The sequence below is a fragment of the Lupinus angustifolius genome, chromosome LG06 (assembly GCF_001865875.1).
Source record: "Lupinus angustifolius cultivar Tanjil chromosome LG06, LupAngTanjil_v1.0, whole genome shotgun sequence".
NCBI lineage: Eukaryota > Viridiplantae > Streptophyta > Magnoliopsida > Fabales > Fabaceae > Lupinus > Lupinus angustifolius.
The window spans coordinates 29,432,294-29,540,628 of record NC_032014.1 but is presented as its reverse complement, the minus strand read 5'-3'; the positions used below and the strand labels follow the sequence as shown (position 1 = coordinate 29,540,628).

At 34.1% G+C, this 108,335-nt stretch overlaps 17 protein-coding genes across 22 annotated transcripts in view; 5 read left to right on the top strand and 12 right to left on the bottom strand.

Annotated features, from left to right (window-relative positions):
- On the top strand, positions 2,463 to 5,298 carry LOC109350592. The gene is made up of 4 exons (XM_019591815.1): positions 2,463 to 2,676; positions 3,094 to 3,210; positions 3,315 to 3,839; positions 4,597 to 5,298. The coding sequence occupies exons 1-4, from the start codon at positions 2,463 to 2,465 to the stop codon at positions 4,806 to 4,808; spliced, it is 1,068 nt and encodes a 355-aa protein (XP_019447360.1). The 3' UTR covers positions 4,809 to 5,298.
- On the top strand, positions 6,705 to 9,304 carry LOC109350784 (ent-kaurene oxidase, chloroplastic-like). The gene is made up of 8 exons (XM_019592089.1): positions 6,705 to 6,896; positions 6,972 to 7,132; positions 7,209 to 7,370; positions 7,519 to 7,659; positions 7,749 to 8,003; positions 8,124 to 8,285; positions 8,386 to 8,580; positions 8,806 to 9,304. The coding sequence occupies exons 1-8, from the start codon at positions 6,740 to 6,742 to the stop codon at positions 9,118 to 9,120; spliced, it is 1,548 nt and encodes a 515-aa protein (XP_019447634.1). The 5' UTR covers positions 6,705 to 6,739; the 3' UTR covers positions 9,121 to 9,304.
- Positions 10,394 to 14,043, bottom strand: LOC109350788 (ubiquitin receptor RAD23b-like). The gene is made up of 12 exons (XM_019592093.1): positions 13,906 to 14,043; positions 13,642 to 13,803; positions 13,436 to 13,474; positions 13,257 to 13,318; positions 13,127 to 13,174; positions 12,291 to 12,468; positions 12,067 to 12,201; positions 11,908 to 11,970; positions 11,362 to 11,409; positions 11,180 to 11,289; positions 10,859 to 10,937; positions 10,394 to 10,757 (listed from the first exon to the last, which is right to left on the bottom strand). The coding sequence occupies exons 1-12, from the start codon at positions 13,969 to 13,971 to the stop codon at positions 10,641 to 10,643; spliced, it is 1,107 nt and encodes a 368-aa protein (XP_019447638.1). The 5' UTR covers positions 13,972 to 14,043; the 3' UTR covers positions 10,394 to 10,640.
- LOC109350591 (fasciclin-like arabinogalactan protein 14) lies at positions 15,689 to 16,681 on the top strand. Its single transcript, XM_019591814.1, has one exon. The coding sequence runs from the start codon at positions 15,689 to 15,691 to the stop codon at positions 16,679 to 16,681; it is 993 nt and encodes a 330-aa protein (XP_019447359.1).
- On the bottom strand, positions 18,685 to 21,812 carry LOC109350787 (ribulose bisphosphate carboxylase/oxygenase activase, chloroplastic). Its single transcript, XM_019592092.1, has 11 exons — positions 21,346 to 21,812; positions 21,243 to 21,252; positions 21,102 to 21,164; positions 20,755 to 20,868; positions 20,456 to 20,517; positions 19,882 to 19,936; positions 19,537 to 19,738; positions 19,333 to 19,439; positions 19,170 to 19,225; positions 18,957 to 19,049; positions 18,685 to 18,833 (listed from the first exon to the last, which is right to left on the bottom strand). The coding sequence occupies exons 1-11, from the start codon at positions 21,766 to 21,768 to the stop codon at positions 18,726 to 18,728; spliced, it is 1,293 nt and encodes a 430-aa protein (XP_019447637.1). The 5' UTR covers positions 21,769 to 21,812; the 3' UTR covers positions 18,685 to 18,725.
- LOC109350781 (calcium-transporting ATPase 9, plasma membrane-type-like) lies at positions 22,452 to 30,598 on the bottom strand. The gene is made up of 30 exons (XM_019592086.1): positions 30,032 to 30,598; positions 29,891 to 29,930; positions 29,699 to 29,814; positions 29,481 to 29,612; positions 29,255 to 29,344; positions 29,101 to 29,170; positions 28,824 to 28,894; positions 28,653 to 28,736; positions 28,481 to 28,558; positions 28,331 to 28,402; positions 28,048 to 28,131; positions 27,722 to 27,804; positions 27,520 to 27,628; positions 27,380 to 27,435; positions 27,246 to 27,288; positions 27,052 to 27,135; positions 26,454 to 26,591; positions 25,982 to 26,047; positions 25,779 to 25,874; positions 25,424 to 25,534; positions 25,011 to 25,178; positions 24,755 to 24,814; positions 24,288 to 24,452; positions 24,082 to 24,198; positions 23,590 to 23,927; positions 23,454 to 23,499; positions 23,239 to 23,370; positions 23,028 to 23,135; positions 22,847 to 22,938; positions 22,452 to 22,756 (listed from the first exon to the last, which is right to left on the bottom strand). The coding sequence occupies exons 1-30, from the start codon at positions 30,347 to 30,349 to the stop codon at positions 22,636 to 22,638; spliced, it is 3,288 nt and encodes a 1,095-aa protein (XP_019447631.1). The 5' UTR covers positions 30,350 to 30,598; the 3' UTR covers positions 22,452 to 22,635.
- Positions 32,068 to 36,711, bottom strand: LOC109350779. 3 transcript variants are annotated; one of them, XM_019592081.1, is made up of 12 exons: positions 36,305 to 36,708; positions 35,786 to 36,212; positions 35,390 to 35,712; positions 35,058 to 35,187; positions 34,620 to 34,748; positions 34,456 to 34,500; positions 33,883 to 33,962; positions 33,513 to 33,609; positions 33,143 to 33,232; positions 32,714 to 32,767; positions 32,526 to 32,591; positions 32,068 to 32,439 (listed from the first exon to the last, which is right to left on the bottom strand). In XM_019592081.1, the coding sequence occupies exons 1-12, from the start codon at positions 36,649 to 36,651 to the stop codon at positions 32,278 to 32,280; spliced, it is 1,950 nt and encodes a 649-aa protein (XP_019447626.1). In that variant the 5' UTR covers positions 36,652 to 36,708; the 3' UTR covers positions 32,068 to 32,277. The 3 variants fall into 3 exon arrangements, with proteins under 3 accessions (XP_019447626.1, XP_019447627.1, XP_019447629.1); XM_019592082.1 differs by having other exon boundaries at positions 35,786 to 36,215; positions 36,308 to 36,708; XM_019592084.1 differs by lacking the exon at positions 33,143 to 33,232 and having other exon boundaries at positions 36,305 to 36,711.
- Positions 37,876 to 51,084, top strand: LOC109350778. 3 transcript variants are annotated; one of them, XM_019592079.1, is made up of 23 exons: positions 37,876 to 38,163; positions 38,413 to 38,797; positions 39,052 to 39,168; positions 39,267 to 39,346; positions 39,720 to 39,863; positions 39,954 to 40,102; positions 40,194 to 40,324; positions 40,451 to 40,573; positions 40,708 to 40,781; positions 41,406 to 42,005; positions 42,124 to 42,235; positions 42,372 to 42,509; positions 43,089 to 43,415; positions 44,003 to 44,276; positions 44,384 to 45,678; positions 46,443 to 46,845; positions 46,950 to 47,875; positions 47,960 to 48,025; positions 48,098 to 48,223; positions 48,883 to 49,127; positions 49,206 to 50,341; positions 50,375 to 50,542; positions 50,777 to 51,084. In XM_019592079.1, exons 1-23 carry the CDS (start codon positions 38,039 to 38,041, stop codon positions 50,791 to 50,793), a joined length of 7,161 nt encoding a protein of 2,386 aa, XP_019447624.1. In that variant the 5' UTR covers positions 37,876 to 38,038; the 3' UTR covers positions 50,794 to 51,084. The 3 variants fall into 3 exon arrangements, with proteins under 3 accessions (XP_019447624.1, XP_019447623.1, XP_019447625.1); XM_019592078.1 differs by having other exon boundaries at positions 49,206 to 50,542; XM_019592080.1 differs by lacking the exons at positions 37,876 to 38,163; positions 38,413 to 38,797; positions 39,052 to 39,168; ... (2 more) ...; positions 39,954 to 40,102; positions 40,194 to 40,324 and having other exon boundaries at positions 40,466 to 40,573; positions 40,695 to 40,781; positions 49,206 to 50,542.
- LOC109350776 (transcription termination factor MTERF6, chloroplastic/mitochondrial-like) lies at positions 52,450 to 53,652 on the bottom strand. Its single transcript, XM_019592076.1, has 2 exons — positions 53,024 to 53,652; positions 52,450 to 52,926 (listed from the first exon to the last, which is right to left on the bottom strand). The coding sequence occupies exons 1-2, from the start codon at positions 53,218 to 53,220 to the stop codon at positions 52,602 to 52,604; spliced, it is 522 nt and encodes a 173-aa protein (XP_019447621.1). The 5' UTR covers positions 53,221 to 53,652; the 3' UTR covers positions 52,450 to 52,601.
- LOC109350774 (transcription termination factor MTERF2, chloroplastic) lies at positions 54,452 to 58,172 on the bottom strand. Its single transcript, XM_019592073.1, has 6 exons — positions 57,308 to 58,172; positions 56,926 to 57,168; positions 56,722 to 56,835; positions 56,042 to 56,224; positions 55,026 to 55,243; positions 54,452 to 54,928 (listed from the first exon to the last, which is right to left on the bottom strand). Exons 1-6 carry the CDS (start codon positions 58,004 to 58,006, stop codon positions 54,604 to 54,606), a joined length of 1,782 nt encoding a protein of 593 aa, XP_019447618.1. The 5' UTR covers positions 58,007 to 58,172; the 3' UTR covers positions 54,452 to 54,603.
- LOC109350775 lies at positions 58,858 to 60,318 on the bottom strand. The gene is made up of 4 exons (XM_019592075.1): positions 60,090 to 60,318; positions 59,815 to 60,000; positions 59,558 to 59,708; positions 58,858 to 59,458 (listed from the first exon to the last, which is right to left on the bottom strand). The coding sequence occupies exons 1-4, from the start codon at positions 60,141 to 60,143 to the stop codon at positions 58,959 to 58,961; spliced, it is 891 nt and encodes a 296-aa protein (XP_019447620.1). The 5' UTR covers positions 60,144 to 60,318; the 3' UTR covers positions 58,858 to 58,958.
- On the bottom strand, positions 60,464 to 63,552 carry LOC109350773 (U-box domain-containing protein 35-like). Its single transcript, XM_019592072.1, has 8 exons — positions 63,174 to 63,552; positions 62,979 to 63,100; positions 62,674 to 62,888; positions 62,517 to 62,568; positions 62,158 to 62,425; positions 61,947 to 62,051; positions 61,436 to 61,864; positions 60,464 to 61,353 (listed from the first exon to the last, which is right to left on the bottom strand). The coding sequence occupies exons 1-8, from the start codon at positions 63,498 to 63,500 to the stop codon at positions 60,577 to 60,579; spliced, it is 2,295 nt and encodes a 764-aa protein (XP_019447617.1). The 5' UTR covers positions 63,501 to 63,552; the 3' UTR covers positions 60,464 to 60,576.
- Positions 65,528 to 68,166, bottom strand: LOC109350772 (pollen receptor-like kinase 4). The gene is made up of 2 exons (XM_019592071.1): positions 67,008 to 68,166; positions 65,528 to 66,889 (listed from the first exon to the last, which is right to left on the bottom strand). The coding sequence occupies exons 1-2, from the start codon at positions 67,717 to 67,719 to the stop codon at positions 65,538 to 65,540; spliced, it is 2,064 nt and encodes a 687-aa protein (XP_019447616.1). The 5' UTR covers positions 67,720 to 68,166; the 3' UTR covers positions 65,528 to 65,537.
- LOC109350771 lies at positions 68,790 to 69,694 on the bottom strand. Its single transcript, XM_019592070.1, has 3 exons — positions 69,244 to 69,694; positions 69,109 to 69,153; positions 68,790 to 68,990 (listed from the first exon to the last, which is right to left on the bottom strand). The coding sequence occupies exons 1-3, from the start codon at positions 69,621 to 69,623 to the stop codon at positions 68,933 to 68,935; spliced, it is 483 nt and encodes a 160-aa protein (XP_019447615.1). The 5' UTR covers positions 69,624 to 69,694; the 3' UTR covers positions 68,790 to 68,932.
- LOC109350769 (methionine aminopeptidase 2B-like) lies at positions 73,568 to 82,395 on the top strand. 2 transcript variants are annotated; one of them, XM_019592068.1, is made up of 11 exons: positions 73,568 to 73,812; positions 73,904 to 73,937; positions 74,021 to 74,128; positions 74,221 to 74,320; positions 74,405 to 74,550; positions 74,628 to 74,719; positions 74,817 to 74,911; positions 79,930 to 80,026; positions 81,154 to 81,297; positions 81,385 to 81,602; positions 81,988 to 82,395. In XM_019592068.1, the coding sequence occupies exons 1-11, from the start codon at positions 73,647 to 73,649 to the stop codon at positions 82,096 to 82,098; spliced, it is 1,311 nt and encodes a 436-aa protein (XP_019447613.1). In that variant the 5' UTR covers positions 73,568 to 73,646; the 3' UTR covers positions 82,099 to 82,395. The 2 variants fall into 2 exon arrangements, with proteins under 2 accessions (XP_019447613.1, XP_019447612.1); XM_019592067.1 differs by having other exon boundaries at positions 73,901 to 73,937.
- Positions 95,686 to 98,278, bottom strand: LOC109350972 (protein NRT1/ PTR FAMILY 8.3-like). The gene is made up of 5 exons (XM_019592282.1): positions 98,139 to 98,278; positions 97,925 to 98,033; positions 97,627 to 97,845; positions 96,982 to 97,552; positions 95,686 to 96,782 (listed from the first exon to the last, which is right to left on the bottom strand). The coding sequence occupies exons 1-5, from the start codon at positions 98,214 to 98,216 to the stop codon at positions 95,972 to 95,974; spliced, it is 1,788 nt and encodes a 595-aa protein (XP_019447827.1). The 5' UTR covers positions 98,217 to 98,278; the 3' UTR covers positions 95,686 to 95,971.
- The window catches only part of LOC109350766 (chloroplast envelope membrane protein), a 6,176-nt gene continuing 3,219 nt past the window's right edge, over positions 105,379 to 108,335 (bottom strand). Inside the window, exons 5-7 of the mRNA XM_019592063.1 lie at positions 108,102 to 108,199; positions 106,636 to 106,771; positions 105,379 to 105,626 (exon numbers count right to left, since the gene is read on the bottom strand). Coding sequence (XP_019447608.1) covers positions 105,558 to 105,626; positions 106,636 to 106,771; positions 108,102 to 108,199 — 303 coding nt within the window. The 3' untranslated portion in view covers positions 105,379 to 105,557. The remainder of the gene's footprint in view (positions 105,627 to 106,635; positions 106,772 to 108,101; positions 108,200 to 108,335) is intronic.

Sequence of the window (108,335 nt, the reverse complement as noted above, 5' to 3'; positions counted from 1 at the left end):
ATAACTTTTCTCATGGTGTAATTTTCATTTCCTATTTTGCCCTTCACATTATTTAATTTTTGCAAAAAAACTATATAATCCTAAGCAACTACCAACAATACATTAATTAACCACATATCTCACATTAAATTAAACATTATCGTAAACACAAAAAATATAATATAAAGTACACCGAATACAACAAATACATTTTAATTCAATAAATGAAATATATAAAAATTGAATATGTAGTATCACACAATATTCGTCGGCAGGCACGAAGTGCTTGTAAACACTAGTATATAAAAAGTCAAAACTTGAAATAACTTCCGTCATAGTATAATTTTCATTTCCTATTTTGCCCTTCATATTATTTAATTTTTACAAAAAAACTATATAATTTTAAGCAACTACCACCAATATATTAATTAACCACATATCTCACCTTAAATTAAACATTATCAGAAGCACAAAAAAATATAATATAAAGTACATCGAACACCGAACACAACAAATATATTCTAATTCAAAAAATAAAATATATAAAAATTGAATATGTAGTATCACACAATATTCGCAGGTATACACGAAATGTGTGTACACACTAGTATAAAAGATAAATACAGTCTTAGTTATATTATGAATTCCAATCTCAACTTCAAATCCAATATTCAGTTATCCTCGGACTTTCACTCCTGTTACTCCATCTCATTATGATAAGATCAATATTTCGTTAGTAGAGTCTTTACACCATTATTATAATTTTTTAGTGAAATAAATGACGGAACCATATTGTAAATATTTTTGACCACTCAAATATGATAACCTTCCATCCCATGTGTCATGTGTGGATGCTATCTTTGATCTGAATAAAACTAATCCCATGTTAAAACATTAATGCCCGCAAGCCTAACATCTTCAAAATTAAGGGTTTATTTCTTGTAAGTGATATTTATTAAAATTGAGGGTAACATTAGTAGCACAAAAAAGGAGGTGTGTATCACTTTAATTCATAAACATTAACAACTTTTATATTTTATTGATATAACTAATTCTAATAATCGTTTAAAAAATATTAATACAAAATGTTAAGATTTCCAGTTCTTAAAAGTTTATTTCATTAAAAGAAAACATTCTAGAAAAATCTTCATTATATTTATAGTAAACTACACCAACATCTTTGTATTTTGATGAAATTATAGAAATCACTTTCCTATTTCTTTACTTAAACAAATCACTCCTATTTATATTTAAACATTATACTAACTACTCATTTATGAAAAACAACCATGATATTTTAAACAAAAAAAAATGTGATGAGCGTGATTAAGCTAAAAATATATATTATATTATGAAGATAAATCCAAATAAGTAAGAGCTAATATTTCTTCAATATTTTTGTTCGTTAGAAAATACATCAATAATTTCAAGAATATATTGTTTAAATTACTTTCAAAATATATTATAATGAACAAAAAATAGCGAAGAAGTATTGACTCATTTACTATTTAGATTTATCTTCATAATATATCATATTTTGTTTAAAAGATGATATATTTATCTTTTAATTTAATTACACTTATTATCTTTTTGTTTAAAAGATTATATTTATCTTTTATGTATAGGTAATCGATGTAATGTATATATATAAATAATGAGTTTGTATAAATTTTAAAATAGAATAATTTGTATAATTTTACTAAAACTATGAGAGTGTAAATAATTTACTCTTAAATTTATATTTAAATTTAACTAAATCACATGGATAGATATTCTTCACGCTAATATCTTTATTGTAAGATAAAATTATTTTAGCCTCATATTAATCTAATAAATTTAAATAATCATTTTGTTTCTCAACTTTTAAAATGTAGATTTACGTTACTTCCTTTATTATCTCATGTAGAATTAACTACACACGATAATTTCATGCTGGAAAATTCTAACAACTCAGTAAAACCACATTATTTTTCGAAGAAAAAAACAGTTAGTCTCTCAAGATTTTCGTGAGTAACATATTAGTTCTAATGATAAATGAAAATTTGAACCCAAAACCATATTTTTCCCAAATCATCCTTATTGATAGCAAGTCCCTTAATTTATTTTGATTGAATAAAGATTGAACAAAGTTTCTTCAATGCATTTGATAATTTAACTTGTAAAATCTATGAGAGGTATAATAAAATCATGGGGGTTTCATATTTTGGGTGAAGTGGGATAAAATCCAAATGAAGGATGAATGATAATATGCATATGTATAAATCTTTATACTGATAGTGTACAGATTTTACACTTTTTTTATATATTTATATCTAATATTGGGGGTGGGTCCTGAGTAAGATAGTAGGCCCACACCGAACCCTTTAAAAGCTCTTTCTTTCTTTCTCTTCTTCTTCTCCTTATTGCTTCGCATTTTCTTCTTAACTCTCAATTCCTAACATTTAGGGTTCTATCTCATTACCGTTTACATTCAAATTTGGGAGATGGAGAATGAAGGTGAAGAACATAAAGATTCAGTTAATCATCTCAACAGTGCTCCCTTCAATCTAAATATGCTCACTGCTAATTCTCACATCACTATTCTTCCTTCAATCAACACCACTTCATGTGTTGTAGATTCAGATGTAGCTGCTACAATCACCTCTCAAAGAACCACGGCTTTATCTTCTATGAAGTTTGCTGCCACTCAAATTTCAAGTATGTGTTCTACCACTTCAAATTCTACATATTCTATCATCTTTGGTACTTTTCTTCATACTAAATGAAATTTAACAATCCTCTCCCAGGGGGATGGAAAAAGCATGGCGCATCTTAACTGCTCCATTACTTGATTATATGTTTCTGCTCAATAAACATGCCCTGCAACAAAATGGTTTCCAGCGTTAGAGGGAGCTGTTAAAATGACAGAGTGATGCATGAATATTGATAAAGCAAGAAAGAATGAGAAAATCATTCATTCAATGATTATTGAATTGAAAAAGTGAGCCAATATGACTTATTTATACAAACCTAACTAGCTAATTCCTAACTTTCTAACCGACGATCATCTTCCAAAAATAACCTCTAAAATATCTTTAATAGGAGCCTTTCATTGTCTACATTCCATTGTTTAAGGGAGCATTTCATTTGTTGATCGAGATTCATTGCCTCCTGCAGGTAATCATGGCCAGTCTCAGGTGGTTGGTTCTATTCAGCAATCGAACTCTCCTATCAGGCCATATTCTACTTATGGTGATTACCTTCTTATACATGTGATAACAATCACTGTTGGATGTATTTTTTTTCTTTTTTTTCTTTGAGTATCCAATGACAGCAATGAACTACAACCTTTTCAGATCTAAGAATACAAACAGGAAAAGGAAACATGGCTTCTCAAGTGTCAAGGCCATCGATCGCATCATCTCTAAAGAGGTCTGCTTCCCAACCACCGCCATCCACGGTCCAGGGTCAACGAAGGAAGACTGTACCGACTCACCCTTTCATTCAACCATCAATTCCAACTCAGACCAGATTGGCTCCTGAAGTCTTGAATACACCCCAAGCTATTCCTCCCTTGATCCATGCAGCTCAATCTCTCACACCCCATCATAATTACTCATCCGGTTCTCCTATTTTCCCTACTACTCAGGTGCAGTCTGCTTTATCAGCCTTGAACATAAGCCAGACAGTTCATCCTTTAGTGCAAACTTCTCCATTTGTCGCACCCCATGACAACAGAATCCCATCTTTGCACCCCTCGTCTCATACTCCACCTCTTCCAAACCAGCAACTGCTAGCCCTGTCTCAGGTTCAACAACGTTTGAGGGCTCAAATTATATCATCTGCGAGCAATATTTCTCTGCTTCACATCAAATATACTGGTACTGGTTTGAGCTTCTTGTTTTCTTCCTACTCTGCAACTTCCTGTCATCATGTCCTTACATGATTGTTTCTGAAAGTTTGTTTGATTGGTTAGCTTCACAGTATATATAGGTTTACTTGCATTAACCTTACTACATATGTTTTCATTATGAGAAGACGACGATTTTGTTAGATGCCATTTTACAATGAGATTGTTCTATTCAAGAAACATTTTTATGTATTCAAGAAACATTTTCACTGAAAATAGTAACAGGGTAATCATGTTACTGTGGCCATTGGGGATGTTTTAAATGGAGTATATTGATAGAGGAATGGCATGAAGTTTGTATATGCTTGCAGTGAAGCTGGCCATTTTATTGGTTAGAGAATCCTAGGCAACTAAGGGCACTCATTATCAAAGCAATGGAGAGGTCATTGAAATTTATCTAAAAATTGAACCTTAACTCATGAGCCCCGATATTTATTCCTTTCTTATCAGTATCATTTCCTCTTTAGTCACGGACTAGTCATTATACTGTATGGCAATGAGGCATATGATGTCAATAGTTTAGGCTGACACTGGCAAGATCTCTGCCTTTCCTTTGAAATCTGTTATATCAATGTATATAAATTAATTTTGACAAGTGCTTCTAGCTCCATGAAAAGAAACACAATTCATAAGAACACTTATATCTTAACACTTTGTATGAATGATATTGATTTTGTTGAGCATTACATAATATGTTTGTCTAATGTGTGAACTTGATGCTGTTTCAGATGAAACACCTGAACCTATTGGACATAAATGCTTCTTGTGCAAGAGGGATCTCTCCTACAGACCAGAAGGGCCTATTTTCCAGCCAGCTGCACTGCCTGCTGCTGCCGTTCTGCCATGCGGCCACACCTTTCACGAGCAGTGTCTGGAGCGAATAACCCCGGATGACCATTGTAATGATCCCCCATGTATTCCTTGTGCTCTTGGCAACTAGTAAAACTATTCTTACCTTTTGAATTCTCCTTCTATTTTGATCTCAAAAAGTTCTTCAGAAGTATGAAAAGGGAAAAACGGGATTTTGGATAGAAGATAGATAGAAGGTTATTAATTGAACATATAGCGATATAGCATGTATGATATGCCATGTCTGAGTATATAGCTCTTGATATGGCCTGTACACTTTAACAGAGCTTATTAAATGCATCGATTTAGTTTAGAATATTTTACAAGCTATTGCAGAATCTGCTTGGCATATTATTTAGGGGCCGCATCTATACAAATACAACACAATCTATCTTTAGGTGCAACATCTACTTCTCAGTAACGGTAGATATCAACAATCTTAGTGAATGAGTAGTAGTTCTCCTTCATAATGAATTTACCTTAGAATTGAGGTTGAGCTTGAGCTTGAATTGTTTATTGTCATGTGGGTAAGATATTGAAGTAATGAATAGTTGTTTGGTAAGGAAATATATGTACTACTCCGCAAGTGCCTTGTTACTATGGCGATACACTAGAAAACACCTTCAAAACCATCTAGCTTATTAGCACCCAACTTATTATAAACTTATGATAAGCCTTGTGATAGCTGTGTCAAGTAAAGCCTGAATATTATTTACGAGTTCAGTATGTTAATTTAATGTTTATGAAAATATTTCTACTAGGATGTGAAATAAAAATTTATTGATTTTACATTAATAAATTCACTGGGGATAATTTAAAAATGTAATAAATAAAGTTAAAAACTCTCTCTATACACACATGAAACTTATTCACTAACAAGTTAGAAAATTTGAGGTTGTTTAAATAATTGAGCAGTACACATTTAACAAGTCAGTAATTAGTTATTTAGCTATATATAATGAGTTTGGAAGGAACAGAGCATGAGTGAAGGGGTTACAGAAGATGTTGTCGCAATGAATGATGATAAAAAAACATGTGACCCTGAATGCATGCGTGCCTCACATTCTTACTTATTTTGTATCAGAAAAAAGAATCCAGATCAGAATCCTGTGAATATTTATTGGAAATCCCGAACAAGATCATCACACACATATTCACATGCATGTGATGTCACTCTCTTCAAAACATCTAACCAAAAAAATGAAGAGACGCATATGTTAGTTAAACATTAACAAACATGCTATTTACTATTCTAAGTATCAATCACGTATAATAATTATATTCATATAATCAAACGCTCATTGTCGCTTATTAATTTATTATGCAATTAGATGGTAGAGTTGTAAGGAGTATGTTTTGGCTTCATACTCAATTTTTATATTCTCTAAGAGACAATGGTGATTAATATTATATTCTTCATCAAATTCATCGGTTGTTCAAATTTGAAATCCGTTTATTTGCCTATAAGAATGATTCTATTGTGAATATATATTACAACTTATTGCACTCCAAGTTTATCTATTTAAACAAATTACTTAGTTATGAATATATACATCCTCGTATAAGTCCTCCTATACCATACAAAAGTGATGTGTTATAAAATATCATTTTATAATACATTATTTTTCCTATCTACTCGTTTTATATGAGGATATTGCTCATTTATTTGTTCTGGCAAACCATTGATTTGTTTTTCAAAAGTAAATTACCAAATCTTTATTTCTAATAAAGAACAACAAAAAAATCACTTTTAAACCACCAAATACAATATTAATGTTAGTTAAAATTACAATCTAGACATTTAAATAAATGCATAATTTAATATAGATTTGAGGCACATTAAATATGTTTTTTATTTAAAAAAATGAATTGGTTTAGGTAGGCTTTGTAAACTTTACCATCTTTATGATGTATGAGTTAGGAATTGAGTTAGTAAAGGTGTATATATATTGATAGTAATAAGTGTTTTGTAGAGAGAGAGAGAGAGAGAGAGAGAGATTCAGAAGAAGAAGAAGAAGAAGTATGGAGAGGTTCCTGTACCTTGAACTGTTTGCGACCTCTGTTGCCTTAGCTGCTTTCTCTGTTCTCTTTTTGATCTTGTTACCAAAGCTGAGACCAAGATTCAGAAATAGTAATAGTAATAGAAATAATAATAATTCGAAACTCCCTTCAGTACCAGGTAATAATAATGAGTAACTTGTTTTGGTGTATCTAGTTTTAGTTTGTAATAATAATGGATTGGATATTGTTGCAGTGGTTCCAGGTGTACCAGTGTTAGGGAATCTACTACAATTGAAAGAGAAGAAACCATACAAGACATTCACAAATATGGCTCAAAACTATGGACCCATTTATTCAATCAGAACTGGTGCTTCCACCCTCATTGTTCTCAACTCTACCCTCCTTGCCAAAGAGGTCACTCATTAACTCATTATTATTCTATTTCCTTTTTTCATTCTCATTATTTGGATCATAACTATGCTCATTTCAGGCTATGGTAACCAGATATCCATCAATTTCAACAAGGAAACTATCAAATGCTCTCAATATTCTGACTTATGATAAATGTATGGTTGCTATGAGTGACTACAATGAATTTCACAAATCAGTCAAAAGACATATTCTTGCAAATGTTCTAGGACCCAATGCACAGGTTACCTTATCACCATCATTACACAGGACTCTACTTTCTTTATTTCTCTTTCTATACAATACAACTCTTCTTTGTGTTTTCTTATTCTGCTTTGCTTTGGATTCTGATTTCTGACTGGTTCTCAACTCCATTTCTTTTCAATATTCAGAAGCGCCACCGTTTGCACAGAGAAACTATGATGGAAAATATTGTCACCAAGTTTCATGAACATGTCAAGACCACCTATGATTTGGCTGTTAATTTTAGGAAAATTTTTGTGTCTGAACTTTTTGGACTAGCACTGAAGCAAGTGAGTAGTTTCTCCTTTTTTTAATTACAATAAATGGACGTTTTCTGATAATACACTAACACTATAATTTCCCAAACTGAAATTTGCAGGCAGTGGGAAGTAATGTAGAATCCATTTATGTGGAGGAGCTAGGGAGTACAATATCAAAAGAGGACCTGCATAAGATTCTAGTGGTTGACCCAATGGAGGGTGCAATTGAGGTGGATTGGCGAGATTTTTTTCCATACTTGAAATGGATTCCAAATAGGAGCGTGGAGATGAAAGTTCAGAAAATGCATTTCCACAGAACAGCTGTGATGAATGCCTTGTTGAAAGAGCAGAAGAAGCGGGTGGCTTCTGGAGAGGTGCAATTTTCTTTAGTAAAAACTTCAAACCAGTGTATAGCCTAATTGCATGGTTTAGAACCATGCAATAATCTCTCCTATGATAGAGTTATCCTTATTTGATTGTTCTGGTTGTCACAGGCAGTGAATTGTTATTTTGACCACCTCTTATCGGAAGCAAAAGAACTGACCGAAGAACAACTTGCCATGCTGATTTGGGAGACCATTATTGAGACATCAGATACAACATTAGTTACAACAGAATGGGCTATCTACGAACTTGCCAAAGACAAAACTCGCCAGGTTTGTTTGGAGCCATGCATTGGTGGGTTGGTTCATTTTGGCATTTGTTGTTTATTTCATTCTTATTGACAGTGTCACTAGTTTCCTCTTTGTATGGCAGGACCGTCTGTATGAGGAGCTCCGAAAGGTATGTGGACCTGAAAAGATTACAGAAGATCAATTAGCTAAGCTACTCTACTTGGGAGCTGTATTCCATGAAACTTTAAGGAAGTATAGTCCAGCTCCAATTGTACCACTAAGATATGTTCATGAAGATACTCAACTGGGAGGATATCATATTCCTGCTGGAAGCGAGGTTCTATTTATCTTCTCACTGACTTTATCTTTGCCAACTTCAATCATGCATGCATCACCATATGACTAGAAATCTCAAGACTTTTCTAATAACTACCTAAAAAAATGATGCATGGCATGATATATGATTTGGTTGACAGTATAAGAAACTTTTCACCAAATTAAACTCCTTCATGTTTGTGTATATGATTGCAACTATTGTGTACTGACAAGATCATGTTAACAGATTGCAATAAACATATATGGATGTAACATGGACAAGGAGCGGTGGGAAAAACCTCACGAGTGGATGCCTGAGAGATTTCTTGATGAGAGATATGACCCGAATGATTTGTACAAGACCATGGCCTTCGGAGCAGGAAAGAGGGTGTGTGCAGGCTCTCTTCAGGCCATGTTGATAGCTTGCACAGCAATTGGAAGACTGGTTCAAGAATTTGAGTGGGAGCTGGAACAAGGGGAGGAAGATAATGTGGACACAATGGGTCTTACTACCCACAAGCTCCATCCCCTGTTAGTCAAAATCAAGCCAAGAATTCAATAAGGAAAAATAAGTGGTCATAGAATTGTTGGCTATGTATTTACTAAGCGCACTTCATAAGTAAGCCCATTTGCTGTGAAGTCTGAACTTTCAAAAGAACTTCTGTTTAATAATATTAAGAGTGAGTAAGGCTTTTATGTTTGCTATACCATCTTTATTTCAGAAATAAATGACCCACTCCCCCTCACAATGGTGCTCAAATGAAGGTGCTTAGCATTTGTGGTTTGTTCAATTTAAGAGGTTACTTGTGTAGGCATACTTTATTTATCTCAAGTCAAAATGGCTTACAAGAGATTCCGTCACATAATGTTGTTCTTCTGCAATAGAGAAAAGACATGAAGCATACCGACGTATATGATCACAACTGTGGTGGCATCTATATTAATAACCCAGTTCGTAGATACGACCATTTGCACAGACAGATTGTGAAGATAAGAGATCACATTATCGATACAGGAATGCAGTACAAGCATGGGAGAAAGTATTGAATAAACTTCATCTTGTAAATGTACAAGATTGAGCTCTCTTGTTTCGAACTTCTCTTTAGTCTTCTTGACTTGCTTACCTACCTATATTTGGTTGCTGAAACATACAAGTTTGAAGGGGAAGTTGACCTCTCCAATTGAGTGTAGGAGCTTAATTCCTCTTACATAAAGTTTCAAGTTGTAGTTTTACTTCCATAATGACTAGTCTTGGCACAACTCAGATTAATTAGTCTAATGTAACTTCTGATTGTCTAGGGCCTCAAACAAAGAAACAAATACCAATGGGTATAATAAATTGACCTACTGAAGGAAGCTACCGGCATGATATGAAACATTAGCTAACACGATTCATTAGGAATGCTAATTGAACAATCATAATCCAGTGTGATTGAAGTATTGTGTTTCCTTCATTAAGTAAAAGTAGGTAACAAGATTTCGAGACTGATTGTGTTTGCATTTAAAAGAATTAGAAAACATGAGTCCCAAGGTACTAGAAAAGAACAATTATATTCCAGATTTAAAAAAAGATTCAATCAACTTGCAACAAAATTGGCACCTATCTAATCCTTAACTAAGTTACCTATTTCTCTATCATACTCAAGTGTCACATCGCCTTCATTTTAAGGCGATATAGAGCTATAATATCAATGTTTTGGCAACCCCGTTATAGTTAACTCATTTTTTCACGGCCCAAAAATATATCAAATGAAAACGAAAAGGGAAAAAGAGAACACACATCGAAAATAGCAGTGGTAGAATCAATCAACTGCCATGCAGAAAATTTAACATGGGTGCCATATAAAATGATTTGATATGAAAGTACCAATAAATTAACTTACAATCATACCCTTACTACTTCATGAGGGAGGACAACTCGAGAAGGCTATAACATAAACCATTTTAAAATCAATTGTAATAAAGTCTATTCTTTCAGTTAAATATGTCAATCCAAATCCAAACTCTACCAGAGAAAGACATTGGAGAGAAAAATGGCCAAGAAAAAAACCAGAACAAAACTACGAATTATAGCTTGGTGATTTAATCCTCAAAGTCTCCAGCATTTTCCAATAAATAGTTGGCTGCCAATTGCTCATCACGGTCACATGCCAAAAATGCCTCTATAACAGAGTCCCTATCAAATCCCATAGCCTCAAGCTACATATGATAAGAATCAGTCAGATAAATGAAAAAAAGCATGTACCGGATTCAGACTTAAAAAAATAGAGAGAGAGAGAGAGATATATATATATATATACCCTTGCAATTGCCTCTTGCTCAGCTGGTGTCACGTTGATGGCATGAGGCATATCTTGCTCAGGCTGGTCAAATATATCCCTAAAGCAAGAACGACAGTTGCATTTCCATTTATTTTATGACCAATTGAGCATCCACAAACAAAATCAAGTAAAGAGAATAAACTAGTTCAATGTTAATGCTATGATTAGTTCCTAGATAGGATATCAAGCTAACAAGTCAAAAGGTTACTTTCATTGTTACAAACATGACGAAGACTGTAATACATCATTGTGTCATCAAGTAATGGCTGTAAATGTGTCCATGGCAAGCAATACACTCACCCTTCAGAACCCTCAACAGGTTCATTTATCAACTGAAGAAACTCAGCATGATGCTCTTGAATTAGTCTTAAGAGACTGGGATTCTGCTTTCCAAGTTCCTGAAGCACTGGCTGCAAAAGAAATGATCTTTAGACATTGAAAACCCCAAAAATCAGGAATTAGGCGATTGAGGAAATAAATACCTGTAGAATTTGGGGATTGGATTGCACCATTGAACGTAATGCTTGAAACTAAAAACAGACAACGAAACATTTACTTAACTACAAACAAAGTATAGTTTGAAGCAAGATATGAATAACAAACAGTTTGCAGTAATATATTTTCTACCTGTCTACCACTAAACATCTGCAATAAATTCACTAGGCAATGCTGTTTAGTTAGGCATAACATTTCTTACCAGCTCCAATCGTATAAAAAAGTGAAATTAAATTAAGTAAAATATTAAATTTATTGCTTATTTCCCATATTTCATTTGTTCTTTTCTAAAGCATATTACCAGTGGGGGGAAATAAGTTATAACCAGATTGTTCAAATTTATGTTTCTCAATCTTGAAGGCTAATGCTATTAGCAGTATAAACAAAGGATTCATTTTTAAACATGGTCTACACCTCAGGTTTCATTAGTACAACATGTTCAACATACTAAAACTTTCTTAGACCATAAATATGTGGATCATAAATGTCTTCTAATGTAGAGAGCAAAGCATTTGATGGAACAGAAAGCCCACCTGGGGATTGTTTCTAAGGAAGTCGAGAGATCCAATTCCAGCACCACCACCAGAAATTGCCTCCTGAAAGAGTTCCAACGTATTAAAAAGCAAAAAACAGTAACAACAAGAAAAAAGGTAGAATAACTTTTGTTATCCACTAAGGATCATTAGTTTTACCTGTGGAAACATATTTAAGGGAGACGAGTTAGGTACCCCAGGAACAGCTCCAGCAGTGACCCCACCAGTTTCAGTTGTCTGACTACTTGGGAAATGAGGAGCTGGTACAGCAACTTCTGCTGCTTCAGGAATCCCCTATCCAAAAAAATATGAATTGTTAAATAAAAAAAGACACAGCAGAGACGTTAGGGAGTAAGAATCTACACTGAGCAGTTTAGGCTTACAGAATACAAGTAATCTACAGCACGTTCTGGATTATTGTAAGCTGCTCGAAGAGCACGACTAACTGTATCTCTGTCCCAGTTGCCACCACCCATGTCCATAATTTCTTGAATAGTCTGCTCAAGATTACCACCAGCAACTAAATTTGAAGCAGCATGACCATAAGTATCTGTACTCAGACTGCAAAAATGATACAAAAGTGTTTTTCAACAAGCTTGATTACCGGAAAGAGGTAATGACAAACAAGGCAAGTACATAAGGCTAACAAACAAGACCTAATGCAGCATGAGGGTAAGATGTTTATGGATATCATGTTAATTCAGGTTGTAACTCTATTTGCTGAATGTTCTTAAATACCCTTATTCATTGTATATATTATGATTAGTTACAACTTAATTAGGTTTGCATATATGTTAGGATTTTATAATACAAATTTTAATTATTATAATCCCTAAGATCAAGGTATTTAGTTTTGCACAAATGAATTGTAAATTCGCTTCCTGGGTGTCATACCACTCAAACAATTCAGTAATATTGTTCATCTTTGCCAAGTGTAATTAGGAGACAAGGGAATTACAGTTTAGTTGATTGGATTAGGACTTCTTGAGCCTTAAGCTGGGTCTACTCATCTTAATAGTATAGCAGCTGCTAAAGTTGCCTGTACAAGGAAAATTAACCGTCTGAGGGTTCTGGCTTTGTTATTTAAATGCATTTTGGGAGTTTTGAGCATTTTTCATCATAAACTACTTAAAGGCAGTACATAGTGGCATAATGGACAGACACTTCACTAAAATTTATTACTAGTGTATTCAGAGAAACATAGGGATAAAAGCCATACTTTGTAGTTGCGGCATCCGTTGCAGGTGGTGCGTGATTATTTGAAGCCCTGCAGAAACAAATAAAATAAGTTAGGGCAAAAAATCAGCAGATATAAAAACAAGATAAAAAACTTTTTGAAATGGACTCACTCAGTTTGAAGTTGAGGAGTAGAGTTTGATGTTGATACAGTTGTAGGTGGATTGCTAGCAGGCTGCGACACACATGCAGAATCACAAAGTTATAGAGATAGGGAAAATAAAGAAAACTGAAATGGCACAATATGATAAATAAATAAATAAATAAAAGGAACAAGGAACAAGGAACATGCCTGAGTGGATGAAGTTCCAGCAGAACCCAAGGTTTTACTCTGCAAATGCACAAGTAAAATGACATATCATGGTTAAATTAAAAAGGAGTAGAAAAACAAACAAACAAAATGCATTAAACATGAGAGGTAAATAGTAAAAACAGATAAGATAGTGTTTAAGAAAGGTATTGCATTTTATGTTTAAGAAAGATAAAATAGATGAATACCTTACTAAGCATGACAACAAGAAAGGCATCTTCAGAGACATTATTGTGAGCTAATGTAGTTTCATCTTTCAAAACCTTGCCATTGTGAATCAGCAATTGCTGTCCACATGGGTAATTATCTTTGCCTTGCACATCTTCAATGTTCTTCTTCACCGCCATTATCTGAGGAATAATCAACACTTTAATTATTTAATTGATTAATTAGAGAGAGATTAAAGTAATAATAAGAATAGAAAATAGTTGGAAAAAAGAGAGAGAAGATACAGTATCGTAGGAATGAACCCTAATTTCGAAATGAGTGCCTTTGAGAGTCTTCACGGTCAGCTTCATGGTTGCGTTGCTTTGAGATGCGGAGACAAACAAACCCTAACTCACTCACAGGATCTCTCTCTCTCACTCTCTCTCTCTCTCTCTCTCTCTCTTTCTCTATTTACCTTCAACCTTCAACATCATTTTTTAATAAATTTAAGATTAACATTTGACTCTTAACGGAAAAAGTATATATCACAATTCATTTTCAAATTTTTTTGAATCCATCACAATTCATTTTAAACTAAAGTGGATTCATATTTCAAACAGATTTTGACCAACCCACCTTTTAAGTATATGATCCAAAGCCTTCACAAATTTCTCTTTAAAAAATTAAATTGGAATACTCCCATAATCATTTTTTATCATGTATTATCATCAACCATATTTAGTATTTCTTAAATAAAAAAATAATATAAATGAATGATAAATAGTATAATAATTATGTATAATTTTGTACATTAGCAATTCATATATATTAGACTCGATTCATTATTAATATCATATATTAATTAATAAATATGATTAGTTTGAAACATAAGACATAAAAAAATTAGACATCTAATCCTTTTACTTTAATAATAACATGATTATATAAATATGAAAATGATTGAATGCCAAGGTGTTTTATGAGAAAATCATGTAGTACATTTTACAATCAATACTGATTTAAAGTTGCATGAGACTAAAGAAAAATCCTAAGTTTTTTTTTTGTGGATTATCATAAAGGTAGATAAGATTTATGTTTCTAATAAATAGAATTTTCATCCTATTTTTATAATATATCTTTATTTTTATTATGTATATTTCATCCCACTAATAAGAAATTGACTCATAGCTTATAAGTTTGTGAGTTCAAATTTTACTGTGGAAGCAATGACCTAATTGATTGGTAATATGTAAGTACTTTATATAGTTGCATTGGTGGATAATCTATAAGTATTTCTCTAGATACTTATAGAGTCATTAGCCCTACATGTAACTAAAATCTAATCAACTTAAACTTTTTCTCATAAAAATAAAGTTTTTTTTTTAAAATTTATTAATGTGTTTTGAAAAGGACACATGATTTATCCTTCTTCTAAAACTATGATAAAACATATAGTTATTGAGAATAAAGTTTTAAAATACTTCAATTAATTTTGGTACGACGAAAGGTTGTTGTTTAGCAATTATTATGTCACAAGTTCAAATGTTAGAAACAGTTTTTATAGTAAGATGCACATACTCGAAAGAGATCATTTTATATCTTATGATTAAGAGAGCTCTCTTGGCTAACACAGAAAAATATTATTGCATAACATTTGTAGCATAAGTAGTGAAATAAATGATGAATTAGATATTATTGTTGATTGAAATGGTAAAAGATTAGAAGATGAAAAGTAGTAATTTGAACATAAATGTTAATAATGATTTGGTCAATATATGATTGCACAGCATGCATGGTGGATCTTAAAGATTGGAAAAGTGGTAATCTAATTTTAGAAAAGAGTTAAGAAGGAAGGATGTATAGAATGTCAAAGTTGAAAGTAGCCTAGCAATTTAGAGAAAGCTCCACCATTTCCTCCCATCTCTGCTATTACATCCAAGTAAACTTCCTCAAAATTCGGCAGAAATAAACAAATCAAAACTAGTCATATTCATACTTATTCAATCACACATAATATATAAACACAGAGTGATGACCTTATGAATCATATTTGTATCAAAGTATCAAATAAAACAAACCAAGAAGAAGATGTCTGTGTCTTTGTTCAGCTCACTTTTTTGTACTCTCTTACTCTCCTTTTCTCTTCTTCTTATGTTCCCATGTGTCACTTGTTTTGACATAACAAAACTCCTTTCACAGTTCCCAACATATAGCACTTTCAGCAACTACCTCACACAAACCAACCTAGCAACTGACATCAACAACAGAAACTCCATAACTATTTTGGCAGTTGATAACTCTGGCATGGCCCCTGTCTCTGGTAAATCAATGAATGTAATAAAGAATGTTCTTAGCCTTCATGTCATTCTTGACTACTTCGATGTTCAGAAGTTGCAGCACCTTCAAAACCAATCTGTCACGGTCAGGACATTGTTTGATACAAGTGGCCAAGCTCATGGCCTTCAAGGTTTTGTAAAGATAACTGATTTGAGCACTGGTGCTGTTTCATTTGCATCAGCTTTTGATACAAATGATAGCATAGGGTGTAATTTGATCAAATCACTAGTTTCACAACCCTATAATATTTCAGTGGTGCATGTAAGCACAGTTATCATGCCACCTTTTCTCCTTTCAAATTCCAACAATGCTCCTGCACTAGCACCAGCACCAATAACTGTAACAGTGCCAGTTCCAATGCCGGTAGCATCTGAGCCAATAGTAAGTGTCACGCCAGTTCCAATGCCAGTTTTAACACCGATGCTCGTACCTGCCCCAGTGCCGGTGGTTACGCCTGTGCTTGTGCCTGTACCTGTACCCGTACCTGTAACGATATCGGTTCCAGTTGTATCACCTGTACCAGTATCTGTGCCAGTACTTGCACCGGTCCCTGTAGCATCACCTGTGGCAGTAACAACACCATCTGCAGGACCGGCTGATGCAGCAGCAGCAGCAGATGCTCCTTCTAAGAAAGGGGCAGGGATCCCTAAGTGTGGTGGGGTGAATAGGGCTTTAACTACTCTCCTTACCTTGTTTTCAATGTATTTGCTGTGCATTGGATCCATATATAATACTGCATCATGATTCATGATTGATATGAGAGGACAATAGCATAGGCTACCACACTATCAGTGAATTCAGAACATCATCAGAAACAATTAATGCTGACTTGTATGAGCCCCATGTTTACACCACTCTTTCCCATTTCAAGGGAAGGTTACAAGGCTCACACTCACTTCCATGAAAACTTTCCATTGTTTTTTTTTATTGATTTAGGTTTCATAGCAAAAGGTTTCATGAGTTTCATTCCACTACTGCCCTTTATGCCGTAATGTTCTTTCATTATGCAGAATAGTACTTTATTTTTATGTAATTAGGTGCTTTTTAATAACAAAATTTTAATAAGAGGTGTGAGTTAGCTTAGCGTGTTAGTATGTATGTTTATGAGTGAGTGAGTGGTGTTAATCTGTGTAATTCAATTATTGGTTGGAACTTGAAATATATAGCATTTTCAGATATACAACATGAGATAATTTGTAGTATTAAAACATATTGAGGTAATCCCCTTGAGTCGTTAGGAGTATTATGAATGAAAAAAGAGTATTAGTGTAGCTGCATTGAAGACCATAACTAATACTTATTTTGAAGACTTTGTTGTTTGTTATTAAGTTAACGTTAGATTAACAAGTCAGAACATACAAGTTCCTATCTATGTTTGGTGTATCCGGTACATAGAAAGAAACAAAAGGTTACAAAATAAAACATGTTGGTTTGGTGTTAAAGAAGCAGTAACTATTGGCATATTTACATATCAAAGGCATACTGTAGTAGTAGAGAGAAACCTCATATGAGTTTGTTTTCAAAGTTACTCGTTTTATGCATGAAAGGCAAGTAAGTGTCTAGTTTAAAGAGTGATTTGGTGATTGTGATGAAGCTGCTTTGCTTCACTGGGGTTAGAGGACCATACAAAGATCCTCCAGAATGGAAGTTGTTTGCGCTTGTTGTTGTTGACTGTAATAACTTGGTTTTCAGTTCTTTGTAGCATTTCCCACATCACTTGTACATCCTCATATCCACAAGTCTCTACATCACTCTCTAGTTTGAGTAACCCTGCATCAAACAACACCTTCATCGATAAAGGAATAAAAAGAAAAGGAGAAAAGAGAAAGGTAGAAGAAAAGAGATGGATGAAATGATATACCATGTTTGCGATGGTGAGACTTGAGGAGGAGGAACCAGAGACGCTTCATCTTCTGCAATAATAATATTTCCATTTTCCTTTTTATCTATATATATATATATATAATATTAACACTCTTCTACCATCTCCTATATATCCTTTCTTCTTCTTCTATCTCACTCTCTTAATCAACAAACACTCACACACATCATCCTTTAACTTAATAATATTATTATTAATACTCATACTGTTTGGTCACTACTGCTTCCACAACACACCTCTCTCTCTCACTTCTTCTCATCACCGACACTTACTCTTTAATAAATAAAGGATGTTCTACACGTTTTATATTCAAATTAAAGTATAAATAAATACCACTATGAAACATCCTATATAACAAATAACATTTACTGATACACATAGAGATTGTATTATTCATCAACAAATGTCACAAGCAAAACCAAACACGTGGTTGAAAGAAACTCTGATATCATTATTCATATCTTCTTTCATTCCCCCCCTTAGATTAAACTCAAACACCACGTCTGTCTTTGGTTCTTTATTTATCAAAATTGACCACTTCTCCTACAATCGCTCTTCAAAGTCCAAACATGGACCCCATCTTTGAAATTAAAATTAAAAAGGGATGGTTTCAAAGAGATTTGAAAACTTGAAATTAGATTGTTTTATTTGTGTGTGTTGAGTGTGGTGATAACGCTATTTAGTTGACCTGAAGGATATTAGATTAGGGTATGCATAAGAATTGCATTGGAGGGTCTAAACTAATAATAGAATAGTAAGAGCATCAGCATCAGTATATGAATAATTACATCACTCTCTTCTTTATCTCATTTTAATAATAGGGATGACAAAATGAGCACTTCACTGTGTAAAGATGGCATTCCATATATCATTACACTATTTTCACCAACAACACCCTTGTGTTAATTACTCTTCTATATTCTTCATGTATTCCTTTGAAAGTTTAGTTTCCATAACCAACTTTTGTTCTTTCAGCAGAGAATAACCTGACTCCAGTAAAGCCTCCACTGTTTGCTATCCAACCCAATGAATGCACACAAAAAAAAACACTTAATTTTACTTTCATTCATTTCACATCAAACCAAAACAATATCATCAAGAGGGAAAAAGTTAAAATGGGGTGATTGATTAATTTACCTCTGGAGGAATAAATACAGGAAGGCTCTCATCTTTTCTTCTCCTGATAAGTTTGTTTCCAAGATTTTCAACACCTCCAATTTCATCAACCCACTACAGATTTTCAACCACAAGTTTGTGACTGTTATGAATACATATTGGTTTAAACACATGGAAATGTAAAACCAAATAGAGATGAGTGCGATCTTAATATAAAGTAATGTATCTGCGTACCTTTAAAATAGATTTGTCATATGTACGTGACCTCAGAGCTCCATAAAAGTCCAATGCTGTGAATAACCAAATCAAATCAGTATGTGGCCATGCATGAAATTAAACCGTACCAATCCAACTTCAAATTTAAACAACACAACAAATGAGGCATATAAATAACTACCTTGATTAGGAAAAGTATCCACAATCTTTACAACCTCATCCCTAGCTATGCCATCTTTCTCGTACATTCTGTTAACGATGTTCAGAATATCTTCACGGTTAGGTTGCCTGTTCCAAATTTACAGTAATCGAAAGATGGATGAAATAATATATTTCCAAGCAGTCAACCTAGAATGCGACTCATAAGATGGATGAAATAATTTACCAGTAAAACTTATCCATTCTTCCATCGCGTATTAGTGGAGCATAAATAGTTGAAAAATCATTCCCTGTCACAATGATTGGAACTCTGTTTGTAATATCTGCTTCTCGCCAATCTTGCCCAACACTGACCCTTGTAGGATTATCTGATAGATTCATGAGAGTCCCAACAACGATTTGATTGTTGACTGTCATTTGAGTATTCCCTGTCAAACCAAGAAAATTATGTTTAGTAAGGTCATGATGCTCTATTATAATGCAACACACACAGTGAAAAGGGAAAAATTGGATATGGAATAAAACTAAAGAAAATTTATGTCTCTCCAGTTTAAATCAGATATTTGCTTACCAAATCTACCAAGGCCAGCATCAAGGTCATTGACCATCAAACAGCTCATTTTTCCCTGTACCAATAGCATTTTTCAACTAATGAGTATTGCAGCTAGAGGTAAATTTAGTATTGACAATTTGGAACTTTCTTTGCCAAACTAGAAGGTGAACATTGGATACATCAGCAGTCAGTATGTCATAACTCTGTTTTACACAGCATAGTGCAGTTAAAGATGCAGGATTCCAGGCTGAACTTTCCTTTCTTCATAAAATATAGTTCAAAGATAGTGCTAGGGTTAAGGGTGGATGCAAAAAGAATCACAAGCAGAAAGTTATGAAATATGCAAGAAAATCTTTAGGCAACCAGAGTCAGAAGTGCCTCTATTTCTTTTGTAAACTTCTTTCCAGTCTCATCATAGATGTGATAGCCTAACGCAACAATTCTCTAATACTTGCAAAATCATAGTGTTCAACTTCTTTCAACATAAGCATAGAACATGATCATTTTCAAAGCAAATGTTGTACAATTGATTGCATAAAGTAACATTTTAACATAGAAAGTATGGAGTACTGAAAACTTAAAAACTCCTAACTTGATTCTGGACCACTTGAGATGCAGTTCTATAGCGTTCACGAATCAATTTTCCTGGCTCTCCTGTTGATGGAAATTAGTAGCGGATGGTGCAATTTGATCAGTTACACATATTGAAGTGTATCTGTGTATGTAAAGGGTATATATATGCATGTAAACACACGAGAATCAAAACTAAACACACTGTGTAAAAGGTAAGACATGTTTATAATAGAAGACACTGGCTCTCCTTCTTATGTTATAACTCTATTTTGCTTTGAAAGAAACATGTTTATAATAGAAGACATGAAAACAACTTACCAGCTCTATCTGATTCTAGTTCCCCAGCAGACATAATTACAGGTTCAACTCCCATGGCTTGAAATATAAGTTCTGTTTGAAATGATTTCCCCTGCCCTTTTCCTCCCCAAATACCTGGAAGGAAAGGAAAACAAAGGTGATTCCTAAACAGAATGCATGAAAATGTTCCCATGGCCATTTATATAGATTATATATGAAATCTGATATGAGAATAAAAACAAACAGGGTAGAGGTTTCAGTGTGAACATCAATATTATCTAAAATTAATCACAGGTGAATGTTGTATTACTTCCTTTTGGGTTTTGTATAATCTAAGAAGAAAAATTGATATGTAGTTTAGTTTATACCTAGAATCAAGGGAACTTTAACATTGAGGAGATGGGCAATGTAGTTCTTCACAATATGACATACTGCATTCACAAAAGAGTTGAACATGATAGCCATATTCATATATTGAGAATGACTTATGAGAGTTTATTGACACTTACCCACTTTGTCCTGTAAAATAAACAGAGAGAGAATAGTTTAGTAATGATAGGAAGAAAATGGAAGAAAATGGAAGAAAATGGAGAAGAAGGTTGAGAGAGAGACCAAGAAGAGAGGGGCGATGTAATAATCGCCTTGGAGATATTGAAAGGATCTGGTAACTTTCTGGCGATAATCAAAGACAATGTCCGAATCCTGACCAAGAAAGTTACCAACAAAAAGTTGATCAATGAAACCATGACGTTGACCAACAGAGATGTTCATATTATCAGCTTCTTGACCAAGTCTGTATAGATAGTCTTTCCCTTCTGCATCTTCTGCTTCCCATGATGACTGTGAAGATAACTTCTTCTTCTTCACTTCTTCCTTCTTCTTCTCTTTTTCATTATTACTATTAATACTATCACTACTATTACTATTATTACTACTAATGCAGCAGCATCTAACAGAGAATAATTGAGAAGAAGAAGAAATTTTGGGAATTGGAATGCGTAAATATGTGAAGTTGGGAGCAGCAGAGCAAGCCATTGGGAAGAGATAGACAAGATCACTTCTTTATCTATTGCTTCTCTTTCCGCCACAAAATCTTACATCTCACCTATTCCCTCCCTTATTATTAGTATTCTTTTTATAAACATTATTTATTTATACCTTTACCATATCATTTGTTATATATATTATTTTTATTATTAAGACAAAATTTACTTTCTTTTAATTTCATCCTATTCTACCAATTAACACATTTTAATTAAGTTTCTGCATGTTGTTATCCATGTAATATTACAAGACCAAAATAGACAATGATAGGATTATTAGATGCAGTTACTTTCCATATGTAGGCATGATACAATTATCTAATCCTGATTTGATTATACCCCTTCACCACCTACCACCATAACCAACCCTTTATTAAAGAATCAATCTCTTGTTGTTTTTTCTTTCTATCAGCCACAGCCACAGCCTTGGTTTCTTCACTTCCTCATCCTAACAAAAAATGACTATTGAGACCAAAAAAGAGGATAATTTAATCAATTGCGTTAGGATCTCTCTTGTACCATTAATTGAATTATTGAAACTTAGATGGCTTGCTATTGTGTTCATCACGTTTCATTAATTACTGCTATTTGCTACAAATCTACATGTGTGTGTGTGTTTCCCCAGCTAGGAAGTCAGTTTGATATTTACTAGTTGTATATCTGTAGAGGAGTGAGTAATTGTAACACAGAAATGTTTAAGATTACTTTTGTGATAAATATCTGATAATGATAACATTGCTAGTTATAAATGTTGAATATACAAATTCTAGATACAAAGAAAGAAAGAAAGAAAGAAAGGAATGGTCAGCAGCAGCAGCAGCAACAGCAATGTATATATATATTATTCCTACTACTACTACTATGGAGCAGCAGCACCACCACCACGAGATCTCTTGAATCGCATGAGTTGCTTCTTCAAGGAGCGGGACAATGGTGTTTTTGGAACTGGAATCAATTTTCCAATCATAGCAAGAGGCCAACTGTTACAAGCCAAAATCATCACACCTCAATTTATAATCACTCATATCAAAATCAAAGCACTAATGCAATTCAAACTTTACTCAACTAACCTCACAATCCCAATACAAAGAGAAGCAAGCCACAGCTTCCAATCAAGCCTCACTGTCGTTGTGAACTTTCCCAGGAATTCAATGATGATTATCTAACAATTCCACTTACATTCAGAAATGCATACAAAATTAAATGTTCACAATTATGAACACAAATAACACAAGAATGTCATTTATTCACCTGAAGCACAAATGTGACTCCAACAATTCCCACAAAGAGACGATTCTTAGTCACTCCCCTGAACACATTCATTTCCTCTGGTTTTCGAGCATTGAACTCGTTGAATATCTGTAAGTTGAAACATTGTAAAATTGTTTAATAAGAATTTTCTTGAAAGTAGTAATGATATAAGGACTAGACATATTAGTTTAATGTTAAATATGCAGCTTACTTGGCACAGGACGAATGTATTGAATATTAGAGTATTTTTCACTTGTATGGTTTGGGCTTTAGAATGATGATTACTTAGGATACTTTCACCACCAAAATTAAGAACCAGAAGAATAGCCACTTGATAGAGAGCCTGCAAGCAATATATGGTATAAATTAAATGATAAGAGTCTTCCCTATTCCATTATGATCGTAACAAGTCTCCATATATTTTACCTGTACTAGCAAGTTCCTCCACATTATATTTGTAATAAGAGGTTCTCTGAAAGGGAAACATAAGAATATAGGATCATAGTGAAATTTGATTCTCCAACATATCTATAGTGAGAAAGGCAAGACAATGAATCCAAACCTTCGGCCAACTGGTGATCTGTGCATAAGGTTGTCTGTTGGTGGTTCCGTAGCGAGCGCAAGTGCCCCAAGTGTATCCATGATGAGGTTTACCCACAACAGTTGTACTGCGTTTAAAGGAACATCACCAGAAGATATCGCTGCTACCACATTGATTACAAGAGCAGCAACATTAACAGTGAGCTGGAATTGTATAAATTTCTGAATATTTGCATATACGGAACGTCCCCACCTAACAACCTTTACTACTGACGCAAAGTTATCATCCAGGATTATAATATCTGAGCTTTCTTTTGCAACTTCAGTTCCTGAGATGCCCATAGAAAGACCAATATCTGCCTAAAATACAAAATAGTAAAAACACCAAATCAACTATGAAATTTTTATAAAGGTTCCAGAAATGTATGCATCAACTATATATAAAATAAAATAAAAAAGTTGATAGTAACTTTGAGCCTCAATATTGTACATCCAAGATAAGAAATATACAGACCTCATGAAGAGCAGGAGCATCATTGGTACCGTCTCCTGTGACAGCAACAACTTCACCCCCTTTACGAAGTGCTTGAACCAGTAAAAGCTTGTCATTTGGAGAAGACCTCCCCATCACCTATATATATTATTAGTGGTTGATTAACATTTCCAAATACTTTTATTTAGTGATTATAATTACAAGATTTTGCAATGAGAGAATCATACTGTTATTTTCTTAGCAACTTGCTCCCTTTCTGTTTCAGATAATTCACGGAATGTCTTTCCTTCAATTATAGTTGGCTCAACAGCTTCTTCAGTTGAATTCAGTATTCCGCATTCCAAAGCTATTGCCTTTGCAGTTTGAAGATTGTCCCCCGTAACCATGCGTACCTATGAGTTCACAAACATACATTAAGTTGACTTCCCTTGATTTTCAAACTTCCAACACCCACTAAACGGTTTCACATGAAACTACTATCTAAATATGAAGATGCCAATTTTTGTTAAGTCAATATGAAAACTAAGAGGGCTCGGCATAACGATAAAGTTATTTGCGTCATAATCTGAAGGTCATAGGTTCAAATCCTGGAAAATTTATTTTCGCTTGAGAGCCTCGTACACCTGACTGTCTTTTTTTTTTTTTTTTAATATGAAAACTAAAATCATCAAACATAAAATTAATGATACATTACCTTAACGCCAGCATCGGTGCATATTCTTACAGCTTCTTTGACTCCTGGTCGACAAGGATCCTGAACATTCCGATTAATGATACTTAGATAAAGGAATGTACAGGATTAATTTGAAGGCATAATAAGAAACAAGCTAACCAAGCAAGCTCTAGAGCATAGCTCGTAGTTTTAGATTATAAATACAACATAATAATAATAACAACAAAATGGATTTATGCCTCTAATTGCTCACAAAATGGCAAATTATGGTGCATACCTTTATTCCAACAATAGCAAGCAAAATAAGGTCGTTTTCTGGTAAGGACCACTTCTCTAAGTCCTCCTCTTTAGACGGAACTTCGTCCAATTCACATGGTCTGTATGCAATGGCAACACACCGCAGGCTCTGAGCAGCCATATCATCAATAGCATCCTTGAAAAATACCTGCAGAAGAGTTTAAAAATACTATATACTTAGGAAAATTCTAAATCAATTAGTAATTTCTCTTAGTTGCGAAAAGAAAATATTCATTATTATATTCTGTTAGCTACCAACAAACAGAAACTATTCATTCTTCATTGTATTCTAATTTCTGTTAGCTATCAACAAAAAGAAAATGTTTTTCTTGTAAATGTTCAATGGTTTAAATTCCATCAGAACTTTTAGCACTTGAAACTTATGTTCCTTGCCTTATCTTCTTCAATAGATTGCAAGTGACCTTTTGAATCAAAATATCGATCACATGCTCCTAGGACTATCTCTGCAGCTCCTTTCCAATGTATATGTACTCCAGAGTCCGTCTGCCAGGAAAAAGTTACAATTATTATTTACTATTAGCATATGAAAGGTGATGGAAACAACACCCACGTTACATGAATCCATCACAGAAATGTAAACAAATTCCATTTTTTGTCAATTAACCAGATTCACAAGTGAAAGTACAAAATATGAAACCATAGGAGATGGACTTTTATGTCAGATAATCTTTATGAGATACAATATAAAAGCATGTATCAGTAAATAGATCTATTCAATGATTATTACCTTTACAGCAACACCGCCTCGCTTTTTCTCAGAATTGAAGGGGAAGACATGGAGAATGGTTGAAGTTTTTCTGATAACATCAAATTTCATCCCCAACTGCCACAAGGACTCAAATAAGTTCAGCTTCAAGATCAATGTATTGATAAAGGGAGGCGGGGTAGAGAACAAAATAAAAAATACTTGAAAACAAACAGCAAAGGTACCTTCATCGCCCATGAAAGAATTGCCTTCTCTGTAGGAGATCCTGTCACCTCTGTCTCTCCACCATCCTACCAAAGCAAAGGCAGTGGCAGAATGTCATCTCTATGTTTCATACATAGTAATGCTTATGATTCAGAAAGAAACAAGACACAATCACAATGAAAATGCCATCATTGATCTTAATATTAGCTCTGATTCCAAGAGTAACTTAAGATCAGTTTTATGTGCATCACGCAAACATACAAGCATCTACTTCAAAATTCTCAATAATTGCAATTGTGTGTGTAAGTATTTTTCTATTTGAATTATCACGAGATGCTATTTTCTCAAACAATAGCTCCAATCATATTAAACCATAAGAAACTGTTAGTATTAGACCACTCGGACATCCTTGAGTTAATTTAGTAGGAGATAATGTCACAAAATTAAAGGAAATCCTAGATAAAGTTGTTGAAATTAAGTAGAAAGTCAAACCTGTGGCACAAAAATATTTCCAGTTGTATTTTGTGCAATGCCCTCATTTGTCAGAGATAAAACTTCTGGATGCATTGTTGATGAATCATCTGGTGGATTTAGTTTCTTCCTCCCAACATATGCCTCAACTACAGTCATCTATAATTCAACAATAAGTTACTTACAAATCAAAGATTTAAATAAAATGAGGGGAGCAAATTTTAATACAAATAGGTGGCGGTATGCAGAATGAACTAATAGCTTGCAGATGTTATACATTGCGAACAACTTGTAGCTTAATTGGCATTAGCCAAATTAATCCTTTACCCGAACCTGCCTACCTGTGCTTGATGTTATACATAATCAGTCCTTAGCCCGGATAAAAGGTGAAGATTGTGTTAGGCAGTAAACATCAATGTAATACTTTGTTGAATCTCTATGATATGGATTAATGATGTTGTTGTACTATACAACTTTTACTCTCTCCTACCCAGGTGTTTGCATTTCTAACTTGAGATGCATCAATTATTTAATTCCTGAAGCTCTTATCTACATGCATAATGTAAATTGTGGCCATAACTCCTTTCATACTATACAAACCTACAACTACAGAACTCACCTGATTTAAGGTCAAAGTTCCAGTTTTATCACTGCAAATTGTTGTAGCGGAGCCCATAGTTTCGCAAGCCGACAGCCTTCGCACCTGCGTAACTGTGGTTATCAGAAAATATGTTCTAAAACTAAATATGACAAGAATTATAAAACATAGAAGTTAGTATATTGTGTTCATTGTTAGAGAACATAGATACTTGCCAAGGCTTTGTCTGCCATCATTTTGCGCATCGAGTATGCCAAGCTATCACCAAAGTGGGCCAAGGACAATAAAAGATCATTAGATGGCATTGTCATTGCTATATCAATGAAGTAAACCAGCAACAAGTACTTACGTTAAGGTAACAGCTAAAGGTAAGCCTTCCGGCACTGCAACAACCACAATTGTGACCTGCAAGGCCCAATATTGTTAAAAACTATCACAATTTACAAAAGATAAAATAAGAACAAAACATAATTGAGAATTGGCACTTACTGCAATGGTAAAAATTTTGATGACCCCGTCTACTGCATCACTAATACTAGTCTTTCCAGCAACAAATTGCACATTTCCATCTAAATCTTTTGTATGGCTGGAAAAGTATCTATAATTCCAAAGTTGCAACATAACTAGTCATAGTTGGCATGGAAAATGTATTAATAAGTTATAACCCATATGAACCAACAATTTATTTTACCTTCCCAAGAGGACAGCAAGCACAAGAACAGCTACAGTAAGTCCAACTATGCCAATAAAAGTTGCTACTCCATTCAATCGTACCTGGCGCAAGTCACCAAAAATAAGTTGTAAGTATTAACACGTCACCGACGTGAATATCTTTTGGGTCCATTTGTTAGTTGGATTTTGAAGGGAAATGGAAGGCTTCATAGCCATGAAATACACTTGTAGGATGGCCGTGAAACATTTCATTTATCTTCCTTCTCCTCTAAAACTCAATTTGCAAATAAACCCTTAAGGTACAATAAAGTAGCAGTCTTTTCTTTCTTTGTTTTCGATGGGAACCTGTAACGGAGTCTCTTCTCCAGTATCCTCTGAGATACTTGCCATCAACAATCCCCACTCAGTATTGATGCCAACACCGGTTACCTACATATGGCAGTATAACAATGTGTCATGGTGGTAGCATTCTGAAATGTGTTGTTAGAATCATCAGAATAAGTGGACTAGTGGAGTGTTCTACACTCTTCTGCATAGCCATCAAGGGCCGTGAAAAACACAATGGCAATCAAATTGCAATAGAAATACACAAGAAGACTAGTATAAAAGATATAATATAATACTATACCAGCATAGAACCAACTCCATCTGCTACTTTGCAACCTGACATCAAAAAGGGTGATTTGTGATCCTTGTGAACCTGTAGCACACTCATTGGTTAAAAATCACAAAAATTGAAAACTAACAATCACGTTACTAGATGGTATAAACAACATACAATCTTGCTTTCACCGGTCATACTGGATTCATCAATGGCAAGTGAGTGACCAGTGATTAAAACTCCATCAGCAGGAACCTGAATACACCCGTAAAGTAATTATTAATTAATGTAGAAAGAAATCTGTTCAATTTCTAGAGGAATTACAAACAGAAATGTTATGTAAACTCACCTGATCTCCTATTTTAAGGGGCACCACTTCACCAACAACAATATCAAATATTGATATTTTTATAGTTCTACCACCTCTAATGGCCTGTAAAATGTTCAAGAGTAGTAAATGATCAATTTAACTTCTCACGATGAGTTAAGTTCTAACTTGTAATAATATAATGTTACACACCTCTAGTTGTATATTTTGTTTTTCTGCATTCAAGTTCTGAAACTGCAGGGATTGTCGATAATCACTCACAGCTGGCAGACAAAAAGGCATAAGGAAGTAACAACTTAAGGTTAATCTAAATAAGTTATGGTTATGGCCATTGATTTATCCAAGTATCCTAAATAGTTTCATTTCATTAACTGTATGGACATTGCTCATGCTATAGACACCTTTAAATATTGACACTGTAAAATCCAATTTTATTCATCAATAAGAAAGAAATGGTTCAATTCAGTACCTGTAACTACAATGACAAGCAAAACTGCGAAAGCAATGCTTCCCCCGTCATACCATCCTTCTTCTAAACCCTAGCGAGTACAAAACAAAGGAAAAGGATTAGCCTTCATAAACAAGAACAAATTACTGTTGTGATTGATGGTGTAAAATCACACCTCTGTTTTTATTCCAAGTACCAATGACACCGCAGCTGCTATAATCAATATTATAAGGGTCAGATCTTGCCATGATTCCCATAGAAACCTCTGTAAGACCAGCACACAAAAATTAATACCAGCATAGAAACTAATGCATCAATTTTAATTAGAAGAAAGAAAGAAGAAAACATCATAAGAAATATGCCTTTATATTACACATGTATAAGCATGATAAAGAATATACCCAGAAACTTCTGCCCTTTTTGCGAGGATATGTATTAGTGCCAAATTCATTTTTCCTTTCGATTAGATCAGCGTCATCTCCACTAATGCCTTTGTCTGGAGTTGACTTTACTAAATTTGATAAGCCTTTAACCTGAAAATTAGATCATTGTAACATACATTAGGAAAGGAAGTAAAGGAAAAGGGTTGAGGAAAAGATGAGAAGGAAAAAGGACTCGCCCCTCCGTATTGTTGTAAGGCAGAAACACTCTGATCCTTAGACATGGAAACAAGTTGTTCAAGGCCAACTCCATAGTTACCAACTGGAGTTGGTGCCGTGACTGATGAACTTGTCACTGCAATGCAATGATTCAAAATATTAATTTTTGATAGAAAACAAAGAATAGGAAATGTTATATATAAGGTGCATACCTAGTTCACGTTCACCAGCCAATCTGAAAAGCAAAGCTGCCTAATAGAATAAGGAATGATAACAGATAAGAAATGAGAAAAGAAGGATTGAATGAGAGATGAGAAGTGTGAAATGTGAAATGAGAAATGAATGGAACTGACTCTGATGACTTGGGCATGGGCTCTAATCATGGATTTCTTTTCCTCTTTCTCCTCTTCCTTCTTCAAGTCAAGAGTATATCGAAAACGCCTTGAAGCATTTAACACGAATGAAGCTTGCCTCCAACGCTTGAGAGACTCGGGAGGTACATTTTTTGTTTGAGTAATATCAAAAGGATCATCCGGGTCGACGAGCAAGTCGTCATCATCATCGATAGCATTGTCATTGTCTTTAGTGGTGCTATCAGCGATGGTAACGGTGAGGAGACCATTGGAAGAGGAGGTGGAACCCCGGGAGGTGGATGTCATCATCTCACTCATGCTCCTATTACTTGATGATAATAATTCCAAATACACAGAGAGAGATGTTATGTATGTATTGTTTGTATTGTATTGTTTTGGTAGGAGGCAGGGAAGTGAATGCAGATAGATAAATTAGAAAGACAACAATGCATGAATCAAAATCTACCCACCACCATCTCCATCCCCCCAAATATAGATTTATTATTCCAATTACAACAATGCAGATAGATAGAACAGAGTAATAGAGACAAGAAACAGAATTGAGATGAATGAATGAATGAATGAATGAGGTGTACTATAATTGGACAATGCTAATGCTAATGGCCAAAGGCCAAAGCCAATGGTGCACAATAACCAATCATCTCTCCTTCTAAATATAGTTAGCTACATATCCCATTCCCACAACATATAAACAACAATCTTCATTCTTCCTTTATATTCTTTTTCCTTCACTCTGCTATCTATCACCTTCATTTATTTCTTACAAACAACCATGCTCCACTAAAATCAATCACCTTTTCAAATTAACCAATTTTACAAACAAAATCAATTTTAATTGATTTTTTTTACTAATCTTCCCATTTTCTCATATTTATTGTGGTATAATCTATAAAGTCTGAAACATGTAATATGAATATAAAACTTTTAAGCAAAATCTCAAGATTTGAGTTTTGTGGATATTCTTGCTTTCTCCCATAAAAAATGTCCAAAAGAAAAGAAGTAAATCATATAGTGCAAATTATTTATTTCATGCTCCGCTAAAGGAAGTAAAACTATTTATAAGAGAATGATTTTGTAAATAAATTAATTATGAAAAATCGTAAAATATTCAAATAATAATAATATAAAATAATTGTGTTAATGACAATTAATGTGTTAACCAAATGATGGAACCAACTTAGTTTTCATTCCACTCCACCAATCCAAGCATAACCTTAAGAGTTGATGTTCTTCTAGAGGCATTGTTTTCTGTATTCCTATGTTAAATAGGTGGTCGTTGAAGTTATGTTTGGACTTTGGCATTCTCCAACTATAGGAGGTTGGTTTTGTAACCATTTTGTTTTGTATTACATCTGTACTATATATAAAGCCAAAACTTGAAATAACTTCCTTTGTGGTGTAATTTTCATTTCCTATATTGCCCTTAACATTATTTAATTTTTACAAAAAAACTATATAATCTTAAGCAACTACCACCAATACATTAATTAACCACATATCTCACCTTAAATTAAACATTATCGTAAACACACAAAAATATAATATAAAGTACACTGACCACAACAAATACATTTTAATTCAAAAAAATGAAATATATAAAAATTGAATATGTAGTATCACACAATATTCGCCAACAGACACGAAGTGTCTGTACACACTAGTAGTACATAAATGAAAAATGTTTCTATTTTTTTCCAAAGTAATACTATGCTAAATAGGCTTGCTAGGTTAAATGTTTGATTAGCTTAACCTATGGGTCAATGCTATGAGTTTTGGTTATGAATATGATGGATATTTTTAATTTTAATTTTTTTTATAAATTAATGTTCAAGAAAGTAATCGAAAAGGGACTATATCACGTCCCCCACTACTTTCATCATAAAAAGTGACCATAGCAAGGCTTAATAGGTTATCCACTGTGATTTCATTTCACTCTATCAAGTGTTTTGAGGCATATTTGTACGTTACTATTTTTATGGTAAAATATAACTCGTGCTTTCAAACATACTACTAGAAATCTAGAATATCAGAATTGAATAATAAATCTTGTGTTTATACCACATCAGGTAATATAGCTTGTGGAGGCATGTATGCTTCAGTATCAACTATCAATGAAGATGACAAACTCAGGTCCATTGAATAAACACCAAAACGTTCATCTATAGCTCAACCTAGCCATGAAGGGATTATACTTATATATTTATATATATATATATACAATGCGTTTATTGTGTTAAACTAAGCAAACTATTCCATCTTTCTTTAAGGGCTTCATAAGCCTCAGGACACGGTATAGCCATCACTCCATGCCTTCCATCAACCCAAGTTTCTGTTGCTAGACTAAGCCTTAATAATGTGTTGAGTGCTTTGTCAATTGGCATTTCAACCTGTCATTTTCAATTTGTCAGAAGGCGAATGCAATAATATTTCAAACACCTCCCTCCCCCCACATAAATAAATAATCTTGTATCACCTTTACTTTGAATATTTCATACATGAACCTCTCACATTTCTCTCCCAAACTTTGCCGAGAAGTGACCTGCAGTCATCAATGTCTCAAGTATGATTTATGTTCCAATAAGAATGCTTTATCATATATGTATTTGCAAACAAGTTTCTCACCAAAACAAATGAAATGCATTAGAGGAGCAATTAACAAACCTGACCCTTCTCTGCTTTGAGTAGGACGGCATAAGCTAGAATAGCTTCCTTGTACTGCATAATGTCAAGTTTTGGGAGATTACATGCTAATGAAGGTCAGAATACATAATGAAAATGAGGTTAGAAATAAGTCACAGTATACTTCCACAACATTTTACATGGCAAACATTATGAACAATTGTTTATATTTGCTTCAATTCAAGGCCAATTGATGCAAGAAAAGTTTATAAGATTATATTATGCTTTAAAGTCATCAAACAAAATCATTTATAAACAGAACAATTTTATAAAGATAACCAACAAAATATTAAGCACCACTTAATTAAATGATCGATTCTGCAGCATTTGTTGTCCCCCAAAAAAAGTCGGTAAAGTTAGCCCCGTTCAAAAAATAAATTCATATAAAGCATAAGAGAGAAAGTTTCTCACTTGCTGCTGTTCAGAAGCATCCAGGATGAAATGCACTGAGCCAAAGCCACTTGCCAATGTTTTTTCATAAAGTGTCTTGTTGACTAATAGCTGCAATGTAACATTCTTCACAATTCAGATATTTTCCTTTCCACAGAATGTGAAAAACTTCACTTCCGTTATCTTCTAGCATAATAATCTCCAACAATACAAGAAAATGTTATGTTAATCAAAGGTTTTAAATAGAGGCTGCTGTCACATTTGCAGAAACTCCCAAAACCTTGACGTTTTGGACAATTACGGTCAAATACGGTTTTGGCGACGTCCAAAACCTTAACAAATCGGTGCTTGTAACGGTTACGAACCTAAATTTAAAGCGATGTTAATTTACCTGATACCGATCCCATGTCTGCTTGTAGCCTAGAACCACACGACTTCCATATATTATTAGAGCACTTGCTGCAACTACATCAAGTAGTATTGCTGATCTGACATAAAAATGAAGGTAAAGTATTGTTAACAAGCGGTCCAACAGTTTATCAGTAGAACTTCTAAGAAGGAGAGTTAGTGGTTGAAGGTAGAAAGGATGCGTTTTCTTCAAGTCTATCAAGAAAATGTTCATTTTTCTCTTTAATAAGTGCTCATGTGTGGCATAGTCTGGTTTGGTATATATCCACAGAATATTATCAATAAAGTTTCTTTTACTAAGATGCTATAAAATCTTTAAGGATTATTATCATATGAAACTGAGATGTACATACGGGGAAGATGAGACATTTTCAAATTTGTAGTTTATGAAATACGCCAGCAGCCCCAGAATTGTGGCAACATCCAGGCGCACCTGCAAGTTCACAGTTAACGGTCACAAGGCTAAACAAACAAGGGTAAAGATATACATACCTTCACAATCTACTTAAATTAGGCCATTATTATATTATTGTTGAGTATGTTACAGGAAAACCTGAGAGGTTTATCTATCTGGTGTACTAGTCTCAACTAAAGAGACATCAATGCAGTATTTGGACTAAATTCCATATCATATTCCTCTGTATAAAATAAAGACTGAATTACCTAGAGATTTACTGGCTAGTCAAACTGAGCCAGCAGGCTCTGATAAATTAGATAATGTATGTTTGGAGAAAACTTATGGATAAAAGGGTGAAATTAGTTGATAAAACATACGTATGTTTGGAGGAGAAAAGGGTGAAATTATAAATCGAATTTATCATAAATACAAATTGGCATATAGAAACACCACTACATATAAAGTATGCAACTTTAAACGAGTTTAACATATTGATAGAAAGCAGCAAGAGTTTTAGCAGATTTCATACCGTGTCTATGATGCGGAATGATAACTTTTTGTGAGGAAAAATTACCTGCAAATGATTTGAATACCATAAGAAGAATTATACATACAACAATGCAGAGTTACAGCGTGAACAACACTAAGAAGTGTCTTCTCATCTGACACTCCATGTAGTGGCAAAAATATTACCAGTAAATCTGGAATAGGAATTCTCTCGTATATCTTCAACTGCAACGATGGAACCTCAGCTTTATCTTTAGCATTCGGTTCACCAACATCGTTGGTATAAAGTAGAATTAGTTCTTCAAATGCTGGCTCCTATTTTGGGAACATAAAAGATTTGGATCAATTTTTCCAGCATAATTATATCAGTATAACCAAGAGACAAAACATTGTAGGTCTCCACTCTCCAGTATATTGCCCCTCCCCCATGAAAGAAAAGAGATGTATAATCAATCTTGAACCCTATGACCAATATGCTGCAAAAAGGAAAGAAATCCTATTTACACATGAGGGTTATGTCCTCAAATAATGCATAAAGGCAGAGTCTGAATAGCTCTCCTAAGACGTTTATGTAGTTCTATAAGAGATATTATTAACAAAGGAAATAAAGATAAAGGGGAATACCTGCAGAACTGACTGTGAGGAAAGTATGGAAATGGCAGTTTTGAACATTTTCCAAGGATTATTTTGGCAATATTTCCCTGTTGCAGGTCTCCATATATCACTTAGTGATATCCTTGATAAAAAAGTAGGCCTGGATGGAGAATTCTATTGATTGATCATGTCAAAAGATGATGGTTCAAGTAAATCTACCTATCTGTTTATAATTTATAAAACGTAAAGTGCGAATTTTGGAGTTGACATTTCATCTCTATTTTTCTGACATGTAGGCTTAGATCATTTCAGCACACATATCCTTAGACTTTTATAATTAAGAGATGTTTTGTGGAGCAAACCTTAAGTAAGGTTCAGGAGTGTTACTATCATTGTGAACCTCAAAAGGTGTTTCCGGTGTCGGGGGAATAAGTCCAATCCAAGAAAGCAATCTCCTAAAGAGCCTTTCACGGGGACCAACTGGTGACAAAATACCTTCATATCTAGCGACTGCTCTCTGAGCTGCAAGCCAAATAGGGATTTCTCCGTTTGCACCTGTTTGGTCATCTGAAGCATGCTCATTATAGAGTAATGATTTCTGAAATACGGACAGTTCCTTTAGCCAAAGCCTAAGTCTTTGTGTCCAACTTTGTACATAGTGTTTCTGAGTGGCATTTTGAAAAAGCTGCATAAGAGAACAGAATATGTTATACTTGAAATGAAAGGGTAAATGATGGGAGTGGGACAAAAATAATGACCTCGGTTGTCCAGGTGCCAAGTTTCCCTAATGGTTTTGATATGATAAAGAAGATGGTTCTTAGAAGCACAGATTGTAAGTAATCAAGTTTTTCAACAATTAATAAGCCTTTTTGCTTCTCAGTTGCATAACCCCGCCTAAATATGATTGCATTAGATTCATATGCTCTTTTCCAATCAACATATATTGGCAATGTAAGAAGGTAATCTGAATTCAATGCAGAGGTTAGCATGAGATCCCTAATTGATAGCTCTTCGAACTGTGCTTGAGAAAGAAGTTGCATGAAAGCACGTTGGAAACGAGAAGTGAGATTGAGTGTGGGAGGGTGCATGTGATCATCTGAATTATGTTGATATTGGATTTCATAATCAGAACGCATGTCCTCTAACATGGTTTTGTGTTCAGCATGAAGTATAGAATCTAAGCATCTGTAGTTAGTTGTGAATGTAAAATGTATTTATTATTAATATCATATAAATAAGAAAGATAATTGAATTAGTAGTAGATTAGGAGTAGTTACTCAGAGATAAGAGGAAAGTGATATGAATCATGTAGAGGGATGTTAGAGATGATAGCATCTACAAGTTGGGACTTGGAAATGGGTATGTGTTTGTGTCTCGGAACTTGTATTTTTGATATCCCAACTTCTTTATCTTCTTCTTCTTCTTCTTCTTCTTCTTGTTGTTGATTGTAATTAAGAGATGCAGTGTGGTGGAGAGTTGAGGAGGAAGTAGTGGAGAGGGAACGGGGAAGAAGCAGAGGCAACGGTGGTTGTGGTGGTGGTGGTGGTGATGGTGGTTGTGACATGTTAAAAGGAGTACGATAGCAGCAGCATGGCCATGTATGCCAACTCACACCTCCTATCATCTCCAATCCAACAACTCTAAACTTCTATCCTATTTCTTATAATATAGCCATTCGTTATTCTTTTTTCATCTTATCCTCTCTCCTTCATTCTTAATTATTATCATATAATTATATAATATCAATGTTCTGTGGACCCGACTACACTCTAACCGATCTCATCACACCTCTAATTTTATGCTATTATTAGTTTGCACTCTTACCTGAACAAAAAGAGACATTTTAACCATTTAAATTTAATATGAGATTTCTTTTGAATCCATATGGGTTGAGGTATCACAAAATTTATAATGGACACCTACTTTAAGTATTGGGCTATTTTTATAATGTATTACTTTTAAATAATGCATTTATATATTTAGATCAAAGAAGAAATGCATATCAACATGATGCTGGTCTAATAATATAAGGTTTCATTAGATTCTAAAAAAGTCTAAAAGGTTAGAGATTCAATTCTTATAAGCTTACGCTTATTGTAAGGGACAGTCACACACCCCAATAAAAATTAGTTTCTAACCTATAAGTTGAAGGAATACTTTTTGATAATAAAAAAAGGAAAAAAATGTATACAAATTCTATAATATTATTACCATGAATGGTAAACTAACATCCACGAAAACATAGAGATATAAACACATATCAATTCCCTGGCCAAGAAGCAATTATGAGTAGAGAAAAAATTAGTGATCATGTATCATCCTTTATTTATTTTTAATTATGATTTACTTCTCAAAAAAATAATACAAATACATGGTAAGTAATATATTAATTACACCAATGATAATGCGTATATTATATTTAGTTTATAATCCTTAGATATAAACACGTATATCAATGATAAAAATATGAAGATTCACATTCATATTTTATCATCATTAATTCTTGATAGAAAATAATCTAAATGAATGATCATTAATGTTGTGTCTATTATAAAATTTTAAATTAATAATATATAGATATTACTGTATATCAATATATCTAATTTATTTAGATACTTTCCATAGAATAAATATTTATCATAATTATATTACTCCACTAATCATCTAGCTTACAATAAAATTATATTTTTTTCATAATTAAATTAATAGGTATTAAAAGAAAATATGGAAGGTCTCATTTATGTTGGTAAGAAAGAAAAAAAAAATGAAAAAGTGATATGAAGAATTTGAAGATCGTATAAAATTATTTTATCCTTTTGAAACATAAAATCCACGGATTGAACAACATGTTTAATTAAGAAATAAAAAGGAGAGTGAAGGGCGCGAAATAGAACTGGAAAAAAAGATTGACCTAATTTAATTTAATTTCCGGTATGATGAATTGATGAGTATTAGTAGTAGAAATCTGAAGGTGTGTTAAAACCCTAAGTACTAGTAGACAACATATATCAATGGCGAAGAGTAGAGAGGAACTACTTGAGCGGTGGAGGAGCATTGAGGAAGAAGAAGAAGAAGATAACGATGATGTCAATAATCCTTCTCAACGTCATCGCCTCCATCGTCACAAAGAACAATGGTTCTTTCCTCTCTCTCTCTTTTCTTCTTCTTCTTATGTTCAACACCAGAGCTAATAATATTCGGATATTTGGTTTCTCTTCTATTTGAATAAATTTAAATAAATATATATGGGAATGATGTTTACTCTATTTTTGGTACACAATAGACATGACGATGATGATGAATATGATATTGAACTTAAATAATATATAAATGAAGAGGGATTGCCATATTTTTATTATCTTAAAGCCCTTCACTATATTTTCAGGTTTGCAGATACATATAATTTTGTAATTTCTTTGCCAACTCAAACTCATGTTTGGTGTGGATTTTGGGATCTAATGGGTCCCCTTTTGGAGACTTTTTACAATTACTTCAAAGATGACCGTCAAGATTCACCTCTCAGGCTTTTATGGAAGAGAATCTCCAATGAAATGCGTCACTGCTTGCAATGTACTTCTCACCATCATCAAGCCCAACAAATGTATACTATGGAGTATGAATCAGACTCTGTTGGTCCTCTTCTTGGTGTCTTGCAAAAGCTTGATAGCGAGAGGGTCACATCACACCTCAGAGACATCAATACAAAAATAGCAGGGGAAGGATATGACCCTGCTTCTGATAATGCACAACTTGTTAATGTTTTGTATGAGGTGCATTATCTGTTGCTTTTTTCTGTTCCTAGTTCCCTGCCTCTATAACTGACATAATATTTTAAATTATATTTACTGGAATTGCATCCTCTCATAAGATTACCTGTTTTTTTTATACAAGATTCCTTTCCTATAACTATATTTTCTCACTTCTGAGTAAGTCCAAGAAATTTTCCTTACATCCAAATTTGTTACATGTATTTTTTCTCATTGGAATTTTTGCTACCGGTTGCTTCCCCCCAACCATTTGACAGGTATTGATGTTCCCAATCCTATTAGATTCTCAGCCTCTATTCACCGAGTTTGAGTTATTTGTCGAAGCTATTGACAATAAACATGAGTTGGCTTTGTCTGGGAATCAACAACTTCCGGTAATATTTGTTTGGTTTTCTTTTTTCACTTGCTGTGCATTTCTGCTTGCAGATTCACTATTTTAGATTGCTTACATGGTGAACCCGTTTTCTTACAGGGAGTGTATGCATTACTCTTTTGCAAGAGAAGTGTCCGTTCTGTTGGATATCGCTTAGCAGGATCAATGGGAAAACTGAGGTACTTTTGATTGGCATGAACAGGCTTCAGAGCTTCACTATCCTTGATTTTGTATTGAAGTTTATGACACCCCATGCAAGTTGGGTTTTCTGAACACAACTTCTCTATGTGTGTAAATCCCGGAAGAAGTATTTAATTTATCTTATCTCAAAACAAGGTGTTTCTTTTATTTTAAAAACTACCGGAAGTTTATGTTCAATTACCATTGATGGTAATCATGGAAATTCAAATTACCATTGATGGGATCACAGAGATGAACCTCATCACTCATCTTTTCTTCATCGCTTTATTCAGATCTAGTTTTCTGCTCAATTATAAGCACTTTTGTTTGTTTGTTTGTTTGGTGATGATCATTTTTTTTGTCTATGCATAGGAGAGCGATAGACCTGGAACCTTTGCAGCCGTTACTTAAGAAATTTATTGGCTGTTTAGAGACAGATGCTTTACGATCGGCACTGGAGACTTCAGCAGGAGTCCAGCTGGATCGTGTGTCCTTATGGATTGGCATTAAATCACTGTAATAAGTGTGTTTTAATAGTACCAATCCTTAGTCTTGTCTTTTCTTTGCTAGCATTCACATGGTACTTTTTATATATGTTTTGTGAAGGCTTGGCTTCTTGGACCCTCCAACTTTTGAAGAAGGGATATTGGAGCGCTATCCCTTTTTTCTTGATATTGTACTCAATCATATTAGTGGTGATTCACTTGAATTTTCCCATGCTGTTACTTGCTTGAGACTACTCTTTGAAATGCTTGGTATGTATCATCCGTTTTTAGTTCCTGTTTTTCTTTTAATTATATCCATATTTATTTAGCTGACATTTTTATTCTTTGGGCTTGGTTCAAGGCTGTAAGCTTTGGTTAAGGTCTACATTGTCACCAAGTGTAATGCGCAACACTCTCCTTGGTCAGTGTTTCCATTCTCGCAATGAGAAAATCCACAAAGATATTTTTGGTCTTTTCCAACCTTTTCTACAGGCATGTGTGCATAGTAATGACCTGGGTGTTTGTTTCTTTGTTGTATATATTGGGGTGGGGTGAGGATGGAGAAGGAGACCTTGTTCTTACGTTGACATTATTTACATGCTTTATCACATTTTCCAGTCTCTTGAAGCTTTGCAAGACGGGGAGCATGAAAAGCAACGGAGGCATTTTCTCTATTTCCTCCTTCATCAAGTGCCAGTGAGCAGTAACTTCAGCATTCTAATAAGAAAGTTGTCATGCCAGGTTATTACATAGATTCCTAGATGATAGCCATATGTGATGTGTGGCTAGTGATTTGCTTTTTGTCTTTAGTAAGTCATACTGCAAGTTGTTTTGGCTTATCACAGTTGTTATATATTTCAAGATTGTTTTTTCAGATAGCGCTTCTTGTTGTACACCGAGGATACAAGATGAACCCACCTTGCCCACCTTTTGAGTGTGCACATATGTGGTATTGACTATGTTTTCCTGTTTTTCTTAAAATCAGTAACTTAATAGTGAGTAGTTGGATTTTTCTGAAAAATAAGGAAGCTTTTCCGTGCATTAATCTAAAATTGCAAAAAGTTGGAATGATGAAAGTGACTGAAGTAACAAGAGGGTGTGTCAGGAAACTAAATAGATGTTCTTCAAATAACTTTTGTTTTCTTGTACCATAAGGTAGTTTAAGAGTAGATAAGAAAACTTGGCAGAACATAGTAGCTAGGGATGATATATAAATTTGCTGTAAAGCTGTGGTCAACCAGGTCCTACGTCCTAGAAATGAATTCATATCTCCAGTTCTCCATTTTGAAGATTGACCATGAGTTAAACGGATAGCTCTTAATAGAAACTGAGGGTTTTTTCAATGCCAGATTTCCATTGCCACTTACTCGAACAGTAAGACAAGGGCTATGGTATCCTCTTTGCATGGATGTTATGTACATACCGAACTATCTGAGCTCTCAATACTAAAATGTTGCTGCATGTATAAGATGGATGAGCTTAACCGCAAAGTAACATGTCTATGGTATACTTGTACTAATCTTTTATTCATTAGGGAAGTTACCTGATTTTTTCTCAACTTTGTGTTCGACAGGGGACCTGCCATCGTGAAATCTCTGAAGGACTCCTCGCTTCACAATTCTTTGAGGCAACCTGCTTTTGACCTTATACAGACTATCATAGTATCGGATGCTACTGCTTTAATATATTCGGTGCTGAATTGCTGCACAACTCCAACCACTGGTAATAGCATGGCATATGAGGTCATTGAGTTGGATGATGAAAATGATGATATTTGGCTGCCATCTATTCCTGATGGTGAGGAGAAGGATAGTAGTAGTTCTTGGAGTGAATTCAGTGTGCAGAGTGGAATAACATCTCGAGAGTGCCGAGAATGGATGTGCATTCCAATGCTATGGTTTGATGTTTTAGTTGATATCAATCCCTCAGTCCTTCCAGTATCATTTTCCAAGGCTGTTTTCTGGGCACGATCTCGTTTTCCTATGGTAGAACTTGAGAATAGTGCAGAAGCGGTGCTTCCAGTCAGATCTTACCTAGCATCTTATGCTGCAGAAATTTCCTCTTCATTTGGCTGGAAGGTTCCAACTGGATCTGATGATGGTGGGGGGAACAAATCAAATAACTCAGTTGAAGTGTTGACTATGTCTTCTCCTTTAATAAGAACATTTAACAGGTTCCTAATTCCAGCTTGACTTTATATTTATGTTATATTAAACCGGAGTTTAGAATCTTGTTTTAAGTTAAAAAAGGTTTTCAATTTCTTGACTAATTAATCTGAATTTGCACTGCAGGTTAACCGCACATTTTTTAGCTCAGATGGGACAAGGAGAGCTTCGAAGTCAGTGGACTTGGGAACCATTGATGAGCGAAAGCTTGATCCTTTCGCTTTTGGATCCAAATGATGTAAGATTCCAAATTTGTAACAAACTTGTAGATCATTTCTATTACTCTGTTCTGAATTGGTGAAGTTTGTTTTCGTTTTTTCCCCTTACATATGGAATACAGCTTATGTTATGCATAATTTGTTTTCCCCACACAGGAAGTTAGACAGTTTGGAAAGTCTATGTTGGAACAAATTTCAGATACCCGTGGTCTTTCATATGGATTGAAGTTTCTTTATTCTCACAAACTCTCATTGTATTCAACTATGTTAGGCCTCAAACATGCTATGAAACTGGTAATACTTTCACTTCTTTAGAAAATGTTTTCTTGATAATGTGGTTGTTGCCTGCCCTCCTCTCTTTTTGTGTGTGGGTGTGTTTTCTTGAGAGAAGTACAACTGAGGGGAAGGATAAGGATACCCTGAAACAGGATCCTAAATGGCTCAAAAAAGCAAGTCATCAAATCTATCCATCCCCCTAGTGTACTAGAAATGTAAACTCCCTTAAAGTAGATTCAAGTGGAGTCCTCAGAGAGACAGAGAGAAATTGTGACATGCTCTTGTAGCATTTTTGAAGGCAAATGTGTGCCATTGAATCAAGTACACCTAAGAACTGCAAAAGTTAACTTAATACAAGTCTTCGACCGAATTATGGCATCCCTTCTCTTACAGAATCCTTTAAACTTTACCTTTGAATCTACACAAGTTCTTTGGTGTCCAATTAGATTAGGTGAATTTGATCTTTATATTTTGTAGACATGCTTCTTCATGACAATGAATTAATGAGTTGGTATAATTTGAAATTTTTTTAGTGGTCATTTGACTCTTTCCCTTTAATTTTGCAATTCTATTAATGCCATTGTGTTTGTATGCCAGGTCCAACTGGATTCTGTTCTGTTGAAGTTTCATGCTCTACATCATTTTTGGTTTCTTTTATGCAAATTACTCAAAGATGGGGATCCACCTGCTTCAGAGTCGCTTGAAAATACACATGGTGGAAAGGTGCCGGAATTCTCTTCACAAGGCGGGTTTCTGAAGCAGCCGGCTTTTGATTCTCTGCCTTCGGGTATTGGTAAACAAGTTTCTGATGCTGAAATAAAAACAAAGGAGAAATTTTGTTGCTTAATATCTGAAATGGCATGGCCTATTTTCTGTAAGTGCCTAGTAAAAGGAAAGGAGTTTATTGATTTCAATCTTTGCCAGGTATTATCTTCTTTTTTAAATAAAACAATATGTTTTCAGTTTTGTTTTTTTAATAACTTTGATTCAACAACACTTGTAGAATAATGATTTAGAATGCTTTCTTTATCATTTGATGTCATAAAATTATGATTTTTTTCCCCTTTGTTCTCGTCAAGCTTATCCTTTATTACAATTCATGATATCTGAGAAACTGATGAAAAGTTAGCAGAGAGAGAGAGAGATCAGAAAAGTGTACCTATCATTCTCAACTGAATGAGTTAAGGTTCAGCACATATAGGCATGTCTGGAACTTCGTCCTAATGCTTATACACCAGAGTCCTAAATAACATGTGATGAACTCTATACTTCAACTGTCCAATTTTATGAATGAATCTTGTTTGTTGTTAATCATTTGATGCTTCAATTTTTGCTGCTGCTTTCAGAATCAAGGTTAAATTATACTGAGTAGTTGAAATCTAGCAGTTCTATTTATCACATTTGGGTTTAATTTAGCTTCTTATTTGCCTGCAAAGTTCAATTGTTGTTTCAGATCATCATCTTGGTTTTAGCAGGAAGTTCTTCACCTTTATAGTTCCTTGTTTTTTCAGATGACTTGTGTTCGGTTACTCGAGATTCTCCCTGTTCTTGTTGATAAACTCCATCTATTTGTTGGTAAAGAGCTTAAGAATTTCACAATGCTGGTAAAAAAGAAGTGGGATTTCAAATGGCTTCATGATCTCATACAATGGAGAAAGTCGTCACTTAAAGTTGTTATTGTTTATTGGAAGCGAGCAGTTACTTATTTACTGAACCTGTTCAAGGGTTCTTGTGGTAAAACTTCCGTATCGATAATCATGACCATTGAAAATATTATTTCAAGCGGTGAGTTTTGTATATTTACTTATATGGATCATGGTTGATTTTTCCTCAAGTTTTTCTGAGTGCTATATCATTGATACGTTTTGGTATGTATTGTGTTGTCAATTTAGATGGCTATCCTTTGGAAGAATTGGCAGAACAAGTGTCTCACCTGTCTATTTCTTTATCTGGGGAAGGTTCTCGTAATTTTCAGGAGGCAAATATGAAACCCAAGTCATCGATATCTGAAAGCTCGTATTTTGAGAAGAACTGTTTTACTTCAGATATGCATTTTTCATCCGTTGAGGATAAAGGAGTACAAATTGTAGACTCCAAAATGATGACTGCCAAAAAAGACTCTGAAAATGTAGTTATTATTTTAGATGATGAAGAGGATCCAAATGATATTCCTATGGTCATTTTATCAGATACTAAGACAGGCCGCCACATGTCTGATGGCAAGTCAATGTCCTGTGATGCTGGTAAAACTTCACCAGCTTCTGGGCTTGCAAAACAGAATGTTTCTTACTTGAAAACTTCCAAGGAAATAGAGTCAACCTCCCAGAAAAAGGCTGCTATTAGTGATGATATCAAAATTTCTTCTCAGAAACTGGACTCTGGTAATTTGCATGATAAACCTGTTGTCCCTTCGTTTATCAATTCCAAAGGAAGCCTAGGCATTCGTAGCAGCAGAGAAACTAGCTCAAAATCCGGTGATAGGGTGAATTTGTCAAATTGTTTTGATGAGTCTAATAATGCTAAAATTTTTAAGAAAGCTTGCAGCATTGCCACTCCTAAAACTGGTCTCTCTAGCAATATTAGTAAAATGTCAAGTGATTTTCAGGAGGCTGAAGTTAATCCGATAGAAACAGCACTGAAATCTGTGGGATGTGTCCAGTTGCATGCACCAAAGCCTACTTCAGTTTTAAGAAGGCAAGTTATTCAACTCAAAACACCTTTTGAAAACAGACCCAATTCTCTCCGTAAAGTAGAGGACCCATTGAAAAGATTCAAGCCGCCAAGGTTGGATGATTGGTATAAACCTATTCTTGAAATAAATTATTTTGTAACAGTGGGGTTGTCATCCAAAAGAAAAGATGAAAACCAAACTGTTAGCAAATTAAAAGAAGTTCCTGTACATTTTCAATCACCTGAGCAGTATGTGGAGATATTTCGGCCATTGGTTTTGGAGGAGTTTAAAGCACAGCTACAAAATTCTTTTCTTGAGATGTCCTCATGGGAGGAGATGTTTTATGGAAGCCTTTCTGTGATGTCAGTGGAGAGAATTGATGATTTTCATCTTGTTCGTTTTGTCCACGATGACAGCGATTCTGCAACATGCAAGAGCTTTTCAGAAAATGATCTTCTTTTGTTAACAAAAGATCCTCCACAAAAAACGTCTCAAGATGTTCACATGGTTGGAAAGGTATACTGTCATATATGTGTGGTTGTTATTGTCTAAAATGGTTTTCTCAAAACTCTATAAAGTCCTAAGTGTGGGGAATAGGTGGAAGATGGGGGAAGGTTGAAATTTGGGAGGAAAATAATTTCGTACATTTTTTGTACAATAAAACTGCAGAAAGTTTGAAAGTGTAATGTAGCTTTTTACACTTTACCTCACATATTTTGGCCACTCCTATATGAGATGGAAGTGAGTTAAGTTACAACCTCCCATTCCATCTTCATTCCCTTCCTTATTTACCATGTACATAGTTCTGCATTGCCTTGGTGTTCGTTAGAAATACTATTATAATAAGATTGATGTATGGGTCCACTTGGCATATCATGTTTTGTTGATCATCTTACCTTATATGAAGAATTATGTAGTCTTGGTAGGTAAGTTGTGTTCATTTTGCTAATAGTTGTTTGCTAATGCTTTAATCAGCCACATTTGAGGAAAGATTACATCTAATACACCTGGAATTTGTTTCCCTTTGAGTTCTCATAACTCTGATTACTTCTGCTAATAAGTTAGTTTACTCCTTATTATGTTTTATCAAAACTGAAGAGCTTCTAATAATTATCTCGTTTCGGTGGTAAGTATAACTCATTAGTTGGTTATGGCCGACTGCCAATAATATGATAATCTCCTTTATGACGAACTTAAATTTACTGGATCCTTGATGCAATCTTAAAACATGAAACCAAACAATTCACTGTCATGCTAAAGTAGTTAATATGTGTTTGCAGGTTGAAAGGCGTGAGAAAGGCAATAAAAGAAGTTTGAATATTGTTCTTATCAAGTTCTATTTTCAAAATGGCTCTTCGCGTTTAAATCAAGCTAGGAGGAATCTCAATGAACGGAGTAAATGGCATGCATGCCGTATAATGAGCATTACCTCACATATTCGGGAGTTTCAGGCATTGTCATCAGTAAAAGCTATCCCCTTACTCCCGCTCATTTTAAATCCTGTCAATGATTCCTTTTGTCTTAATGATTCTAAAGAAGTAGATCTCATTAAGTTGAGCCAGCCATTGCAGCAAACTCTGAGGTCGTCATTTAATGTCTGTCAGCTTCAAGCAATTAGTGTTGCTATTGGAAGGGCTAAACCAAAGAAAAATGTTGAATTATCTCTTATTCAGGGTCCTCCAGGTACTTGAGCCATCCCTATCTATCTCTTTAGATTTGGTGGATCTTATAATTTTAGTACTTATGATTTGTAAGACGTAAGTTTGCGTATGCTTATGTAAACGTAGGAACTGGGAAAACACGAACTATTGTTGCAATTGTCAGCGCCCTTCTAGCTGCTCCTTCACAGAAGGTGAATTGTCTAAAAAATCCTTCAGATGGAAATTTGAACCATAATTCTTCATGTACCTCTTCAAGACCAAAGATTAACCAGAGTGCTGCTATTGCAAGGGCATGGCAGGATGCAGCCTTGGCTAGACAATTGAGTGATGATGTCCAAAGTTCATCAAAATCTTTTGGAAATTGTGTGAAACAAAGAGTGCTTATCTGTGCTCAATCTAATGCTGCAGTGGATGAGTTGGTGTCAAGAATTTCTAGTCATGGTCTCTATGGCAATGATGGGAAAATGTACAAGCCTTATCTTGTGAGGGTTGGAAATGTAAAAACTGTCCATCCAAATTCACTGCCATTCTTTATTGATACTCTTGTTGACCAACGTGTCGCAGAAGAGAGGATGCATATGCATGATGGGAAGAATGACTTGAGGGTAGATTCTTCAGTGGTGCTGCGGTCTAATTTAGAGAAATTAGTTGATTCTATTAGATTCTATGAAGCCAAACGTGCAAACTTAATGGATGGAAATGCTAAAGTTAAAACTCATCTTCATGATGACTGTCACCTGGAGGATGAGAAGGAAATGTGTGATGCAGAAATTGAAGTGAAGTTACGTAAACTCCATGAACAGAAAAGACAAATATATAAAGATCTTACTAGTGTTCAGGCTCAAGAGAAAAAAGCCAATGATGAAACCTGGACTCTTAGAAATAAGCTGCGGAAATCTATACTAAGGGAAGCTGAAATAGTGGTAACTACATTAAGTGGTTGTGGTGGGGACCTTTACGGAGTTTGCTCTGAAACAATGTTAAATTCCAAGTTTGGGGGCCCATCTGAACATACTCTGTTTGATGCTGTTGTAATTGATGAAGCTTCCCAAGTAAATCTTTGTTCTGCTATAAATATTGTGCTTGTAATCCTTTTAGTTTCCTTTTAGCCTTTTGACCTATTTTTATTCCTACAGGCTCTTGAACCTGCTACTCTGATTCCTCTTCAGCTTTTAAAGTCAAGTGGAACCAAATGCATTATGGTAAGAGTACTAAAACTTGTAAGCTTCTGATTTTGGACATGAAGTTACACTGACTCTTTTAATTTATTCAAGGTTGGTGATCCAAAGCAGCTGCCTGCAACTGTCATCTCAAATGTTGCTAGTAAATTTCTTTATGAATGCAGTATGTTTGAACGTTTACAAAGGGCTGGGCATCCTGTGATTATGCTTACTGAACAGGTACTTAGTTTGCCGCTGGAACTGATCCTAAAATGTAGTTAACTTTTACATAGAAGCTTCATTGCATGCTATATATTTAGGTGGATTTGACGTCAAACATCATAAGATTAAATTCATTCTTTGTTGTGTTAGCAGTAGCGGATTGAGAGGAATTACTATTACATGGATCAAATGACACTATTGTGTTATATCATAAATCATTTAAAAAACATTTGGTTCTAAGTATTTCCAATGACAAAGCATCAATCTCATGGTTTTTCTTAGTCTCTCACCTATGAATCCGTAAAAAGTAGAAAACCACTGAAATTGGACTAGTTTTACTCGATTATATATTTTCAACTTCCAAGCATATAACACTGCTAGATTTTAATTTTTAGAATGTTCCTAGCCATCAGGAAGATGAAGCACCTCGGGGATTACTTTGTACATAATTCAATCAAATTGGAGATAACCTGGATTGAACTATTTGACCTGTTGGTCAATCATGCTTTCATATTGTGTATAGTAACCATATTTCCTAAAAGTCTGTCAGCTTATTTTTTATTTCTCCTGATTATTAAATCTTCATTTTGGTAGGCCGGGAAGGTTAGGTTTTTAATTTCCCTGTTTCTATGATTGATATCTAATCCTGTCCTTTATGTTCTTTCTCTCAATGGCAGTATAGAATGCATCCAGAGATATGCAAGTTTCCTTCATTGCATTTTTATGACAACAAGTTACTGAATGGCTGCCAAATGTCGAGCAAATCAGCACCATTTCATCAGACCAAGGGTCTCGGACCTTATGTATTCTATGATGTCACTGACGGTCTGGAAGTTCATGGAAAAAACTCTGGTGGAATGTCGCTTTGTAATGAGCATGAGGCTGATGCTGCAGTTGAAGCACTAAGGTTTCTCAAGAGAAGGTACAAATGTGCCATCTGTTTTTTATTTCCTTTGTTTATTATGATGACTGCTAACAAAACTCTAAAATGCCTCCTAAGGTACCCAACTGAATATAATGGTTGTAGAATTGGTATTATTACTCCATACAAGTGTCAACTTTCTCTTCTGAGATCTCATTTTCTTCATGCATTTGGATCTTCGAGCGTATCTGAAATTGAATTTAATACTGTGGATGGTTTCCAAGGTCGAGAGGTGGATATTTTATTACTTTCTACTGTAAGAGCTACTCATTCAAGCACTGCTGCATCCGAAGTCAACTCGAGCACTATTGGGTTTGTTGCTGATGTAAGACGGATGAATGTTGCCTTGACAAGGGCCAAATTATCACTTTGGATTTTTGGTAATGCAAGGACATTACAGACAAACCCTGACTGGGCTGCTCTTCTGAAGGATGCTAAAGAAAGAAACATGATCATATCAGCTAAGATGCCATATCATTCAATATTTAAAACAGCTGAAAATAAGTGCCGTGTTGAAAATCCCGATAAGCATGTGAGACCATTGAAGCATGAGAAAAAGGCTAAGGATAGTTGCCAGAACGGAGCAAAAAAAAAGGGTAATGACAAGTGTACTTTTGAGAGAAAAAGGAAATGTAGTTCTTCTGATGTCAAGGACAGGAATAAGGGTAATAGAGATGAGAGAGCTATTTCACCTTTAGGAAAAGATGTTCCATTTCAGGGAAGCAATTCCAAAGAACATATTTCCATCAAGGACACAACATATCTTGTTGCAACACATGAAAACAGAAGCTCCTGTGATCAAGAGGTTTGTAACAGTGGAAGAGAAAGCAGGGATAAAATGAAAAATTCGGGAAGGACAACATTAGGTAGGAGGCTGTCAAAATTTCAGAATTCAGGAAATAATTTAGACCATTCAGTGGAAGAGACAGATGATAGGCATAAGGCATCAAAACTTGAGTCAAAAAGACCAACTATGTGTTCTGGAGCAGATAGAAGCAGTCGTTGTAAAGATGTTCCTGCTCCCTCAATAGGATGTCACAAAGGTAGTGAAGCGGATGATCAAAGTAGAGTTTCTGGAATTTCAAGAAGGAAACGGCATCGTGAAGCTGTGGATGCTAAACTTTTAGAGTTGGAAAGAACAACTATGAATTCTGGAGCAGATAGGAGCAGTAGTTCAAAAGAAGCAAATGCTCCCTCAAAAGGGAGAGATGTGGATCATCAATGTAGAGCTCCTACTGAAAGTAGAGCTTCTGAAATATCAAAAAGGAAACAGCAGCGTGAAGCTGTTGATGCTATTCTTTCCTCATCTTTGTTATCTACTAAGAAGGATGAGACATTAACAAAGGTTTCTGCAAAAAAGCGTTTTTCCTCATCTGTTGCGAATGGGGGTATGAAACCACCCAAGACAAGAAATGGTAAACTTATCTGTTGTGCTTGCTAATTTTGTATGATGTTTCTTTACTTCATTTGATGCCATTAGAAGAATATTTCTTGAGCCTTGATAAAAGTGTCGTCTTTATAAAGTTTCACTTTAAGCTTTTACTTTTAATGCCCTTTCTTTGTTATAAAATCCTAGTTTCAGATTGTAAATAACAGCTGGTTATGTTTTGTTGTTTGCATTGCCCCCTGAATTTGAGAAATTGTTTCAGTGAGATCAGATCAATGAGCCTGGAGTGAAGGAAGAACCAAATTTGCATTGGTCCTGTAATAATCACCTTTTCGGCTGGCCTTGTTTGAAGATTTTTTGCTGCCTGGTGCTGCTTTCCCATCTGATATAATGGAATCGATTGGAGAGCAGAATTTTGTTTATACTGTAAATGGAGATCACAGGAAACAAGTGATTTAATATGATGCAATGGATGTTGGCTATAAAGACAATAGTTAATTTTTTGTATAATAAATGGCAATTGTGTAAATGCTAGAATTTTGTTCATAATGGAATAATTGTATACTTTCATCATATAAATATTTTATTTTAGGGCTGATTTTTTTTATAAATTAATTTGTTTTGGCAGTTTAAATGATAACGGAGTTAGTATAATTTAGTAACTATTAAACATTCCATGGAAACGATATCTTATTTATTACCTTATTTGTTTAAAATTTTTGGTGCAATTGCAAAGTGATTTATTGTTATTTATATGGGTGTAAAGTGTTATTGAATATGAGAGGATGAGGGGAAGATTTTATAAATAAAAAATTCATGGAATTATTAGTTGAAGATTTTGTTTCACTTGTGCTCTTCTTGCTCATGTCCGGTAACAATGCAACTAATTGATTACAGGCTCTTTAGTGGTGGATATCTCCCCTTTTGCAATCAATTTCACCACATCACCTGCTGCTTTAGTTAATTGTCCAATAAGTTAGGCACCCTTTTCATATTAATGTTAATTTGATAGAAATAGATGAATATTTTGCCGGATTTGAAATTTTTTTTTTGGTTTCTCACAGTCACATGTATCCTCGCACTGGAGACAATCATGTCTCCCAGGTATGTTGGGCTAACTCTCCCAACGGACATTTTTTTCATCCACAAGACTCGAACTCGGATTCTTGTTTAAAGGGAATCAAACATGTACCACTTGAACTAACGTCCGTTGGTAGTTGAGTTTTAAATTGAGTTAAACGTGAACTATTTTTTCAGTTTAAATCTGTGTCACTCCTCACTTCGAATGACCATTAACATATACATATATGTTTATATATGTACATATATATGAAGAGAGATGAGACTTTTTAAATTTTCTCTTCCAACAATAATTATCATATATGAAAAGCAACTAAGGTAAGCAAACTCTGACAACAAAGGTGAAAATAAAAATAAATTGCATTACAGGGATATAGATGGTAGTGGAGTTATGGGGTTTAAGTAAGAGGGTAAGAGTAGGTTATGAGGTTGAGAGGGACCAAGAGGGAAGAGTATGGGATTTTTGAAAATATTTGGGGTCCAAAAAGTGTCACTCATAGATTACCTAGACCCCATTCTGATGATTTGTTAGATGAGTTTTGAATTTTTTAAAAATCAAAATATATTTTCTATATTATAATTTCAGCCTAGTTCTATAATATTTTAGTTTTAAGTTATCATGGAACTTATTATTTGTTAGGAGTTATCACTACTATCAATAGAGATAGTAATCAAGTTCAATTTGGCCTATCTCGGACTTGATTAGGGTGGACCAAAAAAAATTAGAAGTCACTCCAAGTAAACATGTTTGCTTAAGTTCGATAGCCAACAAATTATTTAACATGATTTTTTTGTTTGTGGCTTGGGAGGTTTGACAATGAATTTTAGAGTTATGTGAATTTTTTGTTTGCTTAAGTATCTAAGTGTTTCATTTGACCCCACTGTTTTTTTTTCTTCTTCAAAACGCTGAAGTGTTCTTACTGAAATTACTACACGGGACATGATATATTCTGTTATATTATTGGTTGAATTTCTACATGGGAAATGAAACAAAATATGTATGATATTTACAACCCATCATGAGAAGCCAGATGACACATAAATTCAGCAGCAAATTCTTCATCATTTTTTCCCAGCATATCCTTTAAGCTGCACTTAATATTTCTTTCTTTGAGCACCCAATACCTTGGCTTTATCTTCTTTTCTAATGAATAGCTAAAATACCTAGGGTACCCCACCACATCTCTTACTGGCCTCCCCATTGAGTTAACTAGGAATTCTATTTTTGGCCTCAGAACCTCTTCTATACTGTACCCGAGGAGAGGAGAAAATGTGCGTACCATAAATGCAATGTCTTTCTCTGAAAGCCCTAACTTCATAAGGTACATAATCCTACAAAACATGACAAGGTACCAAGGTCACGTACTTAAATATTACGATACTGCAACAATGGTAACTAGAAAATAAAAATGATGAGTCAGAACAATACCGATGTGGTAAAGTGTTATCAGTGTCATAAACGAGTAACTCTGGATACTTCCTAATAACCCTAGCAAGGTAAGTTTCAGAAACACCAATCCCACAAAGGAACTCAATTTTCCTCTGCAGAGTTTTATCAATGCTAGTGGCAAAAATCTCAGGGCAACGAGCAAGAATTCTCCCAATATTTTCTCCATCGAACCCCATATTTTCAAAGAACAGAACAATCTGAAGATAACAACAATCAAGGGCTTATTATATAAACAAATGAAGAGCCTGATTAATCTTTAAACCAGAAAGAGCCTCATAGAACTTCAGAATAGAAAAAGTATTCACAACACTCACTATCCTTCTCTAAAAACAGCCATGCTAAAATAAATAGTGGAATAGTGGATATATATCATACAACAATAATAAAGTCTTAGTCCTACTAGGTGGAGTTGACTACAAGGATTAAATTATGCTAATCATAAATCATTTACATTGGCAGAGCATTGATCTCTAAATTTTTCCTAATTATTGTCTATGATTTTTCTTGGTCTCTATTTGCCTCTAGAAATTGGACTAACCTCTATTTGGTATACTCTCATTATTGGGACTTCTAATTGTTTCCTTCAAACATGCTCAAACCACCTAAGACATGACTCTATCATCTTTTCAACAATAGGGGCTTTTAAAGGGAATCAAACATGTACCACTTGAACTAACGTCCGTTGGTAGTTGAGTTTTAAATTGAGTTAAACGTGAACTATTTTTTCAGTTTAAATCTGTGTCACTCCTCACTTCGAATGACCATTAACATATACATATATGTTTATATATGTACATATATATGAAGAGAGATGAGACTTTTTAAATTTTCTCTTCCAACAATAATTATCATATATGAAAAGCAACTAAGGTAAGCAAACTCTGACAACAAAGGTGAAAATAAAAATAAATTGCATTACAGGGATATAGATGGTAGTGGAGTTATGGGGTTTAAGTAAGAGGGTAAGAGTAGGTTATGAGGTTGAGAGGGACCAAGAGGGAAGAGTATGGGATTTTTGAAAATATTTGGGGTCCAAAAAGTGTCACTCATAGATTACCTAGACCCCATTCTGATGATTTGTTAGATGAGTTTTGAATTTTTTAAAAATCAAAATATATTTTCTATATTATAATTTCAGCCTAGTTCTATAATATTTTAGTTTTAAGTTATCATGGAACTTATTATTTGTTAGGAGTTATCACTACTATCAATAGAGATAGTAATCAAGTTCAATTTGGCCTATCTCGGACTTGATTAGGGTGGACCAAAAAAAATTAGAAGTCACTCCAAGTAAACATGTTTGCTTAAGTTCGATAGCCAACAAATTATTTAACATGATTTTTTTGTTTGTGGCTTGGGAGGTTTGACAATGAATTTTAGAGTTATGTGAATTTTTTGTTTGCTTAAGTATCTAAGTGTTTCATTTGACCCCACTGTTTTTTTTTCTTCTTCAAAACGCTGAAGTGTTCTTACTGAAATTACTACACGGGACATGATATATTCTGTTATATTATTGGTTGAATTTCTACATGGGAAATGAAACAAAATATGTATGATATTTACAACCCATCATGAGAAGCCAGATGACACATAAATTCAGCAGCAAATTCTTCATCATTTTTTCCCAGCATATCCTTTAAGCTGCACTTAATATTTCTTTCTTTGAGCACCCAATACCTTGGCTTTATCTTCTTTTCTAATGAATAGCTAAAATACCTAGGGTACCCCACCACATCTCTTACTGGCCTCCCCATTGAGTTAACTAGGAATTCTATTTTTGGCCTCAGAACCTCTTCTATACTGTACCCGAGGAGAGGAGAAAATGTGCGTACCATAAATGCAATGTCTTTCTCTGAAAGCCCTAACTTCATAAGGTACATAATCCTACAAAACATGACAAGGTACCAAGGTCACGTACTTAAATATTACGATACTGCAACAATGGTAACTAGAAAATAAAAATGATGAGTCAGAACAATACCGATGTGGTAAAGTGTTATCAGTGTCATAAACGAGTAACTCTGGATACTTCCTAATAACCCTAGCAAGGTAAGTTTCAGAAACACCAATCCCACAAAGGAACTCAATTTTCCTCTGCAGAGTTTTATCAATGCTAGTGGCAAAAATCTCAGGGCAACGAGCAAGAATTCTCCCAATATTTTCTCCATCGAACCCCATATTTTCAAAGAACAGAACAATCTGAAGATAACAACAATCAAGGGCTTATTATATAAACAAATGAAGAGCCTGATTAATCTTTAAACCAGAAAGAGCCTCATAGAACTTCAGAATAGAAAAAGTATTCACAACACTCACTATCCTTCTCTAAAAACAGCCATGCTAAAATAAATAGTGGAATAGTGGATATATATCATACAACAATAATAAAGTCTTAGTCCTACTAGGTGGAGTTGACTACAAGGATTAAATTATGCTAATCATAAATCATTTACATTGGCAGAGCATTGATCTCTAAATTTTTCCTAATTATTGTCTATGATTTTTCTTGGTCTCTATTTGCCTCTAGAAATTGGACTAACCTCTATTTGGTATACTCTCATTATTGGGACTTCTAATTGTTTCCTTCAAACATGCTCAAACCACCTAAGACATGACTCTATCATCTTTTCAACAATAGGGGCTACCCCAATTCTCTCTCTAATGCATTCATTCTTAATCCTATCTCGTCCGTTATGTCCACTCATTCAACACAATATTCTCATATTTACTACATTAAATTTATTCTCTTGTTGATACTTTACTGCCCAAGAACTATGAGTCTTGTAGTTGGGTGGTAAAGTTTTCCCTTAGGCTTGAGTAAAACCTTTCTATTATATATGATACTTAAAACACTTCATCATTTCATCCACCCCACTTGAATCACATGGTTTAAATCTCCCTTAGTTTATCCATCATGTTATATAATTGACCCAATATTAAAGGATAGATGAATACGTGGATATATATTATACACTAGATAAAGGGATATATAAATACCTTTAGGAAGTCTTTCAGATTCAGTAGCAGTAGCTGAGGACTTTTAGTAATAACCCGATCCAACCTTTTGCTTATAACTCCTAGTTCGGCAAACTGATCTACCATCAACTTCAGCTTGCTAGTTGAACAAGCCAATAAATGAGGTTGGCTTTGGATTGCACGGTCGAGCAATGTCTTGGGGATCTATAATGAAGCATTCTATTATTAGTTCAGTGCTTCCATAAATCATTCTTCTGGGCAAACTAATGAAATATATCTTCCCGACTTATCCTACCCACCCAGAATACAAGTACCACAAACTGTGCTGCCTAATTTAAATTTATAAAGAACACTTCCTGGCCATAAATTTGGCATTACAAAAGCATATGTTATGGTGGCAGTGATAAGCAAAAGGTTATGACCATGCTTTGTGACAGTCTAGAAAGGATATCAGATTTCTGAAATGCATTGAGTTAATTCTATTTCAAGTTGGCATCTTATACATAAGACTGCTTCATTTCACTATAGAATGTGTTAATGTAAAAAACATAAGCATAAATATGGCAAGACAGCAATTCAAATTGGTATGCTTGGTTTGCTTTTCAATGATCATAACTTTGCTTACATGAATACAGCTACAAAAGCATACAACACCTGAACATCATATTGAAACAAGCATTCATGAGCCAACAGAGCCATACATTTTCAGTATGAAAAAAGGCAAGGACCTCCTCATAGTTCTCTTGAATGCTTGTCGATAGAACCCAAGGATAATTTAGCAGTAACCTGATATAATCACCATCCACCAAATCAATCTACAAAGGAATATATTAGTAATTTGTTAGTCTAAGGTAAGAAGTGCCATTAAGAACACTCATAACATTTAATTCTAAGTCCCAAAGTACCTCCTTCAGGGCTAGGACTCTATTTTTGAGGACTCGGAGATTCCAAAGCAGAATGGGAGGAAAACACAGTATCATATATGAGATGTGAACTCTAGGGATTCCAATATTCTCAAGAAATTCCACGGTATGCATCATGTGGTCATCTACTGATAACAAAAGTAGACGAGGAAATGATTCAATTAAATAATTGAAAGCTGAATCTTTGGAAGATAACATTTTCAGACCACCACGTCTTGCTTCAACCTATGGCAAAGAAAAAGCACAATAACATTTGAATTTGAAAACTTAGAGTAGAAAGCAGGGATACATAAAGTTAATATAAAAAACACAAATCTTAAATTATAATTGAAGTGAAGCAAGAGGATAGGGTATAGACAAGGACCTTTGCAAAGAAGGACAAAGTGTGTTGGAGATCATCATCAATTGAAATGGATAAATAGAGCATCATACGGCGAATGTTTTTGATAAGGAAATCTTGATTATGATGAGAATGAGAATTGAAAAAGAGTAGCTTCATAGAAGTAACCTTATGAATGAGAGATGGTAGCGTCTCAGCAGATAGATACCGTGCAACATTCATGGATGAAGAGAGAGTGAAGCCTAAACTTTCTAGATATGCAACTTTCCCCTTGTCACCTTTCTGAGTAGCGATATGAATAATTTTATCTTTGAGGTTTTGTTCTTCTTCTTCTTCTTCTTCTTGTTGGATAATGGATGATAACTGATCCAAATCCCTAACCCCATCCATCAACATGTTTAAATAAGAAGGCGACTTTGACGCGATGGATATCGAATCTTCCTCTGACACTCCCAATTCCTGAAGAAATGTTGAAACGGCTTTTCGAGCTTCCTGCACTTCCAATTCAGAGGAACCGTCACAACGACAACAGTGACCGTTTCGTCGTCTTCTTCTTCTTCTTCTTGTTTCATAATAATGGAATTGAAATTGAAATTGGGGGTTGTGTTTGAATATGAGGAAGGAGTTGTTACTGTTGTTGTGATGTGGAAAAGGAGGAAGTGGGAGGAAGGGAATTGTAGTGTGAATTTGAAGAAACTTAGTGAACATGGTTATGGTGTTCATGTTCACATTAATTAAGTAAACTGCAAAAACTCTTTCTTTGGCTCTAAAGATTCTTTCAAATCCTAAAACCCTAAACACTAAAACTAAAACCCAGCAAGCGGGAAACCTTACCCATCCACACACCACTCCACTCAAAACTCCCAATTCTGGCACTAATACATGTTTAACTGATAATTGAATTCAAGTTTTTTTTAGGAAAAAAAAATGTATGTCCTAAATATACTCAAGTTTTATACATTGTTATTGTATCATTTATATTATAGTTTCCAATTCTAATAGTTTTCACCTTCAAATATATGAATTTATCATGCTATCATTATGTCATTTATATATAATTTTTGCAGTGCATTATTATTATTATGCTCTTCATATATGCAAAACTTAACCCAAAAGGAATTTAGTTAAATGATCCATGCTAATTGAGAGTGAGCATGGTGAGGCAAATGCTATAAAAATTCACATTACCTTTAGAAAAAGTTAATTCTTGTTATCCGCATATGATCAGTACTCTTTAATTTGAGGTCCATTTATTTATATTTAAAAGTTAGATTGATCAATATTCAAGTCAATAAGTCCAACTAACTTCTCTCTCATTCTCCCCTTTCAAACTCATCTTTCCTTCTGCATTCTGCTCATTTCATTTTAAATCATATAGGTTTAAGTTTTTTAAAGTATTACTTATGATTGAGGTTTTTTTGTGAGTATTTTATTTTATTGGTTATCTTCTCATGTAGTGTTAATATCAAATTACTAACTCGCGCGCTTGAATCTCTGGTCATTTTGAAAGCTTTTGCTGTAGGGTTGAAGTGATCAACCATGGGTTGAAGGAGCAGGAGTTTCATTTTAAATCATTTATGATGTAGAAAGTAGTTTGATAGATGAAATTAGGAGTAAAATGGCAGAATTGAAAAAGGAGCAGGAGTTATTAAGCTTTAATATAAGTACAACGATGTTAAGCCCAAGTTCCCTTGAGAAGAGGAGCAGTAGGTCCTACAGAGTCTCCAAATGAATGGAGGAGATCAGAGGAAGATGAATCCGTGAGAAGCTCCAAACCCAAGTCATGTTCAATATGATCGGAAGCGGATATGAGTAACAACTCGCATCCTTCATAGTTGAGAAAATCAGGCGGGTCAGGTGCGGCAAACTTGAGATGCCCCAACTGGCCTTGCAAGTGTGCTGGGAACACTGCCTTCCTTTTCTTCATGAGACCTTCTGATCCTTTTTCAGGGTTCTTTATTTGAATAATGAATGACCCCTCTGGTTTAATGTTGAGTGATTCCTGTGGTTCCCTCTTCTCATTTTCACCACTTGGGAACTCTAGTTTGTATATCAAATGCGTGTGTTGCGTTCTTTTCCCTCCTCTTTCATGCCTCACAATGCGGTATATCCCTTCTCCCACTGCCCTAGCTTCACTAGTATGTCTGTGCCCTCTTGTTGAGGTTTCATACTCCTCTGCATTGCATTGCATTCAACCAATTTAACAAACAGGTAGTGTACAATATCATTTTAAATAACGTATGTAATGGTTAGGTAAAAATTAAGGAGTTTCACGTCTTTTAAGTGCAGACTTGACATGATCAGCACGTGTGGTGACCATCTCCACAAAACCCCAGTATGGTGTGCTTTTCTGTGCTGGATCAGGAAGCCGTTTCCGTCCCATTACTATCAACCGAAACAATGATTCCTCTTCAATGTTTACTTTCTATATACGCATTTGAAACAAAAAAAATAAGATATAATTAATCTTATATTATTAATAATAGACTAATCCCTTGATTCAATCCTAATTTAACAAAACATAATTAGACCTGGCTGCCATGTCCACCACATCCTTTGTTGGCATCATCATCATGATCATGATGTTGTTTCTCTTCAACCGCCCTTTCACCAGACTCTGGCCTCATAATAATGTACAGACGCTGAACATCATCATCGCTATGAGCTTCTTCCTTCCCAACTTTAGGTCTGTAAAAGAAATATATCTCCCCTCTTTCCTGTTCTCAATTCACATTAATTATATATAACCAGAGAGAGAGAGAGAGATTACTAGTGTTTAATAACTGCAATAGAGAGAATTACGAACCTGGATTTGGAGATAGGGTTGTGGTCGGGTCTTATTCTCCTTTCCTTCTCCCATTAATTGAATTCTTTCTTCTTCTTCTCTTTCTGAAACTCACATACACACCTCATTCTCCATTTTATGCATTTATATGGAAAGGAAGTTGAGATTTGAGAGAGAACGAGAAACCTCCCCATTCTTGCCAACGAAGACACGTCACTCTCAGAGGCACCTTATATACATGCCACGTTCTTTCATCCTCACCGAGTCACCGTACTTCTCACTCTTTACACATTGCTTCCTTCCTTATTATACATTATATTATGTATTATATAATACAGATAATAATTGTTATTTTATCCTAAATAAAAAGATGAAAATATAATCTTTAAGCGGCTAATCTCATTACAAATTAATTTTTACATTATATGATACGATAGTACCAAACTAAAAATTGTCTTATAGGCATTGCATGCTTTACATTCTCTATCATCATATATTTACACGATACTCAAACCTGTTGTATGGAAGGTTGAGTGTTGTTGGGGGAAGATGCAGTAGCAGTACTACTAATAATACAACTAAGTGGTCCTCCTAAAAACCTTTGTTCAGCAAAGTCTCTGAATTTATTGAGGTGAGGCAATATTTGTTTGCAAAGGTCTGGCCGATCTTTTCGCCTGAGTTCAGCACATTTGAGTGCCATCTTTGCATGGCACAATGCTTGTTCAAAAGGCCATTCAGTGACAGATGGGTCTAACATTTCAGCAAATGTTCCCTTCTCAATAGACTGTTGAACATGGTGAGCCAATCCCATTGGAGGTCTTCCTGTCAGCAATTGTAGAAAAATGATCCCAAGAGAATACACATCAGATTTCACTCCAAGCATTCCTGTTTGTTGATACTCTGGATCAATGTAACAGAAAGTTCCAGCTGCTGATGTCATGCACAATTGTGTTACATTTTCAGCCACAGCAGGGACTAGCCTTGCCAATCCAACATCGCTGATCTTACTTACGTAGTTCTGGTCTAGCAAAATGTTCCCTGGTTTCAGATCACGGTGCACTAATGCTTCAGGTTTTGTCTCATGGAGGAAGAGTAGTCCTGTCCCTATCTCTGCAGCAATTCGAACCCTCACTTGCCAAGGTAAAACACCATTCTTCTTTTTTCGAAACAGACAATCGTCCAAGCTTCCATTAGCCATATATTCATAAACCAGTATGCCATACTCTGGACATGCTCCTAGAAGAAGCACCATATTGGGATGACGTATGCAGCTCAGTATGTTAATCTGCAATCATACATATATACATGTAAGCAGATAATAAAGTTATTATATTACTAATGATAATCGACGTAGTGGCTGAGATCACCTCTTGCTGAAACTGTGATTTTCCTTGAGCAGCATCTGGACGTAGAACCTTGACAGCGACTGGAGTGTGATCAAGGTAACATTTATAAACAGGGCCATAACCTCCTTCACCAATTTTCTGAGATTCAGAAAATAAGTTGGTTGCTTCTTCAATCTCCTCAATTGTGTATTTCCTATACTTCACATCACTTTGGGTTACATTGTCCAATAGCTTTCTCAATTCCTCTGCTTCTTTAAGAGCTTTAACTTCAATACTTTCTCTTCTATGTGATTCAACCTCAGCAATTTGCTTAAGCGCTTCTGTCGTTTCCAACGCTGCCTTACTTCTTGCTTTCTCCTTCTCCGCCATTACCAGCGCAGCTTCCTGTGCCAATTGTGTCTCTTCTATCCTTATTTCTTCCTCCATTCTCCAGTGGTTCAGTTCCATTAGCTGAAATTAAAAAACAAACAAAAGTGTATTGCAGTAGTAAGTAGTACTAATTGAAATAACATAATTAATTTTATGAGTTTACCTTGTGTTGCGCAGTGAGTGCTTCCCTGCATGCCGTACTGTACATTTCCATGGTTTGCTTTAATTCGAGCTTCAACCTTCTCATATCAGCTTCTACTGCTTCATCCTACAAGTTTTAGCAAAAGGAAGTGCATAGGTTTCAGTTGTCTGCCTGCACTTGGGCTAAGAAATATGTACAAAAAAGTTGTGCTCATTCACTCTCACTCACTCACCATGTTCTGAGATGAATTTGAAAATGACGTAGCAGTGCTATCCGATGACATTGGGTCATTGAACTTAAGTCCCAAACGGGAAGATCCAAAGCTACGATCAGAACTAGTAGAAGCTCGTGAAGTTCGAGCAGAGTCAATGAAGTCATAAACAGATGATGTTCTTCCACTGCTTGGCCTGTCAGAGCTTACAAATGATATGTCTGTATCTGATTCTCCGAAATCCACCTCAGACAATGCACTAATGTCTCCTCTTCTTTCAAATGCTGGTCTGCCAAATTACGATGATAAACATGCTTAATGATAACTGTGAAACTGTGATTATATTATAAGATTGGTTTATATTGAAGCCTTATACTTACTGAAGTGGTTCATCCTGCCAGCTGTGAGGTTTGATTGATATCCTGTCTCTCTCTGCATCAGCATTTGATTTATGTGGTCGAAACTAACATGATTAATTTGTGAGCAAACCAGAAGAAGAAAATAAAATGTATATTTGGATGACATAAACAAATGAACCTCTCAAATTGGAACGTCTAGAGGGTATGATCTGAGGTTGATTTCCTTCATTGTCTTTATTTAGATTCTGTATATGCTTCAGCAGTGGGGAGGCATGTGGGGCTGGACGAGAAGCACTCCTAACTGTGGAGATTTTCCCCTTTGAGATAACATATACAGTACAAAAATCTGGTGTCCCCTTTGTTATGCTACTAGCTGTATTTGATGACTTGAATCTTTACAACAAACAATATATATATATATCAGAATAATGATTCTCCTATAAAATAGTTATGATGAATGCAACAGCAAGCTTAATAAGTTACCTAATGAATCCATGCCTGGATGATGCACCAACCACCAAGTTCTCAATAGCGCCATAAGAGACATATTCTGTTATTGCTTTCACAACATCAGTGTCTTCAAGTAGGACATCAAGGCATTGTATCTAATATGTTAATTAGCACCAATAAGCAATAATATTATTGAAATGAATGGATATAAATGAATGGAAAGCATACATCTTTGCGTGTACAATAGCAATGGAAGGTAAGAAAGAGGTCCTTGGTAGAGTTATCGAGTTGGTGTCTATAGGGAGATGCAACAGAATTGCTGATATTACAACCCAAGGCGTTGCTACTGCTACCTGTTGAAGATGAAGAAGTGGTGTTATGCAAAACGTGAATCAGAATAATAGTTTGGCCTCTTGAAAGAAGACTATCAGCAGCCCATTTAAGAGCATAATGGCTTCCCTTATCTTTATCTACAGCCACTGCAACCAATCCATGACCTTTTCCTCCCTTTCTTATTCCCTCTGGATTATTATTATTATTATTATGAAGCCACATTTGTTGCTATCTTATCATCTCATTCTTATTCTTTTGCACAAACACACTAAACATCATCTTGACATATCATATATTGAAAACATTTTTAGATAATTATCCCTAAAATATGGCCAATCAACCAAACTTTTCTTTTCTTGACATATCATATATAAATTAATGGATACCAACAAATGGGTGCCAATAATAGTGTACTTGTATTTGTTTAATATGAGAGAGTGATGTGAGATAATCTAGTTCGTCCATCATTTTCTTTTATTTTTTCCTTTTCATTCTCTTTTACCTTTCCTGGCTACTCCATTGCTCCATCAATCATGTAGATGGTGTTTATGTCAAACTGTCCATATATGTTTCTTTTTGTTGATAAAGAAAAGTGGGTGTAATGAAATCAAAATAAATGCCACTCTCTCACATTGGTATATATATACTTAATCTTTAGTTTGCACCAGGACATTCTATAATCTCCTTATAAAGTATGCCTCACTCTTTCACCACAAGTAGTATAAATAACATTCTTATCCTAACAAGGTAAGTCTGCATACACCAAGTATGTGATGCATTTTGATGGATTAATTAATGCATAAGCAATCCTGCATAGCCATGTATATGACAGAATTTGTACCAATTGTTCTAACACATTTAAATTATTGGTTTAAAAAAGTTTTATAATTAATACTTTCATCTCTCACCATATAATAATTTCTTGCATTACCTATATTATATCCTCCATTTCCTTCCCAATCCTCCATTTCCTTCCCAATCCTCCCAATACTATTTGATTCCAAGTAATACTCAAAGAGGAAGAAAGGGGTGATTCAAAATAATTGAGGGGGTTAGAAAGCAAAAATTAAAATTCCTTATTTGGTTCAATATCTTGGAGTGAAAGGAAGGAAAAATTAAAATATTAAATTGATATGGACGGATTAGTGGTGAAGAAAGTAGAAAGGAGAAAAGAAATGTTAGATAATGAAAAAAATACTCATTACTTATCTTATTTTCTTACCTATACCACTAGTACTAGCATTTTAGGCAAAGAGTAGTGACAATTGCTTTAAATTATAATATTTAATTTAAAATAAATGTATGATGTTATAAGAAATTTTATCATTTATTTACATTATAATTATTAATTAATTAATTAATTAGTAACAAAACATTTCTTTATATTTTGTTTATTATAAGGATATTTTTATCATTCAACAATTTATTTTTATTTCTTTTTTTCTCTTTCTCTTGTACCAAACAATATCAACAATTGTTGATCTAGTGGTATAAGATCTTACTAGATTTTCAGATGACCAAAATTTCAATAATTCGACTTATGTGCGTGATATGTGTTGGGAATGACAAACACACCCTCAAAGAGATTAATTCATTACCCAAAAGGTGATGAGTTACATTTTTGTAGTACAAAAAATACCAAACAATAAAAAATATACTATATCATACATTTTCTTTTTTATTATTTCTCTCTCCATTCATCCATACATAAGGGATGGGAAAGTGCACAAAAAAACAAAAGGAAAAAATATATGATGTAATACTTTTACCCTTGTAATATGATATAATAATTTTATTCTTAAATAGAAAAACAAAATCAAGAGAGGATCTTGATTGAAATTGAATATATTTGTCATAAAGAAAGGTGCCCTTATAAACTAGTATAGGACATCAAAATATCCACTAAATACTATGATCTTAATTAGATGTCTCAACTCATTTTTTTTGAATAAAATATTACTAATTATTCTAATTTCAATCCACTTTACTTTTAAGTTTGAATATAAATTTGGAAGGATAACAGAATAGGTTAATAATTTCGTGTGAATGAAAAAAAGTGATTGGGTAGCTAAGGGATAAATATATTTAGGACTGAAATGTTAATTAAATAACATGCATATATTTATGTTGATGGGGAAAGTCAGGTACAATTGATCATCTTCATGAAGATTGAAGACATGTATGTATATATGTATGTGGTAAAGGAATGAAAAAAAGGTGTAGATGTGAATGATGACACTCACACTCACACACTCACACTCACACTGCTCTATAAGAATCCATTTCCGTGGTGATGAGAGAAGAAGAGTATTGATCTCCAATGATATCAGTTTCATCACCCACTTTCAATTCTTCAATCTGCTCAACAGCTTCCTTAATATCAAACCTTCTCTCAACATTCTCCTCACAACAACTCAATCCAATCTTTAAGAGTTTGAGCAATTCAGCTTTATTATTACCTATTCCACCCATCTCTACATCAAACAACTCAGTGGTGCGCTTCTCAGTAATCATGTTATTCACCCAACTGGCTATGTCAGAATCAGGATTATGCCTGTGTGTGAGATAGTTCTCTGGGAATTTGCCAATCAAGATCTCAAGTATTATAATTCCTAAACTCCACACGTCTGTTTTCTTTGTAATGCGTCCAAGTTGAGCATACTCAGGTGATTTGTATGGCATGATGACTTGTTGAGCATGGTCAAGGTTGATGACAGGACTGAAGCCATAATCAGTGAGTAGAGGCTCTAAGTTTTCATCTAAGAGAACATTGGAAGATTTAAGATGACCATGAGGCACAATTAAGCTTGGGAGTGCATTGTATAGGTAATCCAAACCTCGAGCTATACCTTTCACTATTTTCAACCGGGTTGGCCAATCAAGTCCAGGCTTTTGATAGTTATGATTGCCATGAAGATGGGTAGCCAAACAACCGTTGTGAACATACGAAGAAATCAACAGCTTCTCTTCTTTCCTATAATAATAAGCAAGGAGAGGTAGAATATTTTGATGATTCAGGTTTCCTAGCCTTCTCATGTGCTCATGGAATTCCTCTCTTCCTACATTGTTCATTTGTTTGTACCTCTTCACAACCACTGCTTGTCCATCCATAATCACTGCCTTGTATGATGACCCAAATCCAGCACTCCCTAGAATCTCTGCTGAGGCTCTTAGCAAATCTTGTAGATCAAACATTTGCCCTTCATGCCTTAGGAATGTCAACTTCCCACCTTGTTCCCCCCTCTTCGTATGACCGTGACCATGACCATGACCATGACCATGACCATGTCTATGATGATCATCATGATGGTGTTCTGCTAGGCTCTTGGTTTTCACATAAACGGGAGGATGATTATTATCATACTTGTTAGAGGGCTGCACCCCTGCTTGGAATGATGATTCCTCAGATGGGTTATTAGAATAATTATTGGAGCTTAAACGAGGCCATATAACCAACACTATAACCAGCAGGGCTACTATCAATCCTACAATTATTACAATTATAAGTAAAATTTTCACAATGCGCATATTTCCAGCTGCTGAACTCTCTGATGTTGGGGCTTCACCTTTGCAAGGATTCTTTAGAGGCGCTCCACATAGACGTGAGTTGCCTGCATTCATTCATTAATAACATTATAACAAAATATTATATTTTCTTTATACAATCATAAGAGTATTTCATAAGAATTGGAATGATAAAAATACATATACACCACGCATGTAGCTAACCTGTAAAGGATGAGGCGTCGAAAGAGGTCAGATTGGTGGGGATGGAACCCTCAAAATCATTATTAGAGAGGTTGAGAGTCCTCAATTTTTTTTGTGGAAAATCAGGGATTTGACCTTGAAACTTGTTTGAATTGAGGGCAAGGATGAGGAGATTAGGCAAAGTAGCAAGGGAGGATGGGATTTTACCGGTGAACTCATTATTTGACAGATAAACTTTTCTCAATTTTTGCAAAGTGGAAAATGCATCATTAGGTATCTCTCCTGAGAAATGATTATATGACAAAAAGAGTGCCTTCAAGTTAGTGAGCATCTTAATGTTAGGCAATGAGCCCACAAAGGTATTGTTCATTAGGCTAAGTGTCCTCAAGGCTGGCATTGACCCCAATGACTCCACATCGATGTTCCCTGTTAGACCCATGTTCTCAAGCCGTAACCCCCAAACTCTGTCATTCATACATAACAATCCAACCCAGTTAGGGACGTTGCCAGAGCAAGGTGGCTTTGAGTTTATTGTTGGATCCCAACTGCTCAGGGATACCACATTCTTCAATGAATTCTTGAACTTCAATAGTGCCTCTCTATCAGAGACATATTCACAAGAACATGGTATTGACAGCAATAATACCAAAACAAAAAAGTAGACATTATGGTGAGAATAAATAGATGTTGGTGGTGCGCGCACAAGCATAGCAGAGCGCGCGCCCATTGGCATTCACAATTGCAGCAATCAAAGGACAAAACACCACCACCACAACATCATCATCATCAAGGATAATAAGGATAATAATAATTCTCTAATAACAAGGTATTTGTGGGTTTCGGCCACACCTCATTCTTTTCTTTTTTTCCTTATTATTATTGTTATCAAGTTGATGCACCACCATCTCTTCTAATCATTAGTAATATGTTGGTACCAAAGGCCAATTAAGGCCAAGGGTGATGGTACTGGGTGCGTTAGAAGGAGCCAAATAAAGAAAGAAAGAAAGAAAGAGGTCGGTGATGGATGAAAGAAGAAAAGATTATTGATAACAAGAAATAACAAAATAAAAGAATCAACGGATAATTTTTTGTTTGCATGTAGTAACAGTTTGATTTTGGGTGGTGTCACAAGTTCAGCTATTTTCCAGGAGTGCTATCCGGACTTCCATTAATTTTCACACCCAAAATCATACCATACACAATCCAACTCATTCTGGAGTTGTGTTCACACGATTCCACGTTATTTATTTAATTATCAGACAGAATTATTTATGGTTATCATAATTAATGAGCTATACTTTCAAAAAATAGATTATCCCATCAGATATAGACAATTAATTGTATGGGATAATCTATTTTTAGGTAAAGGACAATGTTACATATGTTTAAGTTTTTGAAAGATTTATCTATAACAAAGAAAAGTATGCAACGACAGGTATGATACACTGTCATTGATATAACATCTCAAGTGCACTTTTCTGGCTCTGATCTCACACTCATCATTGTGCTTATTGAAATAACTTATTGATGTACTTGTGAAGCATATCACCTTTAATGGTGGATGATGCTAGCTGCTTCTATGGCAAAAAGTTACTTTCATTAAAACCTTGTTGCAGACTACTCTTAATTCAAGTCAAGTCGCAGATATAGAAAACTGACAGTACTCTTAATCCAACCAAACATGGTCAACTCTTAATTTGCAAAGTTGTCTTTGTATGTAACTTAACATGACTTCACTTTGCTTAGGTTTATGAGTTGGTTTCATTTTCACCAAATTACCAAAATTCATAATGCCAAAAGAAGAATAAAATTGTGTTCATACAATATCACCAAAATACATAACGTGGTACAAAAATTTCACCAATTTGAAGAGTTCATCCTCTTTATAACTATTAATTAAAATAATTATAAATTATAAATCAGTACTTGCGGTAACCAAAAAAAATTTAAGTTCCATCTTCAACATCGCTGATCAAATTACATATATCTGAACACTCCACCAAACTGCACAAATAAAGTATATGGAAAGATGGCATGAGTTGAAGAAGTGACTCTGTTAATCTTAATTATTCATTGTTGTTATTAATCACACTTGATTTGTTCCATAGTTGAGGTAAATTACCAGTATTGACGCGTTCGAAACCCTTGCTTGAAAACAACGAGAGGTCTGAAAAATTGAAGAGAAGAATATTGATTTAGATAAAGCAATAATATTGATTTAGATAGAAGATGAAGATAATAGTATATATGTATGTACCTTGTGAGATTAAGAGGGCCTTCTCCTTCATCACCTCGGATACAAGTGGTTAAACACTTAACAGTGCATGATTCTGCTTTCCTTGACTTTGGTCTCTGTATTTTAGGTTTCTTGCATGAAGAAGAGTCTTTAGTAGTACACTCACCAGACAGTGTTTGAGGTATATTAGACAGAGTCTCCTCCAATTCAGTTCCACTTGTTATCACAGAAGTAGCTGCAAGGAAACCAGTAAGTGCTAAATTGAAAGAAAAACAATTACTTTTCACACTTTTACTCTTCCTGCAACTTATCGAGCTCCACTTGCTGCTTCTATTCTCAACATTACTAGGCATCCACCAGGATCCACACTTGACCGATATAGTCCACCCACAATTTAGCATTATATCTTCCTCTGCTTTTTTTTATTTACGACACCCAGCCTTATCATCTTTTGCTTTTCTATACCCTCCATTTTTCGTCTTCCATCAAAAATATATAATTTATAATTTTACTTCATTTTATTATTTAATAAATTAATACATAATCATAAGACATTCATAATGCTAGCTAGTATCAAAAGGTCTTGTAGGCAATCTAATACATAATTTGTGTTGAGTTTTTATAACAAATTTACTAACCAAACTTTGAAATCTCATACTATTTTGATATTATTTCTTATAAGTAGTTTGTAAGTTTTTGATTTGGTCAATAAGCTACTAAAATTGTTCTGTAATTAAATTGAAGTGAATTTGTAATTTAAAAAATGAGCTTATAATGTTTTAAAACTACTATAAGATGGTCTAACAATTTTATTATGTTTTAAAATATTTTTCAACGTTTATTTTTCATGCAAAATATAAATAGGAATATGAGGTTTTTCAAAAAATCTTGAATAAAATGACTCGTCATTATTGTTTTTTTGGTTTAACAGGGTCTTACAAAAGAATATGACCATATCCTTCGAGGGTAGGAGACGCACTTGTACTAGAAATCTTGTGAAAATTGGGTTAGATTCGCAAATAGGAATATAAGGTTTTTCACTTATTCTGATGATGATATTTTGAAAGTTTGAGCTTTAAAGTAATTCACAAAACTTTTTTGCCATAATCAAGATCATTAAAAACCTCTGATATGACAAAGCTCACTTAAGAACAAGTTTCCATCATTTCTTACCTAGTTACAAGAGAAGAGATCTTTAGAGCTATGAATTTCACGAGTCCTTATAAATCCCCAGGTCCAAATGGTTTTCAGGTAATCTTCTACAAACAATTTTGGAATTTGATCGCGATGATGTGTGGGAATTCATAAAGGAAGTCTTCGAAACAAGCCAGTTCTACTTGATTGCGGTACATAACTAGTTATGTTTAATTCCTAAGGTAGATTATCCGAGTAACTTCAAGGGATTTAGGCTTATTAGTCTGTGTTATATGTTGTACAAGCTTATTATAAAGGTTCTTATCAACATACTTATTCTTCTTATTCAGAGTAGTTTCCTTCCTGAGAGAGAAACAATATATAATGCATTTATTCTCGAGGAAAGCTTGTATTATGTGGGTAAATCAAAAAGTAAAAATGGAGAGATTGCAATAAAGATTGACTTAGAAGTCTTACGATAATATCAATTAGGGTTCCATGAGAGGATGTTTGCATGACTTTGGTTTCCCGCAAGTAACCATTAATCTTATCATGTGTTACATCTCTAGTTCATCCTTATGAATTATCTGGAATGGCAACAAACTTGAGAAATTCCAACCCACTAGAGGACTTAGAAAAGGAGATTATCTTTCTCATTACCTTTTTGTCTTGTGCATTGAGAAATGGTCAATTGCAATTATAGAGGAAGTGTGTAAAAAAGTGGCTCCCAATTAAATTCTCTAGGAATGGACCTAACATTTCTCACATTCTCTTTACTGATGATTTCCTTCTTTTCCACAAAGCGAAAAGCTCTCAGTTATGAAACGTTAAAAATATCTTTGAGCTTTTCAACCAAGCTTCGGGCCTCAACATTAATGTCTTGAAATCTCGAGCAATTTGTTCTAAAGGTGTTCCAAATACTAAGAATGTGAAATTCACATTTATAACTTTTATTCGGTTTACATCTGACATTGGTAAATACCCAGAATTCCCCATGAAACCAGGAAGAATGTAGAATGAGGACTGTAATTTTATAATTGAAAAGATGCAGAAAAGATTGGCTTTGTAGAAACTAAATCTTCTCAATAAGCCATGGCAGATAACTTTAGCCAAGTTTATTTTGTCATATATCTTGTCCTATTATATGCAAATAGCTTGGCTCCATCAATCTATTTGCTCAAGGATATACTCATGCGTCTGAGACTCTATTTGGGGGTCTAGTGGAGGTAAATGTATGCATTTAGTTGGTTGGAAAGGTGGCAAAAATAAGACAAATGGTGATTTGGGTATCAAAGTTGCTAGATGTTGTAGCACTTCTCTGATGGGGAAACTTGTTTGTATTTTTTGCAGAATTGTGAGAAGCTGTAGATTCATATGCTCTTGGCCAAGTATACTCCAAATTTGAGTATCCTCCTTAGCAAAAAGAAATATGGATCTCAAACCTAGAATGCAATTCAGAAAACAAGGGACCAACTTCAAGATGGTTACAATTTAGTTGTTGGGGAATGTAAAATATCTCTCAGGTTCGATCATTAGTTGGAAGCATGTCATGTTAGCATTATGGTAAGCAATATTGAAACTCAGGATTTAGATATTCAAATCAAACACTTATTTTCTAATAACTCTTGACAATTTGCTAATATTGTAACCTATATTCCCCATGAGATTTTTTTAATTTGTTCAAGAGGCATCAACTTTACCTTCATCCCAACGGTTAGGATCATCATGTTTGGAGTAATTTGAATGGAAAATATATTGCCAACAATAGGTACAAATGGCTTACAGAATATCATAATTTAGAGATCAAACAAGGTGATTGGAACTGGATTTGAAAACTCAAAGCTCCTGTGAATTTTCAATTTTTCATTTGGAAAATTTGTCATAACTACATTCCGTCTAATGTTCTTAAGGCTACTCGTGGTATCAATGTTACCCCAATGTGTGAACGATGCAATCTTGCTAATGAAACAACTCTCCATTGCCTTTAGGGTTGTCATTAGTCAACAATACTTTGGAAATATATGAGTTTCAATAATAGTGATTTCTTTCAAATTTTGAATCCAAATGAGTGGATAAGACACTTTGGTAAGGATTCCAATAAACAAATTTTTGGAAACACTATGGTGGACATGGGGAAATCGAAAAATATAGTGAGCACCAAAGGAAGGAAATTAGGTTCCTCATAACTGCTATTCAACATGCCATTGTTGATATGAAAGTTATATGCCTTGATCATGCTCAAGCCCAAAAGTTACAACAATGGGTGCCATTGGTGGATTTATGAGCCCAATGTGAATTTCAAATAATCTTCATGCGAAGCTCATGGGTTTACTTTACAGACTTCAACTGGCTTGGGATTTGGGGTACAAGAAGGTTAAATATCAAAGCTGATTCATTTGATACAATATCTTTGGTTAAAGATTGTTGGCCAGATCATTATCTTTACATGGATATCATATTATACATTCAAGACTTAATGAATATGGATTGAGAGGTGATCATAAACCACACTTGTAGAGAAGAAAACTTTTGCGCTGATTATCTTACAAAGAAGGTAGCAGTTTTTGTTTCTATTTTTATTGTAATTGAATTAGTTCCTCATAATCATAGGAAAATTTTGTCTTCTTCATAAAAATCTGATTTTGAAGGCCTTCATTATTTTGTAATCTTTTCATTTACTGCAAGAAAACCACCATACCAACATTAAGTAAGTTATACTTGAGCTTAATTGTATATATATATACAATAAAAATGATAATATATACTTTTTGCAATAAAAATGAGGGATGAATTTTGTTGAGTGAGGTTAAAAATAAAAGAAAAAATGTATATAGTGAGAGAGTAAGAGTTTTATACATTATCATTGCATCATCTACCATTCATATTTAATAATCATTAAATATAAAACATAAATGGATGGTAAATAATATACTCACTGTATATAAATCTTTAACTGTGATTGTATCATCAAACATTCAAATTTAATAATCATTAGCATTTAAGAAAAAGTAATGAAGTATGTGATGTATAGTATAATGTATGTCTAATTGTTGATGAATTTTTATACTAACATTTTTTGTTGTTAGGAAGAAGAAGAAAGAAAAGACAAGCCCAGTGGTGGCCCAAGAGTGGCTAGAAGCCCTCTAGCCCAGGTGAGGAAAGCTAAAGTGGGTGTTGTTGTCATCCATGATATTGAATATTCATACATCAGTACATCATACCCTAGAAGCTAGAGGAGGTTTGTTTGTTTGTTTTGATTTGTCATTTGAGGGATATCAGTCTCGGCGAGTATGGACGGGGAGGGTAACACTAATTCCAACATTCTACCATCAGAACAACAACAACAACAAGATGCTATCACTCCTCAAACTAGCTTAGAACATGCTATCACTCACCTTTCTCTCCCATCACAACAACAAGATGGTGATGACGACGACCCTGCTAATGCTAAAGGAGGTAATACTTGTCATCTTCTTTTTCTTTTTCTCTCTCTCTATATATATAGTGGCTGATGATATGATGCAATTTCGTTTTGTTTTGACAGAAGTTTCAAAGAAGAAAAAGAAGAAATCCAAAAGCAAGTGAGTGACTACGACATCATTTTCTGTTCTGATATACCATAATTATCACTATAGAAACAAGTTTATTAATTTTGTGTTTTCAGGAAAAAGAAAGAAGCCCCTAAGCAGACTGATCCTCCCTCAATTCCTATCTTGGACCTTTTCCCATCTGGAGATTTTCCTGAAGGTCAAACTCAGCACTACAAAGACGAGTAAGTTCATTACTTCATTACTTCATTCATTCATAGCTCAGATCTCATACGTGTTGCGTGAATTTTCAAATATACTTTTGTTGGTATGCCAGTAACCTTTGGAGAACTACATCAGAGGAGAAGAGGGAGCTTGAGCGCCTTCAGAAACCAATATATAATTCTGTCCGTCGAGCAGCAGAAGTTCATCGCCAGGTACCTATTTTGTTTGTTTACTTGTTGCCTTCCAACATTAACAATGAGATAACTTAGTTCATGCTTTTCTTTATGCCTAACCAGGTTCGCAAATATATGAAAGGCATAATAAAGCCTGGAATGCTCATGACTGACTTATGTGAAACATTGGAGGACACTGTTCGTAAGCTAATATCGGAGGATGGCCTGCAAGCAGGCATTGCATTCCCCACAGGATGCTCTTTAAATTGGTGACACTTTATACTTTGCTTTTTTTTTTGGTTTCTTCATACCACTGGTTTCTTAAATTAAACTCTTTCTGCTCTAGGGTTGCTGCTCACTGGACCCCAAATTCAGGAGATAAAACTGTACTTCAATATGATGATGTCATGAAGTTGGATTTTGGCACTCATATAGATGGTAACCCCCAATTTTTTTATTTATTTCAGTTCTCCTAAATATGTGTTTTGTTGAGTGTCACTCTGTTCAACTTCTTGTTATGAATTTTCTTGTGTAGGATACATAGTTGACTGTGCTTTTACTGTGGCTTTCAACCCTGTATTTGATCCACTGCTGGAAGCCTCTCGTGAAGCAACCAATACTGGTATTAAGGTACTTTCTAGAAAACTACTCATCTTGTTAAGACACATAGCCAATGCTAATTGTCCAATTAAAAATGTCAAAATGCTCAATCCTGTTTAAACAATGCTACCCATTCAACTGCGTTGGGTGACATGTGATTATGTGAATCAAAATCCCTATGTTTTCAATAATTTCTTCAATTACAAATTTACAACAACAAACAAGCCTTAGTCCGCTAGGTGGGAATGATATTTTCATTTATCTAAAAAAAAAAATCATCTTGTCTGTTAGTGGCCAAACATACTTGTAAACTCGATATGCATTCATCTTGTTCACTACCTTGAAGATCTCTATGAATCGCCTAACCTGTAGTGTAAATATTGATGAAAGAGAAAGTGGTGGTACCAAGCATAGGGTCATAATATCTGGGAGTCTCATACCAAGAAATGAACATAGCAAATAAAATCAACCCCAACATTGACATTTTCCTAGTTTTAGTAATTAGAAATGAGGATGTTTGATGTTGACATTGATCTAAAACCCGCAGTAAGCTAGCGAAGTCACATTGGTGCACAATCCATGATAACTTTTCATGAAAGCGATTGAGAAGAATGCAATGATAATGGAACGTAACCTGATTAGGAGCAGGGAGTAGCCTTTACCTTGTTGATTTTGTAATAAAGTCACCAAAACCTCCTTATCTTTTAGTATTTTTTGTCTAATTATTGAAATCTTATAAATGTTTCTAGGTAATTTTTCCCGTAAATTTTATTAGAATGGGAAAATTACTTCATTCACATTCAACCAGATTATTTGAATGTGTTCTGGCTGGATAAAGTAAAACGAGAAGTATTATCAAGCAGTGTTGCTCAATAGCGGCGGCGTTTTTTAGGCTACCACCATTAACCATTTGGGAAATCCCGCCATATGGCTGTCTCGTCTTTTGTTCGAAAAAGCCGCCATGGCGGTATGGCGGCAGCGGAGCCATGGTAGCATTTTGGCTTGCTGGTCAGTTTTTTTTTTAAATTGGGCTGGGATGGGTTTTTTGGGCCCATTCATGGGTTAAAAATTAAAACCCTAACCCCTTCTATTTTTGCCTCTTCTCCTTATTGCCTCTATCATTCAAAACTGAATTCTCTGTTGTGTGTTGCCTCGATTGCAATCACTTTTCGTAACTCTTTTTTTCATTGCGTTTTTCCTTTCTCTATTTTTCTTTCTTTCTTGTTTTCTCATTTCTTTATCTCTTTTTTATTCCACTTTTTTAATTTCGTTTTTTTATTTACTTTCAAAATATATATTTTCCAGTTTAATTTTTTTTTCCAGATTACTTTTTTTTCCCACTTTTCTTTTATTCAGTTTATTTTTTTTAGTTCACTTCTTTTTTCCACAGCTTACTTTTTTTTTTTCCTTTTTTCAGTTTACTTTATATACAAATTTAAAACAATTCTTTAACAGTAGCATGGTGTATTCCAAAAATAGGATAACACATAGTATGAATGTTTTGCATTTTATATTTGTGTTTTGCTTTGATTTTTAGTTGTGGCTCTTTACAAGACTTGTTAGTATTGATTATTTTACTTTTTGCCGATCTTATGATGTTATGAGACATTGATACTTAATGATTTTTTATTAAACTTTATGTTATTGTTTGATTTTTATGTTATTGTATTATTAATTTATTTTTCCTATTATGTTATATTTTTTATTTATTTTTTGTCAACTGCCATTATGATGTCCGCTATTTGCCCGCAACGTCATCCACAACGCCTTCATGGCTGAATTTTGACAACCGCCATTGGTCGCCATCCGCCATGGGCAACACTATTATCCAGCCAATTGTTGGTTAATTCCAAGTTGTTGTGATCAATCTTTATTTGATCTCATGTCTTGAGAAGATAAAACCCATTTTCCAACCAAATCCTATTTTATGGTGCCAATTTTAAATTCTTTTTATGGGCTATGCCAAAAGCTGTTACCTGATTAAAATAATAAGCTAAATTTTTTACCATTTTGAGTTCTTAATCAGATGTTTGTTTGTTACATATTGTAATGCACCCAGAACTGACCGATAGACCTGTGAATATTCAATATGGTTACTGTAATGCTTAGAAAACGTCCACCTTGTTACTACAGAAGTACTAATAGTAAATTTGTAATACCCTTAGGGTAAGTCATTTGAGCAATTTTCCGTGCTTGAAAAGACTGGACCCATTGTGAAGATGCTTAAAACCAATACCAAGAAAGTAGTCAAGATTTCCTAGTTGCTTGAGTTGAAAAATGTTTAGCTTTGTAATAAACTGCTGAACTAAATCTGCCGAGCTGTCTGTCACTAAAATATCATCCACATATATGAAGCACCGATACCTATACGTGTATTGGATACGATATGTATCCGATACGTCGATATACATATTCTTGAAAATGCATGATATAATTTGTTTGGGATACACATAAAATATGCACATAAAATTCTATAACATAATAAACATATAATTATTGTTATGAATTTCCAAATAAAGAACATATTTTTAGTCATCACTAAATACAAAATGAAATTCATATTATCATAAGCAATCTTTACTTGGTACTGACAAATAGGAACTTTATCAATCCCATCCAATCGATGATCAACATTATGCATATGCATTTCCTATTCATTCTCTATGCAATACACATGTTTTGTCTTTTTTTTATCGCTACAAGTCCATTTGGTAGATTGAATATTATGTTTCTCTCTTGTACTTAATTGATTGTGTTATATTTTTCTCTCTTAAAATGCTATGGCATGGTAGTTTGAAGTATCGGGAAAATATTTTAAGAGTATATGGGAAATATCAGATTTATAAATTATTTATTTTTCAAAAAAATAATTTCGACATGCTATGGGTATGTATCTATGAAGTATCGGAGAGTATTGATATCGGATACGTGAAGGTTATTGAAGTGTCAGTGCTTCATAGATCCACATATACCAAAACATAAAGACTATCCAACATGTGAAACTAGACAAGAGGGATCAGATTGGCTTTACTGAAAACCAAAATTGATCAGAATAGCAGTCAACCTCTCAAGCCAAGTTTGAGGAGCCTTTTTTAGCCCATAAATGGTTTTCCTTAGGTTGTAGAAATGTCTAGTCTGTGTTCAAATCACCTGTAGGTCATTGCATGTAAGCCCCCTCTTGTAGATGCCCATTGGGGAATGCATTGCTTATATCGAATTGCTGGATGGAACAACCTGAACATTAACTTGTTTGATTACAAGTGAGAATGTCTAAGTGGGCTCAAATTATCAAGCCATACTGTTGATGGAAGGCCTAGGCTACCAACCCGGCCAGATTCTCTTTGACCCAAAAACCCATTTGCAGGTAATGACCAGGTTTGATTCTTGATCAGGGCTTCAAAACTCAGTTGTTGTGGCTTCATTCTAATTAGCCTTCTTAAGGATCTCATGAGTAGAAGAATAGTAAGGCACAAGTTTAGGTACATGTAAGTCGTAGACCATAGTTACTTGGGTTTCTCGGCTTTGTCATTAACCTTGCGTACCAAATTTGCCCTACCGGTTAGTGGATTCATCATAAAGAAAGAATTGCAATGATAGTACAGAAAGTGACAAACCACTTACCTGTACTATTTTCCAGAGTTAGGTATAGTTTGCATGAATGGCTGATGGTGGGGACATATCAATCAACAATGAAGTGTGATGTCTCTTACCCTGAAGAAGTATAACTAGGACTGAGCAAATTAAGAGGAGTTAGAGATATAATCAACAACATTAGTGGGACTGATTATATGATATAAAGGATGAGCTGTTGAGATATTAGAAAGAGGATCAGGTGAAGGAGGTGACGAGGTTGTCGAGACCTCCATGATTGGGAGAAAGAGGAGAATTAGGTGCCAGAACATTGTTGGAAGAAATAGGGTTAGTTGAAACACTAGGATTTGAAGAGGCAACATCATTAGGGATGGAGACAAGTTGGAAAATGAGAAGCAAAACCAATTAAAAGGTACATCTTTGGACACAAAAATACGGCCATAAGGGGATATACACTTAAATCTCTTATGGCCAGTGGACTGACCTAGGATTAGGAAATTACACTGAATGATTCTAAATTCTAAATATTTGATGATTAAAAAGCCTGTAATAGTAGTAACAAGCATGCTCAAAAACCTTAAGAAATTTGTAATTCTGAACAACATTCAAAATGGTAAAAAGGAACTGATTTTGAATGGCAATGACAAGGTTCGAGGAAGAGAAACCATGGTATTTTGATCTGACATAGAAAAAATTGAGCCAAGCTCTGGTTTTTGTATCAAACAGAGAAAATTAAATAAGCTTTGGGGTGTTTGGACTAAATAGAGAAAAATCAATAAAAATCTGGTGTTGACATAAAAGGACCTCGTTTTGAATGGCAGTGACAATATTTGAGAAAGAGAATCCATGGTGTTCCGACCGGACATAAAAAGCGAACCAAGCTCTGGTTTTTTGTATCAAACAAAGAAAATCTTATAAGTTTTGTGGTGTTTGGACTAAATAGAGAAAAAAACAATGAAACTTTAGTGTTTGATTTAAACAAAGAAAAATCCAACTAGGCTCTATGGTGTTTGGAAAACCGAGATGAGTTAAAAGTATTGCAACATATAACTCAATTATTGAAATAGTTCAGTGACTGACCATGTTACGAAAATTTAACAAGTTTGAATCTTTAATGTGTTATTTTAAAGAATATGAAACCTTTTCATGCTCAAACTTGTTTTGTTTGGTACAATACAATACAATTTGACTAGTTTTGACCAGTCTAATTCCATGTTTGGTATAATTGTCACAGTATACTGGTTAAATCTTGCTGTTCTTGACAAAGTGCTCCTATTATGTGTACATACCACTAGCACCAGTTTATTATGTGTTTCTACTTTCTATTTAAAGTTTTATTTTGTGTGAAAACAATGAATGGACATTTTTTGTTTGGTTTGTGAGATGCGTTGTCGGGTATGCCACAATTAGGTCAAATTTTAATTTTTTGGTTCCTCCAAAATGTTGTGGCTGTGTAGGAAGCTGGAATTGATGTGCGCCTTTGTGATGTTGGTGCCGCAATTCAAGAGGTCATGGAGTCTTACGAGGTTGAGATTAACGGGAAGGTTTACCAAGGTATGGCACTTGTAGGGATATTTGTGATCATGTGTTTTTTATACTTTATTTGGTCAAATACTTGTCAGGACCGCCACCACTATCATGGTGGAGCGGCGGGATTCCTGCTTGGAGCATGGCAAATATCTGGAGCGGCTGTCAAGGCTGGAAACCGGCCTGTAGCTGCCGTGACAGAGCAAATCCTATATTTCGATGATCTGGACCTGTTTCTGAGTGGCGGCTGATTTTCTTTGCTAGTGGAACTAGTTTTTTATTTTACATTTCTGATTCCTTTGATGTCCCACAATGTATCACTCATTTTGATTGGTGAAGAAAATACATTTTAAAAATCAAACTTAATATTTATTAGCCTATTAGACCAAGCAAAATGAGTGCCACATTAGATATTTCCAACAATTTTACCTTACACTTTAATTGTCGAAGTTCTATTGTACACTTTTTAACTATTCAGGTCTCTATTTTCCCTCGTTTTATCTCTAGCAAATGTCTAATTTATCCTTGGTTGAACTCAGTAAATATCCACCCTTTTACTGCCTCCCACCTAGATCTTCTTCTACCTCATATGCAGACCTTTTCACTTTGTTTCTCTCTATTCTGTTTGGCAATCGCCCCTGCCCTCTCAAACCACCTCTTGCAGCCTTTTGTTTTTCTGGTTATTTTCTGGCGGCCTTCAGCAAGCCCAGTGAGTTTTGCAGCTGCTACATGAAGCCTCTTTTCTTTGCTCCCCCATCCTGTTGTCTTGATTTGTGCTCCACTGCACCGTTCCTAAAGGGTGGGGGCCATCTTCATTTGTGTTAACTTCACTTGATTGCTAAGCGTAGTTATAATTAAATTCTAGCCTTTAGAGGATTTGAAGGTTAAGTGAATCTTGATTATTAATTATTAATTTGGCTTTAGTTTTGTGTAGTTTTTATTATTTTAAAGTATTTAATGTGTATAGTATAAATTATTTATGTTGCTTTCAGCATTATGCATCACAAATGGTGTGATATATACTTTGCCAATGAATATGATTTATGATAGAGCATTATGACGCTGTTCGATCCATGTAGCTGACCCTACCTAATGAGATAAAGGCTTGATTGTTGTTGATGGTGTGATATATACTGTAATGGGAATGTTTGCAGTGAAGAGTATACGTAATTTGAATGGACATAGCATAGGCCGCTACCAAATTCATGCTGGAAAATCTGTCCCTATTGTGAAAGGAGGAGAGCAGACAAAGATGGAAGAGGGTGAATTTTTTGCTATCGAGACCTTTGCATCAACTGGTAATAGTAGTTTCTTCAGGTGCTGGACATTGTTATTGTGCCTTTTGGTAATGCATTATGAATTTGGTCATTGAATGTTATGTTCAGGGAAAGGATATGTACGAGAAGACCTGGAATGCAGCCATTACATGAAAAACTTTGACGTTGGTCATATTCCGTTGAGATTGCCTAGAGCTAAGCAACTGTTAGCCACTATTAACAAGAACTTCTCGACTTTGGCTTTCTGTAGACGGTATTTAGATCGCATTGGGGAGACTAAATACTTAATGGCATTGAAGAACCTGTGTGACTCTGGCATTGTTCAGGTATGTCTTAGGAGTTAGTCACCAAGAAATTTGTGGATGTATTTTTTTTGTTTTTGGAAAATTAGAAATTGAGTGGCTGTTGCAAATAAAAAGAAAATGGTGTCTCCATCTTGTAGTTTTGAACCAAATCCCTTAGCAGGTTGCATTTCATTATATGTTTTTGAAAGTAGTTGTGGTGGTTTAAAATTTTTGAACATAAATGAAGCTGTTTACATAAGCCTCGACTTTTGTTTCATGTTCACAATGTTTTATCTCAAACTTGATGTAAGCTACGGCTACCTTCAATTCACCCTTTGAAATGGTGTTTTTTAGTTATGAAGGAAACTGTTTCAAGTGATCTTTGTGAAAGACTAATTTCTCCTCCTTTTTCCACTACTCCTTACAGCCTTATCCTCCTCTATGTGACGTGAAAGGAAGCTATGTATCACAGTTTGAACATACAATCCTACTCCGACCAACATGCAAAGAAGTTATATCAAAAGGTGATGACTATTAATGTGGATTTAAAGTGGTTTTTGTGTTGATGGATACTCTCCTCTCTTGTGCTGGTTTTGTTGTTGACTCTCTCTTCACTATATCATCAACAGTTCGGTTTTATAAATGTTATTTTAGGTAATCTTTGGTGTTGGTGTTGGTGTTTTTTACCTGTGTATGACATTACTAGTTCAATAATTTCCATATTCCCGAATCATGGTAGGATTTTATCATGTCGACCATGCACTCTTACTAAACATTGTCAAACTTTTAAGCCATGGAAGATTGCATTATTATACTGGAGATAGAGATTTTTTGTTAACATTTCCCTCATTAAAATTTAATAAAACACTAAATATATGTTGGTATATAAATATACTGGGAACAATCATGAAAATAAAAATAAATAAAATACTTGTATATTACCATCGATGCTCTTTTGTAGTTAAATATATATATTAGTTATTTCGCACATAAATTTATCAATGTGCTGCTTATAGATGCCAAAGAATTTCGTTGATGTTGGCGTTCGTTTCCCACCCTAGTATGGAACCTTAGATGTTAGAATTACATGTGCTTTTGTCCGTCACGTGCAGTAACTTGTATAGGATTGAACTGTGACGATTGTAAGAATGCGAGTAGAATTTAATGTCGAAGGACAATATTGTAATTCAGAATTTTATTATGTCATTCATAAGCATAGTCAGAGACAAGAAGAGAGAGAAAGAAGAAATGGAGAAAGAGGGAGAATGCCCCCGGTTGTAAAAGGAGAAGACTAGGTTAACAACTGTAATTTGCATGTGCTTAATGGACTTCTTTTTTTTGTAAAATATTTTTATAGTAAATAACTTAAAAAATAACTACATATTTTTTTATTTAGAAAAATAAAATAAATTAAACACACCACTCAAAATTAAGTGTTCATATATATATATATATATATATATAAATGAGATATTCGTTTACACCCAATTTAAGTTATATTAATTACATTCGATTTCAACCATTCATTTTCTAAGATTCAACAGACCATACATGGGTTATTAAAATTAAGATTTAAATAATCATATCATCACTTAAAAAGTCATGTGCATTTATCTTTACCATTCAAATATGATTCATTAAGTCATTTTAATTATTCTCATTTCCACAATAACAATTATCTTCATTTGAGTCACTTACAGACTGACTTATGGAGTTATTGAATCACTAACTGAGTTACTACCTAACTGATTAACTAACTTACTGACCGACTTACTGAGTTACTCACTGACTTAATGAGTTACTGATTGATTTACTGAGTTACTAATTGACTTACTGAGTTACTGACTGACTTATTGACTGAAATACTAACTAACTTACGAAGTTACTGACTTACTGAGTGACTTGCTGAGTTACTCATTGACATACTGACTCACTTATTGAGTTAGTGAGTGACTTAATGATTGACTTACTAAGTTAATGACTGACTTATTGAGTTGCTGACTAAGTTACTAACTGACTTACTAAATGACTTACCGAGTTACTGAATGACTTATTTGAAGTTTCTGCCTAACTTACTGAGTTATTGAATGACTTACTGAGTTACTAATTGACTTATAGAGTTACTGACTGACTTATTGAGTTATTGATTGACTTACTGAGTCACTAAATGACTTATTGAGTTATTGACTTACTAATAGACTTATTGAGTGACTCACTAGCTTACCGAGTTATTGACTTACTTACTGAGTTATTGAATGACTTATTGTTTGACTTACTAACTAAAATACTGATTGACTTATTGACTAACTTGCTGACTGATTTATTTTGATTTCAATACATTCAAGTAATTACTGTTGGTTAAGTTTCAATTCTTTAAGAAGTTTTTAATGTGGTTTTAGCTTGATCACCTAAAACTTGATTTCAAGATCCAAAATGCTTCTTCTTAAAGTCTTGACAAATGAACTAAAAAGTAGGAATACACCTTAGTTCATTTGCCAAATAAAAGCATCCATTTTAAGCAACTTGTAATCAAGGCTAATCAATGTTTATGGAGCCTGAAATAAGGCGTGATAACTTATTTTGTCGAGTGGCAGTTCTCTATTGATTAGTGCATTTTACAAGATTTGAAAATCACTTTTTCTCGCTGGGGGACTGGGGGAAATTTTATGAACTGATGTTTGGAACTAACCGAAAGTATAACACATAACTTGTTAATGTTCTTCAAAATCATTTGAGTTTAGAAATAATTCCATATTTCAAACCAATTTTCTCTTCTAAAACTAAAAGCATGCTTGCTCAAATTGGGCCAAAAGTTAATTTTTCCAAACATGATAACTCCAAAAAATGTGTTATTTGGTTTACTAAGTTTCTATTTGGTTTATCATTTAACAAAATAAATTCATAACTTCTGAATGAATTTATTTGTGGTTGTTTAAATTAATCTCTTGTTGTTTGGAGTTCCATAAAATTATGTTTGCATCTCCTTGTATCAATTGGACTTGAAAAATGCTTAAATTTTTACTGTAAACATAATTTTCATAAAAATAGCATGCTATTTGATTGGAATTTCTGTCAATCAAATTTATATTCATGAACATAATGTTTTAGACATTGAAAAATTCATGTAAATTGTTAGACTAACCTCAAAGAGAAAAAAATTGCAAGTTCTAATGATTTACATGAAAACAAGTCCAAAAATAGACAGACAAAAATGAGGAGTTGGCTCTAAAGGCACTACTATCTTAGAGAGGATAGTAAAATCAACGAGAACGAATTCCAGAGTTCTTCTAAAAAGTTTGGTTAGTTACTAATTTCATTTCTTTCAAAATGTTACACAAACTTCCTTAACATATTTTCAAAATGACTTGAGGACAAGTCAAAAACTTAAGGTGGGGGAGTGTGTATAACATTTTGAAAGAAATTTATTTTAGAGTGTTTTTAAAAAATTTAGTGTGTGTTCGTTCGCTTTTAAGTGTGTTTAGTTGCTTTAGAATTTTTTTTCGTGTGTTTAATTTTTTAAGTTGTGTGTGTACTTTAGTTTCTTTTTGATAACTTGTTTAACAAGTGAAAGTTTTTAAACTAAACTTAGTAAATAGCACAAACTTGGCTTAAATTTTTAAGAAGATCAATAACTTTGTAAATTAACAAGCTTTGATGTGCAGCATGAGCTGAAAATCTGAAATTTTTTGTGAATAATTCATAATATCATAACTTTGATAATATGCAAACTTTTTGGAAAATCATTTATCATGAACTTGTGAATTTGTTTGAAAATCAAAGAGTTGTACATAAACCAACCATGCGAGGAGTGTAAACCAAACAAAATATTTATGTGAGCTTAGTGAGAAACTTTTTGGTTTTGCACAATTGCTTTTGTTTGGATATTTCTTTAGTTGGTTGCACACAATTTGATAGGAAATGATCAAGGCAAGTTCTTTCGAATAGAATGCGCCACTTGACCAAAAATGACCAACCAAAAATAAATATCCATTGTCAACCCCTTTGAGCCTTAAAAAGAAAAGATTTTTTTTTTTCCAAACACAACTCTTGAAGTATGGAAAAACAAAAATGAAATCTCCTATACTTTTCTAAGTAAAAAGAGAGCATTTTTCAAAAAGAAGGGTGATGGAAAAAATTAAGTTGGGGGAAATGGTTGGCCATGTAACAAAGTGTTCAATAGAAAAATTCTCAATCTCTTCACAAATCAAAAAAGTAAAGAAATGCTCCAAAAACAAAACGGAGTAAAAAGAGATTGAGAAAAAATAAGAAAAGTTACAACAAAATGGTCAATAAAAAGAATGAGGAAATGAAGAAAAAGAAGAAAGGTGAAATGGTTGGGGAAAAAAAGTATGTATTCAAAAAGATAAATCATTTTGCTCTCTTTTAACTTCGAAAGTATCTTTCAATATCTTGAAAACCCAATTTTCTTAGATAGCCAAACCTCATTATAACCTAAGGAATACCTTAGTGATCCATGAAAATTTGTGCAATTAAAGTAAGTGTTGAGAATAAAACAAAATTAAATTCTTGCGACCTAAACAAGTTGAGTATTGAGTAAAAAACTTACCCATTTGGTTCCATTCTTGAACTGTGTGTCAAAATGCATCGATTTGATTGATAACATTTTATATAAGTAAAATGCTAAATGAATTTTTGAAAAGATATTTTCATTCTTAGTTTGAAGCATTATGAGTCTAAATCACATGATCATAAACACATCTCATGACTTTGAAATGATGCATAGTTTTGATCTTGTCAAACATTAATTTTTCCATAGCCAAGTAGTTGTTATTTTACCTTTGTTTGGGGACAAACAAAGTCTTAAGTTGGGGGGATTTGATAAGTGCCAAAAATACCTAATTTTAAATACATAATTTTCATACACTTTTCATGGCACTTGTCCTATGCAAAAAATGTGAAAACCAACTTAATTCAACACTTTTTAGATAAATTTTGTATGTTTGAATAATATGATTTTTTATCACCTCTTGTCCAAGTTTTCATTGAGTTTCATATGAAATTAGACCCAAAAAAAGGAATGCTTAGGCTTGAAGATAGAAAGTTTGCTTCACCTTGAAGAAATCAAGCCAAAGAACATGACACATGTGTGCTTAAAACTAAGTATGGTAAGGTGCATGCTTAAACTTAAGCATGACTAAGCAACTTAGTCTTGGTTGGAAGAAACTAATTCAAAGAAAATTTCCTCACAAAGTTGTCCTGCCAAGCACAAAGTTGTCCTGCCAAGCACAAAGTTGTCTAGCCAAGCACCAGGCCAGGACAGGCAGGCTGCTCAAGCAGATAGCTGAGCATGCACCAGGTCAGCCACACTGCTCAAGCAGGCATCTGAGAGTAGACCAGGTCAGCCAAGCTGCTCAAGCTGGTAGTTGAGCGTACACCAGGTCAGACTAGGCTGCTCAAGCAGGCAGATGAGCATGGGAACAGGTCAACCAGGCACCTGGCCCACCAAAAAAATGGTTGCTTAGCCTAGAAGATTGCTTATGTTATGAATGATGTCACAAGTCAAGCAACCAGCCAAAGGTAGCTTTTGAGCCAACTTTATAACCTCATGCATGACATATGTTCTGAAAAGCCAAGTAGGATATGTCAACATGCATGTAACATATACCACAATAGGCTGTCCAAGATAACTGGCCAAGATAGGACCAGATTGGGTGTGCCAGACTAGGGCGTCGGGCGGTCTAGAAGAGGCGCCTGGCGGGTCTCCAGGTGCCTATAAAAGGCACAACCACCTCCTCACTATTACATATTGTACATACTTTATAAATTCCTCTTCTTATCCCCGTTTCGGTTCTCTCTCTTTTTAGAGTATTCTTAGTTTGTTCTTAGGCTAAAGTTCATAGAAATTAAAAGGGAATGGAGTTGGAAAATGAGGTGCAAAAACATGATTTTGTAAACTCATTTGGAATCAAAAGCATCTCATCCTTGAATAGATGGTTCATGCTCCTACACATTGATTTGGATTATGGTATAAGGTTATTTCTTCTATTCATTTGTATCATATTTTGATTTAAATACATTGAAGTTATTACTTTTGGTTACGTTTTGATTCTTCAAGAAGTTCTTATTGTGGTTTTAGCTTGATCATCTAAAACTTGATTTCAAGATCCAAAATGCTTCTTTTTAAAGTCTTGACAAATGAACTAAAAAGTAGGAATACATCTTAGATTTTTTGCCAAATCAAAGCATCCATTTTAAGAAACTTATAATCAAGGCTAATCAATGTTTACAGAGCCTGAAATAAGGCGTGACAACTTATTACATCGAGTAGCAGTTTTCTATTGGTTAGTGTATTTTGCAAGGTTTGAAAATCACTTTTTCTCGCCGGGGGACTGGGGGAAATTTTATTAACTGATGTTTGGAATTAACCAAAAGTATAACACTTAACTTGTTAATGTTCTTCAAAATCATTTGAGTGTAGAAATAATTCCATATTTCAAACCAATTTTCTCTTCTTGAATTTGTAAATAGTTAGTTCTTTAATTTTTCATGTTTCTTAGTTCATAAAATCACAAAAAAAACTTTAATTGTTACTTTCTTACTTTTGATAAAAGATACAAAGTATGAGTACATTTCTATTAGGAAATTCCTTGTGGTTTCGACATAACCCTATACTATATTACAATTGAATCTTGAAAGAGATACAAATGTAAAATAGTAAAGTGTTATCAAATAAATTTTATTTGTTGACAAAGAAAGAAACCTTGAATCAAAGTGCAATTTAATTCATAAATTGTATCTTTGTGCAAAGGACACAGTCATAATGAGTTATCTAACTACTATCTTTTATTTTTTTCATTTACATTTCCGCAACTAACATTTACTTTGTGTCATTTAAATTCTGCAACTAACAATTTATTGCCTTATTCATTTATTCTTTATTCTTTACCAACCTTCCATAAGTAAGTAATTTGGTTAATAAAAGGAAATGGAAATAAATATCACTCGTTATCACTTGTGTTAATTTGCTAATATCATACCAATAAACTGGTGTTGGAATTTATTCCACAAAATCGAGATAGTATGAAGTTGTTAATAATTCAATAAAGCTAAGTTTTTTATCAAAAGAAATATTCTTGAAACCATTATGCCGGCGTTGGAAATTCTTTCCAACAAAGCCGAGATGACGAGCAAATAATAAACCACTCACTAAATAAATCGATCGGAAACTGTCTCACGCTAAAAAATTCTTTCAACGGTGTGCTACTTGTTTCCTATATGGTTTTCTTCTGTTTTTAGGTTTATAGCCTAGACCTCCATAATTACCTACGTTTCTAAATGCAGCAACTAAGTTGTCCAGATTTTTACTACTATAGGTGAACTTTGCTAGTTTATCTTTTAAATTGGAAAATTTCAAAATTCAAAACATCATATTGATCACATATAGGAGTCTCAATTAACTTAGTAGAGCAAGTACATGAGGCACAAGATTAAATAAGATCTAGAGTCTCATTTTCACAATTTTATTTTCATGCAACATGATGACTCTTTTCCTATCTATATTTACCTTGGCTAGTTTCTTTAGTTCCTCATGCAATTCAACAAAGGAACTATATAACTCATCATATGTTGGAGATTATTCATAATATGAAGAAGTGTCATAAAATTGTACCTCACTTGTGTCATCTTGATCACTTAAGCTGCCAATTTCTTGAGAATTTGCCATTAAGCATAACTTGGCGATCTCCTCTTCATCTGATGTGCTAGTTGTTGTTTCCTCCTCCGGAAAATCCCAAACTATGTAAGCTTTCTTGGATTTAAATTCTCGTGGATGGCTCTTGTCATTTTCAACCTTCTTGAGGTAGCTTGAGCATTGATATCGCATATGGCCCAGCTTTCCACACTCATGGATAGTTAGGCGATATATGGGAGCCTTACCTTTCCTGTTTGAACCTCTCACCTCTTTCTTTTGAAAGCGATTGAACCCTCCTTTCTTCTTGAGAAATTTACCAAACTTTCGAACTAGAAGTGTCAAGGTTTCGTCATCTAGATCAGAATCGGAATCTTCGTCCTTTCTTTCTTCTTGTTCTTGCGACGTTGTGGCTTTGAGAGATATCCCATTTTTCTTTCTATATGAATCTTCATGCATGGTTAATCGCCTCAACTCCATTTCATGCTCTTGGATTTTGCCGAAGAGAGTTGCTAGAGGCATTGAATCTAAGTCTTTTGATTCCATGATTGCTGTTACCTTGGGCTGCCATTTCCTATCAAAACAACACAACACTTTATTAGTAAGTTCACCAATAGAAAAACTCTTACCTAATGCAATTAAATGAATAACAATATGAGTCAAGTTTTTCCGCATTTCACTTATCGATTCATTTTGAAACATACAAAACAACTCATATTCATGTGTTAACACATTAAATCTTGTGTGCTTAACTTCACTTGTGCCTTCATGGATTACTTGTAAAGTATTCCATATTTCCTTTGCATTTTGGCATTGTGATACCCTAAAGAATTTATCGTATTATAAGGCAAAAGTTATTATGTTCTTTGCCTTCAGGTTGTGATGGACTTTATGTTTCTCATCATCAGTCCACAACCCTTTCGGATTTTATTTGGGCTCACCATCCACCAAGCGTAGTGGAGTAAAAGGCCCATTGACAACAGATTTCCAAATCTTTGTTTTGATTGCCTCAATAAAAATTCTCATACGTACTTTCCAGTAGGCGTACCCCTCACCACTGAAAATCAGAGGGCGGTTGATGGATACACCATCACTACTGAAAGGGTTAGTGGAACCCATAGTGATAATCCCTAGGATCAATGAATAAAGCGGTCAAGCTAGAACCTTCGTACTAGCTTTGATACCACTTTTTGGGAACCAATAAGGTAAAACACACCTAGAGAGGGTGAATAGGTGTAGCGGATCACTAATCCCGCTTTTTCGATTTATAAGCAGAATATGAAACTGTTGCAGTTAATAAATTAATAACAGGGTTAATCGATTATTGATAGTTGTCTTGATCGATTATGGTTAGAGTTAATCGATTATGTTGATTCTTGATTCTTTGATAAACAGATTTTTCTTGCTATGAAAATAGTGATGATTGTTGATCTTTAATTTCCTAAATTTATTCTTGATTATACAGATATTGTTACCAATTAACACAGATCACAGAATGCAATGGAAACAGAAAGCATGTAAAGACATAATCGTAAAAGAGAAAGGGAAAGACAAAGGTGCTCAATGATTTTTATCCTGGTTCGTTTACGGGTCCACTAAAAAACTACATCCAGGTCTCCCCTTCTAATCTCGGGAGATTTTTCTTCACTATCGGAAATAAATGTTTGATTACAACCACTCTTCCAATACACCTAGCAAGACACTTCTTTCTTGAACCCATTGAGCCCACACGCTCGGTTTGACAACTCTTAACGCCTACTAGGATACTAATACCATTCGTGAATCTAGCCCTAACTGAAGTAAACACACCACAAGAACTATCCTTGTGTAACTGAACAATAGCCGAGTTATTTGCACACTTAATGCGTTGACTGAAACTCTAAATTTGGCTCTACAAGCCTAAACAGAGATCTCATAACTAGCCTGAAACTAAAAGTGAAGTTAATGCAGGTTTTTCAAATGAATGAAATTTAAAGCACAATGAAAAAGAAATTCTCTCTTTTCTATCTATGAAAACTATGCAAGAAATCTTCCAAAGATAAGCAAGATGCTTTTGAAAATGCACCTATGAGAATCTTGAGTTTTCTTTTTCTCTAAATATGTAAAAGTTGAAATCTATGAATTATTCACATTTCTTAAAATCTCAGATTTTATATGTAACTTATTTGAAAGAAATGTTAATCGGTTATCTAATAGGTTAATCGATTAACGTGCTTATGAAAATAGTTTTTTAGTTATGGATTAATCGATTATCAACCTCCTTAATCGATTAATAAGCCACAAATCCTGGGAGGTTAGCTATTGTAACTCCTTTTAATCAATTATACAATACCTTAATCGATTAACGAATTTCAACATAATATAATCGATTATCAATCAAGTTAATTGATTAATATGTACGAAAATGGGTTTTCTAAATTGTATGGTAAACATTCTTTATGATGCAAGAACATGCAATACATGATTTTGAAATAGATGAATCTTTTATGCACAAAAGCCATGTATTTCTAATGCAAATGCATGAGTCTTACTTATCATATATATACTAATATGGAATGCCTCAACCTATATGATTTTCATTTTAGACTTTTTGTGAGACTTCTATCTTGGGTTTACCTAACCTAAATGCAATACTAGGCAAGCATCTTAGGACTCTAAACAAATAAATCAATCCTAATCTCTACGACGTTGACGTTGAGTTTTCGGAATGTTGTTTGTTGGTGATGTCCAAGTCTTCAAGCTTTCATATAACTTCTTGTCTTCATCAAAACTAAGTAGGTTAATCATTGGTGGCATCCTTTTACTATTTGCCATTTCACTTTTGTCTTGTTAAATTTTCAAATAATTTTAAAAGTGACGTAAAGTGGTTTCAATATAGGCCGAGTGTCTTGTCGCACTATTTTACATCCTCTAAAATGAGGTGAGGTAGCCCCACTATAGGTCTTGTACCTTGTCGTGTTACTTTATCTTGATTGAGTAATTTTCAAATAATTTTAAAAATGATGTAAAGTAGTTCATTATAGGTTGAGTGTCTTGTCGCGCTATATTATGTGGTCAAAGGCAAGGTAAGATGACTCCACTATAGGACTAGTACCTTGTCACGACGTCTTATCTTGTTAATTTTATATGAATAAAAAAATATCGACTATTCACCTATTTTCTAAAAGAACTATGTAGCATTGATTTCTCTATCGTAGCTAGAGATACATAGGAACATATATTTATCTGTTAAGCACAAAAATTATAAAAAAATGTTTTTTTTTTGTTTTTTGTTTAGTTCATTTAATAATATGAAAATGAAATTAATATTTTGAACGAATATTCACTTTATTAATCTAGGTACCATTTATAAACGGGCGGTATGAGGTGCCTAACACCTTCCTCATCTGTAACTAATTCTCGAACTTAATTTTTATCTGTGAGCGAATCAATCTTATTTTCAAAAATTAGTTTTTTTCATGTTTTCCCTCAAAAAAATATCGATGGCGACTTCATTGCATTTATTTGCATATTTCTCATCGCGCCCACGAATATGGGATAGCGACAGTGGTTTATAATTAACTTGTAGCATGATTAAAATAGGTCATGTTATCATTTTATTCCTTTAAACTATAGTCTATTTTATATTCTCGCCACATTTTAACTAGGAATAAATGTGTGCTCTAAAGTAAAAAAAAAACATTTTACTAAGTTTTATATAATCAATAGTTAATAGCCATATTTATGTATTATAATTTTAATGGAAATGAAAATAAACATATTATAATCCACATGTGTAAAGTTGTGGGTTATACAATATTTTAACAAGTTTTTATACGTATGAATAAACTTGTTAACATATGTTATTTCGATGGATTTCGGTTAACCACGTAAGGTTCGGGCTAAGAAGTCTCATATAATTTTGTGCATATTAAATTGTGAAGAAATGTCTTCTCCTTTAATCGTAGCTAGGTTTTGATGAAGACATCGACATCAAGAAAAATAAGAAAAATGATTAAAGGCTTTGTTGCATGGAGAGCAAGCACACACTATTAGATAAGGTTTTATTTGCTTTCTCGAATAGGTCTAATATTTATTAATTCAAACTTTACTTTTGATCGTACGTGCTCTTAGAAATATTTTTTTAAAAACTTTCATAAAACTTTAAAAGGGCGAAAATGTTGTTACAAGGCTCTAAAACTGACCTTTTACAAAACTGAATAACAATTTACTTGAAATAGAGTATGAAGTTACTTAAAAAAGAGTAACACATTACCTGGTAGAAAAATGGGACAATAACATATTACTACAAGTGAGTAATTGATTACTCTATTAGACACTAGAGGTCCAATAATCGATTACTACGACACAATAATCGATTATTGTGCGTTGCTAATATAATTTTAAATTTGGAATTCAATCATCATCTTCTCAAATGAACCAGTGTCTTCCTAAATATCCTGCACCTCCTATAATGCACTTGAAAACCTTTCTAAATTCTATAAATAACATCTCAAGACTCTAAAATGAATCACCTTTTTAATCAAACTTGAATCATACTCTCAATTGCACTTTTGCATTCAAGTTTTACATAGTTTTATAGAATCATTTTTTGTACTTTCAAGTCTGGAAAACAAAGAGCATTTATGTTATCTTGTTTGATTGTTTTTTTAAATGATTCATACTTAAACGAAATTGGATCTAGTGATCCTTACCCAAACTTAGTATTCATCTTCTCTATCACAAATAAGATCACCATATGGTATGGTGAAAGTACTTGGATAAGAAAGTGGATTAGTTATGGGAAATTTGAGTGTTTAACTGAGAGAATCATGGTGTAATATTTGTACTTTACTACTCAAATTATATAGTGAAAATATCTTTAGACAAATCAAGTGATTGAACGTAGCCTTCGATAGGTGAACCAAGATATATTATGGTGTGATTTTCTTTATCCCTTATTCTTTTCATTTTGCAGTATTTGTTCTTTACTTTCATCTTCCACTACGCTTTTGATTTTAACTTGTACTACAACAGTATATAGTTTGCAAAACTAATTAAAACTAATTCACCTGTCTTACTTTGTCATCTTGTATTTACACAAATTGTAGCCCAAACTTACCCTAATTGGGTTTGGGTTATGGCAGACCGACACAAAGAATATTAAAAATTAAATACTTAAATCTTAACCTATTTAATATATATATATATATATATATATATATATATATAATTTGATATTAACTATTTTAACACATTTGTTATGTCCAATTTATCTAAACTCATAGATACAATGTTTATGTTTGATTTAAGATGGAATATCAAGATCATTTATATGTTTTTTTTTAACATAACCCATTTATTAAATCTCCCACTTCCTACCACACTATAATTTGTGACTTCACTCTTAAAAATATAAACTTTTAGACACTATCAAAAATAATATTATCGTAAGGAACTCTATATGTTAATATATAACCATCATCGTAATATATAATCATAATTCTTTACTTTAAATAGGAAGATCCTTTGTATGCTCATTATCAACATCAACATTATGATTTGATACATTATTTTGTTCTTGTGCTTAAAAGAACATTATGTAAAATACAACAAATAATGTTATATTTCACTTTATAATATTATTGTAATTATAAATATTTCTGTTATAAATATTACTCTAATTTTTCAAATTTCATAACACCAATATTTATTATCTATTTTTTGTTCAAATTTCAAAACAATGATTTTTATTATCTACTTTTTGTTTAAATTTCATAACACCAATATTTATTTTATCTATTTTTAATTATAAGTTCAAAATATCATTATGTTGTAAAATAATCTTCATCTAAGACTTATTACCAAGTAAAAGGTCCTCATAAAGGAAAAAAGGAAAAATAGATAATGCAAACCCACTCAAGTATGCATGACTGCAATCCGATTTTAGAATAGCATGGTTGGTTCAGGCTAAAAATTCTGAACTCAACAAAAAATACTTAATATAATACCTATACCCTTTGACAGATGGGCCTGACCATTTTGACATGTCTACGTGTGAATGAAGTGTATGGCCTAAAGTGTATCTTATACCAAATTATATGATGCATGAGGAAGATGGTGAGTCTACCTAACACTAACCCTGCAGAATCAATTTTCAGCTCACCAAAAATACTTGTGTCAATGTATCCTATATTTCTTTGCTTTTCATGAAGCGCTTAAGTGGACCAATTCAAGTACCTTAACAAAATTTTCAAAACCCATTTGTTAAAAAATCTATGTTGACTTCTTTAGCTTATAATAACTACCACATAATCAGGTATATTAGCTTACCTCCCTCTCTTCCTATCTATCTACACTTGTTCAAATATCTCAGATGTTACACCTCATTCTTCTTTCACTTTGTATGAACACAAGCAAAGACAAACACAATGGGATCATCATTCAAGCCAAAAAACTAAGACTACAAACCAAGAACTTATCATAGAAATTGTGCAGCCAACTTGACGAGTACAAAAGTCTTTTGTTTTGGTTCAAATCCTAGCCTAAACACCGCTAACTTCAGTTTAGCCTTAAAAAGATGGAAGGAACAATTATGCATGGCATCAAAAAGCTCTAAGGGGTATCAAAACCTTTCTCCCAATTGTTGAAACTAAATTACCTGAAGCCATTTTGAGGGGCAGAGACACTGCATAGCACAAATTTCATTTGTACATTGAAGAATGGAACATGATCACTGACCTTTTAATCTACATAATTAAAACTCCTAAGTCCTAATAAATACTTAAGATACCTTCTTTGCCTTGTATTTTTTGGCGAAGATTATGAACATCAACATATTTAACAAGCTAAGTAGCGCTAAAAGGAAGAAAAAGTAATTGAGACGACCTTGGTTCAAGTTATCTGGAATCCATCCAGGCTTTCCACCCTGTGCAGTGAAATAGGTTACCATAGTAAGAATGAAAGAGCTCAAGTAATTTCCTAAGGAAGTAGTCAGAAGAGACAATGCACTGCATAAACTCCGCATAGCATCTGGTGACTGGTCATAGAAAAACTCAAGCTGCCCAATGAATGTGAATACCTCTGCAGCCCCAAACAAAAAATATTGAGGGGTTTGCCAAAATATACTAAGGGGTACAGGAACAGCTTTATCAACGAGGTCAAGTTCTTCTGCAAATAGGAGACGCATAGTCTCCACAACAGAAGCTGTTAACATGCACAGGACAGAAAGAAAAAGGCCAACACCCATCCTTTGCAATTCTGAAAATCCCCTTTCTTTGCCGCTGAATTTTCTTGCAATGGGGACGATGACCTTGTCATAGATAGGGACCCAGAAAATAACACTTATAACGTCAAAAGCTGAAAGTGAAGCTGGAGGAATGATGAAGGAACCAATATTTGTGTTCATCATCATGCCTTGTTCCACAAACATTGTTGACAGCTGGGCATAAACAGAAGAAAACACAATTCCAGTAGCCCAAATGGGAAACATGCGTAACAAGGTTTTCAATTCCTCGACCTGTGTAACCGTGCAAAGTCTCCATGGATTGGAATAGTCATCAGCATCAGACACGATAGCAGCTCGATCAAGCCACCTACAATATTTTTGTTTATAAAGAAAGTGTTATAAGGTTCTGAGCAAGAAGTCTTGTTCATAGTTGACATAGGAAGAAAAAAGGAAAATTAGGTGGTGTGTATAGTGTATACTAAGAGACTTATTTTTCGATATTGTGCCAAAAAAGAAGAAGCTAATAGCACTACAACAGATTAACTCAATGAAGAGAAAACAATTACCTCAGTTCATCACTGTGCTCCTGTTTCCGATATCCCTCAATTGAAAATCTGATGACCTGCGTCTCATATAGGAGACTACTATCCTCAGGGATCACCAGATTCCACTTTCGGGCAGATGCTACCATAACCTGGCACATTCTAGTAATAGGGCTTCCCCTTGGTTTTTGAAACCTATAGAGAGGTGTGCCTAAAAAGAAGCTTACAGTAGCTAATCCCATAAATAAAGCAGGAATGCCAAATCCAAGACCCCAACCTGCATTGTCTTGAATCCATACAATCACAGTGCTTGATACAAGGGCGCCTATGTTGATAGAAAAGTAAAACCAGTTGAAAAAGGACCCCTTCTTAATCCTTTCCTTCGGATCAGTATCATCAAACTGATCTGCCCCAAAAGAAGAAACACATGGTTTTATACCACCTGTCCCAAGTGCAATGAGGTAGAGACCAAAGAAGAAGACAACATATTGAGCAGGTGTAGCTGAAGGGCATACTGATCCGGAACAATCAGTTGGCTTCAATCCCGGAATTGATGCAGAGATAGACAATGTACACATTCCCTGCATGCAACAACAATTTCATATATTACTTAAAACATGATGTAAAGACAATTAGTTAAACAAGTAAACAAAGGTAGGTATGTTTATACAGTGAAATAAATGGTGGAGAAAAGAGCTATGGTCCAGTATCGTCCGAAGTAAGCGTCTGCTAGGACAGCACCAATGAGAGGAGTTAAATAACAAGTTCCTTGCCAGGTGGTGACATTTCTAGCAGCAGATACATTTCCTTGATGCAGTGTGTTGGTAAGGTAGGTAACAAGATTTTTAGCAATGCCATAGTAAGCCAAACGTTCACAACATTCATTGGCTGAAAGCAATTAATTATTAGATATAACACATACACTGAAATATAATAGATATTAAGAGGTTACCTCCTTAGTCCTTACCTAGGATAAATGAGCAAGCTCTCCAATTGCCAGTATTGTTGCTAACAACAGGATTCCCTTTAAAGTCAACAGAGCCATCTCCAGTGTATTGTTGTCTGCTTCCATCGCCCTTCCAATTCAATTTAACAAACAAGTTATTAACTATATAATAATAAAATTCATTGACTCTCGCGGATTAACTAAATAGTAATAGAAATTTGTGTAAATAGAGAACCGGAAGAAGAATAAGACTCTCTTCTTCCACGTGCACAAGCGATGATGATGTATCATCGTCAATGTCAACGGAACCCATTTTACACTATGTATGTCCAAGTCAACGGAGAGCAAAGGGGCAATGAATAAGCTTCATTGGCCTCAAATCTCAACTTAAGCACTTTCAGCTCCTTCCAATATGATATTATTTTTCACCCTTTTTAGTTCTAAAATATTAGACTTGTTTTACATAAATCCAGATTATTCAACAACAAAAAGTTAAATTTAGGCTTAAATCAAATTTTATTCCCTTTATTAATTTGGTCACATAGTTAGGGTGAAGGATTCATGGAATGGAGTAAAAAATATTATGGTTCGAGTTAAAATGTGGTCTCATGGTTAGGGGCAGGGCTGGAAGTAAGTCGAACCAGAACTCAACTCGATAAGTATTTCTCGGCTCTAAATTTGATGAGTGTGAAATTGTACTATATTTGCATTGCATTTAACTTGTATTTTACAACATAATTAGGACTTTAAGATTTTTTTTTAGCTTTTATTTCTCTTTGTTCGGGTTGAGCGGGTGTTTTTGACTCTATTGTGCAAGATGGATGGATTGAAGCAAAAAGGTAGAGATTGAGTGCAAGAAGATGAAATTTGGTGTTGAGGTTATGTTAAGACCAATTGAAGAGCCAAAAGAAGTCGAATTGGAGTTTGGATCGAAGAGAAGCAACTTGAAGTGAAGGTGCCACACACACCCAGTCATGCTTAGGCCCATGGTCGTGTTCCACCACCCATGATTGTGCATCACTAATTTTGAGCTCAAGTTTTGCCCACCACCCACGGGTCGTGGACCCAGACCGTGTCCACCACCCAGGGACGTTGGTCATCCATAATACTAAAAACCAACCTTTGGAGGCCACGATCCACGACCAAGTTGTGTTCCACATCCATGGTCGCAGATAGTAGATTTTGTTCCTATTTTCTGAATTTTAGATTTGTTTTGATGGGATTAGCCTAATCTTTTGTAATTAGCATAATTGAGGGTTCTCCCTAAAGGATTGAAGAGGTTTTTACATTGTTATTCTCTAATTTAGAATTTGGAATTCTCATCTTCATCATGAGTGAGTAATTCCCTTTTGTTTCTAGGATTGGGGTTATGTCCTTTTACATTCAATAAACACATGTTTCTAATCCTATTTCATTGAGTATTGTGATTTTAATCACTAAAGTGAGTTGTATTCGTATAAGTTATTTGTCTAACAAATTACACCTCTTAGATACACTGGAGAATGACAGAGAAGTGAACTCAACTATCTGACCAATCAATTATTCAAACTAGGATCCTAAGTCACGAGAGTAGCCTTAGGATTCTCGGAGGTTTCTTGAATTCACCTTGCGTTGCTACTAAGCGATTGGATAGAAAGATCCAAGTAAAATATTCGATTGATAACCGAACAACGAGAGTAGGTGTGACTTTAATTGAGTACACGTATTGGAGCTCGAGAGAGGATACCACTTGTCAAAGAGCAATTCACCCGTACAACTGAAGTTCATGAAAATTAGCAAAACAAGAATTTACGAATTTAAAAGCGGTAACTCTAATCCTGTGACAAAATTCAATTTTAATCTTTTAATTAAAGGACCTCGTGGGATCGATATTTTATTACTTGACAAAATTATCGTGTCTTTAGTTCGAGCTTGCCTTGATTAAAATTCGCGAGTTATTCGGTTCAGTTTGAATTAGTTCATTTGGACAACTCAAATAATTAATTCATTTTTTAAAAATACTAAAAAAAAGGTTATATATATATAAATATGATCTTATTTATATATAATAATAATAAACATAAAAAAAATCTAGGGTCATGGTACAATAACAATAAATATTAAAAATTAGTTTATATATGTGTATTGAACCAGCTCATGAACCTAAAGAATTAAATTGTGTCAGCTCAAGTTCAGCTTGTTTATTTAACGAGCTTAATTTCTAACTCAATTGGTTCATGATCCAAGTTTATCGAGCTAAATAACGAGTCAGATTTCGAATGAATATGAAGTTGGTTCGGTTCATTATCAGCCCTAATTAGTGAGAAAGGTTAAAGTGAAGGAGCTTTAGCGTTCGAGTCTGATCAACAACAAATATTAATATTTGTAGTTCAATTTTTTTTTCTTTCAATTACGATATGAAGATGGATGATAACAAAATATAACATAAATTAAGACAGAATATAGATTTGGTAAGCTTGTGTCTTATTGTATGTAGGATATGATGTATTAGATATGACATTGATGTAGTTGTGTTTTGGAAATGATGGTGACACTTATGTTTCAAGTGAGTGGGTATAACGAGAAGAAGTTATTTTATGTTTCTCATTTGTAAGTCATTTTCTCATTATGATATATAATACATTGAATAGGATAAGATAGGCTTACAAGATTTATCATGTTAGCTTAACATGATAAGATAGAGTATGTTATCATGTAGCATCTTCATCGAGAATTCAAGTATTATATATGTTATTAGTCTGATCTTTTTTAGGAACTACTCGTAATATTGAATTTGTTTACCATAAATGAATTTGTTGTTCTTGACTCTACTTCACCTTAATTGTTAATAGAACAAGTAAAGTTATATCTTGGTCCCAAAAGGCATAGATTGATTCTAAGGGCACTACAACAAGCTACTTCATCAGGTTGTGAAACAGGGAGGTGTAAGGCAGTCAATAACTCAGTCAATAAGTCATTAAGTAAGTGAGTAAGTTAGTCATTAAGTTAGTCATTAAGTTAGTCAGTAAGTCAGTTAGTAAGTCAGTCAGTAACTCGGTAAGTATGTAAGTCAGTCAGTAAGTAAGTTAATAATTTAGTAAGTAAGTCAGTAAATTAGTAAGTCAGTCGATAACTTAGTAAGTCAGTCAGTCACCAAGTCAGTCAATAACTCAGTCACCAAGTTAGTAACGTAGTAAGCCAATCAATAACTCAGCCACTAAGTTAGTAACTAGGTCAACAAGTCAATCAGTAAGTCAGTTCCAACTTACTAAGTAACTAACAGACTTACTCACTGATTTACTGACTTACTGATTGACTTACTAACTTATTGAGTTGTTGATTGACTTACTAACAGACTTATTGAGTTATTGACTGACATACTGAGTTAGTCACTTAGTAAGTCAATCAGTAACTCAATAAGTTAGTCATTAAGTAATTCAGTTAGTAAATCAGTAAGTCATTCACTCAGTAACTCAACAAGTCATTCAGTCAATAACTCAGTAAGTTAGTTAGTAAGTCGATCAGTAAGTCATTCACAAAGTCACTATGTCAGTTAGTAAGCTAGTCAGTAACTTAGTAAGTCAGTAAATCAGTAACTTAGTAAGTTATTATGTAACTCATTAAGTCTGTCAATAACTCAATAAGTCAGTGAGTAAGTCAGTCAGTATGTCAGATAGTAACTCAGTAACTTAGTCAGTCAGTTACTATGTTAGTCAGCAACTCTGTAAGTCAGTCACTAACTCAATATGTCAATCACTATGTTAGTCAGCAACTCAGTAAGTCAGTCAGTAACTCAGTAAGTCAGTCAATAACTCAGTAAGTTAGCCACTAACTCAGTAAGTTAGCCACTAACTCACTAAGTTAGTAAGTCAATGAGCAACTCAGTGAGTCAGTCAATAAATCAGTCAGTAACTCAGAAAGTTAGTTACTAAGTTAGTCGGTAAGTCAATTAGTATGTTAGGAAGTTAGTGAGTAACTCAATAATTCAGTCAATAAGTCAGTTAATAAGTTAGTCAATAACTTAGTAAGTCTGTCAGTAACTCAGTAAGTCAATCACTAAGTCAGTCAGTAACTCAGTATATCAGTCAGTAACTCAGTCAGTAACTCAGTAAGTTAGTCAGTAACTCAATAAACCAGTTAGTAAGTCAATCAATCAATAACTAAGTAAGTTAGTCAGTCACTCAGTAAGTCAGTCAGTAACTCACTCAAGAACTTAGTAAGACAGTCATTAACTCAGTCAGTAAGTCAGCCAAAAACTCAGTAAGACAGTTAGTAACTCAGTAAGTTAGACAATAACTCAGTAAGTCAGTCAGTAACTCAGTAAGTCAGTCAGTAACTCACTAAGTCAGTTAGTGATAAATGTATAAGTCTTTGCTAATGGTATGCCATTTTTATTCGATGTAGCTTTGGATCGGCTTTTAGGTAAAAAAGTCATCTGGTCCAAACACGTAATTAACTTGTCATTCAGTTCGGTCTGGTTTTTTTACATTAAGATGATCGAACCAGATATTACATGCCATTTGGGATCAGTTTGGATTGGTTTATTATAAAACATTGACATTACACATATATTCGAAACTCATAAAAATGACTAAATATTAAGCATAATATACTTTAAAATATTAAATATAATTCATAAGAAGAAGAAACAAACAATATGAGCATCAAGAGGAAAAAATGGTCAGCGAGAGAAAATGGTGTTCAGCAAAACAACAGGAAAAAAGTGTTCATCAATAGTAGAGGTGTCAAAATGGACTACACGGACGGGTTCGGACTAGCCCATATTGAGATCCGGCTAAATCGTGTCGGGCTAAGAAGCCCGAATGCAATTTATGCATATCAAATTGTAGCCTAAACATGCCCTAAGCAGGTAGCGGATTGTGGCGATCGGCCCGCATAAACTAAAAACTACTTATTTAAATTTTAACGTATTTAATCTATTTAAAAAATATATATCATTTGATATTAATGTGTAATTTTTAACACACTTACTATGCCCAATGCAACAAAGTTATATATCTAATGTATTTTGTTTGAGTTAAGACGTGATGTCCACGTATATGATTTTTAACATAATTCTTTAATTAAATCTCTAATTTCTATTAGACTCTCACTCCCTAACACAATATGATTTGTAACTTCACTTTAACATATACATCTTTGTATACTATCAAAAATATTATCTTTTGTATGCTTTTTATCAACACTTTTATTGTGAACTATTATATTAAATTTGATAGTGTGAAGTTCTCTATGGTAAACAATTATGTTGTCTTTTAGTTTTGTTATAAACAATATTTTCTTTATTTAATAAAGTCTGATCGGGTTGGGCTAAAAAGCCTGGATTATATAAAAAGTACCTAATATAATATTCAAGCCCTATAAATTTTTGGGCTTTGGCAGGACAGCATGCCCATTTTGACACCTCTGATCAATAGTAAAACAGCACAAAAAACAATGTTCAACATGACAACAACAAAAAATAGCAACAATAGCAAAGCGTTATACACTTAAACTGCCATATTACTTTCATCTGACATGCATCAGTCTCAATCCTAGAGTTGGAACCAAAAACCAAACTGGACCGATTGATTTATTAAAAAATAAGTCCAACACAATCCAAACATATCGATTTTGCAGATTCGGTCTATTTTGGATTAGTTTTCAGTTTTATTTTTGGACCAATCTAAATTTGAACACTCCTAATTATATTATCCATTTCTCTTTGTACCTCAGGCAAACATCCAAACCATCCCCACAAATCCATCTCAAACTGGGACCACCCTATCCTAATTCACGAAGCCCTAACCTCAACCAAGAACTTCTTAACACACAATTAATCTCCAAAACTGTGGCTCTATCCGATTCTGATGTAAATCATCCTAGGGCAACCTTTGATTCAAAGGGCAAGAGAAGTCATGAAGGTCCTATGACTAGGGCCAAAGCCAAATCAGCAATCTTGAAGGTCACAAAAGACTCAATTGATCCTGGAGATTACATGAAGGGAGGGCATTTATGTCCTTAGGATCTATTTTAAACTTAGGTTATTTTTATTGTTATGAATAAATGATAATTCATTCTCATGTAGACTTAGGAATAAATTGATTAAATAGAAGGAGATAAACTTAAGAGGTTGAGCAGCTACAGTCAATGATTTAAGTAAAGATATTTGTTTTGACTAACAACTTAGTCAAACATTATCTTTTCAACAAACCAACCATATGAGATTAGATCTTATCTATTTGATAATTTGGGATTTTAAATTTCATTATCTTCACATTATCTTAGGATTAGTTAGGATTTTAGTTTGCATTTCAGATTTGATTAAATATGATATTATCTTTTAGTATTCAAAGATAATTAGGATTTTATCTTTAGACTTATCTTTACTTTATTTCAGCCAAGGCAGATTGTCTATTTATAGCTTTGGCTTATTCATTAATAAAACAAGTTTGTTTTTGAGAAAAATTGGATTGAATTCCTAAAGTTGAGCCAAAGCTCCTTAATTTGAACTTATCAAGATTCTTATTCTTGTGGTGTTCTAAGACTCATCACCCTCTCGGTGTGGCGTCTAAATTCTTATCAAGGATCATTCCTTGTGGTGAATATCATTGATTTATCAAGCTCTTGAGCTTGTGGCGTCTCCAGTTTCATATCTTTTTCATTTTCCCCCACAAATTTATCCTAAAATTGTCCTAAAAATCTCTATCAATACCAACACCGAATTCTGATTTATAAAGCTCTTAACTTCAAGCTAAAACGATCCTACAATCAAAAGCACCCTCTAGAGGTTGTCATCATATCCAAATCCCTTAAAATCGTGACCAACATTCCCCATAAGCTCTCCATACACTTGACCAAACACATAACCTAGACACTTAACCATAACCAAAACCACACACCCGTGACCATATACAACCCTAGTCCACATACACAACACCCAAGCTGTAACCAAATACCCTAACCAAACAACCAAATTGTGCCCTAAACCATACATCCTTGATCACACACACACAAACCTAGCCCAATTTACTACACCCAACCAAACCTAAACTTGACCAAAACCTAGCCAAGAACCCTAAACTGTGACCCTAACATAAATTCCATAAATTCAAGCTAATAAACAATCCAAAAACAAAGGTACCCTAAAGAGGTTGTCATCAAAATGGAAATGTAATGGAGAATAAAGGCCTGCAATAAATGGAAATTGAAGCAATGGGAAAAGGTTTCCTTAGGAATTTAGCTAATGTTTGATTGTATAGGGGTGTCTAGTGAAATGAGACTCTAATGTAAAAAATGTAATATATATGTATTGTCAGTGTAAAAATTTATACACACTCAACATATCATTTACTCTTCATTTGTATTATTTTTTTGAAGAGTCAATAATGATAAATATGAACGACGGATTCTGCACTGGTAGTATATAAATCTCATACACTGTCATATTGTATATTGTCAGTGTATACATTTTTTGTCTGAATGTAGTATAAGTATTAGCAAAAGGAATTTGCTGAACTCATTGAACGGTCATTGTTACTAAAATTTAGACATCCCAATATATAGAAATGTATACAAATAATAGGTTGTTAGGGTGGAAAAATGAAAAAATGTTTCAGGTGGCAAAGCCAGAGCACACCACAGAAGATCCACGTGCTCAGATGTAAACTTTGGACTAGTGACGTTTCATTTCCTGGAATATATTTGACACCTTTGGGGATAATCTTGGTAGGAATTTGAATAGCTGTATCACAAAAACAACAAAGGATAATATAAATGAACTACAAATTAATTGAAACAGAACAAATTTCGTAGCAGCATATAAAACACAAAATTTCAAACTCATAGTAATGTTATTCAAGACAAAAGCAGCATGCTTTGCAGATTGTTGTATTACATATATCATACGCAACAGTCCTATCAAAAGGTGAGTGTTATGTGACTACTCTGTCCTAAACACTATCTTGGAATGAATCAGTCCAACATGTAATAGGGATAACAGAAACAAATTTATGTGTCTAGCTCTCCCTTGTTAAACATGGCATCAAAGCTTTCATTGCTCTGATTACCCCCTCTCCCCTTTCATCTTTATGCTATCAATGACTAGTCGCTGATATTATAGAAGAATCTATATTATGTATAAAAGGAAATAACTCTTGCCTTTTGCCATATGTGATTAATCTCTCGGTATCAATACTTCATTTTTCCTTTCCAAAAACTGTTTTTAAAATTTTTCAACTACCAAATTGGTCCCTAAACTATTTTAGTTTTTAAATTGGTCCTCAATTTGATACTAATATTTAACTATGTTACAAAACTTTAATGTTAATTGTCGGTGTTGACATATATCAATTTGAGGGAACCAATTTGACACCATAAAAAGTTATGGGACCAATGTGAAAAATCCAATTAATTTAAAGGATGGAAGGATTAATGTTGCATTTATTTTGCTATTAATATTTTCTAAAAATCAGATGAAAAGAGATATTAGTTGTTATATATATATTAAACATCTTCCTTGCATCCCAAGGGTGAGAAACTAGTGAGTAATGAAAGTTGTTTGTCGGATTGGGCTCCACTAGAGATGACGTACAATGGTGGTTGTTGATTGATGGTAGTGAATTCATTTTGAAAGCTTAAACATTTAGGTATAGGATGAAGAATACTTTTATATCTCTAAAGCTACTAAACAAAAACAAGAAAAAGGGAAATGGAATCAATAGCATTTTGCAATCACTAACTAAAAAACATACCCAGAGCTTCACGCATGCATCCATGATAACTGGGACCAGGCAAATAAAAATAGTTATAGCAGAGTGATCTATTTCAAGCCCATAGTGATCAACAATTATCTCAACCAGAGTTTGCCAACCAGATTCAGAATGATACCTGCAAGCAACCCGGTAAGCAACAAATAGCAGTCAACACTACATGTGAGAAACCAAAAAGATAGAAAGGTAAAGCATAAAGAAATGCTACAAGTAAAATATTATATTCAATTACAGGGTGTTAATGTCCAATAGAGAAGATAATCTACAATTATGATAAAATAGGTAAAACAGAAAAAACATTAAATCCATGGAAAAGCAAATTCCCTCCTCTTGTGGATATCTTTCTATGGCTTAAACTTGATGGTTTCAAAGAACTCTTACAGGCTTTATAATGATTCAAGCCCACACTCTTGTTAATGAATTCCCAACTCTTCTGCTATGCTAGGAATTCATTAACAAACACAACCTACCAAACTACCAAACTTCATCAAAATGATGGTGATCCTTACCCTAATCCTGTATAATATCGAAGATTGGTAGGAAGACTACTATGCTTAACAAACACAAGACATGAGTTTTGTTGTTCAACAGATTAGCCAATTCATGGATTCTCCTACCATTATTCATTAGAAAACCCTCACTAGAATTCTAAGATACATAAAGGTTTTCCCCGGTCAAGGCTTGCTCTATCCCTCCACTTTTTCTATTCAATTGAAAGCTTTTCCTTATTCAGGTTGGGCAGCATGCCTAGACACAAGAAAATCAATCTTTGGCTATTTTGTTTTTCTAGGAGACTCTCTCATTTCAAGGAAATCAAAGAAGAAACAAACAGTTTCTTGATCTTCATCTGAAGCTGAATATAGAGCCTAACTCACACTTCTCAAGAGATTCAATGACTCACCTTTATACTTGAATCCTTATCTATTCACTTCACCACTCCAGCTTTGCTCTATTGTGACATTGCTTATGCTCGTGATATTGCAAATAATTTTGTTTTTCATTAAAGAACTAAACACATTAACATTGATTGTCATGTAGTTCACTAGTTCGTGAAAAGCTTCAAACTCATCTCTTTCATTTGTTGCATATCTCAACCTCTAAACAATTTGCAGATATCTTAACTAAAGCTGCTCCATTTCAACATCTTCTTTTCAAGTTGGGAGTAAATAACATTCACTCTCCAGCTTGAGGGGGATATTGGATGCATTCATCAAATTCAAACAAGGAATAGGGATATGATGATGATGCTATGCTACTGCTTCTAGCTACTGAAAATCAAGTTATTTTTCCAAGGCTGTGGTACATCTTTTGAATGCATTAGTAACTTGGTTGTAATTTTATTTGTGGCAATGAAACTTTAACCTTTTACCAAAAACAATATCAAGAATTCATTAGTAACCAAGTTACGCTGAATATAAACAAAATACCAAGCTGCACAAGAAAATTACCCTAGGAATATATCTGTGATAAGTATAATTAGAAATGCTTTCCCAGTATCTGAAATATTATTTATTATTTTATAACCAGTAAATTTGAGCAAAGCTACCTGCACAACAAGTGGAAAGAAAGAAAAAAGACGATTAATAGGCAAATTTCAGATTTTAAAATATATATATATATCATGATAATAAATATGATTAAAAACAAACAATCAATAATCAAAGTTAGAAGACAATTAGGAA

Bases quoted from the DNA above. Each gene is read 5' to 3' on its own strand.
- LOC109350592 (XM_019591815.1), top strand. From the start codon at position 2,463: ATGGAGAATGAAGGTGAAGAACATAAAGATTCAGTTAATCATCTCAAC. The intron at 3,211-3,314 runs GTGATTACCTTC...CAACCTTTTCAG, and splicing joins CAGGCCATATTCTACTTATG to ATCTAAGAATACAAACAGGA. The intron at 3,840-4,596 runs GTACTGGTTTGA...ATGCTGTTTCAG, and splicing joins GCTTCACATCAAATATACTG to ATGAAACACCTGAACCTATT.
- LOC109350784 (XM_019592089.1), top strand. From the start codon at position 6,740: ATGGAGAGGTTCCTGTACCTTGAACTGTTTGCGACCTCTGTTGCCTTA. The intron at 6,897-6,971 runs GTAATAATAATG...ATATTGTTGCAG, and splicing joins GAAACTCCCTTCAGTACCAG to TGGTTCCAGGTGTACCAGTG. The intron at 8,286-8,385 runs GTTTGTTTGGAG...TTTGTATGGCAG, and splicing joins CCAAAGACAAAACTCGCCAG to GACCGTCTGTATGAGGAGCT.
- LOC109350788 (XM_019592093.1), bottom strand. From the start codon at position 13,971: ATGAAGCTGACCGTGAAGACTCTCAAAGGCACTCATTTCGAAATTAGG. The intron at 13,319-13,435 runs GCATGTTCCTTG...TGTGTGTCGCAG, and splicing joins CTGGAACTTCATCCACTCAG to CCTGCTAGCAATCCACCTAC. The intron at 11,410-11,907 runs GTGGGCTTTCTG...GTCTGTTTTTAG, and splicing joins TCCTTAGAAACAATCCCCAG to TTTCAAGCATTACGTTCAAT.
- LOC109350591 (XM_019591814.1), top strand. From the start codon at position 15,689: ATGTCTGTGTCTTTGTTCAGCTCACTTTTTTGTACTCTCTTACTCTCC.
- LOC109350787 (XM_019592092.1), bottom strand. From the start codon at position 21,768: ATGGCTTGCTCTGCTGCTCCCAACTTCACATATTTACGCATTCCAATT. The intron at 20,869-21,101 runs GTATAAACTAAA...CTTTCCTTCCAG, and splicing joins TAAAGTTCCCTTGATTCTAG to GTATTTGGGGAGGAAAAGGG. The intron at 19,440-19,536 runs GTAAATTATTTC...AATTTGGAACAG, and splicing joins AGAATGGATAAGTTTTACTG to GCAACCTAACCGTGAAGATA.
- LOC109350781 (XM_019592086.1), bottom strand. From the start codon at position 30,349: ATGAGTGAGATGATGACATCCACCTCCCGGGGTTCCACCTCCTCTTCC. The intron at 29,815-29,890 runs GTATGCACCTTA...ATTGCATTGCAG, and splicing joins GGCTGGTGAACGTGAACTAG to TGACAAGTTCATCAGTCACG. The intron at 28,403-28,480 runs GTATGTTGTTTA...AGTGTGCTACAG, and splicing joins TGACCGGTGAAAGCAAGATT to GTTCACAAGGATCACAAATC.
- LOC109350779 (XM_019592081.1), bottom strand. From the start codon at position 36,651: ATGATAGGAGGTGTGAGTTGGCATACATGGCCATGCTGCTGCTATCGT. The intron at 33,963-34,455 runs GTATGAAATCTG...GTGAACTTGCAG, and splicing joins CATTCCGCATCATAGACACG to GTGCGCCTGGATGTTGCCAC. The intron at 33,610-33,882 runs GTATGTACATCT...TTTTTATGTCAG, and splicing joins GAAAATGTCTCATCTTCCCC to ATCAGCAATACTACTTGATG.
- LOC109350778 (XM_019592078.1), top strand. From the start codon at position 38,039: ATGGCGAAGAGTAGAGAGGAACTACTTGAGCGGTGGAGGAGCATTGAG. The intron at 45,679-46,442 runs GTATACTGTCAT...ATGTGTTTGCAG, and splicing joins ATGTTCACATGGTTGGAAAG to GTTGAAAGGCGTGAGAAAGG. The intron at 47,876-47,959 runs GTAAATCTTTGT...TTATTCCTACAG, and splicing joins TAATTGATGAAGCTTCCCAA to GCTCTTGAACCTGCTACTCT.
- LOC109350776 (XM_019592076.1), bottom strand. From the start codon at position 53,220: ATGGGGTTCGATGGAGAAAATATTGGGAGAATTCTTGCTCGTTGCCCT. The intron at 52,927-53,023 runs GTATTGTTCTGA...CATGTTTTGTAG, and splicing joins GATAACACTTTACCACATCG to GATTATGTACCTTATGAAGT.
- LOC109350774 (XM_019592073.1), bottom strand. From the start codon at position 58,006: ATGAACACCATAACCATGTTCACTAAGTTTCTTCAAATTCACACTACA. The intron at 57,169-57,307 runs GTCCTTGTCTAT...TCTTTGCCATAG, and splicing joins CTTTGTCCTTCTTTGCAAAG to GTTGAAGCAAGACGTGGTGG. The intron at 54,929-55,025 runs GTATTGTTCTGA...CATGTTTTGTAG, and splicing joins GATAACACTTTACCACATCG to GATTATGTACCTTATGAAGT.
- LOC109350775 (XM_019592075.1), bottom strand. From the start codon at position 60,143: ATGGGAGAAGGAAAGGAGAATAAGACCCGACCACAACCCTATCTCCAA. The intron at 60,001-60,089 runs GTTCGTAATTCT...AATTGAGAACAG, and splicing joins AACCCTATCTCCAAATCCAG to GAAAGAGGGGAGATATATTT. The intron at 59,459-59,557 runs GTGAAACTCCTT...AATGCAATGCAG, and splicing joins CAAGTCTGCACTTAAAAGAC to AGGAGTATGAAACCTCAACA.
- LOC109350773 (XM_019592072.1), bottom strand. From the start codon at position 63,500: ATGTGGCTTCATAATAATAATAATAATAATCCAGAGGGAATAAGAAAG. The intron at 63,101-63,173 runs GTATGCTTTCCA...TTAACATATTAG, and splicing joins GCTATTGTACACGCAAAGAT to ATACAATGCCTTGATGTCCT. The intron at 62,889-62,978 runs GTAACTTATTAA...TTTGTTGTAAAG, and splicing joins TCCAGGCATGGATTCATTAG to ATTCAAGTCATCAAATACAG.
- LOC109350772 (XM_019592071.1), bottom strand. From the start codon at position 67,719: ATGCCAATGGGCGCGCGCTCTGCTATGCTTGTGCGCGCACCACCAACA. The intron at 66,890-67,007 runs GTTAGCTACATG...GAATGAATGCAG, and splicing joins CGACGCCTCATCCTTTACAG to GCAACTCACGTCTATGTGGA.
- LOC109350771 (XM_019592070.1), bottom strand. From the start codon at position 69,623: ATGCTAAATTGTGGGTGGACTATATCGGTCAAGTGTGGATCCTGGTGG. The intron at 69,154-69,243 runs GTACATACATAT...TCAATTTTTCAG, and splicing joins GGCCCTCTTAATCTCACAAG to ACCTCTCGTTGTTTTCAAGC. The intron at 68,991-69,108 runs GTAATTTACCTC...TTATTTGTGCAG, and splicing joins TTTCGAACGCGTCAATACTG to TTTGGTGGAGTGTTCAGATA.
- LOC109350769 (XM_019592067.1), top strand. From the start codon at position 73,647: ATGGACGGGGAGGGTAACACTAATTCCAACATTCTACCATCAGAACAA. The intron at 73,813-73,900 runs GTAATACTTGTC...TTGTTTTGACAG, and splicing joins CCCTGCTAATGCTAAAGGAG to AAGTTTCAAAGAAGAAAAAG. The intron at 74,321-74,404 runs GTACCTATTTTG...ATGCCTAACCAG, and splicing joins CAGCAGAAGTTCATCGCCAG to GTTCGCAAATATATGAAAGG.
- LOC109350972 (XM_019592282.1), bottom strand. From the start codon at position 98,216: ATGGGTTCCGTTGACATTGACGATGATACATCATCATCGCTTGTGCAC. The intron at 97,846-97,924 runs GTAAGGACTAAG...AATTGCTTTCAG, and splicing joins AGCTTGCTCATTTATCCTAG to CCAATGAATGTTGTGAACGT. The intron at 96,783-96,981 runs GTAATTGTTTTC...AAAATATTGTAG, and splicing joins GAGCACAGTGATGAACTGAG to GTGGCTTGATCGAGCTGCTA.